The sequence below is a fragment of the Melozone crissalis genome, unplaced genomic scaffold, assembly GCF_028551555.1.
Source record: "Melozone crissalis strain CALT ecotype California unplaced genomic scaffold, PUWL_Pcris_2 ptg000012l_1, whole genome shotgun sequence".
Taxonomy (NCBI): Eukaryota; Metazoa; Chordata; class Aves; order Passeriformes; family Passerellidae; genus Melozone; species Melozone crissalis.
In genome coordinates, this window is record NW_026535790.1 from 13,953,605 (window position 1) to 14,064,896 (window position 111,292).

At 54.1% G+C, this 111,292-nt stretch overlaps 4 protein-coding genes across 6 annotated transcripts; 2 read left to right on the plus strand and 2 right to left on the minus strand.

The window, feature by feature from the left end:
* Nucleotides 1–228: 228 nt before the first annotated feature.
* On the plus strand, nt 229–4,630 carry NT5M (5',3'-nucleotidase, mitochondrial). The gene is made up of 5 exons (XM_054270705.1): nt 229–495; nt 3,012–3,112; nt 3,489–3,549; nt 3,877–3,991; nt 4,221–4,630. The coding sequence occupies exons 1-5, from the start codon at nt 229–231 to the stop codon at nt 4,376–4,378; spliced, it is 702 nt and encodes a 233-aa protein (XP_054126680.1). The 3' UTR covers nt 4,379–4,630.
* A 25,867-nt stretch (nt 4,631–30,497) lies between these two features.
* On the plus strand, nt 30,498–34,667 carry MED9 (mediator complex subunit 9). The gene is made up of 2 exons (XM_054270819.1): nt 30,498–30,634; nt 33,893–34,667. Exons 1-2 carry the CDS (start codon nt 30,498–30,500, stop codon nt 34,107–34,109), a joined length of 354 nt encoding a protein of 117 aa, XP_054126794.1. The 3' UTR covers nt 34,110–34,667.
* A 1,351-nt stretch (nt 34,668–36,018) lies between these two features.
* RASD1 (ras related dexamethasone induced 1) lies at nt 36,019–37,949 on the minus strand. Of its 2 annotated transcripts, none has more exons than XM_054270943.1 (2): nt 37,566–37,949; nt 36,019–37,276 (listed from the first exon to the last, which is right to left on the minus strand). In XM_054270943.1, the coding sequence occupies exons 1-2, from the start codon at nt 37,849–37,851 to the stop codon at nt 36,723–36,725; spliced, it is 840 nt and encodes a 279-aa protein (XP_054126918.1). In that variant the 5' UTR covers nt 37,852–37,949; the 3' UTR covers nt 36,019–36,722. The 2 variants fall into 2 exon arrangements, with proteins under 2 accessions (XP_054126918.1, XP_054126917.1); XM_054270942.1 differs by having other exon boundaries at nt 36,019–37,347.
* A 7,957-nt stretch (nt 37,950–45,906) lies between these two features.
* On the minus strand, nt 45,907–87,771 carry PEMT (phosphatidylethanolamine N-methyltransferase). 2 transcript variants are annotated; one of them, XM_054270768.1, is made up of 8 exons: nt 87,726–87,771; nt 84,700–84,807; nt 65,010–65,125; nt 57,176–57,321; nt 52,701–52,812; nt 48,760–48,834; nt 47,940–48,000; nt 45,907–47,269 (listed from the first exon to the last, which is right to left on the minus strand). In XM_054270768.1, the coding sequence occupies exons 2-7, from the start codon at nt 84,790–84,792 to the stop codon at nt 47,946–47,948; spliced, it is 597 nt and encodes a 198-aa protein (XP_054126743.1). In that variant the 5' UTR covers nt 84,793–84,807; nt 87,726–87,771; the 3' UTR covers nt 45,907–47,269; nt 47,940–47,945. The 2 variants fall into 2 exon arrangements, with proteins under 2 accessions (XP_054126743.1, XP_054126742.1); XM_054270767.1 differs by lacking the exon at nt 87,726–87,771 and adding an exon at nt 87,468–87,525.
* Between the last annotated feature and the right edge of the window lie 23,521 nt (nt 87,772–111,292).

Here is a 111,292-nt window from a genome sequence, read left to right on the forward strand (position 1 = left end):
TTCCCCTTCCTCGAGCCCCCTTCCCCTGCTCCAATCCCCCTTACCTGAACCCCCTATTCTGAGCCCCCATCCCCTTGTTCAAGTCTCCCATCCCTTTCCTTGAGCCCCCATTCCCGGCCCCAAACCCCCATCCCCTGCCCTGACCCTGCTTCCCTGAGCCTCCCATTCCTTCCTCTGAGCCCCCTGCCCCAAACCCCCCAGATCCCCCATCCCAAACCCCTCTCCAGGATGATTTTGCTGAGCTGTTTCCTGCACCTGCGGCCCCGGCGGGGCTGTGGCGCCCTGGCCGGGCTGGGCCGGGGGCTGGGCCCCTCAGCCGGGTCCCGCCGGGCCCTGCGGGTGCTGGTGGACATGGACGGGGTGCTGGCCGACTTCGAGGGAGGCTTCCTGAAGAAATTCAGGGCCAGGTACCCCGACAAGCCCTACATTGCCCTGGAGGACCGGAGGGGCTTCTGGGTGTCGGAGCAGTACGGGCGCCTGGGACCCGAGCTGAGCGTGAGTTGTGCTTTCCCTTCATGGGTTTGTCCCCCTCAGGGACCCTCTGAGCCCCAGATCATGGGGACAGTGCTGTTCCTTGTGGGGGCCACCAAAGAGCTCCCACAGGAACACAGGAGGGCTTCCAGCAGTGGGTTTTCCCCAGAAATCTAGGGGGTTTTGTGCATGTCTATGTCTTTCTTAGAATCCTAGAATGGGTTGGGTTGATAAGGACCTTAAAGAGCATCTAATTCCAACTTCCAACTAGACCAGACTATGATGGTCTAGTGGGCTTTTTCTCTGCATGCCTGGATGGAGACAGATGCAAGAAAAGGGGGTATTTCAGAACATCTGTCTTGAAATACCCCAGATTATATAGCTGGGATTTTCTAGCTCTGATTTGGATTGGTACATTCCTAAATGGATTATTTAGCTCCCCAAGAGCAATGTGAGGGTTGGGATGCAGCAGAGCAGTTCAGAACAAACCAAGCAATTGATGCTTCATTTGAGGGCTTACTTGAAGTTAAAACAACCTAAGCCCTCCCATGCCAGGAATTATTATATTCAGTTTAATAATTAAAGCTTAAAAGCAGAAGCTCTCTCAATGTTGTAATTTAGCATTCAGCAACAGGCTGACTGATGGTAGAGAGTTGGTTTCTGCCTCTACAAATTTCCCATCCCAGTGGATGTCTGTGGTCTCATCCGTGGGTTACAGTTGCAGTGGCTGAAATGTGTTATTGTAAATAAAAGTGTTCCTGTTGTTAGGAGTATGATGGTTACAGGAAAGGCGTGGGAATAAGGTCCATGGGCAAAGTCCTAAACAACTTGATGAGCTGAAGGAATAAAGTGTCCTTCCTGGCTGGGAGTGGTGAGAGTGAAGTGCAGGACATCATTTGTGCAGTAAAGCAGCTGCTCAAACCCCTGTTTGGCAGGGGTAACACATGATAACAATTTTTTCCTTCCTTGATCCTAACTACTTTGGATGTGTTAAATGAAGTGAGCTCATCTTGTGTCTGCTGTGATCATGTAAAACCACCAAAACCTTGGGCTGAACGAGTAGCACAACTTGCAGTGTCTGACCTCAGGGCAGTCCTGGTTTTCCCCGTGGTTTCAGGGCAGGGCTGAAGTGAGTGGGAGCTGCTACAGACACGTGGGCCATTCCAGTCTCTCTCATTCCAGGGACCAGAAAATAGGAGCCAAAGAGTTCAAGGAGCTGAGAGGGAGGGAGTTCAGCAATGCCGCAAGCACACAGACCTGGAGAGCCCTGGACAGGCAGGGAGATTCCTTATGGGTCTGAGGATCTGTCCTGGCCCGTGGTGGGATTCCCAGCCTGGGGGATTTTCCCATCTGCTGGTCACAGTGCCACAGGGAGTTTTTCTGGCTCTGGGAGTGGAGTGGGTCTTTTCCTCAAGCTGAGCTGCGTTCTCCCCTCCTCAAGCTTGGTTGCAAAATTCTTTTTGACATAATTGGAAGCGGGATAGCAGTGGAAGTGCTGCTGTAGGAAAACCCTTCAGTGCAGTTTGAAGTGCTCTGCTGCACGAGGCTGTGTTTCTCAGGGGTCTCTTGTGCAACTACAGACAATACCCTAAAAATAAAATCCCATTACTGCTCAGTCTGAGGCAGAGCAACTGGAGTTTGAATGTTTGCATGGGCCCATGGCAAACTTTCAGGCTGGCTGTTCTTGCCATGGAGCCTGGAGGCATTTCTGCATCTGCAGCTCCTCAGCTGCACCTCAGCACTGGGGCTGGGTTGCTTCTGCTTCTTCCCAGCTCTCCTCTGCAAGAATACAGTGTTTGTGCAAAATAATTGCTTTCCTTGGCACCTGGCAAGCTGTTAACCTGTTTGAGCAGTGCAGGGGCTGCTGTTCCTGAGAGCTGTGCTGGACCCATGGCAGGCAGCCCCTGGACTCTGCCCTCACCCCAAGGTTTTGCTCCCTGTGGTCTCTCTGTTCTCCCTGTGCCATACCAGGCTGCTGTCCTGGATGTTGTGTTTCAAATCCCTGCCTGGAGATGCTCTATTTGCCTGCTAGACCTTGTCCAGGCTTCCCTGAGGAGGAGCATCTGCAGCCATCCTGTGGTTCCTCCTGTAACGTTCCTGCTCCTGGGAGAGCAGCCTGGCTGCTATTTTAGGTGCTCTCATGGAGACAAATAGGCCAGACAGAACCTGAACAGTACCTGAACAGCACCATGGTAGAGCAGGGCCACCAGGCCATGTCAGCTGGATCCACGTGGATCTGTCCCTTGGATGGGTTTGGTTTGGATCTGGATAATCTCTGGTGTTTGGCCTTACAGGAAGGTGCAGCTCCCTCTGTGTGTGGGGCTGCAGAGGCAAAACCAACCCTGGTTTTTTGTTCCATCTCCAATCTGAATTGTGTGGGGTGGGTGGGGAGCAGAGGCACCCACAGAGGCAGGGGGGTGAGCAGGAGAGACTGGAGCTGGTGCTCCCTGTCCAATCCTCTGTCCTAGCAAAGGGTGAGAGGGATGCACATGCAGGAAAAATTGCAAGAAGTGCAGTAACTGCTTGCTTTCCCCTCCCAGGAGAAAGCCATCAGCATCTGGGAATCCAAGAACTTCTTCATCGAGCTGGACCCTCTCCCTGGGGCTGTGGAAGCTGTGAAGCAAATGGCAAATTTGGCAGAGTGAGTATGAACCTGTCTGTGGGGATGGACGGAGGAGCAGCTGTGTCTTCACTTCTACCTCTTGGCAGAAGTGCTGATACAACAACAGCATTAAAAATAAATATCTCCCAGCCATCAGGGAAGGGAGGGGAGAGAGGGATTTGACTCCTGGAGCAGTCACATACAACATCAGCCATGTGCAGCCTCTTCCCTTCAGCTCTCTGCTCCAGCAAGGGCTGTAAAAAGGGGGATATGATTGTGCTGTGGGATTCTGTGAGATGAGGGATTAATATGTTAAATCTGTTTGATCTGTGTGTGGTGGGGGTTGGCTTTGGGCTGCTCTAGGCCTGCTCTGGCCCAGAATGACACTCTGGCCCTGTTTCTCTCCTCATGGCAGCACTGATGTGTTCATCTGCACCAGCCCAATCAAGAAATACCGGTACTGCCCTTTTGAGAAGGTGAGCAAGCCCAAATCCCAGCTCCCCTCCCATCCACACTGCCCAGTGAAAGGTGTCTGACCCCTGCATGCCTCTGGCTGTAAAATTTACCTGTTCCATCCATTTGCATGCACTGAGGCTCTTGGTCTCTAGTCTTTCATCATGACATCAAAAGCTGCTTGGCTTTCAAAGAACTTTTACTCCAGCAGCATCCAAATCCCACAAATGAACTTAATTAAGAGAGAAATCCTCCCTGTGTGGGGGCCAGGGCTGCTTCCACTCCACCAAGCACCCCCTGCCCCATCCATCAGCCCTCCCTGAGCTCACCAGCCATCTCTTGCCTTCCAGTATGCCTGGGTGGAGAAGCACTTTGGCCCTGAATTTCTTGAGCAGATTGTTTTGACACGAGATAAGACAGTGGTTTCTGCTGATCTGCTTATAGACGACAGACCTGATATAACAGGTAAGGAGTGAGGGTGAAGCCAAGGGTAAGGGTGACTGGAGGCAGCCAGGGATGGGTGTTGGTCTTTCTGTGCTCTTCGGGTTTTGTGACTTTGGGGTTTTCGTGTTGGAGTAAAATCAACTTCAGTGTCTCATGTTGGAGTAAAATCAAGTTCAGTGTCTCATGTTGCAGTAAAATCAACTTTAGTCTCTCATGGAATTGTGCACCACTGACCTTCCTTGCCTTGCAGGGGCAGAGCAGAACCCCAGCTGGGAGCACGTGCTCTTCACTGCCTGCCACAACAAGCACCTGCAGCTGAAGCCCCCCAGCCGCCGGCTGCACTCCTGGGCTGATGACTGGAAGGCCATTCTGGACAGCAAACGCCTCCCACCCGGCCAGGCCACCTAAACACCAGCCCCCAGGGCCACCTGGGGCTGCAGCCACCTGCCTGTGTCCCTGTGGAGCCCTGCTGAAGGCCACAGCCACAGGACAGACAGGCAGACGCTGTCCCTGCTGCACAGAGGAAGAGGAGGGTGAGCTGAAGCGCCACAGTCACCTGGACTTGAAAAACAGACCCCAGCCCAGGATTGTGCCTGTGGACCTGGGGGGCATTGCCCTCTGGCTCCTGGGGTCTCTGTGCTGCATCTGCACCCCACAGGGCCAGCCCTGTGCTCCTGATAGACAAGGTCACCCTCAGGGTGTCACTGCCCTTGCTTGGGCACTACATGGCACAGAGCAGCTCTGCATCCTCCCCTCCACGGCGTGGTCAGGGATCATGTGTGTGATTTGCTTAGTTCTTGCCAGGTTTCATCCCAAGGGGCTGCCTCAGGAGATCCCTGCCCCTGGCAGTGCCTGGGTCTGGGGAGAGGGGTGGCTGCAAGGGCAGAGAGAGCAGGCAGGGGCTGTCCAGGCTCCCTGCACTGGGAATTGTCACAGCACGTCCCTGGATGCTGTCTGTAGTTCTCACATACTGCAAGGGAAGATGCAGGGGGGATGTTGCTGTTAAAGGCTGGGGAGCTGTGCAGGTTTCAGCCAGGGTAGAGTTAATTTTCTTCACAGAAAACAGAGCCCCATATGAGCTGCTGTGAAAAGAATTAACTCTACCCTGGCCAAAAGCAGCATGGGAGCCCATGAGAGGTGCCCAGGGTGGTTTGTTCTGCAGCTCCACCATGATCCCAGCTCTGTCTGGGGACAGAGGATGCTGCCAGCCCCACTCCCCTGGCTCTGGGCCCCTGCAGAGAGGTGTTCAGTGCCTGGCTGGTGCAAAGGGGTCACAGCTGGACCAGCCCCCTCTGCCAGGGGACAGTGCAGGGGCTGCTGAGCTCTGGGAGCAGCCAGCCCTGCTGGGAAGGTGCAGTTTTGGCCCCCAAAAAGAGAGGGTTTAGACCAAGGGGCAGCTCCGAGAGGGATGGTTTTGGCATAGCTGTGCCCACAGCCTCTTCCTCCCTTGTTTGTCTCATTTTTGCTTCTCTGAGCCTGCAGCAGTCCAGCCTTGAACTTCAGTGACCTGTCTGGCAGGAGAAAGCTGCTGCTGCTGCTGCAGCTGCTGCTGCTGGCCCCAGAGAGACATCCCAGCTGCTGGGAGAGCCTGGCATGCCCTCCTGCCTGTGGCACTGCCACAGGGCAGCCACAGCCTGCCTGTCCCCAGTGGCAGCTGCTGCTGGGCCCCCCCAGGCAGAGCCCCAGGGATGAGCTGGGGGTGTCACTGCTGACACCACAGAGGCCATTGGCCCCCTCTGCTGTGTGTCCCCACGCTGTCCAGGACCCCACTGCCCTCCTGGCCCAAGGACTTGCTGGCTGCAGCAGTGAAATTCCCCCCATGGACACCAAACCCCCCAGGCAGAGGTGGTGGCCAGGGCTTGGCTGGGATTTGCCACCCTGCACCCCATGCTCACACCTTTGCTTTGCCCCTCTGCTCTCCTGTGGACCCCAATCAACGAAAGGACATGAACTTGAAGCTACATAACCAACAAATCATGTAATTCAGCAGTGGCAGCCAGGCCCCTCCTGTGCCAGGAGCTGGAGGGGTTCTGGAGTTGGTGCTTTGGAACCTGTGCCTTCCCTGGGTGCTGCAGGGCCAGGGATAGGGGGGCCTCTGTTGACTTGGGGCTTGCCCTGTTTACAAAGTCAGCATGGTTGGCCCAGGGCAGTAGGACTTACATACCACAAGCATCTTTTTATCTTTTCTCTTTTTTTTTTTCATTTTTCTTTATTGTTTAAACCACTGTGTGCTTCTCGGGGCGGTGGGTTTGGTTTGGAGGGGTTTATTTAAGATGTGCAGCCCCCTGGCCAAGAGCTGGCTGGGGGTTTGCAGGCTGGGAACTGGGGCAGTGTGGGAGCACCATGGGCAGCTGCTGGACATCAGGAACCCCCTGGTTCCTCCAGCCCTCCACCAGCTGTTGGCCCCTCTGTGCAGCCAGGGTGACCTCATGCAGTCCCAGCTGGTTTTTTCTGATGGTACCATGTAAATATGAGCTGCCCAAGCCCCCCAGAGCCTTCTCCCTGCTTATTGAGCCAAAATGAGCTGGCACATCTCTCCAGCAGCTGCCCAAACCTCTCACCTTCCCCCGAGGCTGGGGCAGACCCGAGGGCTGTGGCTCTCTGGGGCCAGCAGGACTTTTCCCCGTGGTGAGATGTGATGCCAGAGATAAATACACCACACCAAATATACTTGAAAGCAGAGCTGGAGTTCCTCGTGCCTGAGGCTCCAGCTCCATGCACAGAGATGCTGAGCTGGTGGCTGCTCTGTTTGCTCCCACACTCAGGACCTGGAGGTGACTCCATCTCTGATGGATCGGCCCGTTCGTCCTTCAAGCCTGTCTGTGTCCAGCTGAGATACACAGAGCTTTTGGTTTTGAATGTGCACCTGTAAACCCGAGGGAAACGAGGAGCACTGCAATAAACACTGGGTTGTTTGGCATCCAGCTGCCTGGAAATGGAGTTGGGGGTTTGCAGTTTCCCAGCCGTGGCTCTGTGTGGGATGGGGGGGTTTCACCTCCAGGTTTGGGAATGTTCCCTTGTCCAGAAAACCTGGAACCAGCCCTGCTGCCCTGGCAGTGCCAGCAGCCTGTGGGCAGAAATAAAGCCAAGTGCAGGGTAGAGCTCATCTTCCTAAAGATCTTTTCTAATAAATAAAGCTGTGAAGTGTGTGTCCTGTTGGGCCACAGAGCCGGGGCTGGGACTGCCATGGGCTGCCTCTCCCTGGGATTTTATGCCTTATCCATCACTGCTGGCTGCTCCACATCCACACACTCCTGTGAGGTGTCTTGGACTCCCCTGTGGGTCTGTGCCATGAGAATCCCTGCGCATGACCAGAACCTGCACACTGTGAGCAGTGCCATGGCCCAGCTGGACATGGGACCTGAGCCAGGGAGGGAGGACTGTGGGACCATCCCAGCAGGGCTGGGACAATCAACATCACAGGGCAGAACCTGGTTGTGTGCTCCTTGTACTGGTGTGGCTCCAGGATGGGGCACAAGGGGTTAGCAGGGTCACATCTCTAGTCCTGCTGGAGCTGGGACACCAAGGGACTCCTGGCCAGCACGGGGACAAGGTGGTTCAGCTGCCAGCTCAAACAGAACTGGGTGAACACGTCTCCAGGATGCTGCTGTGGAGCCATAAAGCTGTTCCAGGGCTGGTTTAGCAACGAGCATCTCTCTGCCCTTCCAGCTGCTTTTTGGGGCTTCCTGGCAGCAAGCGTTGGGCCACAGCTCCTCCTGCATCCCCACTGCCCTCACCCTGCACTGGAGGCCCCATAGGAGACCCCATCCTTCCCTGGCCCAGGGATGGGGCAGAGGGTTTGACATCAGCTCTGCCCTGCAGAGCAATGAGATGGTTTTTAAGATCTCTGGGGCTGCTGGATGGTGGCACTGGGACAGGGTCATGTTTCCAGTACAGGATGGGGCAAGTTGGAGAGGCTGCATCCTGATGGAGCATGCTGAACTGATCTGCAGCTGTGTCTGTTCTTCCACACTCTCCTACGTGGTTCTTTTCCCCTTGAAAAGCCTCAGGTTGCAGATATCACATAAATTCCAGGTGATAAGCAGTTTCCAAAGGTGGCAGAGGCAGAGAGAAGATGGTACACAGGGCACAGGGCAGTGCTCATGGTGCCGGTGGGAGCCTTTGCACCATTCCCATGCGCAGGAGCTGCTGCACAAATGTGCAAACACTCACCTCCCTCAGGGGATTCCCACCTGAGTGCATCCCCCTTGTCCCCAGCCCTAGCTGGCCCAAGGCTGCAGGTCCTGGCAGGGTTGGAACAAGGATGCTCTCCCCTGGATCCTGGAAGCGGCCGCCAGTGGGTGCTCATTGGCTCGGGTGCTCATTAGCTCGGGTGCTCATTAGCTCTGGTGCTCATTAGCTCGTGCTCATGCTGGCCGCTGCCCAAACAGCTCGGAGCAGTGTGAGATCCCGGCGGAGGGGGGAGCAGGAAGGCAGGGGCAGCGGGGCCAGCCCTGACGCAAGGGCGGCGGGGGGTGTGGGACAGAGCCAGGGCAGGGCCGGGCTGCAGGGAGGATGAGTCACCCCAGCACGCAGGAGGGGAAGGAGAGCAGGAAGCGATGGAGCAGCTGGAGGCAGCTGGATGGGCTCTGCTCTGCCGCCGTGCCCAGTTTGAGGAGAGGAGCGGGATGGTGCCCCAGGGTCGCTGCTGGCACCAGGTTTGGAGCCCGGCGGTGCCGAGAAAGCGCGGGCAGGACATGGTGCGGATGGGATGTGGATGGAAGGGGAATATCCACTAGAGGGGACTGTGTGACCGCGTGTGGAGCTGCCAGCCTGCGCTCAGACCGTGTGCCAGCCCTCCTTCCAGCCCTCCCGGTTATCCCAGCCCGGGCTCCAGTGCCCTCTGCACCCCTCCCTCTGGAGACACCGATCACCGGCACCGGGTGATGGTCCGGGGTTACTTACAGGAGCCAGGAAAATCAGAGAATCATGGAATGGTTTGGGCTGGAAGGGACCTTAAAAACCATCTCATTGCAACCCATGGGCAGGCACACCTTCCACTATCCCAGGCTGCTCCAAGCGCCATCCAGCCTGGCCTTGGACACTTCCAGGGATGGGGAAATGTTCTGGGGTGGCCTCCACCAGCTGCTGAGCCTCCCCCCAGCCACTCCAGCTGGATGGGGCAGAGAATGGGATGGGCAAAACATGAATGGCTTCTGGGTTAGAAGATGAACTAGGCACCTATAGGGTCCATACAGAAAAATATCCCTGGAAAAATCAAAGGGTTAAAGCCCCTGACAGCCCAGGGCAGCCCTCCTGTCCCTGCTCAGCTCTGCCCTTGCTTCCCCTGGGACCCCAGAGCTCTCCCAGGGCTGGGATTGCTCATCCTGCCCCGAAAGCTGAAATCCCCCAAGGAGTTGGAACATGACTTTGCCTTTTCCTTTTGCTCACTCTGAAGCCAGAGCCTGTTTTGGGGAGCAGAGTGGGGGCAGATCTGACAGTGGTGAGGACAGGGGGACTGTGGTGGTTCCTGGTGGGTTTTTCTGGCCCTTCCATTCTCCCCTAGCGCCATGATATTATTTCCCTCCAGGTTGGCTTAATGGGATTTGCTTCTCAATTTGTGCACAGGGACTTGAGTAACGCACTCCCCGGAGAGAAATCAACTTCCCTTGCCCCAGCAGTGCTGGGGAGGCCAGAGCAGAGCCCACATGATAGACTGCACTGCCTTTCTCCTGTCCTTCAAGGCTCCCACACACATTAAGCCCGCCCTCCTGGCAAAAATCTTGCAAAATGTTTATTTGTGACTATGTTAACAAACATGCCTGGGGAACATGTTGTATTCAGACGTGAGCATGCCACCTTCCCCCTGCCTCCCTGGGGCCAGGCCTGTGGGCAGAGAGGGTCCAGGGCTCAGAGCTGCCAAAATCCAGCTGACGCTGCACTCGGGGCACCACCGGGACCCAGCACGAGGCCACCAAGCACCAAACCTGCCAGCAACATCCCACCAGTGCCTTTTTCCTGGAGCTTCCCAGCTCATGGCTTTTTCCTGGAGGTGCCCAGCTCTTGGATGCAGCTGGGGGAAGGGTGTGACCTTGTAGAACCCCGGTGTCCTGCAGTGGACACGAGGGCTCCAGGGATCCCGTCCAGCTCTGTAAACACCCGTCATAGGGGAGGGCACTGCTGTCAGGCCACACCGTGGGCAGAGACCTCACTGGAGCTGAGCCTGCGCACCCCACACCGCCCTGAGCCCATCCCTGCCCCTCACCTGCCCTCTCCTCCTCAGCTGCTGGGTGCCAGCAATGATCCTGGGATGGAGAAGGTGCCCTGGTGCTGCTCCTCTCACAGAACACGCTCACCCTGAACACACACTGTTTTAAACTCTAACTTGCCAGATTTGGGGTGAACTTGTGTCTGGGTTCAATACTCCATGCACCTCAATCTGCTTTCAGCATCTCCAGGTAACCAGGGCTGGAGCTGGGGCTGTTTTCCTGAGATCCAGGGGAGGGAGATGAGCAGTAATTATTGAAGGGCTGTAGTTCAGCATTTGAGGGTCTGTGGAGCTCTAATCAAGCCTGTGAGCCCCTGTGTGCCCATGGAATTTTTCCTTCGTGCCATCCCAGTGGGAGCCTCTGCTGGGCAGCACCTGTGCTGCCTTCACATCCCTCTGGTGAGTGACCCAGCAGCTCCTGGGGATGGTTCAAAACACCAGAGGGCTCAGGAAACTCCCCAAAGTGCTGGGAGATGCACTGGCAGCAGCTGTGGAGGCTGGGAGTTGGCTTCTGTTCAGTAAAACTGAGGCAAGAGGGGCCTGTTGTGAGTGCCAGGGGACGTGTGAGGATGAGGAGCAGCTCCTGCTGCATGGGCTGAGCCCTTCCCAGGAGAAGGGAGGGGAAAAGCAGGGACCTGGTGCTGCAAAGCACCTGAACACCACACTGCTGCCACCCAGGGAGGGCTCAGTGCTGTCACCAGGGCTGGAGCTGGATGGTGTTTGAGGTTCCAGCCCAGACCATTCTGTGATGCCACTGCTGAAGGCTCCATCCAGGTGTGGGCAGCAGCCAGGCCCAGCTCTCACCTCGGTGGGACTGGGATGGATCCCTGGTGCCTGTGTCACCCTTTCTGTGCCCACCTGCACCAGGTTTTTGGCCAGCTGGGAACCCCCTGGCTCAATGCCCCTTCCCCTCCCAGTCCCAGCCATGCCAGGTAAGGACTCCAAGAGCCCTGAGGAACAATTTCTGGAGCTTTCCAGGTGTTACCACCCCTCCTTTGCTCTCAGTCCCAGCCCCTCTGGCTCTCAAAGCCCCTGGAAAAGCAAACTCATGCCTTGGGTGCCTGTTTTAGAACAGATTTTCCTCTTCCGATGCAGCAGAGCAGTGTCACAGCTGTGCTTCCTGCTCATGCATTTGCACACATCCTCTTTTATCCCAGGAAAATGCTCCTGGGTGGCTCCTGGGGACAGGCACTGGTGCCAGGGGCAGCCCCAGCCACCCTCAGGGCACAGGGGATGTTTTGGGACTGATTCCCTGCCCTAGGGCCAGTTTATTCTCTGTAGGACAAACCAGTCTGCAGGGATATGTCTGACTATCAACATCACTGGCATCTCCTCACTCCAAAAATGATCTCTGGGTTACCCACAACCATTCACATTATGGAAATGGAGGCACAGAATATGTTCTAGCTCCTTCCCGTAGAGTGGGGTTGGGACTGCCCACACCTGAGGGATACAGGAAAATTGGGAGCTGAGTGTCCCACCCTGCCCAGCATGGGCAGAGCCCAGCTTTGTCATGGGAATTCATAAAAAGAGACCACAAAAAAAGGGCAAAGCTTCATTTCTACTCCTCCTGATGTGGCCATAGGGCAGAGCTTCCCATGGACAGGGCTTTTGACATTGTTTTGTAGCAAAAAGGGTTTCAGAAGTGCCCAGACCTTTAGGGCTGTATGTTCACAAGAAGCCATAAACCCTCCTGCGCCTGTGCCCCCAAATCTGCAGCACTGCAGCCCCAGCCATGACCCAGAACTCCCCCAGCCCTATGGACCCTGCTGCTTTCCACCCTGTCCTGCTTGTGGAACACATCAGACGTGCCTGGAGGAGCGTTTCTGGCCCAGCACCTGCCCTCCCCACGCAGCATTGTTTCCCCAAAGCCCAGCAGAGCAGCAGCAGCTCCACACAGCCTGACTCCAGCCGGCTGTGTCCTGCTCTGAGGTGGTTGTTTCATCCCAAACTAGCTCATTCTTGCTGCTTTTTTTTATTCCTGCGTTCGAAGGAGGAAGGGGAGAACAAAACAGCCCTTGGGGTGAAGTTACCTCCTTAATTAACAAGGCTGAGAGCTTTGCAGAGATTGTGCAGGAGGAGAGAAAAAATAAGGAAAACTGGGCAAAACCAGAAAGGCTTGGGTTCAGTTGTCAGACCAATTAACCCAGATCCACACTCTCCCCCTGGATGAATTGCTCGTTACTACGTAATTGCTCGGGCCCAGCTCCTGATTGAGAGAAATTAAAATCAGACACTTAACAAGGCAACCTGGTGTGGAGATGGGATGCAGGAGCTGCCTGGGGATGCCATTCACAAGACAAAACTGAGAGAGAGAGCCCAAGCTTGGAGGATCTTGCTGAAATCAGCATTATCTGTCCCATTTGCACCATCCTGGACTCAAAACATGGCTGGACTGGGGGATAATTTGAAAAGGCCCTGGGAGATGGTGAGAGGAGGAAAGCCCTGATTTAGCCAAGCATTTCAGCTTCTGCATAATTGCAATGTAGCTGCAGGTTCAGCTCAGCTCAGTGCAGGATTTAGATGAAATATAAGATGTGCTCAGTCAGGGACAAAGTGATTCAGGAGCTCTTTTTTCTAAAGAAGAAATAAAATTCTTTGCAAACCCTTCTTAACTCTGTGTTAGGACACATCTGCCCAGAGAAGAGGGAAAATTCCACCATTATAGAATTTTAAATATCAACCTAGTGAAACAAAAAAAAAAAGCGACTAATCCTGATAAATCAGCCTAGGAAAAGCAGCCTGTGCTGCAGCTGAGCACGTTCTGCCATGTGTGGGGCTGATGAGTTCACGTGCAGTGGGAAATTCAGACACAGTGTTTGGGAAAGCTCAGTGGTTTCAATATTAGCTTAAGAGTAGGCAAACATGTTTTCCTGCTGCTGAAGGAGAAGGGGATCTCCTTGTGGGAGCATTGGCCTTTTCCATCCCCTGTTGTTCCATCTGCCTCTTTTCCTGCCTAGGAATTATCTGTGGAGCAAGGGGGGGCTGCAGAAAGCCCCAGGCATGGCTGCACCGCCAGCAGCACTGCCCTGCTGTGCTGAGGGGTGATCACAGCTCTGCCTCCAGCTGCTCACCCTCCTGCAATATCTGCTTTTCCCCCAGGAGTTTTTGGGGGGCTGTTCCTGTGTCTGGCTCGTGCTGGGCTTCAACCAAGCCCCAAGTGCTGACCCCATCTTGGGCCAAACCCTGCTGCCAGTCTGCGCTTGTTGTGCAATAACCCCTAAAGAAAAAAAGCCCTGGATCCCCCAATTTCAGCAGTTTGAGCTTATCCTGGTGTTTGGTGCCTGCAGTCTCAGCCACACATGTCCCTGGAGCCAGGAGAGACACCCCAAAGGGCATTAATCCCATCTGCTTCATTTTTTATTAATGAACCAGCTGTCCCAACAAGTCATAAAAACGACCACAGGCAGGGCAGGAAAGGATGAGAATAGCCCAAACCAACTCTACACCTCCAACTGGAAAACCCCAAAGACTCCAGCAACACGTGTCTGAAGGAAAACCAGCAGTGCTCTGGCTACTCCACGTGTATTTATTGACACAGAAAACAGCCACCGTGTGTTTTCCACCTCCAGGCTCAGCCCACAGCCACCAACACCCTTCAAACATCCCTTGGTGGCATCCAGGAGAGTCTGAAGGGTCCCTCCCCTCCAGGGCAGTTTCATCTGAGGCTGAAACGGGCTCAGGATTTTCCTATGAAGGCACTGGGATTAAATTAAAGAGGATTTAAGCAGATGGTCGGTTCTCTGCCCATGGTAGTTGGCAAAATGGGAGCCATATCACTGAATTGTCTGCCTGCACTAATTAATGTTTGTACAGAGCTCTGCGCTGCAAACCGCTGCCGACGTGCTAACTGCTATCATTAGTATTATTACTAAGCTGTTTATGCCTGTTCCAGTGCTTTCTCTCCCCATCCCCAAGGGCTTTGCCTCTTTCCTGTGCAGATGTATGGGGAGAGGAATCAGCCCTCTCAGGCTGTGCTGGCTCTACCCCAGGCTCAGATCCCTGGTTTGTTGGTAAAACCCTCTGGCTGTGCCCATGGTGAGGGCAGGAGGAGGTTCTGCCCAGAGATGGGGTTTAGCATCACCCTGCCCAGTCCTGGTTGTTTCAATGCCCCTCGTGATTGCACAATGGACTGGATGCTGCTTCCCTGCCTCCTTCGTGTTCCCACAGGGAAAAGCTTTTCTGTGCTCTCAGGGGCTCTTCGCATCCTTCTCTGTCACTGCACGGCAAAGGGTTCTGTAGGGGAAGGGAGGGATCACTCATCCTTCCTAATGACCTGAGAGGAGGCTGAGGAGCAGAGGAGTGCAGTGATGGATGAGCTCAGCCATGCTCCACGACAGGCCCTTGTCCCTGTGCAGTAACCGAGCAGTGACGTCTGCTGCCACCGGCAGAGGGGACGCTGCTGCAGTCCCTGCAAACACCTTCCTGCAAGGCAGGGTTCTGCAAGGCTGGAGGATGGCTTCTCCCCTTCTGCCCAGTGAAGCTTTCAGCAGAGATTCAACTCAGCAGAAATCAGGAATGCTGCCTCTGGAAAGCAGCGAAAGGACAACCATCTGCTCACGGGTGCACGGAGCAGCAAACTCCCCTGACTAACACTCAAACCTCAGAGCTCAAGATCATGGAATCATGGAATGGCCTGGGTTGGAAGGGACCTTGAAGGGCATGGGGTTCCAGTCCCCTTCCATGGGAGGGGCACCTTCCACTATCCCAGGTGGCTCCAAGCCCTGTCCAACCTGGTCTTGGACGCTCCCAGGGATGGGGCAGCCACAGCTTTTTTGGGCTGTTCCAGTTCCAGTCCCTCACAACCCCAGGCACAGATCCTTGACCTGATCAATGTTTCCAAGACCCTGCTTGGGAATCCTTTGCTCATTAAACCCAACCAGGCAGAACATTCCTAACCATCCCCACTGGCACCTTTCAGATACCAGAGTGTTTTTTGTGACTTGGTTGGGAAAGAAACTGCCCAAATCAAGAAACTGGGCAGTCCCTGAGAGGAACCAAATGAAAATACAGAATGCAGGGAGCCAGGTATCCAACTTACTACAGCAACATGGCAGGCAGCATCCCAATCTTGCTCTCTGAGGGTGAAGAAGGCACCTTCACTGCCCAAACAGTGAGATGACTTGGCTGAGGACTGATGGGATGCTTCCAATGGGAAGTTTAGGGCGTGCATCATCCTTATTTTTGAAATGAGATTCCGAAAGTTGGATGTGGGATACAGGCAGAGCAGACAGCTCCTGCAGTGAGAACAGGGATTACTCCAGCCAGGACAGGCTCCACTCTTGCCCTGAGCCAGGCTGCATTTGCTTTGCAGAGGTTGTTTAGCCCAAACAAAGAATTGCAGAGAAAAACAGCCCCGGCAAGCAGGCGATCAACATTTTCTGCGTGGTTTGAATTATCCATGACTTTTGACCCAAGATTAAATCTAGTGTGTAACTGGTGGTTATATATTGAGTCATATGAGCAGCCTAATCACAGAAACCCCATGTTCTCCAAACAGCCCGAGCCCCGTCGGGGCCGACTGCGAGCCGCTCACGTTTCCCAGCCAAAGCACCCTGCAGCTTTTGCATCATCCTTTTAATTCAACACTTACAAAGCATTTTTTTCATCCCACCGGTATCTCGAGCCCAGAACAAAACAAACCCAGCCAGGGCATGAGTGGCCAGCCCAAGGAAACCAGATTTCCCAGGAAGTTTGGCCTCGGGGCGGCTGCTCCGGTGGCTGGTGGAGGGCTGGGCTCACGCTGCAGCGTTTTTCTCAGCAGGGGCTGTCTCGCCTCTCTATCCTCCATCAGCAATTCTCCTGATGCGCATAGAAATTGCCTTTTGACTTCTACCTCCAGTGTAATTTGGGTGAAAATGAGCGCAGGAGTTGGAAAGGGTTGGTGGGGGGTATGTGGCACGAAAAGGGGCTCTCCTGGGGCGCAACACCGCCTTTGAGACTCACTGTGAACGCAGCAGGGCTTGGCACAGCATGGCCCTGGCTCTCCCCAAACTAATTTTTAGCTGTTTGCACCTGCCTTTCCTCTCCTTAGGGCTGTGGGAGGCCGAACCGCTTCACCTCTCCCAGAGAGCCTGGCTGAGCGCCGTGGCAGGCTGTTATCAGCCACAGGGATCGGTATCGCTCCTGCCAGTACAGCCCTGCGGGCTCACGGGGTATTTCCCGGCTGGGACAGGGCTGGCACAGCCCTTGTGTGCTGGAACTGTTTGCCATTCCTCTGCACAGCCAGGCTGGGCAGCTAGGCCAGCCTGGGGAGGACACAAAATGGGGATGATCCAGGGTCTGCCCAAACTCTGGTGGGTGGGGAGTGTGTTGGAAGATGCTTGCACTGCACAGAGGGTTCCCATGAGCTCACACAGTGGGGACCTTGAAGGAGCAGGGCACTGAGGAATGCACAGGGGCCGTGGAGGGAGTAGGGTGAGGCTCACAGCCCCAGATCCATGCTCAGGGCTGGGGGAGCGACACCCAGCTTTTTGCAGCAAGGATAAACAAAGGCTGAATCCTCTCTTTCCCCCTGCAATAACTCACTGGCTGGTGGCAACCCAGCTGGAAGAGCGTGACCTCAGAACGGGCTGGTTGTCAGCCTGGTATGGAGCTGCTCAAGAGGCATTTCAACACCAAAGGCTCTTTGTCTGGAAGGCCAGCCATTGTCTCAAATTGTCCCAGGAGGGATGCTGGTGATGCTGCCCCGGGTTTAGAAGGGGGACAGCTCCATCCTGACAGCCCCAGAACCCACCTGGGGTCCCCAGAAGAAAGGGGTCCCCAGCATTCCCCAGGCAGTGCTGGTTTTGGTGTGACCCCACATGTTCCACCACTTCAGTGTCCCCCCAGCTCATGGCAGACCCCAAATCTGCACACCTGATCCCTCTTCAGGGACCTCTCAGTGTCCCTTCATGTTGATCCCACCACCCAGGAGAATGCCCAGATCCTTGCTGGTCTGAACTGGTGCAGGCATCAGTGCTGGGCTTTCACCTGCTCTCGGTCAAGGTAGTTCTGCATCCCTTTGCAGTGAAAATAAAGAAACAGCTCGAGGGGAAAAATTCCTGGTTAGTAAACAGAGCTGGGCAACCACAGACCTCTCACCCAGGAGGGGAGGAGGAGGGCAGGGACAGGCTGGGAGAACCCAGGGTTGGATTTCAACACTCTGCGGAAGACAAGATGCTGTACTGAATGTATTTAATTGTGTGGGTCGCAGCCCTGCATGGATGAGGAGGAGCTGGATGGGAAGGGAGCAGTGGCAGTCGAGGAATGAGAAGTGGCTGGGATTTGGAGCTGGCATTTGGGGCTGGCTTTGCCCTCTCCCCTCCCTGCCTCCCTGCAGAGGAGGGTGGTGGTGTAAGGAGAAGAGGTGCCTGGGGGCCAGGGGTGTCCCAGATCCCAGTTACTCAGGATCTCTGTATTTCCACAGCTCCTCTGCTTTGTGTCATTGCTGAGCGACTTCCCCAAGTCCAACAGCACATCTGCTGCCCCTCCGCATGACTTGCTTTGTCTTTGGGTCACCTGCTGTACCCCGTGGCAGTGCCAGCTCCTGCCATGTCCCTCCTGGATGTGGCAGATGAGCAAACTTCTGAACTAAAGCCAAAAATTTGCATTTTAAATTCTCATGTCTGTTTTTTTCCACGAGAGGAATGGGTGACTGAACACATACACACTGTCACCCGTCCCGTGGATGCCACCGCTGTCCTCAGGGGACACTTCTCTGACCTCAGAGCTTTGTCCTGCACGGCCAGGTAAGGTCATGCTGGACCAATGCCAGGGCTCCTTTGGTGCTGGCTGTGACAGCTCTGCCCCTCTCCACCTCCACCATAAATCATGGCAGGCTGTAAATCCCTGCCAGCACTCAGGGACCCGTCCCTGGGGAGGGCAGCAGTTCAGCCCTGAGGCAGCAAAAACAAGGATCGTGTTTTTCACAGGGACAAGATCACGCAGAGGCACAAACAAGAGCCTGGAGCAGAGGGTGCTGGCACTGCAGCACCTCGGGGCGGCACCGCTCCAGCCGCACCCGTGCGGGGACAACTCGGGGCACAAACCTCTGGCAGGGCACACACTCCCAGCTGAATTTGGTCCTGACCTGGCTTCTGCATGAATCCTCATGTCAGCACAAGGAAAGGGAGCTGAGCAGGGCAACGGGGACACAGGGCAGGACTACATAGTGTTTGGGGGTTCAGGGAAATGCTGGGTATTCCTGCCCTGCAGAGGGACTGTGGCCAAAGGGGACAGGCATGGAGCTGTCCTGGGTGTCCCTTTCCCAGCTCTGTGCTTTGCAAACCCCAGTGTTCCCAGCCCCATAGCAGCTCCCGGCATGTGGGGACCTCTCTTCACTCAGCCTTGGTTGGGTTCAGCCAGGAGAAGAATTTGGGGAGATTTTGGACATACAAACAGCCTCACCCTGGCTTTCCACGATACAGGCAGTTGAGATCAGGTTTAGTTTTCCTAGTAAACTCCTGAGGTCCCCACAGCAGCAATTTTGTGGGAATTTTGATTTTCTTTAAAAAAAAAAAATCAAACAAACATTTTCCTGCTGTGACAACTGCCACAGGAAGCCCAAGACTGCAAAAGATGGGATGAATTTGTCAGTGAAGAGATTAAATGGGATCTCAGCACAGAAAATGGGCAGAAAACCATGGAGGGTGAGCAAAAGGGGCTCATGAGAGTTACTGGCACAATCCAAGGATTTTCTGGGAAATGCTGCAGGAGCCTCTGTGTACCTGCACGTGCCCCAACGTGGCAGGACCCATGTGATTTCTCATCACTGGCCACTCACAATCTCTTCCACAGGAACCAGGCAGATTATTTCTCCATTTGTGGGTGTGGGAGGTTGATAAGGAGCAGGGCCAGGAAGCAGAGAGACCGAGTTTTTTGTCCTTGGGGTTGTCCCAGGGCATGTGGTGGGTGACAACAAAGTGCCAGATCCCCTCCTGCCATCAGGGGTTGCAGTGACTCACTTTCTCTTCTAGAAATCTGCCTTGCCACACCAGAGGAACAAAATACACACAGAAGATGCTGAGAGTGCCCATCTCATGGCTGATATATTGAGCAGTGAACAACTGCCAGCCCTGTGCAGGGAGAGACTGCCCAGAGCTCTTCCTGATTTTGGTGCAGGGTCACATTGTCCCTAGTTTCTGCGACTCAGAGTCCCCTGGTCGCTGAGTAAGGACCTGCTCATGGTGGGATGTGGGATTCAATCCCATTTTCCTCCATTTTGTGAGCATAAGCATGGCCTTACTGCCAGCCCCAGCTGCTCCCTGCCCTCCTGTCCCCAGCCTTGTCCCCACAGCACAGTCCAGGTCGCTGCCAGCAGCTCCTTGGTGGCCACCAAGGGGTTTTAGAGGTGAGATAAGGTGCAGGCACCTGGAATCCTTATGTGCTGGTTTTCTAGTTGAGTGCCCTGTGCCACCCAGGGCAACAGTCACATTTTTCATGGAGCAGCACCACAAACTCCCTGACCTCCCTGGGCTCCCCAGCACACGAGCACGTGGTGAGAGCCAGGGGGGTTTCCAGCTGAAGGCTGGCTGAGAGCTGCTCATCCCTGCCTGTGCTCCCAGGGAAGCTTCCCCAGCCAGCCCGGCTGTGGGAGAGGACAGGGACAGCTTTGGGATCTGCTGATGAAGGACAAAATGGGACGGATGCAAAGGAGCAATGAGGGTGCCTGGGGTGTCAGAGCTTGGTCCCCACCCCCAGCACAGCCTGGAGGCTGCAACATCCCAGGAACAGCCCGAAGGTCCCGTTCCAGCTCCCAAAGTGAAAACAAAAGTGCGTCTTGTTCCCATCCTGTTTTCAAAGGCAGAAAGGTCGGGGCCATGAGAGCCCTGCCAGGCTGGGCAGCACTGCCAGCTCCCGCCGCCTGCCCCGACCTCGGCTCCAGCAGGGACAGGAGTGTCCCACTGCTCCTCCTGGACACGGCTCCTCGCTGGCAGCACTGGGATGGTGACAGCTGGGGTGTCCCCAAAAGTCTGTGTTTGGAGAATCTTGTGCCCAAGTTCATGTTCTTGTTCCTGCTCCTTGCACTGCGTCAGGAGAGGGAGGGGAAGAAGGATGTGGAGCTGCTGGAGCAGGTCCAGAGAAGGCCAGAAAGATGCTCCAGGGGCTGGAGCAGCTCTGCTGTGGGGACAGCTGGGGGTGAGAGAGAGCTGGGGGTGTTCAGCCTGGAGAACAGAAGGTGACAGGGAGACTTTAGAATCCCTTACAGGGCCTAAAGAGGCTCCAAGAGAGCGGGAAAGGGACTTTGCATAAGGGCAAGGAGTGACAGGGCAAGAGGGAATGGCTTCTCACTGACAGAGGGCAGGGTTAGATGGGATATTGGGAAGAAATCCCTCCCTGTGAGGGTGCTGAGGCCCTGGCACAGGTTGTGCAGAGAAGCTATGGCTGCCCCATCCCTGGAAGTGTCCAAAGCCGGGTTGGACAGGGCTTGGAGCAACCTGGGATAGTGAAAGCTGTCCCTGCCCATGGCAGGGGATTGTAACTGCATGACTTTTAACGCCCTTTCCAATCCAGGCCATTCCATAACTCTGTGGGTGGGAATGCTGTGTCCAGGAGGACACACTATGGAACCCCTGCACTCAGCGCAGCTCCAAAGCCTTCAAACCCCTCCTGCAAAATACCATCAGCTCCTGGGAGTTTCTCTGCCACTGTGAAGGGGTTTCCTAATTCACTTCCAAATTCCCCAAGCCCTGAGACTTTGTTTTCATTTAATAGGGCCATCATTATGGGGGCTGGAGCTGCTGGCATTGAGGGCTCTATGGGCAGCGCTCCTGCTGGGATGGGTTGAGGAGGAACGGAAAGGATCCATATGTCAGGGAGAACAGCATGGACCTGCCATTGCCACGTCAGGCTCTGAATGATCCCACTCATCCCCGTGCCCTGTGCCTGCACTGCTGCTGCTCAGCGGAGATTATTAACAGGGAAAATCGTTAGGCACAGGGCCGGCAGCTCAAGGGACACGCGAGTGCCTCTGTCACTGGGAAATCAATCCCAGCCATCCGCTCCAGCTGAGCTTCCTCCACTCCAGCCTGCCTTGAAATGACAGCCGTTTCACTCCATCTGGGAGGAGGAGGGGTGGTTTCTCCCGCTCTGGTGCTCACTGGGATTTGCTGCCTTCCGGATATCAGAGCAAACAGATGTGTTGTGCCCATGGACCTCAACCACACCCAAGCTCTGGGAAGAAAATTCTGCACCAGAGCCCTGTGGAGGAGGCAGAGTTTGGGGCTTTAGAGCCAGAAACTGGAGGAGACAGGGAGGATGTTGTGAAGGGGCATCACAACCTGCTCACCCCCTCACTACCCAGGCATGGAAAGAGGGTACAGGGACCTGTGGGCTGAACAGACAAAGCTGTTTGCACACCATGGAATTTGTATTCTCAGGAGTAGTTGCCCTGCTTGACCCTGCAGCAAGCAGAGGCTTTTGGGGCACCCCATGCCTGTTGTCAGGGAGCAGCACGCCCGACAGCCGGGTCCCTACGAGCAGCCTGAGTCCCCAAGGCGAATTTGGCATTCTTGCTCACAATGTATTGACATTCATTTTGACCTTTTGAATCACAAGGATGTTCTGTCCTTCCCAGCCAAGTACAGGCTGGCTAGCCTGTGGGTGGATTATACTGTATATACAGTGCTGCAAATAGGGAGCTGGCAGAAAAGTGTTTGTGTGCTCGCAGGGGTGCGGCGGTGCCGGGATGAGGACAGGGAGCTGCTGCCAGCTCCCGCTTTTCCTGCCAGGATGCCGGAGCGGATGTGGCACCACGGGAGGAGGACGGAGACGGTGGCAGGAGAAATGCCAGCAGCTGGTTCGGTGGGGGAGAAGGGATCCTGCTAAAGCAGGAGCCGCCCCCTCGCCAGCAGCTCCCGACTGCTGCCGGATCCCCGCGCTTCCCGTCCTCCTGCATTGAGGAACACGAAGAACTGCAATTAGGAGACAACATACAAAATCGGCCACGAGCACCCAGCTGGCTCCCAAACACACTGCTTTGGGTGATCTTGGCCATCCAAATCCCCCTCTGGGCAGCAGCAGAGGTGGTTTTGGTACAAAACCTACCCCAGCCTCAAAAGCTAGAGCTGGTATGACAAGCAGGGCTCCCCAAAGGTGAAAACTCAACATCTAACCCATGCCCTGGTACAGACCACATCCTGTGCCCTGGGATGGCAGCACTGGCAGGGAATGGAGCAGAGAGTGGGGTGCAGGTGCCTGAATTTGGAGGGCATCATCCCCATCACCCATTCCCCGCATAGCCCTTAGGAGCCAGAGTGGGTCCCTGGCTGGGGCTGCCTCCTCCCTGCTCTCTGCAGTTTGGCAGAGGGCTCCCAAGCCTGGCCAAAAGCACCCTTTGCCACAGGGCCAGCTCCAACCAAGGCTGTCACAGCCTGGATCTGGCCACCCTGCAGCCCCATGGCGCCAGGAAGGCCATTGGCTTCATGCTCCTAGCCCAGATACGTCACTTATCTCTCCCCTTTCTTGCCCTGACGCATTTTTTCCTCTCTCTCCTTTCCCAGCCAGCTCGTAGGACTCTTATCTCAAACTCCAAACCACCCCTTCCCAAGGCAAACAGCACCATCTTTTGCAAACTCATTTCTTGGGGCTTATGTATTACACACACGAGGGGCACAAGTGACCACCTGGCAGCAAACCCTTTTGCCTGATATTTTTATGCCACGTGGATGTCCTCAAACCCCTTCCAGCCACCAGGGTAGGAGGGTTAATTTAAGAGGTGCTGCTCTGAGAACAAGGTTTGCACTTGACAGTTATCTGCAGCTGGTTTGTGGAGAAGAAGGGAAAAGCAAGTGAGGTGCAGAGCCCAGGGCTGAGCTGGGAGCTGTGGGATGGGATGGATGGGATGCACAGCCTGTGCTGACACTGCCTCAAACCCACATGTTTGTGAGCATGAGCAGAGTGAGAATGCCACAGCTGGCTGCTCAATACATCCTGCAGCATGCAGCAATTACCAGCAGCCATTCCAGGTGCCAGATGGGGTGCAGGGACAGAAGCATCACGCTCCTGCCTTGTTCAAATGCCGTCCCTGCTGCCAAGCCAGCCTCGTGCACTTGAGCAGCCCTGATCTGAGGTGGTGCATCCTTAGATCTTGCAGAGTGCTTGTTGGCGGAGGAGAAATCAATGCCCAGTCAGGGGCTCCTGCCACGTGGCTGCTTCATCCAACCCATTGCGTGGGGGAGAGGGTGACACTTGCTGCGGTCCCGGCCGGCCGCGTGCCCTGGCAGCACGGAGCAGCTCTGCCTGAAGGAACAGCATGGGGAGGCTGTGACAAACCCTGCTGCCTGCAATGGCATTGCCCAGAACCAGGGACACCACCAGAACACACACAGCTCATCACACTCTGAGCAGAACTGCCCAGTTACAAAGCAGCCTGGCACACCGGCACTGTCAGGGGACCCTCAGCGTGTGGACTCTGCTCCAGGTGCCCAGATCCAGCCTGGTTTGGCCTTTCCTGCCTCAGAGGAGCTGCTTTCCAGCCCTGAAATAGCAACTCAGATGATGCTCTCGGCAGCTGGGGATGATGATGCAAAATACTCGTTATCCAGCAGGAACAATTAGACTTATGGCAATTATCTCTGCAGTTGCTGAGAGATGCCGGAACGGGCCGGCCGGCAGCCAGGTCCTGCTGTAATCCCTGGGAGGGAGAGATGCAGTGCCCACCTTCCAGCAGCTGCCATGGCCATGGAGGGCATGGGGCATCCCAAGAGCTTCCTGCAGTGCCAGCTGGGCTGGTTCTGCATGGGAGTGAGGGTGAGGATGGGTCAGTTTTTATCTGAATACCAAATGTCCCTCTCTAATGACATTCGTTTGCATTTGGATCAATGAGGAATGAGCTGGGCCACACTGGGGTAAGAGGATGGTGGTAGGGATTGAAATGCTTTGAGTGATTCTTTGGCCTCCTTCTCTGCTGGATGCCCCCACAAGAGAAGCCAGAATGGGCTCAGCTAATCCACAGAGTAGAAAATGGCAAAACCTGGCTCCAGGCTGGATTGAGCCATGGGAACCCCGTGGTCAATGAGACGGGCAGCAGCTGCTGAGCTGGGCTTTAGGGCATATTCCTTTGGGGAAAAAAAATATCAGGCTTTTGGCTGCGAAATGCCCATGGGGTAAAGGCAGAAAAGACAAATTCACTCGTTTCTCAAGTCAGAGCAACAAGGAGGGTTTTTTCTTTTCCCCCTTGACATTGTTTGAAAACCTTATTTTGATTCCCCTGCAGCTGCTTAGACCCAAACCCCCAAACCAATCCCACCCCAATAAAAGAACTCCTCCTTGGATAAATTAGTGTGCAGCCAGGATGGAGAGAAAGCTTTTGGGCAGGATGGGACACGGCTGAGCATTGGATCACCAACTGAAGGAATGCACAGGAGTGAAGGAGTAGGAGCTGGAGCCTGCTCTGCTAAACTTCTAAAACTTTATCTGAGACAAAAATGTCACCACATCCTGGCCTTATTTGTGCCACAAGAGTCAGCAAACTTCCCAGGAAAGTTTAGCTCCCTGGTCATCAGAACCTCCCTGATATGCCTTGTTTATTAGCAGCTAAACATTAAGCCTTTGGCAAACAGGGATCCTCGGGGCCAGGGACACGTGGCTGTGACAAGCCACTCATGGGTGCCAGCACCAGAACTGGGTGGGAGCTGCTGGTGTGGCTGAGGAGGGGGACAGGCTGCTCCAGGTGGGAGATGGCAGCATCCTGGGGATGCTCAAAGCGCAGGTCAGGAGGAGAAAGGCTCAGCAAAACACTGCTCTTGCCATGGCCCTGCAGGGATGCACCATTCCCCAGGTCAGGAGAGGCATTAAATGGTTTCTCACTGGAGCTGGAGTGAGACTTCTCCACCTGCCAAGATATCTCTCCCACAGTGTCAGTGCTGCCCCAGAAACCCACTGCTCTACCACGTAAAATTATTCTTTGAGGACACCTGACTGATCTTGCAAAGCCCACATAAATTTTGTCTCATTTCAGTAATTAGGCCAATTATAGCAAAATGTTGTTTGCAATTCAAGTGAAGGATGGGCTAAAATCTTAACCAGATGCTTTTTCTGTGGTGCCAAAACGAAGTCTGAACAAAGCTCATTTCCTCCCCCCGTGTGTTAAGTAACCCAAGAGAAATATTTTGAAGGGCTCCAGCATCAGGTAATGGCTTTTTCTGCCACACTTGAAGGGACCCTGAAAAACACACAAACAAAGCCTGACCCACTTTAGAAGAATAAGAACTGACTCCAAGAAAGGGAGCTAGGATTTCATGAATGTCCTTAATGTGACCCCATTAGTGAGTGTCTACTATGCGCATCCAGGTAAATTTATCTGTCCTCTGTGACACCCAGTGTCCTTATGCAGGGCGGTGGCGCCCTGGGATCCATGGATGCACAAGCACAGGGACACAAGGATGTGCCCAGGGATGCACCCAGGAATGCACAAGCACACATGGATGCGTGTGCACAGGGATGCACACACGTGTGGAGTGCTGTCCCACTCCAACACCTTCCCAACATGCTGGGTATGCATCCAGGAGTTCAGGAGAGAAATCCTTGCTTGGGCTGAGCCTTGCCCTTCAGTTCAGGCTCTTGCAGCATTGCTTCAAGGCCATGATTGCATATTGAGAGTGAAACTCTTGCTGCCTCATGTTTTTGGCCGCACGTGTTCGGAGCCTCGCTCATTATTTCTAAATAATGGCAGGGACGTTGCTGACTCACCACGCTGCAGCAGGAGCCAGCAGGGATTCAGGGCTGCTTTTGCCCAGTGGTAACAAGGGCACTTCTCTCTGCAGGCATAGGTTTCCTCAGGGACACCCCAAATTCACACTCCAAGCTCCTCTCTTGCTCCTGCAAGGTGACTTTTTCCCCTTTGCCCTGAGAGGAAAACAGCTTGGAGTGTTCAAGGCTGGCTGTGGGATGATTCTGCAGGGAGTGGTGGCTCCCAGGACTCACTCTGGGGTGCTGCACAGTGACAGAGCTGCCCAAAGGAGACAGTGAGCTCCAGAGCCACCTGCAGCTGGAGCTGGGCCAGGCTGGGCCGCTCTGCCTGCGTGTTTTCCTCGATCCGTGTTTCTGCGTAGCTGATCTTGTGCAAGAAGTCCTCGGTGCTCCCTCTGCCCACGAAATGGCCAGGGTGCCTCCCCTGGGGTGGCCTGGGCCAGCCTCCGTGTTTGGTCAGCACTGGGGTGGCATTGGAGAACATGGGGAGGTCACTGCACACTCCCTGTGGCCTTGAATCATCCCCATTCACTGGGCTGCACGGCCAGGCCAATGCCCTGCAGTGACACCCAACCTGCTGCTACAGGCAGCCTGGCCAAGCCTCCTGTGCCACCTCTTATCCCAGGCTCTGTCCTGCACGCTGGGCTCTCCTCGAGGGTGGCATCTCCTGGGTCAGGGGATGATGGCCCTCCTGCCATGGCAGCCCAGTTTCCCCAGCACCAGTGACTCCAGGAGGCATTAGGGTGATGTGGATGTCTTTGGTGTGCTGCTTGTTTGGATCTTAAATCTCAATGGCATCTGGGGCACCAGCAGCTCTGGGAGCATGTGGGAGTGCAGGGCTGAGTGTTTGGGGCAGCCAGAGCTCCAGGGCCTAAACCCCTCTGGTAAAACATGGTTTCAAAGGATGAAGCTTGGCTTATGACCTGCCACTCCCATCAGCACCCCCATGAGAAGACTGAGACACCAGGGCCTGAAATGATCCCAGGAGTCAAGACAGGGCAGAGCCCAAGAGTGAATTCACATCTGGTCAAAATTAGGGAGACCTTAGCCACAAGCCTGAGCAGTTGCAGGATCACAGCCATGACCTAACAAAAAGGTGCCCTGACCACAGCCAAGGGATGGAGCTGTAACTCCTCATTCCTATCACCCCCTCCCACGTGTCCACAACACCTCCCTGACTGATCAATAGAGACTTATCCCACCATGGCAGCTTAGCAAGACTGAAACAGAAAATTCAGCTGATGATGGCAGGAGCAGGAGGAAGAGATAAAGTTCAACCTGGTGATAGCCACATAGTAAAACATGATAACAGAGCTGGTGGCAACAGCACAACAAGCTCCAGATGGTCCAACAGCAAAAAGTGGAGCCCAGTGAAATGTCAGACCATCAATATAAAAAACATCAAGTCATTGTAAGGAAATAGTGAAAGGCACAGAGTCACCTGGTGCTGAATTAAATAACTGGTGGTAAATACCTCAAAAGTTCCCTTTGGGAGAGGACAAGAGGTACAATCTGTACAGAAATGACAGCAGAAGAAACAATAACACTGGTATCATAAAGAAACAGGCAATAACAAAAGATACTCTGGATACGGATTATTTGATCAGCTGGGTTTTAGGATAATGGGTTAATGAAATGTCTGGGTGAGCAATGAATGTACACAGAAAATCAGATGGTTTGGAAACATTCACACATTTCAGATACTGCCTGTCCAGCAAATGAATTGTACAAAGAGCCACAATTAAATCAAGGAACAGGTCGATCATTTGCACTTCAGGTTTATTACCAAATCCAGGGGGAAATTATTCATTTCATTCATCACTAAGTGTCTTTGTTCCTGCTTTAGCTGCCTCACATGGAGCTTTCACAGGTTGCCCATTCAAACCTTTCTGCTGAGGAACTGATAGCGGGTGAAAAAATCTAGAATGAAAACTGTGAAACACCTTTGCTGTCCCCTGGACTTGCCACAAGACACGACAAGCCACAAAGGCCAGAGATGGGTCACCTGTGGCAGCTGGAGGAGCTGTTCCCACAAGGAAGAGAAGGCAAAAGACAGGGATACAGCATGGAGGTAAAGCTGTGTTCCAGCTCTTTGGGAACATGAGACTCCAAATAGAAATGGAAAGGCAAATGGAAATGCTGATTGACAGCACTTTAGGTTCTGAATGGTATCTGCATGTTGTCACCTGCTGGAACAACTGCCTGACTCAAACATCAGAGGCAGGCATCCAGCAACCCAGCAATTATTGCTGCCCTCCTCCAGAAAGCCAAGGGGAGAATTAAAACCAGCACAGTACAGAGGGAAGTGTCCCCCACAGAGCCTGAATCAACTCCTGCTTTAGAAACAGCCCTTAAAAAGAGGCAGAAATGAAGCATTCAGCCCCATCTGAAGGACACAGCATCCTGTGCCTCCTGCTTGGCTCAGTCAAGGGCCATAAATACCACCAGCCTTCCCACAGGGATCTGCTCAGCGGAACCTGGGCTCCCCCAGGCTCCTTTGCACATTCCAGCATCAGTTACTGAACCAGGATCTATTCCTGACAGGAGGAACAAAGTGAGCGATTGCATCTGCTATATTTAGAGCAAACAGCCAATACCCCCCATTTAAATGGTTGCCAGCATTCTCATTAGATGTATAAATAGCCTCTGTTTGTTTTCAGAAAGAAATTGGTTTTAAAAAGAAAATTGCCTTCCCAGTCTCCCTCAGCCTATAAGCATTGAGCAGGGAGGCCTATTTCAAATGAAAAATTAAATAATGCGTTTTGTCTAAACCAAACCAGGAAAAAAAGGTCTCAGCTGTGGCTGGTATTATCCCTGCTGTGATGCTTTGTGTGGGTACAGGGGTTTGAACACAAGGGCAGCACTGCAATGCAGCAAATTGAGGCTCCTTGGTGCAGAAGGGCATCACCCTCCCTCTCCCAGCCTTGACCACTCACCATCCCGAGACACCTCTTCCCCCTGCAGGTAGGTCAGTCACACCAGAGCTCCATTTCTTCACAGAATCCCAGAGTGGTTTGGGTTGCAAAGGACTTTAAAGATCATCTGCTTCCAATCCACTGCCACGGGCCACCTTCTGCTAGACCAGCTTGCTTCAAACTTTGTCCAGCCTGGTGTTGGACAATTCCAGAGATGGGGCATCCACAGCTTCTCTGGGAAACCTGTGCCAGGGCTTCACCCTCAGAGAGAAGAATTCTTTTCCAATATCCCAGCTAACCCTGCCCTCTGGAATGGAAGCCATTCCCCCTTGCCCTGTCACTCCAGCCCTTGTCCAAAGTCCCTCTCCAGCTCTCTTGGAGCCCCTCTAAATAGTCTGAAGATTCTGAGGTCTCCCCAGAATCATCTCTTCTCCAGGATGAGCAACCCCATCTCTCTCAGCCTTCTCCCCCTTCTTCTCCCTCTCCCAGCTTCACAGCAGTCCCAGCCCTGACATCACATTTCTGTTCTTCCTCCAGATTCCTCCAGTCCCCAGCCTAGGCTCTCATCCAACTCTCCAGCTTGCTTTCCCTCCAACTGATGCTGGCCATGCTTCCTCCCTTGAGCAGAAATTCTGGTCCCACATAAATATCTGTCCTTAAGGCATTTCAAGGATCACATCCCCATCATCCAGGCCATATCATCCCCATTTGCATTAAAGTCAAACTGAGGACTCCGAATAACAAAAAAAATATGTTGAAAAGCTGAGATATACGAGACAGCAAAACCCCGCTGTGGTTATTTACACAGAATAATGCAATTTCCCCCTCAGATTTGGCTTGAAAGAGAGGGATGTATAGAGACTTGGGACAGCAATCCAAGTGTGCTGAGGAGAGCCATGACCAGCCCATGGATAGCTGCTGGGACTGCTGGGTGGTTCCTGGGATCCCTGGATGGTTCTTGGGACCTCTGGATGGTTCAAGTGGTCCCTGAACGGCTCCTGGGGCACCTGGATTGCTCCTGGCACCCCTTCTCCTCACCCTGCCCTTGGGGCGCAGGATTTCACAACCTCTCCTTCCTCCAATCCCCCACCTGCTGTGTGAGGCTCGGGTGGGAGGTGGGATAATTTTGGGGGTGTAATGAGGGGATCCCTGGGGATCGCAGGGGGATCACTGAGGGGTGTAGGGGGAAGCAATAGAGGGACACAGGGATGATCACTGAGGGGTCTCTGGGGGATCATTGGAGGTTTCAGGAGGGATCACTGAGGGATCTCAGGGGGATCACTAGGGCGCAAGTGGATTCACTGTGAAGGCACTTAAAGGGTATCACTGGGGGTTTCAGGAGTATCACTGGAGGTTCCCGGGGGATCACTGAGGGATCTCAGGGGGATCACTGGGGCACAGATGGGATCACTGTGAAAGCACTTAAAGGGTATCACTGAGGCTTTCAGGGGAATCACTGGCGGGGCGCAGGGGGATCACTGGTGCACAGGTGGGATCACTGTGGAGGCATTTAGGGGGGATCACTGGTGGTTTAGGGGGGAATCACTGGAAGTTTGAGGGGGATCACTGAGGTCTCAGCAGGATCACAGCGCGGGTGCAGAGCACAGCCCCATATCCCAGCCCTGACCGCTGTCCGGCTCCAGGCTCCCTGAGCGCCGTGGCGGCGGCTCCGTGCGGGCCGTGAGGCGGAGCCAGGCCGGGCCCGCCCCGCTCCGTCACTGCCGGCCCCGCCATGGCGTCCGGGCCCGCGGGCCGCGCCGCTGAGGAGCCGCCGCCGCCGGAGCCGCCCGCCGAGCAGAAGCCGCCGCCGCTGCCGCCCGCGCAGGAGGAGTTCTCCTTCCTGCCGCTCGTCCACGACATCATCAAATGGTAACGGCGGGCACGGCCCCCTTTGCTCCCCGCCCCGCCGGGAGCCGCGGCCCTGCCGCAGCCGCGCCGCTCGGACGGGGCTGCCTCACTCACACCGGAGCTCTCCGGACCTGCGTGACGAGCGGGGCTAAGGGGCCCTCGCCGGTGGTGCTCTCCCAGTCATCCGTGGGGATGCCCTGGATAGGGAGTGAGGCAATGGGATGCCCCCTTTAGTGGTGCTCACCCGGCTCCCGGCATCGCCAGGATGCTCTGGGTGGGGAGCCGGGCAATGGGGTTTCCTCTAAGTTGTTTTTTTATCCTTAGCATGCTCACAGTGCCTTGAGCAGGGAGCTGAGCTATTGGATCCTCCCTCAAGTGATGTTCTCCCAGCCCTCACTTCCCCAGGATGCCCTGAAGAGGTAGCAGGGCAATGGAGTCACCCTTCTAGTGATGCTCTCCATCTTCCCAGCATCTCCTTTGCCCTTTTTATCTCAGCTGGAGTTCCTGGAAAGAGTTGGAGGGAGCTGGCACAGCCCCAAGCACGTCTGCACTCTGAGTCCTACCTGGGTGGTGTCAGGGTTACCTGAGCAGTGCAGGTGCTCCCATGGCCCAGGTACACTGCCCCACCAGTAACCCCAGAGCAGGAGCACTGTGTGTCCGCTGGGTTATTGCTCCAGAGAACTCTAGTCTTTGGCTGATAACAGCCTCAGGAAGTACAGGCAGTGCGTCAGGAATGCAGCCCATTTCTGGGAAGTTGTAAAAAGGGGGATGGCTTCCTCGGTGGGACATACACTGTTCTTTTCCCAGCTCAAGATAAGCACTGTACAGGTGAAGGGTACAAGAGTCCTGAGAACGGATGTGTTTCTGGGTCAGGATAATCCCTTCAGAGATGGCCATCTGAATTCCTGGAAAGGGGATGTGCCAGCCATGGAAATCCATCCAGGCAGGCTCTGTGCTCTCACCTGGGCAGGGTGAGGCAGTGGGCATGGGAAGCATGAATTGCTTTCTTCCTGCCCTCTCCCTCTGCGCTCACTGAGGAGCTGATTTGTGTCCTGCTGATATTTCACTTGGAGCAAACATGTCTGAAAGGTGAGGGATTTTGATCCTTGATGGCTCTGCAGCCCAAGCAGCCCAGTCCATGGCAATGAATATCTCACACACACCAGTCCAGAATGGGCATGAGAACACAAACTGTAATTTCACCCAGTTTCCCCATTGTGCTCACTGTAGGCCATCAAGTTGCCCCTGACCTTGATTCTCTCTGATCTGTGCAGACACAGAGTGAGGCTAAATCCCCTGCCAGGTATGTGCATGCGCATCACCAGAGTGGGCAGTAGCCACGGGCTGAGACCTCCCATGCTGTGATGTGTCACTGATCAGGTTGTAGTGACTCACAGGTGACAGTCCCAGAGATATCTTGTGCCCTGTCCCACCGAGCCACCCACTCCTGCTGCCCAGCTGCCTCCCTTGGCTGCATGTGTGGCATTTCCTGGGCGGCTCGAGCTGACAGTGTGGCAGAAAGGTGGCACCAGGGCGGCCAGCGGTGGGATGCTGTGCCTCCTGTCCCTGACAGATGGCAAACGGGCTGTCCTCTAACTCTGCCTCGAGTGGCAGAGCCCAGCCCCGCTGCTCTGACACTGACTCACTGTGAGGACACATCTCCAAGGTGACTCTGTGCTCTGGAGCGAGGATGTATTGCGTAGATTTGCTGACATTCAAGGATGGGTGCTGCTTCCTGTTTGGGTCTGGAGAAAGTTTTCCTAAACAGAGTCTGCTGATGTTTTCAGCCTTGCACAGTCAATGGCATCACTGCTGAGGTCCCTCTGTGTGGCTCTGCCAATGGTGGGTTGTGCTGGTGTGGTGAGGGACACTGTGCCTGAGGGCAGGTTTTGTGCCCACTGTATCAGCACAGGCTGTGTTGAATTCTGTGTTAGTGCAGGCAGCTGCAGGCTCTTCCCACACTCTCTCACTCCCACCTCTCCGTGAATTGCATTGGTGGCTTGAAAACTACCCATCAGGAAGAAAAAACCCCCCCAACCCTGAAATATTTACCCCTCTGGATCAACCAGGCAACAGGCAGCTGTCAGTTCTCTTTGAGTGGGGAAGGGGATGGGATGTGGGGAGGACACCCCTGTCAAAGCCAGCCTGCAGCTGTGGTGGGTGACAGTGTCACCCCCTCCTTCCCCAGATGTGCCATGGGGTTGGTTGTGTGTCTGTTTCTGTATTTTTCCACTGCCAACCTGGCCCTGAGTGCCTGCATAATGGGGAGACATTATAGCACCAGCTGCAGTTTTATTTAGAAGGGAATAATGAATATTTTGTTCCAACAGGCTTTTGAAACAAGCGGCCGCCATCTGCTTAAAAGTTTTGCTCTCAGCCATGTCACGATTCCCCAAAGTTATAATCGAGCACCTCTCTGCCCTGGTCATGCCAAGCAGATTTATTTTTAGGCCTGGCTATTGAACAGGCTCCCAGTTTTTCAAAGACCATTAGAATCCTGCTCTCCCTGTTAACAGGCAGCCTGGAAGCGGGGACTTGCTTTTGCCTGGAGTCAGTGAAACTTCTTGCTGGTGCTAACAAAGCTGAGTCAGATACTAATGAGGGTTCAAGGGCAGACGCTGCCTCAGACAACACTGAGCCTTGAAAAGCACAGAGCTGGCTGCAGAGCCAATTCTGCTGCTCTTGAAAAAAACACCCCAAACCAACCCAAAAAACCCCCTGCTGCTTCTCTTTTATTAAGTATTAATCCCCAGAGACTCATTTTAAAGCTCCCAAGTACCGTTTTCTCTGCCTTTGGACACTCTCTGACACTTTGGGGAACAGTTTCTGTTTTCTGCTGTCGAGCTGTTTGGCTGCATTGATTTTTTTGTGTTATAGCAGCAACAGGTCACGGGTGAGACTGAGATCTTTTTTTCCAGGTGACTACACACAACACATATGCAATCTTACCTTCCCCAAAGAGAGGTACAGGAGTTCAGAGGGAGAATTTAGCTTCCTCCAGGGTGATGTTTGAAAGCTGCAGAGCAGCTCCTAACCTGATTAATGCATCCTGAGGTGACTGGATTGTGTGCTGGAAATTTGCAGGATACCAGGCTGCCCCATAGCTACCCAGTGTATATCCATATGTGTCATTTTATTGGGATAGATGAATCAGGAGTGTGTACCTAAATACCAAGAGCAATTTTCCCAGTGAATTCCAATTTAAACCCTGGTTGCATTGGAAATTACAGCGTTTTCATTAGGAGAATTCACAGTGTCTCAATTTTCTCTCCTCTGCAGCATGGACAAGGACAGCCAGGATGTTCACCAGGTACTGAATGAGCTCAAGAACAAGTTCCAGGAGATGAGGAAGCTGATCAGCTCCATGCCTGGCATCGGGGTGAGCCCAGAGCAGCAGCAGCAGCAGCTGCAGAACCTGCGGGAGCAGGTCCGGACCAAGAACGAGCTGCTGCAGAAGTACAAGAGCCTTTGCATGTTTGAAATCCCCAAGGAGTAGGAAAGACACAGCTCCACTCTCCGGGTCTGAGATACCTCCTGTGCAGGCTGAGCAGGGTGGCAGAAGTTGGCATTTCTCTCTTTAGGTTTTGTGGTTGCAGGGCTGTGGCGTTGTGCCTGTGTGGACCTGGGTGTGTGACACTGGGCCAGGACACCGTGTGCTCTCCTGGGACAATGGCAGCTGCACCTTCCCTTGATCAGCTGCAGGACTGTGCACTTACATATCCCATCTCCTGTTTTCTCTCAGGGTGGGGTTCTTCTTTTTTACATTTGAACAAGCAGGAGACATTTTGCGTTCTCCTCACTAAGGGTCAAAGTACCTGCTGGTGAAAAAAAGGGCATTTCTGCAATTTTTTTTTTTTACTTAAAAATGGCCAAACATCAAAAGGGAACATAAGAGGGAAGCATGAACTGTTTGGCCCTGCTCCTGGAAAGAGTCTCTGGTGCACTTTCCATTCCCTGTGTGTTGGAAGAGGAATGATTACTTCAGTTACTTCTGTATTTCTCTTTTTAAACAATCGGTGGTTGTGTCTGAGATGAGTCAAATAAAGATTTATAAGTTCCAAACTGCCCTTCTTGTGTGTTCACTGAGTGGATATGGGTGGAGCAGGGGCAGGATGTTGGCAGCACATGGGATCCTGGGCCCAGCTCCAATGACTTTCCCTCTTAAAACAGAGGAAGGGCAAGATTCAAAACAAAGGGCATAAATGATAAAAGCTTTTAGTTATTCTATATAAAGTCAGGCTCAACAGGACAGGTAAGTTCCACATCCAGGGGCTTCCCACAGCCACAAACATTTGAGCAGCTGGAACAGGTAATTCTGCCCAGTGGGATGTTTGCAGCTCACCTGTAGCTCAGAGATTTACTCTGTACCCACTGAGATACTGTACTAGTACTTTCTTTGGGAAAGGTGCCAGTGTGTAAACTCTGAGTAAAGCAGAACACCGAGATAAACAAAGCACAATGTACACATTTTTTTATTACTGAAATTGCCTTTCCACCAGCCATTGCTTGTCTCAGCTCAATAAATTCCTGTGTCTCATGCCTGGACGATGTTTTCCATTCTTTTGCCAGTTGCTGTTCCTGTGAAATCAGGCATAGGCAGAGCTGGAAGAAACAACTTGTTGCCAAAGAAATGTCTGGCACTTAGCTCAGGAGCAAGTTAACTCTGTAAACTTGAATCCAAGTTTCAAGTGAAACTGAGAGGGTTTGCTTTGAGATTGTTTCCTTTGCAGCCTCACTCCCCCACCATTGTTTTGTGGTTTCAATATTACTTTTTTTTTTGCCATTAATATGTACTAAACACAAATTTGTGCTGCTGCATGAGGGGGAAGCGGAGGTTAAAAATGAGCTTTCTTTGAAAAGTGCTCCCGTTTCCCTTTCACTTCTAGCAATGATTACTGCACCTTGTTATTGGGAAGACATTAAAAACCATCAGATGTAAAGGTGACCTTTCGAGCAAAGTACTTCCTTTACTCATATTGCAGAGTAAAAACAATATCCCAGCTGGGGTGCCAATGAATCAGTCTGTGTTGACATCATTAAAGCGTGCTTAGTTAACCTGCAGAGAGCATGAAACACAATCAGCTCTTTGGAAGGGAGTGATGTCAGTCTGCTGGGTGACTGCAGGCAGTGGCACGGGGCTGCCAGCACCGTCACTCTCGGCGTAGTGCGGTGAGGAAAGAGAGCTGGCTCGGTGACCCCTGGCAGCGAGCAGCTCCCTGCCTGGCCCCTCCTCACCCTGTGTGGCAAAACCCAGCAGAGCCTTGCAGAGGCGGGAACCTTTGCTCTGGGAGTCGGGGAAAATGGGGCAATGCAGGGCTGGTTTTGTCACCTCGCAGCTCAGGCCTTTTGCTGAGCAGGCTTTGCTGTGGGATAGGGCAAGGAAGTAAAGGCAAACCCAAAGGGGGTAATTTTTAAAAAGATTTTATTAATTTGTAGAAAAAATAAAACATCAAGTTTCACCCACGGTAGAAACACTTGAAGATTTTTTTTTTGTTCATGTCAAAGACAAACAATACCTACATAAAGTGCCTATTATATTATTTTGTAAAACCCTTCCCGCTCCCCCCCACCCTCCCCAAATCTTGCAAATCAAACAAGACAAATGTAAACAAGAGTCAGTTTTTTGGTCCATTGGGGCTGTAACTCTGCAATGTCTTTGCAACAGCTTAGGAGTGTCTTCTGCATGTGTTTTGTAGACACAGATGAACACACAACACAGAGCCAGAGTCCGTGCACAGCTTCTCAAGTTGGAAAAAAAAAAAAAAAAAGAACCAACCCCAAAGCCCCAGGCAGATGCTGGCCAGGCCCCTGCCCTCCCGTGTGAAGGCAGCGCCTGAGGCCGGGTGGTTTGGGAGGGAAAGAAACACCAAGGTCTGTGCCCTCCACACTCACCCTCCCACCTGGCTGCCCAGCAGCTCACCCTTTCCCTGTCCGTCTGCCCAGAGGAGGAGGCTGCTCCCAGCGACATCCCCTCCTGCCCTCCAAAGCCTCCCCCTTCGCATCCCTCGCTCCCAAAATGCGCCCCCGGGGAGGGAGATGATGAAAGCGGGAGGAGGGAGGCTGGGGGAGAGGCGACGCCCTCCCTGCCCGGCTGGGCACCTGCCCAAAGTCAGTTCGGAAACGAGCATCTTTCCCCCCTCCTTTCCTCCTTTCCTTCCTTCCTTCCTTCTTTGCCGTGGCGAGCGGGGGCTCCTAGCTGATCACGCAGCGATCCTTCTCCTTGCCGTGCCCGCCGCCGATGGCTTTCTCGCGGATGTACATGAGGTCGCTGTGCACGCTGGGCCGCCGGGCGAAGGGGGCCACGATGCCGTACGCCTCCTCCGAGCCGCCCTCCTTCAGCAGCTTTTTGCCTTTCAGCGCCTTCTTGTGCAGGATGTCGCAGTACTGGACCGAGACCTTGCGGTGCAGGTCGGGGCTCATCTCGCTGGGCAGCTTGGCCATGGCGAAGAGCGCCTGGAACATCTGGTCCAGGCTGCTGTTCCTCTTGGCCGAGATCTCGAAGTAGGCACATTTTTTGGGGTCCCCTCCCACCAGCTGCTCGATCTCCCGGGGCTGCACCTCCCGGTAAAAGTCCCGGTCGCCCTTGTTGCCGCAGATGACCAGGGGCACCTCGATGTTCTCCTTGGTTTTGTTCTTCAGGCACGACTTGGTCTCCAGGATTTGCTGCTTCAGGCGCTGCACCTCCTCAAAGGAGTCTCGGTTGTCCAGGCTGAACACGAGGATGAAAACGTCTCCTGGGGACAAAGAGGGAACGTGAGATGGTTGCAGGGATGGGGACGCAGAGAGACCCACTCCTGAGCCAAATACAGGCTTGGAGAAAGAAGGACCAGGCAGCCCCAAGAAGAGCTGCCCAACCACTTGAACCCACAAAATCGTAACTCCCTCCTCCCAGGACTGCAAAACCATCCCCAAACTGAACAGGAGTCTGCCAGAGGGACCTCCTGACAAGTACCTGTGAGGATGGAGAGGCGCCGCATGGCTGGGAAGGGGTGGTTGCCCGACGTGTCCAGGATGTCGAGCTGGTACACCTCACCACGGATGCTGTAGAACTTGCGGTGGAAGTCCTCGATGGTGGGCGTGTACTGCTCCTCGAAGCGGCCGGTGAGGAAGCGGGAGACGATGGCCGTCTTGCCCACCTTGGAGGAGCCCAGGATGACCATGCGGTAGCAGTTCTTGGCGGGGATGCTCAGCTCGGCCTCGCTGGGACACATCTTCTTGATCATCGCTGCCAGTTTCATTGACGCCGGCAAAAGTGCAGCTTGCGCCGAGAAGGAGACGAGGAGAAGGAGGAAGGCGCTGCCTGCCCGGCTGCTCAGCCCCTCTTCCCTCTCAGGAAGGGTCGGTGTGAGCTCTGCACGGCGGCCGCCGCGTTATATGGAGCCGGCAGCGCCCGCCCCTCGGCGCGTCACGGCCCGGGGCGGCGGCGGCTGAGTCAGCGCCCGGCTCCGCGCCCGGCCCGGCCCGCGCCCCCCACCGGGCTCCGGGCTGCGCGCTCCGCTCCCGAGAGCGGCCCCGATAGCGCTCCTGGGGCTCGGTTACGCGGTCCTGTTCCCATCCCGGCTGGGGCTCCGGGCTGCGCGCTCCGCTCCATTCGCAGCCCCGATCGCGCTCCTGGGGCTCGGTTGCCCGGTCCCGTTCACAGCCCGGTTGGGGCTCCGGGTGCTTGGCAGCCCTGTCCCGTTCGCTGCCCCGTTGGCACTCCCGCTGCTGCGCAGAGCGGTCCCGTTCCCATCCCGGTTCGCACTCCCGGGGGTGCACAGACAGATCCCGTTCCCATCCCGGTTCGCACTCCCGGGGGTGCACAGACAGATCCCGTTCCCATCCCGGTTTGCTGTCCCGGAGATTTAGAACCCTGTCCCGTCCCCATCCCGGTTTGCGCTCTCGGGGATTTACAGCCCGGTCCCGTTCGCAGCCCGGTTGGAACTCTGGTTCTTCGAACTACCGCTCGCACTCCCGGTCCCTTTCACAGTCCCATTTGCAAACAGATCTCTGAATCTCAGTACGGGGTCCCTGTGCTTTGTACCGGTCCCGTTCTCAGCCCGGTGAGGGCACCCGGCTCCCCGCAGCCGGCTCGGGCTCCCGGGGCTCGGGGAATGCGGCGACCCCGAACTTCAGGAACCGGGGCCGGGGGGTGCAGAGGGTCCCACGCCACTCCCTGCCGTGATTTTGCTCCGGTTTACACTTGCCCGGTGCAAATGCCCGAAAAACGGGAGAAAAGACCCCTTTCGGTGCGAGCTCCGGTGCGCGGGGCCGGGAGCAGAGAGAAGTCTCGGTCCCAGCGGGGGCTGCAGCGCGGGCTGGGGGCTGCGAGGTGACACCACGACAAAAGCCCTTAGGACGGCGGCTTCCCTTGACCCCGACCTCGACCCTGATTCAGGTCCCGGTCCCGGTCCCGATCCCGATCCTGGTCCCGGTGCCGGGCGCCCAGCGGTGCCGCTGCAGCGCCGGTTCTGCCCGCTAGGGGACAGGCGAGAGTCCGGCCGGCCGCAGCGCGGGCAGGGCCGGGAACGGGAACGGGAACGGGAACGGGAATGGGAATGGGAATGGGAATGGGAAATGGAAATGGGAAATGGAAATGGGAATAAAAAATGGGAATGGGAATGGGAATGGGAAATGGGAATAAAAAATGGGAATGGGAATGGGAATGGGAATGGGAATGGGAAATGGGAATGGGAGTGGAAATGGGAATGGGAAATGGAAATGGGAATGGGAATGGGAATGGGAGTCGCGCCGTACTGAGGGAACTGGGAATGGTCAGCCTGGGGAATGGAAGGCTCTATGGAGACCTTAGAGCCCCTTTCAGTGCCTAAAGGTGCTCCAAGAGAGATGGAGAAGGACTTTGGACAAGGGATGGAGGGACAGGACAAGGGGGAGTGGCTTCATGCTGACACATGGCAGAATTAGATGGGATATTGGGAAGAAATTGTTCCCTCTGAGGGTGGTGAGGCTCTGGAATAGGCTGCCCAGGGTGGCTGCACCCATTGCTGGAAGTGCCCAAGGCCAGGTAGGACATCGCTTGGAGCAATCTTGTTTAGCAGAAGGTGCTCATGCCCATGGCAGGGGGTGGTACAAGATGAGCTTTAAGGTCCCTTCCAACACAGCCAGTTCTATGATAAAAATAAAATAATTTTAAAAATATCTATAAAAAACCCAACTTACAAAAAAAATTCTTAGTAAAAGGTGATGCTTTGATAAGGTTCAGAGCAGCAGAAGCCTCACCTATAACACAGAGAGGGACCTCAGGGACAGCCAGAACACACAGACTGGGGCAGAGCAGTGCCTTTCATCAGCACCGCTTGCGAAATGGATGGTGCTGAGCTTCTCATCTCCCCTGAGTGTGGTGTCACCCTTGGATATTAATTTAAACACCCTCAGAAGGCTTACAGAGGGTGTCTGGAAGGGAGCAGCAGCTCAAACAGCCCCTGATGTCTCTGCCTGCAGGGAAACATCCTGCCTGAAGGCACAAGGACACTCGGAGGAGAGAAAGTGGGACAGTTTCCTGTGTTTATTCATCTGTGTGTGAGACAGCCAAGAAGTTTAACAGCCGAACACAAAGCCCAAATGTATCACCCCAAATAACAAAAAGATCATTTAATTGAAGCAGTTGATGGAAAACAACGGGGGGAATAGGAAGTGGCAACCTCTGGAGGACAGACAAATCGAATCTCCCGATCAGCATTTATTGCTGGCCGTACAACTATTAATAGAGTCAGGAACAGGTAAAAATAGCCTGCTTGAAACCTGCTCCTGGCTGACAGGGAAAAAAAAATAATCCATTTGCTCCTTCTAAAGAGTTCTTTGGGCAGAGCATGGCAGGAGACAGATGTGCACTGGCATCCTGGGGGCTCGGTGGGGTGGGAGCAGAGCCAGGGAGCCCCTGACAGCAAGGACGGGGTGTCAGGGACCTGGGGTGGGTGGAGAGGAGCTGCTGGTGCTGGGAGCTCTCAGAGAGGAGGTCGTGGGCACTGCCTGTGCCCAGCTCCGCGTGGAGTCACGCAGACCCCGAGCAGGGAGCATCACACAGCATCAGCTGAAACTCATCTCCTGCAGGAGCAAAGCCCATTTGCTGGGAGCCGCTGCCAGTGATTGATGATAAAGGATCCACCTCGCTGCAAGGCAAAGCCTTCCCACAGTTATGACTCCTTTACAAATCACCACCTATTTCTGACCTGACTGCAAATAGCCCAAGGCTTAAAGCAGAGGCAGGCAAAAGGGCATTTCCCCCACGGCTGCCAGAGTTCGTCCCTGCTATTTGTGGGATGTTTTGCTCCTTGCCTGGTTTTGGAGGATAGAATCTCTCTGATGCAGCAGCTCAGCACAGCCAGAGCCACAGGCAGGATGCTCTGCACGAACCCCAGCGACACCTTTAACAGAATCACCTCCAGCACAGATCAATCCTTGTTTTCTTGCTGTTTCCCTCCCTGTTTTCACCCTGCTCGGTTCACCAGCCACCTGCCAACCAGCAAAACCCACCCTGTGTCCGTGAGCGAGTGGCTGAGGGAAGGGAATTCCACGAAAGTCACACAAACATCCCGGCGACGGAACACGAGGCTCCCCAGGGCCTGCCTTGGACGAGCTGTGCAGCAGCAGCAGAACAGAGCAGCAGCACCACGGCAGAAATGTGGGAAGCAAAATGTTCCAGGAAGCAGGAGCGGCACCACCAGGGTGCCCAGCACAGGCACAGGCGAGCGGGGGATACTCGGAAAAGGACAATTACATCAGAACATGAGTTGGGTTTCTGAGCGTGCTGAGGAGCTGGGAAGGATCATCCCCCCGGGGCTGGGCTGGCCTGGGTTCATGGCCGGGTCCTGAGCAGGGGAACAGGGCTGGGAGAGCCCAATATTGGTGTCCTTGTGCAGCTGTCCCAGACACAGAGAGGGGCACATCCCACATCAGCTCCTTCACATCCCACCAATCATCCCCACTGCAGCAGCTCACAGCATTCCCAGCCTCTGGAACAACCACGCACACGGAGCCAAGCCCAGCTCTCCTGGCTCTCCAATTCCTGCTTTTCTCCCCCAGGATTGTCCTGGTTCCTGCTTTTCTCCCCCAGGACTGTGCTTTGGACAATGCTCCTCTCCCTGGGGCTGCACAGCCAGCTGGTGTCCAGCTCCTCTCCCTGCTCCCAAAGAACCAGCGTGGGCTCTGCATTCCCAGCAGCTGCTGCTGGACACCAGGGATTTGTGGGACCCCCAATCCTGCCCTGGCTGCTCCTCCCATGGCCAGAGGAAGAGGGGAGCAGCTGGGGAGGGAAGGGAAGGGAGGCTTGAGCCACAGTTCTTGCTTGTCCCCCTGAGGAAAAGCATCTGATTAAATCAAGATGCAGAATCCAGGGTTGCTATTCATTCCCTATATTATTAGCTTGTCTCGTTTTATTAAATCTCTTTAAGGCTTTTCAGAAGAAGCACGTAATTCCCAAAATATAATTTTTCCCAGATGAGATATGATGCAGAAGCTGCTCCTTCTCTGGGGAATGGGGGGTGGCTTTATTTGTTTCCCTCCCCCCACCCCCTGCTTCTTCAGCAACACTTTTCATGTCTCTTGATTCCTTTTAGCACTTGGGATTTGATTAACAGAGAATCTGAAAGCCTGAGATGTCTCAAATCCCCAGTTCCTGGAGTTACCCAGGCAAGGAGTGCCAAGAGGTCCCCTGAGACACCATCCCAGTGCTCAGCTTGGTGCAGCTCTGAGCCAGGAGCACCTGGAAACCCCCTGCTGCCAATTTCCACCTCCTTTCATCCCATCCTCCTGCCCACAGGTCATGCCAGCATGAGCAAAGGTGTCTCCACGTCCTGGACGTGTCCCCAAACTCCAGCACCTCCTGCTCCCTTCCATAGAGCAGAGTTTCCTTCATCTCCTCTGGGATTAGGGAGAAATGTCCCCTGTAACCAGAGACAGGGATGAACTGGGGGTGGGACACAGGCACAGGGAGAGGGGGGCTCGGTGACCCCAGGGGAGGCATTGCTGGATTTCAGGAAGGATCCCATGGGAATGGGGATGGTTGGCAGGGCTGGCAGGACGGAATGAGAGCCCTGGAGGAGGCAGGAGCTGGTGGGCAGTGCCAGGCAAGATCTGACCAAGGCAAGGGCAGCAGGGCTGAGGGCTCAGAGCCTGGAGATGTTTCCTGTCAGGTCCCACAGCAGCTCCTGAGGATGGAGGGGCTGTGCAGGGATGGAGAGTTGGGATTTGGGGAGTTGAGCTGGACAAAGGCTGAGGCTCCCAAACCCTCGAGGCAGAGCCCGGCCCTGACATCCTGCCAGGACTCTGAGCCCTCCTGCAGCCCTGGCTGGGAAAGGAGCTGTGCTCCATAAACAGCTCCTCCCGAGGAAAATGCACCATGGAAAAAGCAGCACATTCCTGCCATTCTTCTCCTTTGAAACGGGACCCGAGGAGGATGCGGCTCACCGGGCTGTCTGGGGCGGCTTTTGAGAGTGAAAATTAAAGCAAACAGCGCTGGTCACTTGTCCTGTGCCCCATGGCAGGAGCTCTGTGCGTAAGGGCCCCCGGAGGGAGGGTGGAAATGGGCTGGAAATGGGCTGGGCTGGATGGAGCCTCCCCCAGCCTGTCCTGGTGCCTGGGGCAGGGCACAGTGTCCATGGGGCGCTGCTGATGCTCTCCAGCACTGGGGAAATTTCGAATCTTTCCCCGGACACCAGTGACACCTGTATCCCAGATCCCTGAGCATGCAGCTGCCAGCTCCAACCCGTCCCAAGCAGCTCAGCCCTGGGATGCCCATCCTGCCCATGGCATTTCTTTGGGCTCCAGCACTGGGGTTTCCCACATGGGAACAGTTTCCCACCAGGGCTTTTTCCCAAATTGCTTTGTGAGCAATTAAAATCCAAATTATTTTCCCAACACAGCAGGGACAGAACAGGCTGGTTTATTCCCCGAAGAATAAATGATGCAAAGATAAATTCTGTGGTGTCCCCTGTTCACCTTCTCTGCATTAAGGGATCCCCAATAAAGCAGTGCCCAAACCTCAAAGCTCATCTTTGCTTTTACATCAAATCCCAACCACTGGCAAAAAAGCCAAGGTTCTGCTTTAGGGCTGGGATGGGTTTGGGAGCCCTCAGCAGAGCCCTGAGCCCCTCAGCTCCTGCCAAGGTGCACACTCAGCAGGCAGGAGCGGGGTGGGAATGGAGAATTCCCGATGCTGCCAATGCCACACGTGCCGCCCTGATTGCACCACGTGTTTATCTGTGTTTGTTTGCCACCGTGCTTATCCTGTGTGTAAGGGCTGATGGTTGTCCCTGCCCTGGGCAGGGCAGAGCAGCTTCCCTGGGCAGCGCAAACACGGGGTTACAGGCGGTCACAGTGGAGAGAATGGCCTTTGGGAATGTGGGAATGCGTCCCTGCTCCCTGTGAGCCTTTGGGAATGTGGGAATGCGTCCCTGCTCCCTGTGAGCCTTCGGGAATGTGGGAATGCGTCCCTGCTCCCTGTGAGCCTTTGGGAATGTGGGAATGTGTCCCTGCTCCTGGATGTCACCACCACCAGGGAAAGCACTGCAGGGTGCAGCCTCCACCTCCCAAATTGCTCCTGGATGAAGCATCCTGTGAGTGTGGAGCTGGCCCCACATCCTCATTGCTGGGGTGTTTATTGCAGAGATGATCCTCCCATCCCAAGGAATTGCCAGGTGCAGTTCCATGGGAGGGAGATGTGTGTGAGGAGCCATTGGAACAACCACGCAGAGAAAACCTCCCTGAGGGTGGGCACAGAGGTTGTGTGGTGAGGCAGCACAGAGCAGTGACCTGGCTGACCCAGCTGTCCCTGCCAGCTAGGAGTTGAGATTTAACTCGTTTCTCCTTTCCCGGTGTGTTTGCTCTGGAGAAATATCCCAAACTTCAAAGGAAGTGTTATCTGTGGCGTCAGCACACAGCATCACGTGAAGCAACCCCCAAGGCTGCAAACAACCTCCCTGCCAAGCTCCAGAGGGCCCAGAGAGCCCCATCCTGGATTCTGAAGGCACGAAAATGGCCCCATGACCCCATTTCCAGAGACCCCATTTGGTCCCTGATGTCCCTGCAGAGCTGGGGCTGCATCCAGCTGCTCCTGGGGGTCCCACAGGGCAGGTCTGTCCTCTGGGAGCAGCAGCACTCACCTTCTGACCCTGGCCACACATCCACCCCTGCATCCATGCAGGATGTGTCCCAGCTGCAGCCAGGCAGAGGGGACAGAGCTGTGACACCACTTGGTGCTCAGCCTGAAGGTTTCAACCCCTCCCTGTGCAATCTCCAATTCTTGGAAATATTGGGCAATTGGAGAGGAATCACATGGGGTTTTTTTTACTTATAACCAAGGAGAGTCCCGTAATTCCTTGTTGTTAAATACCATAAAACAACATAAATAATAAGGGTGTCTCTGTGCTTCCCTCCCTGCAGCACAGCAACAGCTGGGGCTGGCCCTGGCCAAGGCCACCCCCTGCCCCAGGCAGAAAGGTGGGCTCAGACCCCACGAGATGGGCTGGAACATCAAATTCCAGCTTCTCACCTTCAGGGAACAGAGCTAGTGCCTCTAAAACATCAAACTCCAACTTTACGGCAGCCAGAACCAGCTGAGTGAAGGCAGAGATGTTTAATCTGTGCTGGCTGCTGTGGGAAGAGCTGCTAAAACCAGGGATGTGTCTGGCACAAATCCCCAAAAAACCCCGGTGCTGGAAATCAGATGAAGGGGGAAGGAGCCTGTGCAGCCACCCCAGCACCAAATCCTGTGCTCGTGGGGTGCTGTGGGCACGGCATGGGAGCAGCTCCACCACTGGGGTTCATGGTGACAGACACACCATTTAGGAGGCTGGTATTGGCTGGGGAGGGGAATGGAACCACTGGGGTCCCTTCTGGCCTTGCAGGAGGGACTGGGAAAGGCAGACATGGTCCCCAAGTTGGGAATGAGACAGCACAAATGCAGCCCTCGCTGTGTTCTCATTAGGGATAATTCTTCCCGTATGAGCACGTGCTTCTTCAGCAAATACTGATTTCACTTATCAACAAATCCAAGATTATTGACATCAGAGACTTTGAGCCAGGACTGGCAACTCTGACATAAATTGTCTGAATAATGCAATGTATCCTCTCCTCAATGGTTGCTATGGGTACTGGGCCGGTTTAGCCTCCCTCTATAAACATTAGCTGTGAAGGGAATGTGGAAACTTATCTAAAAATAAAATACTATGCCCAAATCTTTGAGAGGAAGGTGGTTGAGATGGCAATAAAAAAATAAATCTCTGTGTAATGGTTCTGAAGTGATGAAACACAAACACAGCATTTGTGAGCCCTTCCGCAGGAAATGGAGGCCGCACTGAAAAGAGAGCAACACTTTAATTCTGCTGAGCAATGCCTGCAGGGTGGGTGAATTACAACGTGGAAAAGCAGAGGGAAATGGAACCGTTTAGTGGAGGTGACACCGAGAGGAGGGAGCACCCTCTGAGGAGGGGACAGCGGTGCTGAGATGTGGCGCCACATTCCAGTGCCCCACAGGAGCCAGCAGCAGCTCAGCTCCCTTCTCCAGCACCTGCTCCTTTGGTCGTTTGCAGTTTATTTCTCAAACTGTTCTGGGAATCTGTGAAAACAGAGCCTGGGGCTGGGGCATCACCTCTGGAAGCTTTCTGTTCAAGGCAGGATTCAGCACTGGACAGTTTTGGGGCAGGCTGATGGCAGGGGCGGAGGAGCACATCCAAACCTGGCTGCTGCACGGTGTGGAAGGCAGAAACAAACCTTGCCCTCTCTTCCCTCCCTCCCACTGCCCCTGCAAGACCGTGGAAAACAGCTGGAAGGCACTGGGTGGTGGGAAAGGCAGCAGGACCCAGGGAAAAGGAGGGGCTGGCGCATCAACCTGGCCTGGGTGGGATAGCTGTGAAGTGCAGACAGGGATTGACTCTTCCCCTGGGTCCTCTCCATGCTGGGGCTTCCCCACAGGACAGCTGCCATCCCTGCATGTCCCTGGGCTGTGCTTGAGGTCATACATTCACATTCCTGTGCTTTTCAGTCACTTTTCTCAGAGCCTCTGCAATAGTGTGGAGACCCTGCACAGGTGGGAAACTGCAGCTCTGGCTGTGGAGGCTCCTTTCCCAAAAAAGAAGGGGTTGGTTTTTGGGTTTGCAGCAGCTTTTGCTGTTGTTGAGCTCACAGCAGTTCCTTCCCCATCTGTGTTTGAATCCTCAGGGGCTCCTGAGCTCTCTCTATTGCTGGACCTGAGCTCTGTCTGCTTCTCGTGGCTCTCAGGCTGCACCTTCAGATGATCTTCAGGACCAGCTGGAGTTGGTGCTTCCATTTGCTCACAGCTCACTCATGAAAGGCCCCTGGTGCTTCCATCATTGCTCTGCTTTCCCTCCAGTCCAAAGGGAATTGCTTTTTGCCTGCAGATCTGCAGTAACCGATGTGGGAGAGGAGGTGGGGAGGTCCCACCCTGTGGAACTCCCAGGAGAGCATCAGGAGCTGCAGAGACCTGGACAGAGCCCTGGGACAGGGACCTCCATCTCCCATGGCTGTGGCAAGGAGCTGCCACCAGGCTCAGGCTGTTCCTCTGGTCACTTCCAGTGCTGCAGGGAGCTCAGCTGGCTCATTAAGGGTTGCTGGGTTAATTAGTAGGATACATCTCAGTAGGAAAATGGGCAAATTGGACAGAGTGGGGACCAGACAGGAACAGGTACCCCAGAGAGTGCCCTGCAAAAGACAAAGGGACAAGAGTCCATTGGGGACCTCAGTGGTGCCACAGCAGCTCTGTCACAGCTGCACAGAGCTGTCAGAACCTCAGCAGTGCCCTGGGATTGTGCCAGCTCCCCAAAAACCAGCAGGGAAATGCACTGAGGGCTCCAAGGCAGCAATGAACCCCCAGGAAAGGAGCCTGGACAGGAGCTTGTGCTGCTGGAGAAGCCTTTGGCCCCCCAAACAAGCCTGGGCTGAGGTTTTGGGGTGAGCCCACTGGCAGAAATGGCTCAGGCAAGCAGCACCTGGAGAAGGGAGCTCTGATTTCCCTGAGAGATGAGCAGGCACTCATGCCCTCTCACACCATCCCTGCCACTCTCTGCAGCACCTGCCATGGCCAATAGTTGTATTTTTCTGCCTGATTCAGACGAAGCCTGGAGCCTCAAAGCTTCCCAGCAATTTTCCCTCGCGCTGATTCTCAAGTGTGTAATCAAAACAATTTGGGGGCTGCTGGTCGGGTGCCAAGGGGCGGACACGACTGCTGCTGTGAAAACCTCTCTGCCTGGCATTCTGCACAGCCCTGGGGCTCAGATGCTTTGGGAAGGGCTCTGGAGGAGCCAGGGAAGGCTCGGCTGGGCTGGGGGGTTCAGCAAAGCAGCCCCTGAAATGCCCCCATCAGCAAACCTACCTGGGGCTACTTGCTCTTCACTCCCTTCTGCTTCCTCCGATAGATCTCCTCTGTGAAAGGCCTGCAGTTGGCAGGGTGGGAATGTGGGGAGAGAGAGGGGCAAAAGAAGGGAAGAAGAATTAAAATCAAGGCTACTGAGTGCTCACCTTTGGGCCTACAGAATTTCTCCTGCACAGGTTGGCACAGCCTGGCTGTTCCTGCGCCGTGGCAATCCTGGTTTCACCTCTCTGGATGGTGGAGCAGCTACAGGAACCATCCCTGTGCCAAGCAGGACAAGCTCAGCACACACCCAGAGTGCCCCTCATGCAGACCACGGCTCTCTGCATCTCCTCCTCCCTTGCAAACACAAAAGAGCTTTCCCTGCTGAAGTACAACAGCTGCTTCTGGGAGTTATTTTGTGCTGCTCCATCCTGTGCTGCTGGCTGGGCCACTGTAGTGCAAAGCAGCAGAGAAGCCCATCCAAGGAACCACAAAATGCAAGGGCTTCTTGTAGGGGGCTCTTGTGAAGACACAGTGAGTCCTCTCACTGCCTTCCTTATTGTTCTATAGACAGAATCTGGCACCCAAAAGGAAAAAAAAAAGGCCTCATTTTGATAAAAATAAAAAAAAAACCCACACAAATGTTCCTAGAACTCAGCAAATAGCTTCAGAGTGGAATGTGCCCATTATCAAAACAATGGAAAAAAATTCCTCTGTTTTCCTTCTTCCCCGCTGAATCAATAGGAAAAAAAACATTTCTACTTGTGCAGTTCTCTGAAAGCTCGAGAGTTAAAGCTGGTAGAAATAATTAGAAGCTCTCCAGTTGTGCACAGCTACTCACCCCTCGTACAGCACAGCAATTGTGTAGGAAATTGCCACTACAGCTGTCAGCAAAAGGCCAGCTGGGCTGGCGTGCCTGTTTTGAAAGAGAAGGAAAAGATCAGGTAAGTGCAGGGGCTTATGCAAGACCTGGTTGAGAAAGTGAAATGAAACACTGGGCTGCAGAGAGCTGTCACTTGCTCATTAAACAGAAGCAAACAAAAGGGTTGGGGTTTTTTTTTTTGTGCTTAATGTTAACTGTCTTAGACAGATGTTACTTGGCAAAGGCTCTTCCCCAGCCTCCTTCAGCGACTTCTTTTAAGCCTGATCCCTGCACATCTCTGCTGTGAGAGCTCCTGCTTTGATGCTAAATCCTGAGATTATGGGGCTGTTTAGGGGCTGAGCAGCTGCTGACACACAGCTGCAGCTCCCGTGCTCTGAGGGACATGGCTGGTGTCCCAAAAAGCTGAGCCACCCAGGGTACAGGGGACACCAGGCAGCCAGAGCAGTGTGTGGCACCACACACATGGGAAGGGATGGGATGGGATGGGAAGGGATGGGAAGGGATGGGATGGGAAGGGATGGGAAGGTCCATTCCTGCACTGGGGCTGGGTGCTGGCAGCTTGGTTCACTTTTAAACCCATTTCAAGGTGTTTCAGGAACGTGTCTTCCAGCCAGATGTCACCAGGCACAGCACAGGGCACTGATGCCACCTCTGCTCCTCACTGTGTGGTTATGGGGAGAGATGAACAAGAACTGAGCACGCAATGGAGAGGGCTGCTCCTTTTAGCAGAGGCTTGGGGATCAAAAATCCTCATCACCTCCTGCTCTGAAGAGAGATGTCACAGAATCCTAATCATGGAATGGCTTTGACTGGAAAGGATCTCAAACCTCATCTCATCCACAATCCCAGCCTGCTCCAAAACCCTGTCCAGCCTGGCCTTGCACATTTCCCCACCAAGAACCAGCTAAATATTTGCTGGCAGCCAGCTCTCACTCCTCTCAGAGCTGCCACTAGCAGTTAAAGGCAATCACCAGTGTCCTAATTAAGGGGGGCAATTAAGATAACCTTTAAAGTTTCTTCGAACCCAACTCTGTGATTTTATGAGGATAAACATCCCACAAGCCTGGTGCAAGGTGACTTGTGCTGCTGGGAAAACACAGCTGCAGAGAGAGACTGAACTACCTGAACCCCACACTGGAGCCACTTCCAGGTACCATCCAGCCTGGAGAGACACCCACAAATTTCCACTTTTGCACCATTTTCGTTCTGCAATAACTTTTCCCCTCATTAGGAAGCTTCGGGCAACTTCCTTCCCTCCCAAGCCCCTGCTATTACATGCTTAGTCATGTCTCCTTCTTGATTCCTATCAGAGAGAACAAATTTACATGATTGTTTGTTGACAGCAAGACCTCTAATTGCATCATTTGGCTGCAGCTCCAGCTCTGATTTACACAGCCTGTTGCTGTGAGTTAGAACACTTCCCTACCAGAGGCACACAAAGCTGTCCCCACAGTGAATGCTCCATTTGTCAGCCAGGAGAAATGAGGCTGCTCAGCACAGGTGATGAGCAGCATTTGGGTGAACTGCTCCTGTCCTCTTACGAGCCTGACCTACATACTGGGCCGCATCTGATTGCAGCAGCAGTGATGAATCAGCCAGGAAGGGTTTCCTGTCCTGCCAGGACTTTGTTTTGGGTGGGAAGTCTGTCTGTCTGTCCCCAGCCTTGCTGCAGATCCCCATGGCTGGGGGTTGTCACCCCCACTTGATGCTTTTAAGGCTGGGCTGGAGTGAGAGGACAGGCTGGTGTGATGTGTTTTCACCCTTCTGGATGAGGATGGATCAATCCTTTGGGTTCTGATGCCATGATAAGAACTGTGATGATCCCCAAGAGAGGTCAGATGGGCTCTGTGTTTTAGGTCTGGCCAGAATCAGACAGCTGCAGGATTCCTCACCATCCTCCTGCTGCCACCAGGATGGGACATCAGCTCTGGCCTCTGGGGGAGACACCTGACATCCTCTGAAAGCCCTGGGACCTCAGGAGAAAGCATGGATCCCCAAAAAATCAGCCAATGGAGGGAGTGCAGAGAAGGGAGCAGAGCTGGGGATGGGTCTGGAGCAGCTGAGGGAGATGGGGGGCTCAGCCTGGAGAAAAGGAGGCTCAGGGGGAACCTTCTCACTCTCTCCAGCCTCCTGGCAGAAGGGTGAAAACAGGGATACAACCAACAGGAAAAGAGGAAATGGCCTCAAGGTGTCCCACAGGAGGTTTAGGTTGGATATTGGGAAAATTTCTCCCCTGGGAGTGCTGTCAAGGCCTGGCACAGCTACCCAGGGCACTGGTGGAGCCACCATCCCTGGAGGCATCTAAAAGCCACGTAAATGTGGCATCTGGGGACATGTTTTAGTGCTGATCATGGCAGCGCTGGGTTAATGCTTGGGCTCGATGATCTCATCACTCTTTCCCAACCCAAACGATTCTGTGGCTGTATGAACTGAGGTCCCAGGGAGGAGAAACAGCCAAAAGCCACCGTGAGCAGGGCTGTGCTGAGCTCCCCCCAGGCAGGTGGGTGCTGTCCTGGTGCCACTCTGCACAGCTCCAGCAATTTGTTCACAGCAATTATTTGTCACGCCTGGCCGGCCTTAATGGAGGCAGCTTTTAACGAGAAAAGGAGGCAATCACTGCTGTCCTGAGCTGCCTGCAGCTGCTCCTGCCCAGAACTGTGCTGGGAGAGCTCAGGGAGAGGGGTGAGGAAGGGATTCTGCAACAGAAATAGCTCAGGAGGTTGCAGTGGATTCTGCGAAGGTTTTAGCAAGCAGTTTGATGCTGATTTTAAAACAAATAAAGATCTCATTGTAATTCCTCCTGGTCAAATCCCTACTTCTGTGCTGCTGTGGGGGGACTCATCCTGCCCCAGCTCTGCCCCACTCCCCACAGCAATATAAACATTTCCCACAGCAATATAAACATTTCCAGGGTGCTGCTGCAGACCCTGTGGCCAGCAGCACTGCCTCCCTTTGGCATTTAAACCCTGCTCCATTCCCCAGGATTTAAACCCCATCCGGTGCCAGGAAGGGAAGCAGCCTCACGCAGCCAGCCCTGACAGCACCTGGGGGGATCTCAGGAGCAGAACTAACAGCAACAAGGCTCAGTGGAGACAGGAGAGAAACCATCAGCTTTACTTATTACCAGGGGCTGCACACATGGCTGGAAAAATGACCAGAACGTGGCAAAGCACTTCATTTTTCCCACCCAAGCAGAGGAGGGGTAGTCACAGTGCAAAACACCCAGTGATAACAGCCTGCAACACTCCATGGGCTCCTGAAGTAACACAGCCAGGGTTTGGGTTTTTTTTTTTCCTCCTGGGCAAATAAATAAAATGTGATATTAAATGAGAACCACATCAAACTTGTTAGACTGAATAGAGTCTATTGCTCATTTGCTGCTAAATTACAGCCTATTCATTTCCTCCTAAGCAGGCTATTAAGCTGTGCTGGAGCACACAAGGAGTGTTTCGGAAGTGTTTTCACTGTGGGCTGGGGGAAAAGGTGGCTTGGCTTGTTTTGCCTTTTTCAGAGTAATTGCAGGGTCACACTGCTCCCCAGCAGCAGTGCCCTGCCCCTGCAGAGTGACACCCTGCATGAATTTGGCCCTGGGTGTTGATTTTTCCACGTGCAGAGCCTGCCAAGGACCGTGTTCACTGCAGAGCATTTGCTGATCCCCCTCTCCCCCAGCACTTGGCCGCTGTTTATTTTTCTCCCACAAACGCTGCGAGCGTTTCGAGACAGCACAAGATTTTCCACGCACCAAAATAGCCAGGGAGGCAGAAGTCAGGGCAGGCTGCACCTTCCCTGCCATCCCAGAGGGTCTTTTTGGCCCCAAATGCACCCTGGCACCCCATGCCCTGCCCAGAGACCCCAGAGTGACCCTACACACCCAGGTGTGTGCAGGGGCTGGTACTCACATGAGGGACCAGCCCAGGTAGATGGCTGTGCTGCCCCAGTACATGGGGTTGTCCAGGATGCTGAAGGGGAAGCTGGTCACTTTTTCCTCCATCAGGATGCCAAAGTAATCACCTGAGAGCAAGCAGAGAGAGGCTCTGGTTAGGCTCCATGAAATTGGGATTCATGGGGGGCTTTGGCACATTGATACCCTCCCTGTGCCACAGGGCATCCCTGGCAGGAATTCACAGCAAAAGGTTTCAGCACTGATTTCCAGGCTGAGGAAGCAGCAACAAAAACCTGTTTTGTTGCTTACTCTGTTTGTTGTTTACTCTGTGCCTATCAGCTTTTCCAGGAATGGCTCTTTGCCCACAAAAGGCTCCTGCATTGCAATGAGGTTGTGGCAGCCACGTCCCTCATCAGGACACATCTCTGGAGGTCCCAACTGGTTAATTCTGGTTTTCTCATTTGTAAAATTGCCTGTCAAATGCCACTCCACGAGGAAGCAAGTGCATGGGATCGAATCCATTTGATGTGAAAATAAACCCAGTGCTGTGAAATGCTGTTTGGAGCTGCTCCCACCATGACCAGTACAACCAAATGCCCTCATCCATAATGTCACTCTTATCTCATAGTTCAGAGAATTTCTCAGAATTTCAGAAAATAGCACCTCTGCCTACAAAACACTCAGTTATTGGCACAATGATGATGATGATAATGGGTGATTGTCATCTGTAATGAGGAAAGCTTTCAGAACTGTCAGCATCCAACCAGCTCCCCATCTACCTTGGAGTAATCCTTCCACCCTCCTGAAAGGAGCTTGGGAAAGAAATGACAGGGAGATGTGCAGCTTGTGAGCAACATTTCAGAGGGGCAAAGGGCCAGGATGCAGATCTCTGCTTCTGTTGGTCTTACAAGTGAGACCACAAAGCACCACACCTACATGACTTTTAAATCCCTCCACTGCCCTGGGCACCCTGTGCCAATCCCTTTGGTGAAGAATTTTTTCCTGACATCAAATGTCAACATCCCCATGTCCAATTTGAGGTCATTTCCTCTGTCCCTGTCCCTGGGAGCAGAGCCTGACCCCTCTCTGGCTGCCCCCTCCTGTCAGGGAGTTGTGAAAAGCCAAAAGTTCCCCCTGAACCTCATTTTCTCCAGGCTGAGCCCCTCCCAGCTCTTTCAGCTCCTCCTGGTGCTGCAGCCCCTTGCCCAGCTGTGTTCCATCCCTGCTCCATGTCCACAAGCACTGGTCCATGAGGAGCAGCCTGTCCCTGAGCCACCAGCCCAGGCTGAGCTCCCAGCCCTCCCCTGACCTTGGGCAAGGCTCCTCTGGCCCTCCAGGTGCTATTGTGCACTGATCATAACATCAGTCTTTCTCAGAGCACAGAGGGAGGTGAGGATTAATGTATGGTGAGAAAGTGCTCACAAATCCAGATGAAAGGCATTACAGGAGTGCAAACTATTCAAGGTTATTATTATTACCTGGATCGTGGTGTAATTTCTTTGACCTCACACGGTGCTAAAACATTTATTTCTGAGGATAAACAGCCCCTGCCCAATTACACAATGCTTTTGGGTTTTAACTGCAGGCCACAAAGTGAGATAATTGCCTTGTATTCATACTATATGTTCTCACAGTTACTTGGCAATACGTCTCCGAGATTGTTCTGGTAGAAAGAACACATCACCCCCTGCCACAGCCCGATTCTGTGCTTTCTTATGTGTCAAAATGCTTCATTATCCCCTGCCCACCCTCGCCCTTGAGCTGAACACCTCATTCCCCACATGGCCCTGGCACTGAGGGGGTTCCCACAGAGCCCTGGCTCCGTGGGGCTGGCAGGGGTTTGTCTGTGCCCAGCACTGGTGGGGCTGTGCAAGCCTCCAGGCAGGCTCCCCACGAGCTGCAGCACACAGGCAGCTCCCCAGGAGCTTTCCCAGTGTAATCTCTGCCTCTAAACCTGCACAGGTCAGTGAACATGACCACCAGAGAGGTGGTTTCCATGTGCTTATGTTCAGAGAGGTGCTCAGGGACAGGCCTGTGTGTGGTGCTGCACAGCATCACCCTGGGCATCTCCTGTGCCTTCACTGAGCCCTCAAATCAGGAATCAGCTCCTTGCCAAGCTGAGGCACTTTGGCACCTAAAAGGAGCTGTTTTCTGCTGGAGGTTTGTGCAGCCATCTCACAGCTCAGGGAGGGATCACAGCAGCAAAAAGCCACTCTGCAAGGTCCCTCAATGCCTGGAGCTGGGCTGGAGCACCACCTCTGCCTCACCCCAGAGAGCTGTCAGCTTCTCCAGGCCCAGCAGCACTTTGGCAAAGTCAGACTGACTTGAAATCTTGGCCAGTGCTGGAAGAAATGTCACTGGGGTAGGAGGGTATGAGCAGATGGGCTCAAACAGGCAAAGCAGCCTTGAGATGAGCCCAGCCCTCATCAGTGTGTCTTTGGGAAACAGGGCAAAACAGGAGGGTGCTGAAGTGATGCCTGAATCCCACTGAGGGCACAGCATGGGGACAGGGCACCAGGGGTGGCTCTGCCAGGGACAGGGGCCACATCCAGCTGCTGCCAACAGCACCTGGAGCTGGTGCTGCTGTGCTGGAGATGGGGTGGCACAGCCAGGCTGCTGGGGAAGGGTGACTCACACAGCTCCCACTGCACCACTGAGCCCACACTGGAGAGACAAAGTGTTCTGCAGCTGCTCCAAAGCCTAATGTGCTGTAAGGAAGGAATTCAACAGGAAGCCCTGTGCCCTGCCTGGTTCAGCTGTCACTGCTGTAGAAAAACCCACAAAGGGTCAAATCCAGCTGCAGTAATTTTTGAAGTGCCTGTTGTCAGAGGCTCTCTCAAAACTTCTCTTGAGCTCAGATGTCAGCAGTGAGAAGAAGCTGAATTCCTCTCCTTGCCAAAGCAGTGCAGCCCTTTGCTATGTGGAGTCCTTGCTCCTCCTGCAGCACCAGGGCAGCACTGAAATCCTGCATGGATGTTGGAAATACCAATCCTGAGAGTCCTGAGCAAGAAAATATCCAACATGAGATCCTCAGAGACCTGCAGACCTGCTGTTTTCCTCTTTGCTAGGCAACAAACCACACTGAGGGCCATTCTCCATTAAGAGTTTGCTGGCTTGGACTCATGGGGCTTGAGTGGAGTGGAGAAGCTGTTACCAAGCCAAGGATGGATCCTCTGTGGGGCTCCAGCTGGGGCACGGCTCAGTCCTGCAGAGGTTCTGAGCCACACTGGCATGTGTGGCATGTCCCCAGCCTGACTCAGCTCTGCCCTGGTGCCCGTCATGCCCTGCTAGCAGAGAGAGCTGCTCCTTGCTGTGTGAGTCCAGGGCAGGGAGGATGGAGCAGAAATGCCTTATATGGACCCCAAGCACCCACCTCTGCCCTGCCCCAGGGGATACAGATCTGAGGGCCAGGGCCCTCTCACCTCTTACGCTGAGCCTGACTCACTTGTTTGCTTTTTCCCAGCGGTTCAAGGCCAGTGGATGCTCCTGGTGGGATGAATCAGGCTTTACGTAAACAACCCCAGATCTGGCTGAACTTCAGGAGCACTCAAGCAGCTCTTGCTGACGGGTACTCCTGTGCCTGGCCCTTCTGGACATGTCTCCACAGGCACAGCATCACTTCAGGGGCTGCTGGGGGCTTTGGAGGATGCTGAGGGACAGGGGTGGGACAGGCTGCACACCGAGGGTGAGGGCAGATGTTTAGAAGTACTGAGCTCTATTTCTGGCAGCAGGATTTTGGCCAACTCAACACATTTCTTTGCAACTCCACTTGAAACCAGGAAGGCTTATTACATCCCTCTCTTCTTCCTAGCGACGCCACAGGAGCTAATTGAATTTGGTTTGTAAAGCACTTGCAAAAGCACAGCCTAAATGAGGTGTCAAAGCTGGGGCTGTGATTATTTCAGCCAGCAGGAGCTGCCCCTTTCCTTGGATATTTATTGTTCCTGTCTCTACTTTATTTTTATGAATTCCACACATACTGGCATGTTTTCAAAGTCAACAATGCTAACAGAATTACGCTCTAAATGTGAAAGCAGGCACAGTGGAAAATGCCTTCTGCCATAAAGCGGGAGATAAAAGGATCTGTCAACGAACATCAGGTTTATTGCAGAGGGGAAAGCAAACAACATCCTGCTCCAGCACGTGTGATGAGCAGGTGGGTGCTTGGAGCTGCTGGACAGCTCACACACGCTGTGCCAGTGCCACTTGTGAGGTCTGGAATTTGGGGTCCCTTTCTGGAGGGTGTTTGGGCTGGCAGATGAGCAGCTGTGCTCCAAACCTGCAGGTGTGATGCTGGAGGTGGTGGGATTTGCTGTACAAAACCACTGTGCCATCCCCTCTGTGCCAACAGCAAGGTTGGGTCCTGCTTTGGTATCATAATGACAAATCTAACAAGGACAAGGAAAGTCCTGCAGGACTCTGCCCTAGCAGGAGATCCCTGCAAGGATTAAATGCACTTTCTGGTAAAGCTGCTGGATTTTCAGTGCTTACCTAGGAAGGTCCCAGTGAATCCCAGTGCTAAGAAGCTGGAGGTGACAAACAAGGTCCCTACAGCCAAGATGGCCAAGCCTGAGTAGTAGGTCCAGTGGCAGTCCCAGCCCTCCAGCTTTGGCTGGCTCTTCATGGCTTCTGTGAAGCTGTTGAGGAGACAACAAGGGCTGTTAAAAGCAGCAATTCATAATTAACATCACTCATGTCTCCCTGGGAGATGTGCAGCTTTGGGAAGCTGCTGAGGAGGTCCCCTCTTCAGATCCCTTTTTCCTACTCAACCTCCCAATGGGAGAAGCAATCAGCTGAAGATTATGAGGAGCCAGGGCTTGACCTGGGGCAGCTATTTCTACTCACAACCCTTGCTCACACCTGGAAATACCAGTCCCACTGACTTGTGATACCAAATTCTTTGCCTTATCCACCAAATCCCATTTTTCAACCTGACTGAGAGCTCTGGGGCAGACGCCCTTGCAAATGCTGGAGGCTGCGATGCCTGGAAGGGCTGGGAACAATTGGCTGGATTATCTCGTGCTCCCACCCCCGTTCCCCTCCATCAAAATATTTTGCAGCTTTCATGTGTGAGCCACGTGCCCAGGAGTGATTCACGGCTGGAGCTGACAGTCAGGGGGAGGATTGGAACAGCGAAAGGAAAATACGAGAGACGAGGCGTCCTCGAGTGTGAGCACAGCTCCTCCCTCCAGGCTGGGGCAGGCATTCCGGGTCTGGCCTTCCAAATACTCAATTTATGATTGGAATAATGGTGAGCCCTCCCTTCAGCCCCTGAGCTCTGCCCAGGGCAGGGCACACGGCTCCCACACGAACGCGCGGTGACAAAGGAGACAACGCTGCGATTAAAAAACACCATTAATAACACGAGAGGAGGTAACAGACCCACGGAGCTCTACACAGTGTTTCTCCACATGTTGTTGACACATGAGGTAGGAAACTTTGAGCCTTTTTTTAATGAGCACCCTGGAGGCTGAAATTCAACTGGAATAAGAGCTCTGCTGCGCCTCTGGCCACCACTGTCTGTCAGGGCCAGGAGTTATTCCTGCCCACAGTCCCAGGTCCTCAGATGGAAAGTGCTTCCATAATGCTACCTGCAGGGCTTGGGACAGCTTTTTTCCTTGGTGTCCATCTTCCCTAAGCCCTGCAAACCTCTGGATTTTCCCTGTTGCCCAAATAAAAGCCAAGAGAGACAGTCCTGCCTGTGTGGCTGAAGGCCAGGCAGCAGGAACCACATCTTTCAAAGGACTGATGGCAAGTTCACGCACCAAGCAAGCCCAGGATAATACTCGACTCTGTGGTTTAGGAACCTGGATGATATCCTTTTTCACTTTGAGCTTGCTCCCACTAGGCTTTCTATTGTTGAGGAGTTTTTAGGACCCAAGAACAAGACATTCAATCATCAGTTTGGATTGGAGCAAGGAAACAAAACATGGAATAAATGTAATACACTCAGAAGCGAGCAAAACCACAGCATCTGGGTGATTTACACCCTGGAAATTACAGGGAAATTCCTTTTCCCAGGAGCCAAGCACAGACAGAGGAACAGCAGTGTGGCCCCAGGCAATGCAGGCACAGTCCCCAGGGCTGGCCCTCCTCCAGTGCCCAGCACAGCTCCCTGTGCTCACCAGGCTCACAGTGCCTTGGCTCAAAATCATTTCTGATGGGAAGATGCAGATCTGGCTGCACAGGGAAGCAGCAGCAGCTGCTTTGCATCATCTCCATGGTGGTTATTTTTAAATGACACAAGTCTCCTCTACAAGGAAGCCAAAAAATCCGTGTCCCTGCCACCAGCACTGCCTGGGTTTGGGAGGAAAGCAATGCCCCTGAAGGGATGTGCCTTTCTGCCCGAGGAATCCTGGCCTGGCTGTGCACTCCAAACACACCCTGACATCCCTGGGGATGCTCTGCAGCTCTTTCCTCACACAGAGGAGGATGTGCCTTCCAGAGCATGAGGGTTTGGCTCCACATCTGGCCAGGATATCCAGAGGGCACCACCACCAGGAAGGATTTCTGATCCTCAGGGAGGCCAACCTGGACAGCAATGCTGCGCTGGAACCCCCCTGGATCCCAGGCATTGGCAAAGAGATGGCAAAGCAGAAAGAGGTACAGCAAGAGCAAAGCCCTCAGAGCCTGCTTCTTGCTCTGGATGAGCTGGATCCACACCCTGTCACATCCTTGGGACTCTCTGTCCCATGCTGATGACCTGACTCGGTCTTGGAACATTGAACAAAGGTGGCTTCAAGAACACAAACTGGCTGGCTGGGAATCAGCACTGGAAGTTTTGCAACCAGCACATGGCTTGGTTTGTTTTGGCAAAGCTGTCTCTCCTGCTCCAGATGATCCCATCCTTCCTCTCCACAGTCGGATAGGCCTGCATTAGTTATTCTCATCAGCATGTCTTGCTCAGTTCCCTGCTGTCTGGCTTACAGCTAGGGAGGGAGGTGTTTGCAGGGAGATAATGGACTGCCTTTCCCTCTAGGAATGGTTTATATCTTCCTAAACACACTCTGTATTTGCATTAAACATGATGCGCTCAGGAGTTTTCAGAATTGGTAAATAAACCTTTTAAGCATTTATGATGCTGGGCCGTGACAAGCAGCACGGAGCCATCAATTACTGCAGCACCCACCAGGGTGAGGGAGCCTCCCTGGCAGGGAAGGACAAGGTTTGGGGGCATTTCCCTTGCTAGGGAGCTGGTCTCCTGAAATATGACATATTTCAGTCTGTCATGAAACCAGTCCCTTCTTCATGTGCCTGTGAGTCACGTTGGTGACAACATTTATTTCAGGCTCAGGACAAGGCAGCAGCACAGCTCAGCATCCAAGGGACATCAATTAGAGCCAGGCTTTGTCCCAGTACCTGGAACTGCATTCTGTGCTGAGCTGAGCCATTGCCATGGTGAGGAGCATCCCTCCCTCCTCCAGCACAGGGGAGGGTGCTGAGGCTGAGACCTACTTTGGTCACATCCCTGGCTGCTGTCATGAGGATGGCTGTCCCCATGGCAGGGCTTGGAAGATGCCCCCAGCTTTTGAAAAGGGAAAATGGGGTAATGGGGCTTCCCCTGACACCTCCCCACATTTGCCAGTTTGAAGCACGACACCAGAGGCACACATTCTGCACCAGCTGGGAAAAGCCCAAATCCTCCAACTCTGCTCTGGCCAAACTGGCAGATTTGGCTAATTCCTGGCAGGATAGGAGTAGCCAAGGCAGCGGGAATTGTTCTGCCCACCCTTCCCAAAAACAGAGAGGTGCTTGCTCAGACACTCAGCAGCCTTATCAGTGCTCTGCGGGAATCCCAGGATGGTTTGGGTTGGAAGGGACCTTAAAATCCATCCAGTTCCAAGCCCTGTCATGGCCAGGGACACCTTCCACCATCCCAGGGTGCTGCAAACCCCACCCAGCCTGGCCTTGGACACTTCCAGGGATAGGGAAGCCACAGCTTCCCTGGGCAACCTGTGTATCCTCATAAAACATTTCCTCATAAAAACATTCTTCCTTATATCTAGTCTGAATCTCTCCTCTTTCTGTCTGCCACATAATATACCACACGAACTGGAAAACCACTCAAAGTGGCTGTGCACTATGGGGATGGACATGTCACACCAGTGGGTTCGCAGAAGAAAGTGGGAGTGAGGGAAGGGGGCAGCAGATCCTCTGGCTGGGACACGGACAGGACGTGCAGCCAGGTTTGCACAGCAGGTGCTGATTTATTCAACCAGAAAACTCAACGAGTCACAGTCCTAAACACATCCCCAAAGGCCACGTGGAGCAGGAAGAAAACACAGAAATATTGTACCAAAAGAGAAGCTGAGGTTTCTAGGTCTTGTTGGGAGCATCTCCCGGTGGCCCCCACCAAGAGCATTTTGTCATCCCTCTCCTCCAAAGGAGGACAAAGACCTTGTGCAGCAAACTGGGTCGCTGCAGGGAGCAGCCCAGCAGTGCTGCCTGACTGATCCCAAAAACCAGCCTGGAAACTGGGGCTGAGCAGCACAATTGGAGCAGAATTGGGCCAGGGGCCAGCAGGCAGCAAGGAAGCAGCAGTGGAACAGGCAAGCAGGGTTGTGGTGACAACAGCCACCACTGCAAGGTGCCACAGTCACCGTGTGGGGTGTCTGCCTGTCCCCCACGCTGGAGGTTTTGTTCTTCTTGGCTAAAGGAGGCAACAGGGATAAAAATTACCCAGTGGTGCCCAGCAGCACAAGCTGCAACAAAAGATCTTGTTCATTAGAAAACAGCAACCTCAACAGCACTGAAATCGTCCTGTCGATACCACTGGCAATTGTCAGCCCGGTCATCATCCTCACAGCTTCTTCTGCCAATAATGACTTTGCTTTTCTGACAGCACTGGGGTGTGTGTGTTATTTAGGTCAGCTGGGGGCTGTGGCAGCTTCTCCCCCTGCCTTACATCTGAGCTGTGAGGTTTCCTCATCTGGATGCCGTGGGCAGGAGGTGCTGCTGGCTCCCTGGAGCTTTTCTGAGCAGGTATCAGATATTTCTGGCACTCTGGCTCACAGGGGGCACCAGCTCTGTCAGGCCATGCTCGATTCCCATCATCAACCTTGGTCACTTCTGCACACAGGGCCCTGTGGTTCTGGGATCGATGCCATTCCCAGCACACTCATTCAGGTGCCAGCTCACAAAATTAAACAGGATTGAGGATAAGGTGAGAGGCACTACCTGGCAATGACAAACAACCCCTTTTCTGTGTAAAATCCCATCCCAGGGCGGATTTATTTTCCTGGAAGCATCAGCTCCAAGTGAGAAATCCACACAGGAGTCAATATCCAGAGTGTGGCACGAATGCAGGACTTGATGCCAGGCTGCAGATGCCAGGGGCACTGGCTGGCACAGCCTCTGTGGGGCTCACACTGAGACACCCCAACACCTGCAGCCCTCCCAGTCAAGGTGTGCATGCAGGTGTTGCCTTTAAGCTCAGGCAAACATCCTGAGACCCTCCAGGAGGGAGGCTCAGAACCTCCCTGTGCACCTGCCCAAGGTGGGGAGGGTGCCAGAGTGTGCCAAAGGCAGTGCAGGGAGGTTTGGAGGCAGTGCCAGTGGCTAAGTGTGAATAAACTGATGCAGGGAAAGATACCAACAGCGTGGTGAGGGAGGAGAGAGAGACAGTGGATGTGAGTTTGGAGGACAGTGAAGGTTGTCACGTCCCATGTCACACGGATAACAGCCACAAACTGCACACAGTTCAAAAGTTCAGGAGTTGTTTTCACAGATTAAAACCTCGGTGATGGAAGTTCCTTGCTTCTTGCAGAAAGAAACTGTAGTAATGAAAATAATCATTGCAGCAAAGCAATTAAGGATGCTTGTCTTGTGCACTTGAGTAAGCAGGTCCCCTCTGGTCACAGGTCAGTCTGGATTGCAAGCCAAGGCTGATAATGAAGCTGAGAGCTGGGAAGCATCTAATTGCTTAATTGAGCACAAAGACATGCCTTTCTTACAAGCAAAGCATCCTTTTGGAGCTGAGCTGGCACGAGAGCCTCAGGGTGCTGGGCTGAGGGAGGACCCCAGCACAGACCCCACGTGGGGTGGGTGGTGATGCAGAAACACATCCTAGCTTCCAGGTGCTGTCAGCTAAAATGCCAACCCACCCCCAAATTCTGTCTGCTCTGCCCTCCTCTCCTCCACCTCCAGCACGGAGCCTTTCAAAAATTCAGCTGCAAAAAGGAAGGAGGCTTTTAAAACCAAAGGAAACATCCCCTGGGCTCCTCATCGCTCCCTGGCAGCCCCACCCACGTAACAAGTCCCCAGAGCAGGAAAAGAGGAGTTTTAGAGGCTGGATTACAGCGCTGGAGGTGGAGGGACCCCTGAGGCTGCCTTTTTTCTCACTATCAGCAGCCCTCACGCTCTGCACAAGCCACCCTGGCCACTGTGCCAGGCACAGCCCGTGCCAAGGGATGGTCTCCAAGGGGCCGAGGAGCAGAAAATCTGCTCAGAGAGTAAAATAAAGGGAAAAGCAAGATAGCAAGAGCAGGTTAGACATGTCTCTCCCAGCAGCACTGGTCACTGAGATGACAGTGACTGTGTCACACAAAGCCCCTCTGGTCAGTGGAACCCTGGTTAGCCCTGGCTGTATCATCCTGCAAGGGTAAGGGGCAGGATGAATCCTTGGCAAGCAGCAAAAGCTCTCCAGGCTGGAGCAATGAGCCTTGGGCAGCCCTGGAGGGCTCCCTGAGCTGGGAATGGAGGCAGTGAGGCTCCCAGATGTGTTTTGGGGTAACTCCAGCAGCTGCTGCTCTGACGATCACCCTGGCACCACCCAATCCATCCCACAGTTAAGGGCTTGCCCTGCCAGAAGAGCCTCCAAAGCCTGCTAGCCATCACTTCAGCACCAAGGAAAGGGGAGGGAATCACCCAACCACGTGGGAACATCTGAGCAAAATAAACTTTCCATTGCAATAATTGGAAAGGCTCTGGCCCATCAGGATGGGCGGTCTCACGTGTGCTGCTGGGGCTGAGCTGCCCCATCCTCCAAAGCCTCTCCTCCAAACCCAAGGTGCAGAGGGGGCTTTTCCAGCCCCTGGATTGACCTTGCTGTTTCCTTCAGGGCCCAAATGCCGGGCTGAGCCAAACCCAGTGAGTCCCACAGTCCCCACAGACTCATAGACAGAGCCAGCCCTGGTGGGGCTCTGAGGGCTCTGCAGGGGCAAAGTGTGGCACAGTGCCAGGACACACGAGGCCACTTTGGCTCTCCCAGCAGCTCCCACTCAGTGCCTTGCTGTGACCCACGAGCCTCATTGACCAGGAGCCAGCAGGACCACTGGAAATGAAGATTGTCCCTCCACCAGCTGTGTTTTTAATTAAAGGCAAGGACAAGGCTTTGCATTGCTTCCCAGACAACAAGTGACTATGTAATTTGTGCGAGAGACTGTCGAGACATTCTCCAGCAAAATGCAAGCCTGCTGTGTCACTAAGACATCAGCAGCATACACACATGCCCTCTGCATTCGATTATAGCCTTGCTCGCTGCAAGCTTTCTTTCAGTTTCTGCCATCAGCAGTGGCTGGGACAAACACAGAAGGGCAAGGGCAGGTCCTGGTGTCACTTCCAGGAAAGCAGAGCTCTTAAATACATGTGCAAATTCCAACCTGAGAACTCTGCGCCGGGGAAATTACCCAGAGTACTAAACAACCCATTAGCTGTGACCCTGGTATAATTGAACCTGGGAATTTAGTGAGTCTGTCTCTCCTAACAGCAGTGGAGATAAAGCCAAACAGATCACAGATAAATTGCTGGCATTGAGGAAATCTTCTGCAGTAAAACCTCTCTGCTGCACTGGGAACGTTAAAGGACATATTCCCATGGAGAATGGTGTATCAGTCATACAATACTATTAGCTAGCACAGGTAGTGTTTAGAGATAGCAGATAAGAGTTTCAAGAGACTGATTGTTAAGTGCACAGGTAATCCTGCTCTTCTGCACAGGAAACTGCGGCTCCTTAAAAGCAGCTTTCATTTTGTTTATGATTTTTACAAGAAAATTAAAAAATTGTGCTGTTACATATGATCCACCCGGTTTAAACAGCCCTGCCACCTGTGCTGCTCACAGGAGAGAGGAAGCATCCCCAGGGAGCAGAGCAAAGTAACCTGTGACACTTAACAACCGCTGAGACCGATGGCTTTGCCATGCTGCTGCATCCCTCATCTTTATTACAAACCCCGGAATAAATCTGCTGCTGCCTGAACTTACCCAACCATGGAAAAGCAATACGCTGGGGTTGGATCTAACACTGCTGAGCAAATGTCCCCTTTCCCCCTCACTCCAGAGGGGCATTTCTGTCCATGGACGTAGAGCAGCAGGGTGAGCTCCTTACCAGTGGCTGCGCACACAGTTGAGCAGCAGGATCACAGCCCCCAGGCAGTAGCAGGCAGCACGGGGAGAGCCGAAGGTTTGGCTGAGTGCTCGTGTTTTGTGCTCCCATCTGGCTACCTGCAGAGACAAGGGAAAACAAAGTGGGTGGTTGGGGCGCCTGGAACACGCTGCCCCAGGAGCACAAATCCCACAGCCTTGGCCTCGCGCGCTCAGAACGCTTTGTCTGTGTGGCTTTGTGCAAGAAACAAGTGGAGGCCACTGATGGGACGTGGCTGAACCGAGCCTGGGGATGGGAGCTCTTTCTCCCACCTGGGCCAGACCCTGTTTGCATTGCATATGCCCTTGCACATGAGGTCAGCCACCAGCACCAAAAAAAGAGGCTCAAACGGGCTCAAGAGGCTCAAAAAAAAGAGAAAAAAACAAACCAGAAAATACCCTACACATCAGTTTTAGGGACTACAAGGCTTGGACATGTCTCCAACAAGGCTGAGAGACTTGCAAAGGCTGTCCCCTGACCATCAGAAACGAGGCCCCTGCAGTGGATCCTAATATTGCTCTCCTGAAAGGAAAACAGATCTCTGAGTACAGGATGCACCACAGGGATGCTCAGCTCTCATTTTCTGGGCTGTGGCATCTCCCACAACCAGTCTCAAGGACCATGCCTGCAAGAACAATCCCTCCCTCTGCACATCCAGAAAAGTTTGCAAGCTCTCCCTCAAGCTTCCCCAATACAAGATCTGCCAGCTTTGCCCAGGGATCTCCTTCCACTTTAACCAGCTTATTCTTCATTAGCACTCAGCAATTGTGGCCATTCAGGTTTAGTCTGCCCTCCTCACCCACCCCAGCCGGCAGTGACAGCCCAGGACTCTCACATCCACACACAGCATCCCTGGGGAGCTGTTAGCATCCTCCACAGCACACTTTTCCCTGGTTCCCATGTTCAGCTCCTGCTCTGCAGATGCTGATGGGCCCCTTCCCAAACCACCCCACAGATGAGGAGGTGCCCTCTCACCCTGGGGGCTGCTGCATGCAGGTGGTTGGAGCTGCTCCCAAAATCTGCAGTGCCAGACCCATCCCAGTCACCAAATCCAGGCCCAGAAGTCCCAGCTGATAAAACCCCTTACAGCCACTTTATCCTCTACCTTTCCTGCATCCCTGGGAAAGCTGCTGCTATATTTATCGCCCTCTCAGGCTCCGCTCTCGGGCACCAAGCTGGAGGTTTGGATCAGACATCAGACCCGAAATTCCAGCCAGGGAGAGAGAGCACACCTGGGCAATGAAGCAGGAAGTGGGAGTCAGCAGAACATCTCAGCACCAATTTGCTTCTCAGACATGGCTGGCACTTGATTAGCTCCAAATGCACTTCACTCCCTCGCACGGAGCCTGGGCAGCTTTCGGGGGCACCTGCAACCCAGCTCTTCATCTACTCTGAATGTATTTGGTAATTTATTGGCTCAATTTGAGCAGAAAAAGGCAGCTTTGCAGGTCTCGCTTTCTTCCCAGGCTGTTGCAGAAGCACAAAGTGCTGCTGGTGGAGGGGGACTGCTGCCTTCAGGAGGGGGGAACGATGAAAACCTCTGATAAGCAGGGGCACTGATTTCACATGCTGAGAGCTGATTCAATTAGTTATGCAATGATTGCTCTGAAATTACAAATCCACTCATGACAGAGAGAGCTGCTTCACTGCCTTTTTCTGGCTGGTATAAATAGTTTGTATTCTAAATTGAATTTAAAACACCGTGCGTCACGCTGCTGCTAAAATCGGAGCTGCTGTTTGAGTGCTGAGAGAGTGGAAAAAGAAATATAAGGTGCATTACCACCTTTGGAAAGCAAAAAGAAGTGACCATACAGGTGACTTGAGTCACAGATGGAAAAACGCAGCCACGTGCCAGTTATCTGTACCAGCCTCCTAATTCCCTGGAAATTATTCTGGCAGCGTTTGCATGGATGGCAGCTCCTGGCTTGCTCAGGGAGCTTGGAAGAGCTCCTCAGCAGCAGCAGAGCTGAAGGAGAAGGAGAAGGCAGAGCCACTGGGATCAGAGGGAAGAGCTGGTGTGCTCCTGGGAGCCAGGGAGGCGGTCAGTGTAATTACCCTCACCTTTGGAAAGGCACATCTGGGCAGCAATCCCGGCATGAGGGGCCGTGCTCCCGAGCAGCTGCCACGGCTGCGATGGGATCGCTCCAGCACAGCCCCGTGTGTGCTGCATCACACAGCTGGGACTGAGATGCCAACTCTTATTTAGCTGTCACAGCCTTCAGATGGGACCTCAGGCTCCTTTTCAAGCCCACACAGGAGCCATCCCAAGCAAAGCTGGGAGCCAGAGCGGGGCTGGAAGCGGCGGCACCCACCGGGCCCTGCGGCGATATTTCAGTAACAATTAATTAGTTCCGGTTCTGGTTCTATTCCTTGAACAGCTAATTAGTTCTGGCTGGGTTCTAATTTTCTAATTTTAGTCATTTTGAGCTAATATTAGCACTCGATCGACCCACAGCTACGCAGCAGCCTTAATGGCTTCATAAAATCGTGAGCTGATGTGTTGTTATTTACTGTGTGATGGATGCAAAATGCTTCCAGCATCTTCCATGGCTGTGCGTGGGACAGAGCAGGGCTGAGGCCAGCAGTTTCCCAGGAGGCTGCAGCCATTCCGGGTGTGCTGTTTGCCCTCCCAGCTAAGGTGGGCACTGTGCTGACCATGGGCAAGCCCCATGTCAGGGCTGTGTGTCCTAGAAAAGCAAAGAGAGGAGCATTTTTATTTTTCTTCCAACTCCAAGTTTGGAAATGGAGTTAATACAAAATTTCCTGACTTACCCAAGGGTCAAAGCAATAGAAAAAATTCCCCTTCCTAAGCTCCCAGAACTCTGCTTTCACTTTAGGATACTTGGTGAGGGCTGCAAGTAATTTTTTTAATGTTTCCCCCAATGCTCATTATTGAAATAAATCAAGAAGCGGATGTGGCTGCAAAGCCAGGGATGCTCTTGGGTCCCATGTTCTGCCTTTGGCAGGCCATTCTGGGGGCAGGCTCAGCTGGCTGATGTTCCCAGGGAATTGCTTCCTCCTAGACGTAAATTTGGGGCTGATTTCTACGTAACCGATCCAAGACATTTCCCCAACCACTCGGGCAAGTGCGTAAACAAAAATGAAAGCACAGGCACACATCCCCAGTGCCTGCCCTGATGGAAAATGGAAACGCTCTGCATTTCCTTCTCCCTTTTTTTGGGTAGGCAAACCACGAGGCACCTCGTGAAAGGCCACAAATAACCATTCAAAAAGCAATTTCATCTCAGGAGCTGCCTCGGCAGCGATCAACGGGAAATGCTCTTTCCAGCTCTGTGTGCATGGCGGACCACGGCCTCTCATTAATATTTAGTATTTGTTTGAAGGAAATTGATTCTTTTTGTCTGCCATCCAGGGAAGCTGCCTCCTGAACATGCTACATTTTAATTGCTCAGCCCCAGCTCTGAATTAGAGCCTTTGTGCTGTTTCATGTGACTCCATTGCTATATCTGGCTCGCCCCAGAGGTGGGCAAGGAAACCAGATAGCCCAAAGGCTCAGGACAAAGGGACACCTTGCATCTCAATGCAAATCAGTCATTTTATGTCCTCACATTGCCCCATCACCATGGTACCCAAAGAAAAACGTGCAGGGACTGATGAATTTAGCCTTGTGGCACTCCTGGGAGCCTGGGATGGATTAGCAGCTCCTTTCAAATCAAGGGAAACTGAGGCACAGGAGGATTGAGGTGAAAGTCTGCTTCCCAGCCCTCCAGGGAGCAGGGTAGAGGGGCTGGGTCTACATCCTGCAAAACCTCATCATCCACCCAGGGAGATGCTCTGCACATTTCTTGGGATGCCCTTGCCCTGGACAAACTGTTGGCATGGAAATACTCAAGTGTCCAGGTCTGGGATGGAGAAAAGATGACAGTGAACAGGATGTCCTCCCTTTACATACCCATCTCACAGTATTTGACAGCATGAAGGATTTTCCCCCATCCCACGGGGTCTAGGAGCCCTGCTGAGGGGTCCTTAAGTCAGAAATTCCATGAAAAGTCCAGAGGAAGAACAATGAGCTCTCCAGGGCACATCTGAGCCCCAGTCCCAAGAGGATGCAAGTTCATAGAGCAAACCCTGGATATATGGGTGATCCAGCCCCAGCTCAATAAAAACCTTCTGACAAAACTGACCTGAGCACATTTATTTTCATAGAACCACTGAGTGGTTTGGGTTGGAAGAGACCTTAAACTCATCTCATTCCACCCCCTGCCACGGGCAGGAACACCTTCCACTACCCCAGGCTGCTCCAACCTGGCCTTGGACACTCCCAGGGATGGGGCAGCCACAGCTTCTCTGGGCAACCTGTGCCAGGGCCTCACCATCATTACAGTAAGGAATTTCTTCCAACAGAATAAATTTCTCCTTCAGTCTGACCTCTCCTAGGCCAGCCATGGGGTAAGTTCTCCCCTGGGGTGCTAGGGCAGGAGAATCCCTCACTCTGGGCTTAGGTGGCTCCATGTGAGCATCTCCCACTGGGAAAGACATGCCCCAGCTGGCTCCTGACCTGCTGAAAGAGCAGGAAACCTGGTATTACCCTTACTGCACCCACAGAGACCAGAGGCATCGACCTGCTCCTGTTACGAAAAATCCATTTTTCCCTCTCTGATTCCCTGTAATCCCTCATTAAAGCATAAGGACATTCTCTGCTCTCTGTCACTGCCTGGATGCTGGAAAGCAACCCTGCTCACAGATATTACATTTATTTAAAGAAAGGGAGGAAAAAGATAGACCTGAGCACCCAGGGCCTGGTTGTGGTGCTCCCAAGAGCAGGCAGGGAAGAAGAACTGGCTGAGATTGAAATGCAAGCACTGGGGCTGGCTGACCTTTGCCAAATGCCAGAGGAACCAGCCCTTCTGGCTGTCCCAAGGGGCTGGGGAGGAAATGAGTATGGGCTGACCTTATCCCTCCTAACTCAGGGCTCAGCCCCACTGCAGCCAGCAGCACCCAGAGCAGACAGAGCAGTGCCCAAGGGGAGCACCAACAGCACCAGGGGGACACTGTGGCCACCCTGACAGCCTGAATCAGCTGAGTGAGTCCCTCCTAGGTGAGAGAAATTCTGCGTTTCCAGGAGGTTGCAAAGCTTAGGAGAGACAGGAGGGGAACCTGCAGGGCTGCTCCTGGGGGAGGATCGTGCATGGACACCCCATGGGATGTGTGGGGGCTGCTCCTGCAGCTCACCAGGACAGCACTGAGCCCCTGGCACAGCAATGACACCACCTGAGGCTGGCATGTGCCCATGTGCAGCCACATCAGCACCAGGCTCAGGCTTTCCAAAGGCATGTGCAGAAAATGCCCCCGGGACCTGCGTGCCACTGGCAGCAGGAACATGATTAGCAGGAGCTCTGGGCAGCAAGGCAGGAGGAAAAGAACAGAACAAACCACGGTTTTAATTTGTACAAGCTGGTAATTATAGTTGCTATCTGTCTGAAATCTCTATTGAGTTTATTTAAATATGTTCTCCGTGAAGGCCATTCAGACAGGAATTATCAAGGTGTTGCAGCAGAGGAGATAATGCCATGCAGTTTTCAACAGATCAAGGGCTGATTAGGAGGAATTAATTAGCTGCTTAAACAGTCCTTGACTCGCTGCAGCAATTAGCTGTCACCTCCCTGCAGTCACGTTCCCAGCACAGCGGTGCCTCCGATGCAAAGCACAAAACTCCTTCCCTGAGGGCTGGTGGGAGCACCAGGCCGGCCCAGGTGGGCACATGGCCCTGGGAAGGGGTGCTCAGCCCACAGGAGCCCCAAAGCCACCCCGCGGCAAGGCTGGCACACAGGCAGGGTGAGCTGGGCTCTGGGGACTCCTGTGTGCCCACCCCAGTGCCCATCGCTGGTCAGGGATTCCCAACACGGGCACCTTTGGGTGCATTCCCTCCTCCAGCCTTCAGCAGGCCAGTCCCTGAGGCATTCCCCTCCCAGCACCTCTTCTGGGCTGGGAAGCACCCAGCAGATCATCCAGCAGCCTTTATCCCCCCTGATGTCCCTTTGGTGGGGTGGGAGCATCACCCCTCACATCTGCAAGCACTAAACCATGGAAAGCTGGCCCTGCAGAGCTGGAGGCTGAGCCACCCCCACTGGACACTGCCCAGGAGGAGAAGCTGGCACTTGGGGCGACCAGGAGGCCACCATGAGGCTCTGAGCCCCTCCTGCCAGCACAGTGCCTTGCAGGAGCTGCCAAGCTCCTCCAGCATCCCAGTGGGCTCCACTTTGCTCCCTGCCTGCACTAGGAAAAACTGTGGCAGCCTTGGATCACCTGATGCAGATGCTGAGTTACTTCTCCGAAGGTTTCTCGGCTCACAGGCTCTCCATTACAGAGAGCCATCAGATGGTAATGCAGCCTGAAAGCTTTTTAGCAAATGATTAAAGCCTTGTGAAGTTCCCCCACCAAGTACTGGAGCAGCAGCTTCCAGTTCATGCAATTAAAACACTGAACTGATATGAGAAGAGACAAGCAGCATCTTAATGGTTTCATGTGAGCTGTGAGGCAAACCAGGCTGAGGACTGTGTCCATGGAGCTTATAATGGTAATACCCCAAGAAAAGATGTACCCAGAGATGGTTTGATGGCAAGGAACAGGTGCTGGGGACAACAGGTGACAGTCTGAGCCCATGCAGGTGGAGGCAGAGCATGGCAGAGCCCAGAGGCTCCAAGCACACCCTGGTTTGAGGGCTGGCAAGGGTCCCAGGAGATGGGGACAGGCTGGCTCATCCAGACCTCCCCAGCAAGCTGCACCGGTTGAGTTTTTCCCCCTTCCCACTCCCTCACTGGTGTGATGGCAGTAAGAGCTGTCAGGGAGCACAGCTGAGCAGCACAGCTCTGCTCCTCCACGCCTGCCAAGGGCTCTCAGTTTGGAAAGGAAAGCGTCCATTTGACGCAAGGAGGATTTTTCCATTGCCTTTCACTGGCTCTGGATGGGGGGTTTGTTGTTTGTTCCAGCCAAAAGAAACAGGAGAGGGATTTTGGAGAGACAGGGCGATGTGTGGCCTGGCTGTGCAAGGACACTGAGGTGAGGAACAGCCAGCTGGAACACTGGGGCTGCTCACCCAGGTGACAAAGAGCTGCACAGAGGGAAAAACCACATGTCTGCAGGCTCTCACAGCGGAACATGGGGTTTGGAACACACAAAGGGCTTCAAAAAAAAAAAAAACAGGAGAACATCCAAGTGCTGAAGAAGAGAACTACCTAGAAGCAGAGAGCAGGGTGGGCTGCCCTCCAAAACCAAAAAGCTGAAGTGAGATGAGACAGCATGACAAACCCTCACTGTCTACAGTCCCCATCATCCAAACCAGCAAGTTAAGAGGATGAAACATAAGCTGGAGTGCCTCTTGTAGTGACTCTGTCCTCATGAATGCCGCCAGTGAGGTCAACAGGGTCCAGTCTGAGCACTTTGACACGGGGAGAAGAATAAAGCGACTCCACTTGTAAAGAAGCGGAAGGACACTGAAGTAACCCAGCCTGCCTCCACCACTTTGAGCCTAAAAAACAACCCTCTCTTCACCCATGCCTAGTGAAAGTAATTGGACTGAAACAGCACAGGTCACCTCAGCTAACAGCCTTGAGCTGGGGAAACAAAACAAGTCTGCAGGTAAACAGATAAGGGTTTCATAAAGACTAGGTACGCTTTACCTCAGAGTTATCCCTCCAGATTACCTCCACACGAGCCTTTACCTTGAATCCACTCATGATAAAGAGTGAGATAAAAAATTTCATTTCTCTAATAGTGTTTATGTGATTTGTCCAAGTAGGATCTCATTAGCTGGCTGCAACGAAAACAAGCCCTTGCTTAGTGTATGCCAAGGCAGCCTGGGTCCATCGATGTTCCATGAGCCACATCCTCTCCTCTTCAATAAAAACAAAAATGACACAGAATATGGGCTGTATTTGCTAGCAATTTCCAACACAAAATCCGAACAGTTTCTCCTCAAAGCAAAGAGCTCATGATTTATGTCCAAAGAGCTGGAAGCTGAAGGCAGGTGATTTCAATAACCCAGAACGAGCTGTGTTAATTAATTCTGAGAGTGGGCATGGGGAGCCCTTATGATCAGCTCCCCGAGAGCAGAGGGGAAGGGCAATGTGCTCCCACCACAGGCAATCAGCCTCAGCCCAACCCCATTTTCCCAGCCAGCAAATCCCATGGAAAAACTATTTGTGAAATAATGATTTCTCCAGAGCACAGCACGGGATGGGGAAGGAGCTTTCCAGTCCCAGCCTGGGCCGTGGAAGGGATGGCCCAACAGTGGGAGGGACACGGGCTGAATGGGGAATGGGGAGCAGCTGGGACACACCCAGCTCTTCTGAACCAGGAATGCAACCAAATAAAATAATCCTCTGAGATTAGGGAAAGGCAGAAACTGCCTCTAAACGAATATGTGGGGCTCTGCTGGAGCTCAGAGCGAAGGCAAGTGCTGCCAGATGAGCATCTCGTGAGCAGGACGGCGAAGCATTTTTCCAGATTTCTTTTCATCTTCCATGCCCAGATGACTTGGCCCACACTCAGCTTCCCACTGCACACAGTCCCCATCCAGAAAACCACAAGCCTTGTATTTTCACACGTTCCTCTGAAGCTCAGAGTGTTTTCCTTGGGGCAAACAGATTGGAAACAGGCAGCCCATAGCAGGCACTTTCATAAACAAACCAGAAGCAAAGGTGTGTGCCAGCCTCCTGAGTGACTGAGAACATTCTGCCCACATCACATCCTGTATTTGCATGGGATTTTTTCCTGTTGCTTGTACTCATGCAGCCCTAAATAAAGCAAAGCAGAGGAAGAGCCTGAAGTGCTGTACACAGCTGCTTTCATTGAACCAGGCCCTCTACCCAACAGACCCATTTTCAAACAAAGCGATCCAACAATAGCACTGACGATGTTTGGACTGGCACAGATTTAGGAAGACAAGCTCTGTGCTGCACCACACTGTCAGCAAGGACTCAGTACAAATGCCACGCTACAAGATAAACATCTCTCCTTTTTTTTTTTTTTTTTTTTAAAGACCTTTTACTTTCTCCCCCTCAGTTCAGATGAGTTATTTCCAAACGAGGCCCTGGATCCCGAAGGATCACAGTGCTGAGGTCAAGCCCCTCTGAATTCACTTCAGAGCCTTGGGTTTGGTTTAAAATATGGAGATAAAGCTTTATCTGCATCATGAAGGATCTATTCTGCTCCTCAAAGCTTCCCAACGCTGCTGCAAACCTCCAGCTCCAATTGCTATCACCGTTGCAAATAAGGTCAGCCTGATTAAAAAGCAGTTATTCTAGGTGGAGTGAAAATGCTCAATCTTCAGCCAGGGTGTGCTATGCAGGAAATATCCTGTTCCTGAACTGAAACAAGCCTTCATAGGCTCCAGGTAAAAGGAGATTGAGGTCACCTAACAACTGACATTGCTTGCAGCCTCTGATTCATTGCAGAGACTGTGTAAAGCTATACTGGAGGTGTCAGCTAAATCAGGTGTTTCTTTCTCTCCTGTATGACCTGTATTTAATTGCAGATACAGGTTCAGGTACCACTGTGAGCAGCCAGTGTCCCCAGCCAGCCCAACCTGCAGATGTCACACTGCCTGCAATTGAAAACTAGGGCTGGATGCTGCAATATTTCAATTCAGACAATTACTCAAGGAGCTGTTGCCCATGGGAGTGAAAATACTCTGGCTCTGTTGTCTTAAAGATTAAATCTGAAGCTCCAATTCACCCAATGTATGAGTAAGAGGGAGCTGGCAGGAGAGAAGGGGATGGAGAAAGGCTGTGGGTGACAGCAAGCAGCAGCCTCCAGAGACACAAACCCAGCAGCACAAAAACACCCAGCCCCACAGAGAGGAAGATAAAGCAGCTGAGCCATCCCAGCACTGCCTGGATCCTGTGTTTGATGTGAAGGTTTTCAGGACTGGGCATCATCTTTGCAGTTTGCTCTCCTTAATGGGTTTGCTTGGATTCCAGCTCAGCCCAGCTCATTAGCCACATTGCTGAATCCCACACTAATTCTGCATCCCTTCGACTGCTGCAGATAAATAACAAAATTGCCTCCACGCAGGGGTTGTTTTCTTCCTCTCTCCCCCTTATGCAGGTCTGGGAGCATCTCATGTATCTGTTAATGAAGTCCATAATATCCAGAGTTTCCCAGCAAGTAAAAATTACAATCATTAGCCAGTGAGTGATGAGACAAAAACACCATTTCTGCCAGGCTGGCAGTAACAGTACAGCAAGTACACGTCCCAGAGAGCTGAGCCTTGCTCTCCTGTAATGTGGTACCCAATGTTCTTCATTAGCACCTCTCCCTAATAGAGCAGGGCAGCGTCCTGCAGCAGGTCACAATTACACACAACAATTAATCCAGGGAGAAACAATGACAGGCAGCGCAGAGGAACACTTTGCAGAGGGGTGGTAAAAAGATGAAGTGGAAGAGGAATAGGAACATTTTAAAACCCTGCCTGAAACCAAAATCAAGTGGAGGCACAAGCGACAGCATAGAGGAGCCATGTCTGGTTTCCTTGAACACGACTTTGTAATTTTTGTTTTAAATAGAAAAGAAACTCAGCAATTACTCTTTTGGTCACAATACTCCAGTGACCAGGACAAACAGGCTCAGACCAGGACTTCTTGTGCTATTTGCAAACAACACACAAAGCCAACTCGGCTTCTCCCAGAGCTGCAGCCTCTCTCTCTTGCTGCCCTTTTGGGAAATTAGGGTTTAATTCTCTAGAATAAGCCTGCTAATAAGGAGTCCCAACACAGCCATCCTCTGGACAGCGTGTACCCGCTCATCGTTCCCCCAGGAGCTGTGATGGGAGGGGGACAGGGAAGGGGGGAGAAGAAAATAAATCCCGCTCAGAGAGCACAAAATGCAAGAGAAATCCAATACTCCTTCACAGAGGAGTGAGAGGTGGTTGGAATAGAGGTACTGGCTGCACTGGCCATGCTCAGCAAAGCACTGATTTCGTCTGGAAGGGCCTCCTGTCCTCTCCCAGCTGGACAGATCATGTTCCAGGATCTGTGTTAAGCTCCCCTGGGAACATTTCCCACTGAGGACACGCATGTTTGTGATGCTGCTGTCGTGGCAGCAACAATAGAGAGGGACAATGTGATCTTTATGTAACTCTGGCTCCGTTCCCCTCTGCCCGGGGATGAGATGTTCAACACACGGGCACAACAGGTAACCACAGCCTGAAGGGTTAAACACAACCACTGGACCCCTCTGGTGTCACACTGGGGTTCCTCTGGGTGTGGATGGGTGTAACCACGAGCCCCATGGTGTTTGTTCATCTGTTCAATGCAAGAAAAGGAACCCAAAGCCGAGTGAACACTCAGTTATCCTCAGATCCAGTGATCTGCATGCCAGGGGAGCTCCTTCCCCTTCCTGCAGCCTCAAAGCCCAGTGCTGGGATACACACACCAGCCCTGCAGCCAGTGCTCAAAGATTCTCACAGCCTTTAGCTCCACAAATTTCTACTAGATCTGGACAGAGCAAGAGGAGAGAGGCTGAAAAAGTCCTTCCAGATATGGATCTACTCACATCTGCACCAGTGGCCAAAGCTTAATGGATACAGGAAGGAAAGTAATGCTCCTCATTGGGCAATGCACCCGCTTCGGCTTCCGAGTACATCAGTCTCTGGAAAATGATTGTACAACAAAATCTCGGAATGAAACTAATTCAGCGCTGCTCTCCAGCCTTGGGAATGAAATGAGTAAGTCTGCAGTCATTACAACAATGTCCTGGTAAAAATAAACAGGAAAGGGCACTAAGTAGGAATGCTTCATAGTTAAAAATACAGTATCTCGTCTGAGGTCATTCTGGCTTTTTATAGGAACAGGCATGTGTGCCTCAAAGTGATCAGATTGGGTATCACTTCCTGTTACAGATGGACATCTCAGTCACAGACAGATGGACAAGGATCACTTCCCCAGTCCAAAACCCTACCTGGGATGATGCAGACTGAGCATCTGCTACTGGGCTGGCAGCTCTGAGGGAAGAGGCAGGAATTGGAACACCTGACTACATGGGGGGATTTGGGGTCTGTCTTTCCTTCACTCAACAAGACTGACAAGGAGGATGCCCAACTTTTTCTATCTGAAAGGTGCAGAGAAGAGGTTTGAGCCAGGGTGGTCACGCTGAGCAGCAGGCAGGCACAGAGATGATGCTGGACAAAGGGCAGGAGGCAAGAAAAGCGGGCAGAAGAAGTACTGTAAAGGATCATAAAAGCTGCATGTACACTTTTCTCCACAGAAAATGTCTTTCTGCTTTTATGGCAAGGAGCTGCTACAATTACAGCTTCTTTTATAAGCGAAGCAGAAACCAGATAATGAGCAAACCTCCCACGGTACAAAGGAGGTGATGAAGGCGCTCTGGGAGCCCTGATGGTCAGGCTTCCCTGCAACAGCCAAAAGCACAGAAAATTGCTAAAACCCATCTCCATTTCACCCTCTTCAGGGCTGTGAGCTGTTCATAGCCTTTTTCTTCCCCAAAGTACAAAAAGGATCACACCAAAAATGGGCCTATACAGACAGCAAGTGAAAACCCTTCAGCCAGACAAAGCAGAGCTTGCACATGCAGACCTGCAGAATGAGCCCAGGGGCTGCATCATCCCTGGTCTGGGAGTGTAAAAAGAGGGAACAAAAAAAGGTTTCACAAAGAAAAAGCCAAGTAAGACATTGTCCAACCCAGGTGAGTCTGTACTTCACCACAGATGTTCAGGATTTCAGTGACACATGGGAAAGTCAAGAGTTCCCACCAGTCATCTGCTCCTTGACCTCAATACCCACTGAATGAGCAGAGCAGTTTGATGAAGCCATGTGTATGTGCAGGTGTCTTCTGGAAACCAAATTTTTAACTTCTTAAGAAAGTTGCATCTCATTCCTGCATGGGAGCAACAAAAGAAGTCCAGATGGTTTGGTAGGGAACAGGAAAATTCAGGCAGCAGCTCCACAGCCCTTCCCCTAGATTGGGGTCACCCTCCAAAATCAAAACTCCTTGTTCTTTAAGATCACTTGTCCTCCATCAATGAAATGCATCAGCATCAGCTTCCAAAAATCAACTTTTTCCCCTGGGTTTGGCTATAGGGGTTTTAAACTGTGTCAGGATCCCTTAGGAAGGGGAATGTAAGGGGGCTGATGCAGGCAGGCAGCCTGCGAGGCTGCACAAACTTGTTTGCTTTAATTAAGATGATGTTCCTAATATTCACAAGGAACCAATGTCCAACAAGCACTGCTTTGACCAGGCTGCTGAAATATCTGCTGCCACACTCAGGAGAGCAGGGATGTGGGATGCTCCTGCCAAGAGCCATTTCCAGCTGCACATGTCACTGAGGTCATTAGAGAGGTGGAAAACACAGGGAGGGTTTTGCTTTAGTGATTTACTAATCTATTTTCCACTCATTTGCTGCTGCCATGTGAGCAACTGGAGATGTGTCCTCTCTGAGTTCATCCAGGAGGGAAAAAATAGGGAAAAATGAGGTGACATTTTCTTTGGAGTGCCACCAGCCTGCCACAAGGCAGAGTCAGCACCCTCACCTTGAAACCCCAAGGATTCTTTCCCCACCACGAGTCTCCAGACATGCAGAAGATGCAACTGCATCCTGCTGGAAGCACAGCAGCGGGGCTTACAGAAATAACCTCCCAAGAGCACCCAGCACACTGAGTGTCTGCCTTTCTCCATCAAAACAGCCTATTTTGGGAGATCACATCCTTCTGGGAACTGGGCAGGCTTCTGCTAAACAATCTGTGCCATGGCACAGCTGGAATGCACCCAGCTGATGTCTGTGACTGTGGCAGGCCCCTGCCCAGCCCCTGCATCACTGACATTCCAGGGCTGGCAGTGGGTTCCTCCCCTCCAGCAGCTCCCAGTCCCCAGGCTATGCACAAACACTGCCACAGTCCAGGGCCACACAGGAGGAGCTGCCTCTTCCACACCTGCTGCTCTGGGTAGATAAAACCACTTTCTCCTTTGCTTCCAGCTGCACCTTTTCCCTTGTCCCGTGAGACACAGGTGGCCACAGACTTGCACGTGAGAAGGCTTAGCAGCAGGCTGGCAGGAGAGGGATGGAGTGGGATGGAGAAGAAAGGGCCTCTTCCAGCTTCCAGGGTCTAAAGATAATCCTCTGATCCCATATGGAAACAAGACTCTTGGCTTAAATATTTTTTTTTTTCAACTTTTGTGTGTGTGCTGACTTAGTCCAGCAGGGCTGCCAGAAGCCTGCAGTTTATTTTTAAAATACTAAACAAGAGAAGTCCAATATATACAACAAAGACCCTAAGTTTTCACAGAAGCACTCTGCAGATGCTAAAAAAAGGAGGTTGCTTATCGGGTCAGCAGCGAGGTGAGAGGCAGATTTTGACCTTGGTTTTGAGAAATGCTGAGCTGGCACATCACACACCAGCTGGATCCCAAATTCACTCCAGGAACAGGCACAGAAATGGCTCAGCTTCCCAAGCACAGCCTGCCTTGGCAGGTACCCGTGCTCAGTGGGTGGGCAGCTGCTGGAATGACTGTCACCACCTCACCCAGAGCCCTGAGACCGTGCCCAGCTCGACACACAGACAAAGCATCTCAGCTCACCGCTGCCTGCCCAGGCTGGGCTCCACCAAACCCCCACCACAGGCAGCTCAGCCTGCAGGGACATCATAAAAACACACTGCACAGCTTCTTCTAGAGGATTTAGATGAAAACACCAGCACCTCCAGCTGTGAGGCTGTGGGAAGCAGTGCTGGGACGGAGGATGTGCCTCTCCCTCAAGGTGACAGCGCTCCTAATTGTGCCAGTCCAGCCGGCACGCCGGAGGGTGCGACCCAGTTCTGGGGCTTGTTATGAGGCTCACAGCGGTGCCAACACGCTGGAAAAGCTAAATTTAGGAGATAAACAGGCCTGGTGTTACACACCCAGGCAGGACTGGCTCTGTTACGAGAGCTGGAGAATCGATGCCGCCCGCTTCCGCGCGTTACAGCGGCGCTGCCGGAGTGAAAGCGTTACCGAGTCACTTGGAATAAAATTGCCACTAAATGCTATTTGGGAGATGGGAAAAAAAAAAAAAAAAAAAAAAAAAGGCAAATCCTCACTCTTTCTCAGCTTTCATTGTAGGAAATGAAAATGGCTATTGCTGCCTGGTAGAGAGTCCAATTATGAATAATGTGCGTTCTCTCCCTGCACAAAGGATGAAAGGCATCAGAGCTGGTGGTGACATTTTAAGACCGGAGATGTAAGAGCGGATCTGAGCCTCGTTGCAAGCCCAGCTTTACCCCTATAAAGAAACACTTTCTGCAGTCAATTGCCTTGCAGCGTAGCTTGAAGCCCTGCTATTGATCTAGCATCTGTTATAAGCAGATAATCATCGCTGCTGTGCCATGGCTGCTATGATGGGGTCTAAAAGCACTTTCCAGAAGCTGGTTGAGGGCTGTTTGCTGCTCTCCCCTGCAGCTGCAGGAAGGCAAAGGTTTGTGGGGGAGCCCACAAAAGTCTCGCAGATTGACAGATTTTGAAGGCCAGAAAAAAAAATATTGAATTCCCTCGATTCATTCATCTCCCAGTGCTGTAAACTTCAGGTGACTGAGGTGCACTCCCTGCAAGGCTCTGCTGCCATCCCAGCCCTCACACAGTTATTTTATACCCCGCAATTTCCTTTCCCCAGCGAGGCGCTGACACACCACCATCAAGCCACAGCTCAATCCTTTCCTTGTCTAAGACAGGCAGCGAGAGCTGCTGAAATCTCTCAGCATCAGGCTTTTTTCTCCTGTCCCCAAAAGGTTTCTTTGGCTCACTGAGGTTTGAATCCTGGCATCTCCTGAGCTTCCATCCACTTCCCAGCAGCATGGGGATGATTTGGGGCAGGCACCTTCCTCCAAGTTTAGCAAGAAGTGGTCAGAGTAGGTGAAATCAGAAAATCAGACTGCCAGCAACTGCAATCTCCCCCCTCCCTTCCAGTGCAAGCACTTCTTACCCACTAGGCAATTCCTCCAGTCTCCAAAGAAGGAGAAAAGGATGGGAAATTAAAAATAAATGAACCAAGAGATACACATCCATCAGGAGCCAGGCGTTGTCAGCCCAGGTTCCTGTGCAACTACTTCTTTAATCAAAACCTCATGCAGCTTAAACGCTTGACAGAAGTCTAGAACAGACATCGTGCTACCCTGAACAGGAAAAGCTGCAACCTTGAAGAATAAAATCACTGTCTGATGGGGTCTATTTTCCTTAAAATCACGCTAAATTACGCCAAGCCCGTTCCTAGCAGCGACATTTGAGGTTTCACCCTGCAGATTCCTGTGAGACACACGGGCGTCTCTCGGGGGTGACCAGAGGTGATGGGAGGAGTGAGGGCGCCAGCTGAAGATGAGCCATTTCTAAATCGGTCCGTGACGCCAGACCTAAATTTTTAAGAGGCTCAAATCAAGAAAAGATTGCTGATGGATGCACTCCCCACTTCAAACTCACTTGCGTGGTGATGGACGTCAGACTGCCGGCCTCATGGCTATGCCTGGCTGCTACTGGGAGGGACAGAAACCTTCCAGCTTTCTAGAAACTTCTCGTGTGCCAAGGCTCAGCCAGCTCCTTAGAGCCTGCTGCATGCAGGTTATCTGCCTCTCTTGGCTTGAAAGTGTTTGTCCCTGAGGAGTTTTTATTTACTGCCTTCCTTAGTTACCAAGGGATGAGGAGTTTCTCCCATCGTTCTGCAGCTTTCCAAACACAGATGGGATTTATTGAAGTTCCTGCTGCTCTGGCCTCATTAACGTTTTATGGCACAGCTCCAGAGATGTGCCTGCTCCTTGCTGGGTGCCCCTCTACAGCCCCACGGTGGCTCAGGTCTCTTGGCTGCACTGAACATCCCATCCTTGGGGAGTTTTAAGTGATTTCATTCCCAAAACAGCTCTGCTGCTTCCTTTTGAGACCTCACCTGCACCCTGTCTCCCGTGGGAACACAGCTCCCAGCAGCTCCTCTCATAACAGACACAGTGGGTGGGAAAGCAGAGAGAGCAGAGAGGAAAAAATATGAGAAAAACTAGAAAATTATGCAGTAACACATTCAGGCTGTGACATGGACAACATAACCTGTCCAGGGACAGGCAGGATTTTAACTGGCATGAAGGGAGTGGAAGCAGAGGAGGGGGTGCAAGCCCAGGGTTTGGTGAGGAAATGCAGCACGTGGCCCTGGGGAGACATTGCTGGAACCCTCCTGCACATGCCTGCAGGGAGGAAGGAGGGAATTGTGAGTCCTGAGGCCTTCTGGAAAAGCTTTTCTCCCCTGTAGAGAACAGGAGGGAGCATCAGCACAGCCCAGCTGGAGTCTGCAAATTGCCCCATTTAGGCCTGGTCCTCAAAATTGCTCTTACCTAAAGTACATCCACCGACCTGACAAGCACCACATTTTTCTCTGGAGGCCACAGCCTCCAGAGCTTGTGCTTCATCCCCAAACTCTGCAGGTTTTGCCCCAGAGAAACATGCCTCTGCTCACCAGGTCACCTTGCTGTGATCAAGGCCTTGGGATGTGCCTCTCCATGACCCAAGCACTGCATGGAGCCAGGGTTTCCCCACCACACATTTATTCAGAGTCATTGCACAGCAAGGACAACCCAGCACCAAACTCTGGAAGAGGCAGACCTGGCTGGAGCTCAGCAGAAACAGGGAATTAAGACACTGAACTAAATCAAACTAAATCCCCACCCAATTTCTATCCAAATCAGGAATTTCGTGCACAGGAGAGATTTTGACCAGCGTCCCACATTAGTTATTGAGCAGAGAGAGCACAGAGTGCTTGGCACTGTGCAGGATTCCAGTCTTTGCACTGAAGCTCTTGGAAACCCAGAGTAATTCAGATGCAGAAGCAATCTCAGCTGCTGGGAAGGAACTCAAACAGCCAAGGACAGAGAGAGCCTATGCAGGGATGGAGGGAAAGAAAGAAGAGCTGCTGGCTGGGTGCAGGGAGGGGACAATGACCACATGGATAAAAGGATGGGGAGGAGGAAAAGGAAGGAGGTCAGGGAAAATCCACGGAGAGCCAGGGCCACTCTTGCTGAATTGTACCTGACAGTGAGGGCTTGTTTGGGGCTGCAGGACCCACAGACTCCCTGCAAGAGCCTTCCAGCATTGCCTGGTGTGAGCCACACATGGGACTGCAAACACCAGGGAGATGCTGGGGGGCTTGGGCAGAGCAAGGATGGAGGCACACGGACTGCAAGACCCCCCCGGCCCATTCCAGATGGAGACACACGGAATGCCGTGCTCAGAGCTCTCCCCAGCACTCAGCTCAGGCTGCTCACTCAAACCTCCTGCTCGTCTGGCTTGGAGTGCCACCTGCTGCCAACGGCGCCGTCCTCCAGCCCCTGCGAGGGGACAACAGCAGCGCAGAGCAACAAACTTCCTGCTCTAACATCGGCGTTCCCTGTCCTGTAACAGCAGCCAAACCCCTGATCCAAAAAGCAACGCTATTTCCCAAGCTGCAGGCGTCCCACGAGTTGCAGGCATAGCAGCAGATGCTAATAAAGTGCTTTTTTCTCTGCCTTTCATGCAGTTTCTCGCTGGAGCCAGCCTCTCCCCCCAGAGACCACATCCTGAATCTTCTTGTTCATTGATTCTTTATGCTAAATGATGACTCTGCAGCCGAAATAATGTGGCATATTCCAGCTCGCATTTCAGCCACCGTGAGACTTTTTAATAACGAGTTGCATGAGAAATTAGAGAGGCTGCAACAAAGAGCTCCGACAGAGGTTTCCAAAGTGACTCACAGCCTGCAGAGCCTCCCTTTTCCAAAGCCCAGTGTGAGACAATCTCAAGAGCCCCCGCACTCAGAGACAGAGGAGTCCTTCCCCTCTGGAAAAATAAGGCCTTTTAAAGGAGAATTCTCCAGGGAGAGAATCCCTGCAGGGAGGTTTGGTGGGTGGGTTTGGGAGTCGTGGCTGAGATGACATCCCATCCCCAGGAGTGCCCACAGGGGTGCTGCAGGGTGGGAGTCACCTCATCCTGGGCTTCCTGCTTGGCATATTGGCTCTGGAATGCTCCGGAATGGGGCCAGCAATGACTCCTGCAGGTTTTGCAAGGAGGCAGCAAAGCACAGCAGTAACAGGCAGGGGAGGTTTATCCAGCCTTGGCTCCCAAAGCACTGTGGCACCCACAGCCACAGCAAACATCACCCCTGCACAGGTATCCTGCTCCTCCCAGGGCTGGCTTGCTGCCAACCCGGCAGCTCTCTGCCAGGCTTTGCAGCATGATGGAGGAGGGATTTTTTTCAGGCCAACTTTTGGCTGACTGCTTTTGCTTCCTGCCATCCACAAGAGCAGCTGCCAACATATTTCAAGGGGAAGCAGCAGGCAGCATATCCAGTGCAGCCACCCTGATGGGGATTAATGCCATTCATGCTCAGCCCCAGTAGTGAGCAGAGCCTGGCTGCTGGGTGGGACATGTGGCTGAAGGATGGGTTTGATTGCTCTGCTCCAGATTCCTTCTGTATCCTGAGCTGGCTCCCACCTTCTCCTCCTCTGTGACAGCCCTCACAGTCACCCCCAGCCCCAGGAGCTGCAGCACAGCCCCCTGCTCACCCACTCCTGAGATCTAATTGAGCAAAATTCCTCCCACCCAGCCCAGCACACTTCTCAAAAGAGGTTTTTCCTCCCAAAGGAAGCTGGGAAAGGAAGGCTGAGAGTAAAGGAGCAGCTGGCACAAAGGCAGTCCTTACCACATTCCAGAAGAAAGGGTTGAAGGCTATGGAGAGGACAGCCACAATGAAGCCAGTGTCAGTGACATCCACGTAGCCAAAGAGCCGCACCATGGCTGCCACATCCACCTGTGGAGGAAGGGATGGTTACTGCACTTCACCTCAAACCAGCTGCCCCAAGGGTACATGAACCTTCTACTAGCCCTAAGCAACGTGTTGTTACAGCTTGCAAAGTGCTGTGTCAAGGTGCAAAGCCCAGAAGGAGGATGGGGAATTCTCCAAGCTGTCCCCCCAAACCTCACACTCACAGCGTGCCCAAAAGGACACAGGATCAGAGGTGACACTGCTGCTCTGAGGATGAGCACCAGTTCCCAGCTGCCAGCTCGTGAGTGTTTTAGGAGAGGGAGCACCATTCCACAGCGTCTCAGCATCCCTGGGGACACAGGGCTGTCCCAGGGGCGCTGGTCTGCACGGAATCCCCTAGCAATGAGCTGTGTCAGCTTCAAACTCGTCTCCCATAAAGTCAGAGTGATGCAAATCCCCTCCACAGCAAGGGGGAATGCATTTGCACTGTGTGGAGCTGCAGAAGTATTTCCTGTCTTAATGACAACAACAAAAACCCCTCAAAACTCGCTGCTCTCCTTTTTAAAAAGAGAGATTTTTCCCCAGACAGCTCCTTGACATTGTCAGTGTTTTTACGTGCAGTAAGCCATCCTGCTTCTCCCTCCACACTCCCTCTCCCTGTGCTGGTATTTGGATGAAAAACAGCCAGTGTCTTTTTTTTTTTTTTTTTCCTTTGGTCAAAACCATTGAAAACAAAAAACAAAATAGCCCATCCCAAGCCAAGCCCTCACTTGAAACAAAACCAAGACAACAACATCGAGATGTGGAAGGTTTTTGCTTCCCCAACACAGCTGTGTTTTCAAGACCTTTGGATGCCAGGGGACAGGCCCAGCTCGAAAAGGTATCAGGGAGGGAAATTCCCAGTGGCTCATCACAGGCTCTTGGGAAGAACCAGAGCCACAGCGTCATCCGTGGAAAGGGGCTGGTAAGCCAGCACCTCTGCTAGCCCAGAGGAAAGGCTGTGGGAACAGCTGCCGTGCTGGCCCAGGGCACATCCAGCCTCTCCAAGCGCCTCCTGCCCAGCCATGAGTGCCCAGGGTGCAAAGTGCAGGAGCAAAGACTGCACAGCCCTGGGGAAAGGGAGGATGGATCCTCGCTGGGGCCCACAGCTGCCCTCACACCACCACTGCCCCAGCTCCTCCAGGCTCCTCCATCCGAGCCCTGGGGACACAGGTGCTGGCAGGGAACAATGGGAACAGCCCCATGGCCTGATCCAGACCCATCTCCCTCTATTCCCACCCTCCACAGCCTCTCCTCCCCTCCCTTCACCCCCGAGCAGCCCTTCCCCACCAGACCTCATCCCTCCAAACTGCCGAGCCACAGCCCGAGCAGCTGCTGGCACCGGGGCCGAACTGTCTAATCCCGCTTCAATTGCAATCCCGTGGGACCAGGACAGCTTCTTTCCTCTCGTTTTGTACGCTGCTGAGCACAGTGCTAGCACGGGCTGAACAAAAGCTTCTTGACCTACTAACTCCTGGCAGGCACCATCGTTAACATCACACTCACCTTCTTTTCTCCAGCTCAACAACCAAATTCGCGGCAGCCAGCGGGAGGCAGATTGGCCTGTGCCTGGCTGTGTGCTTCTCGGGATAAAAGGGGAGCCCTAATGGGATGAGCTGTCTCTGCGAGCTGCTGGGACAGCCACGTAACGGGCACAGAACATTCAACTTTGCCCCCTCCTCCACGCTGGGGGGATCAATGACCGTGGCGAGCGGTGCCCGCTTGATCAAAGCCCCGAAGTCAGGGAGGGTGGGAACAGCACAGGCAGCTGGGCGAGAGCTGTGCAAGGCACACAGGTAAGAGCTGTGCAGGCACCCAGGTGAGAGCTGTGCAGGCACCCAGGTGAGAGCTGCACAGGCACCCAGGTGAGAGCTGTGCAAGGCACACAGGTAAGAGCTGTGCAGGCACCCAGGTGAGAGCTGTACAGGCACCCAGGTGAGAGCTGTGCAGGCACCCAGGTGAGAGCTGCACAGGCACCCAGGTGAGAGCTGTGCAAGGCACACAGGTGAGAGCTGTGCAGGCACCCAGGTGAGAGCTGTGCAGGCACCCAGGTGAGAGCTGCTCGGGCACCTAGTGGGACATGAATGGGCACACAGGGAGAGCTGTACAGGCACCGAGGTGAGAGCTGTTCGGGCACCCAGGTGAGAGCTGTGCAGGCACCCAGGTGAGAGCTGCTCGGGCACCTGGTGGGACATGAATGGGCACACGGGGAGAGCTGTACAGGCACCCTGGTGAGAGCTGTGCAGGCACCCAGGTGAGAGCTGCACGGGCACTTGGGTGAGAGCTGTATCGGCACCAGAGTGAGAGATGAATGGATACCTGGATGGGAGCTGCACGGGCCCTTTAACAAGAGCTGCAGGGGCTCCCGGGTGAGCCGCTGGCAGCACCCCCGGGCATTCCCGCAGTGCCAGCGCAGCCCCTGCCTCCTGCTCAGCCCGTGCCGTGCCGGCTGCGGTGGCACCGGGCTGGGCAGGGCGGTGGGTGCACCTGGGGAACCGGGGACCGAGCATCCCGAGGCCTGCTGCACCTGCGGGGGCGATTCCCAGGGGATCGGCCGAGCCCCGCGGCGGCACCGGGAGGGCGGGGGATCCATGCCCGGGCTCCCCCCGCTGCCCCAGGCCGGGCCCTCCCCGGGGCCCTCCCTTCCGCGCCCGGCCCGCCGGTACCTGGCCGTAGTCCAGGCCGCCCAGCCCCTCGCAGCACTCCCGCGGGAAGCGCCGGGCCCCGCCCGCCGCCGCCTCCCGCCGCCCCGCGCCCGGCCCGCGCCGCCCCGCCATGGCCGGGTGCCCCCGCCGCTCCCCCGGCCCGGGCCCAGCGCCGGGCCCGCGGTGGCGCTGCCGGGAGCCGCGGTCCCGCCCCGCCGGGAGGAGCCGGGCCTGGAGCCGCGGCGGGCCCGGGGCCTGCGGGCCGGGGGCAGCACTGACCTCAGGCCGCGGCTGCGTGAGCGTGTGGGGCCGCGGCCGGACGGAGAGCGGCCCCGCGGCTGCACTAGGACCCGGCCCGCGGGAGCGGCGGGAGCGGGCGGGACGGACCCCCCGGGGCCGCAGCGGGAGCTGGGGAGCGGCTGGGAGTGGGACGGCCCTGGGGGGAGAGGGAGCGAGAACCGAGTGGGCGCCGCTGCTGCGGGGGAGAGACGAGCGCTGCCAGCCCCCATCTGTCCCCTGCCAGCCCCTGCCCAGCCCCTGCCCGTTCCCTGCCAGCCCCTGCCCATTCCATGCCAGCTCCCCTGCCTGCCCCTTGCCTGATCCCTCCCCGTTCCCTTTTGCCCAGAGAAACCGTGGCTGCCCCATGCCTGGAGGAGGTCCAGGCCAGGCTGGACTGGGCTTGGAGCAACCTGGCCTAGTGCAAGGTTTCCCAGCCCTTGGCTGGGGGTGTAATGAGGTGATCTTTAAGGTCCCTTCCAACCGAAACTGTTGTATGATTCCATGATTCTGTGATCTCTGCCCTGTCCCAGTTCAGTGCTCACACCATGGCCAGGAGCTGGGAAACAACTGCAGTGGCTCCCTGGCACAGGAAATTAAATGCTGCTTGACCAATATTACTCATTCAAGGGCAAAATCTAAAGCTACCAAGTCTAAACGTATTTTAAGGACAATTCATTGCAGCCTTCTGCCTTCAGCAGTGCAGTATATTTTTTTATTGCTGTTATTATTACTACTCATGTTATTTTTTTACTTCATTCCTCTCTAGAATGTTTCTGGTTGGTGCACCTCATGGGCTGCAGTCCTGGACCTGTCTGGGTAAGGTAGTATCATCCCTGTAGACCCCTGAAGGTGTGTGCTTTTGCAGATCCTGCTTTGCAAGGAAATAAATTTTCTTCAAAAAGGAATTCGGTGTGAATGATCTGCAAGTGTCCCTCCCAGAGGCCTCATGGGAGCAGGAAAGGGACAGGATATCCGAGTACTCATGTCCTGGCAGGCACTGAAAGTGTGCATGAGTGATGGCTCACTTGAAGCCCTTCCCAGGAGAATGGCATCTCTGGAGGATACACTTCAGCACACCCCAGGGATCCCAGTCTGGCTCCAAGGGAAGTCAGCCTTCCTTAGTTCTGCTGCTCCAAACCCCTCGGGGCACCAGCACATCCCCACCTGCACCGTCAGCTCCGGCACCCGTGGTGCTCACACCGGGCCCAGGGAGCACATCCACGGCATGAGCTGGGCTGGTTTGGGGTGAGGCACACACGGAGGCGCTGTGGGTGGAAGCAGCGTTCCCCATGGATGATCTCCAGCTGCTTGCAGCCTCTTCTCCCCCGCGCTGGATGATTTTGCTGTGCCAAGTGTGTAATTATCTATCGCCTGTGCCATCTCGCGGGCTGGGCCGCCGGAGCAGGTGGGAGGATGTTTGTTCTGAGTCCCACCAGCTGGGTGCTGGGAGCAGCAGCAAGGGTGATGGGGATGAGGTGGGGGAAGCGATGGTGGCTGGGATGGGTGACATGCTCATGTCCCCCTCCAGGAGGAACCAGCAGGGAGAAATCTCCAAACTGTCCTGGCTGCAAGGGGAAGGTGTCCTGGTGATGCCAGTGCTGCCAGGACAAGGGTTTTGTGGCACAGTGCAGGGAGGAATGGGGCTGGCTTAGGGATGGATGGTGAGGAGGTGCAGAGGGATGAAGTGTCTCACTGGATCCCCATTTAGGGTCAGCAGAGTTGGGCTGTCATGGAAATGTCTCTCCTGTCACCCCAGTGAAGGCACGTGCTGCAGAATTCAGTGTCCTGCCACCAGCTCAGTTGTGTTTGGGGCAGTGAATCACCTTTGAGCCTCCTTGCCATTTCCACTGCCAAATTCCCTGTCCATGGAAGTTTTTCCATGTAAGAAGGAAAGAAGCTGCTTGTGGCAGTGGTGCCCCTCCGTGCTGGCCTTCATCCCACCTTGGACACATCCCTGCAGCTGTGAAGGAGACAAAGAGGGCTTTCTGCAAAGGCTGGATATTATGTGCCCTTCCCTCCCCTTCTCCCCATGGCATGCCTTTAATCCAGCTCTCCCTTTCTGAGCACCGAGCTTGCGAAGAGGACATTGCCCTCAGCTTTCCCAAGTCCTTTATCAGCATGAACTCCCTCAGTGCCCCTTGAAATCCCACCACGGTCCCAAAGGGCCCCTGATGAATATGGAATTGCATCATTGCAAAGGATGCTGAATGTGTGTTAGCAGGACACTGTGGCTTGGCAAGCTGCACTTTGTTTAGGAGCATTTCAAATTTCAAACACAACCCGGGAAATTCCCCACATGTGGAAATCTAGGGCAGGGAGTGCTGTTGGATGGTTTTCCCTTAGAAATGGGACATTGATTGGGAAACTGCAATCCAGTAAGTTCAGCACAGAGGGACAGCTCTCCTTGCAAGACCAGGAAAAATTTTCCAGGACAAATGATTGGTTTCCTTGCTGGGAAAAGAAAAGACAAGTCTTATTCCCATTCCTTTTTGTCCATGTCCCTGTGTCATCATCCTCATGTTCAAACCTGCCCTGAAAAAAAGCTGATCCGTGTGGGTTTGGCCCTTTGCAAACCTGCAAAGGCCTGTGCTGATGGGTCATGGAGATCAAGGACAGAGCATTGAAATGTGTGGTGAAGAACAACAAATGATGCTGGAGCACAGAGCCGGAACCTTGGGGAGAAGCAGCAAAACTGCAGCTCCTGCTGTGTCCTCCATCAGATAATGTACAGTTACCAGCAGCGTAGTGCTGCAATCCAGACCTGCAATCCTAGTGGAAATCCTCTAGTGTTTGTGCTGGAGGTTAGTTCTATTTATTTTCTGATGAATGATTTACTTGAGTAATTGGCACACAGCTCCCCTATTACAGATCATAAAGAATTAATCACGAGATTTTCAATGCTCCCCTATCAATTTTATTAGGCTTGATTGAGCGTAGTGGATTGGGAGCATATGGTATGTGAGGCAGACTCTGCTCCCAGTTACACCCTGGTTATGCCGAGGACTTGCTCAGCTGCTGATCCCTGTAAATCCAGAGAGACAGCTGCTCCTTTCCTCCTTCCCATGCCCCCACTGTTCCTTGAGTTCCCTTAAATACCCAGGGATGCAGAGAGCAACCAACACCACCTCCACGTACCTAAATTCTCCAAAAGCCTGAGATGCTCCCTAACTGGAAGCCAAGCTGGGTGGAGAGAGGATGCTTTTGCTTCCAGCTCGTCCGTGTACCAGCATGAGCCAGAAACTGGAGCCAAAATCTTGGGAGCTCCAGCTCTGCCCCTGCGAAGGGGACGTGTCACGGCGTGGGAGGCTTGTCACTGATGAAAGCTGAGGGTGCCTGTGTTGGCGTCAGGGAGTCCTGCCAGCCAGCTTTGCCCACGGGAGAGGCTTTCTTGGAAGAACTGGCAAAAAGAAGTCCTAACACCTGCAGGAGCAGGATGACACATCCCTGCCCCGAACCGGCAGCACAGCGTGATTCCCTGGAGCAGAAACCTTCCTAAAAGCCACATCCCCTGCGTGACTCCCCTCATGCAGAGAGCCCAGGGAAACCTTCAAAATTTCCATGTGGAAGGCTCACAGTCCTTCCCTTGCTTTTTGCCTGTGGGTGTTGTTACCATGCAGCGTCGTGATTTCAGGGAAGGGGATGGTGCAGGGCCCTGCTCCAGCTTGTGGGCAACGCTCACCTTGGTGAGACTGCTCCCAGCATCTCAGTAGGTATTTACAGGAGAGAATGGGAACTTTGGGAGTAGATGGAGCTACTTGCATAAGCCCAGCTGATCCTGAGCTAGCTTTCCTTGCAAAGCAGCCAGTCTGGCTCAGCTTCAAGCCCCATCCCCATCTGCTGCCTCGAGCAGCTGCATTGAAGGGCACCGAGAAGTTATTGCCAGTAACCATTGGCAGGAGCCAGTGTGGAAACCTCCCTCTGGGAGAGCTGACCTGGGGAGGGAAAATCAGGAATGCAGCAGAGGACAGAGCAGGATCTGGCTGTTACAGCCAGAACATTTTATATGCACAGTCGTGGTTCAGGAGCACAGCGAGCAGGACTTTGCACGAGGGTCTTGCCCATCTTCAGTGTGCCCAGTCCATAGGGATGCCTCTTTCTGCCCTGCCCCTGCTGCCTGCACCTGAACCAGCTCTCCAAGGCCTTGTTGAGTCCATGCTTCTGTGGGAACATCCCTCACAAACCCCCAGGCTCTGGGAATTCCTCGCTGACTCCAGGTGGCCCCTGTGTTGAAGCTGGGTCTCGCCCGGGTGCTCTGCCCTGGCACAGCCACAGCCCTCACTGCTTTGAGCCAGGGCACTGTGCCCTTGTCACACTTCAGTGGGGAGAAGCACACCGGGAAGAGGCACACACAGAGGCAGAAAGGAGCATTTTTCCAGGCTCAGCATTCCCAGGGAGCCCCAGTGCCCCTCAGAGCCTGGCATGCGATGGGCACGGTGGGATGGAGCAGCTCCCTCCAGAGGAAGCCATCCTGTCAGAGGAGCTTCCCGAGCCCTCGCTCTGAGCCTGGTGGAGATAACATTTAGGGAAGGATTCTCAGAGCTTCCCTGCTCCCCGAGGCCACGCTCATCACCAGCGTGTCTCTAATGAAGCGGAGGCTTTGCTTTCTGCGATCAATGAATCCACCGATCGTGACCTGTCTGCTAAGTGGGAAATCAGGTCTCTCCCTCCCCAAACTCGTCTGAGCTGGGCTCAAACAGCAGGTTCTGTCCCCAGGGTTACTCTGTGTCGCTTAATTGCAAACCCTGAGTCTGATTAGAGAGCAGCAGCGAGGGTGTGCAGAGTCACCACGGAGTTGCGGCTCCTTCCCCAGCCTGGGAGATGGCTGCAAACAAGGAGGACATTTTGAGGCTCCAGGTGGGTGGAAATGACCCAGATTTCCCTTTTCCAAAAGGTCCTGACTCTGCACAGCTGGTTGGAGGGTTTACTGCCAATCTGCTCTCCCCCAAAGCCCTAAATCCCTCCAAAGCACTTTTCATGGGGACAGATGCTTTAAGAGAAGCTGAGGCTCCCCAAAGCAGAAGGCAGCTGAAAAGGTCACTGCTACCAAGTTCCCTGGCCACAGGCACATCCCATGACAGACGTGGGAGCAAACCCCATTGCCCCTGGGTCCATCCAAAGAGGCTGAACAGTTTTCCCTAATGCTTTCTGCCCCTACAAACCACCCCAGCACCTTTTCCTGCAAGGTGCAAAGGGCTGAACCAGCCTCCAAAATAATTCCCTGCACATCAGCATCCCAGAATAAGGTGCATTGCTCCAGACACATCTAATTAGGGTGTCCCCATTAGCTGAGCCATCCAGATGCCCAGTGCTGGCTGCAGCATTGAGGAGGGGTGGGATGGATCCATCGCATGGAGGGGCTGAGTCACAGCACCAAGCATTCCCTCCGTGCCCATCTCTCACCCCTCGCTCTGCTGGTGCCTGGCTTTTCCCAGGCAATCAGCATTGCTCTCAGATGTGAGCCCCAGGAGGGCTGTGGGGAGAAAAACTCTCATTGAGGACTTGGCAGAGGGAAAAAAAGCCTGGAAGTGGAGGCTGCTTCGTGCCAGGTGTGATGGCCCCTACAGCAAGTGCCACACAGGGCTGGGCTCAGAGCCTTTTTTCAGAGCATCAGCCCTTCCCTGAGTGGTCTCTAAAAGCTGTGGGGATGTGCTCTGCCCTCAGGCTGAATTTACATGGAAGACTCCTGGGGAAGGGCTGGCTGCAAGGCAGGGACACAAACGTGGGCTTGTGGGGGCCAGGAAGAGGCTCCGTGGGGACACACAGGTCTGTCCTGAGGAACCACAGAGCCAGCTATAAATACCTCCTCGGAGCATCACTCCCCCTCCTCTTTGATGTTTTCCTGTTATTTGCTTCAAACCCACTCCTGCTGCTGTTATTTTTATCTTATCTCTTCTTTCCCCCCTGCTTTTGTGTCTGTTTACGAGCTGCATCACAGAAGGGTTTCAAAAGGAAGATGGAAAGGTGGTCAGGGACCCTGGGAGGAAGGTCAGGGACCCCTGAGAGAAGGTTGGGGACCCTGGAAAGAAGGTTGGGGACCTCAGGAGGGCAGAGACTCTCCATGTGCCAGCCTGGACACAATGGGAAATGCAGAATGTCCCTGTGGGACTGATGTGGAGGGTGACCCAAACTACTCCCCACGATGGGGAAGGGGCAAATGGGGTCTCCTGCTGCTCTCCAGCCACCCACATCTGTCAAATCAGCATGAAATTGGTCTCCCTGTGATACCAAACCCCTGCCAGAGCTGGAGGAATCCAGGGAAGCAGCTCAGAAATTAATGAAAGTGGAGGCTGTGTGAATAGTCAGACACAGATGAGCCTAATTCCCTTAAAAGAATTAAAAATACATCACTCCTCACCAGCGTGAGCCTGGAGCCACAGCAGCAGGAGGGGAGCGTGAGCTGTGAGTGCCTTGGCCCCCAGATTGGGTAACCAGGATTTCTGCCATGATCCTCCCATAGGCAGGCTGGGAGCTGGGTGCCATTATTGGGTCATGATTCAACTCATTTCAACAAAAAGAAACTGCTGGAGCCAATTTAATACTTCCCTTCCTTCACCTTTTCAGCCCAAACTGATCTTTGATTGTATGAAAAGGCATGGAGCAGAAGTTCTGGGGTTTCCCCACCCCAGCCAAAGCAGACTGTTTACCTTGCTTCAGGTTTAAGATGTTTAATCCCTTTAGTGCTAAAGAAAGATGCTGTCCCAGTTCCCTCCTTCATGCATCCCCCCTTCCCACCTGGAAGCACCAAACTCCAGACATTCCCTTTGCCAGGGAATGGGTATTTTTATCACTTGCCAAGAATTGGGGTATTTTTGCAGATTCCCATAAAAAAGGGGCAGCAGCTGGGATGTGGGTCAGTGGGGGCTCCCTGCCAGCCCTGTCCATTGGGGTGGATGTTTTATTCTGCTGTGGTTTGTTTCTGCTGCTGGAGAGCCCCTGGGAGCCTGTTTGGACATCAGCTAACAGGGAGAAATTGAATGCAGAGGTCAGGGAAGGAAGGGGGAGAGGCTGGGGTGAAGCTGGGAGCATGGGGTGGCCCCAGTGGCCTCAACCCCACAGCAGAATGTGGGGTGTGGGAGGAGGAAAGCCCAGCTGGAAGAGTGGATGGAGCAGGAATTAGGAGGGTTTACCAGCAGATGGGTTTATTGGGAGCTGCCATGAATTCTTCAATGTGGGCAAAACTAAAAATCCCATCAGGCTGCTCCTGTCCAGGGTGGGCAGGGATCCAGGGCAGCCTCATGGTGAGGGTGCAGGGAGGTCATGGCTGTCCCTGTGGGTCTGGGAGCTGCTGAGGGGGGATTTGTTAGAGGGGGGATTTATTGATATGAGTGACAGGAGTTTGGGTGGGATGATTAAAGAGAAAGTGAGTCATGAAGTGAGCTTGATAAAAAATCAGGGGTTGGGGTTTAGTTGGGGCATATCATTAAGGAGGGGGGGAGTCCCTCTTTCTTTAGCTTGAAAGGCTAATGCTGGTTCACAGCTTCTCAATGATTGGGATGATATTAGAGAGGATCAGCTTTCAGAGTTAGCGAGTGGGGTGGATCCTACTACGATTGCTATGAAGCTGTGGCTGGCTCTGCAGATTTCTGAGCATTGTCCGTAGAAAACACCTGGTTGGGAGGCAAGGAAGATGGGAAACCACAACCAGGGGCTGCTGTGGCTGAGCCTGGGGCTGGGACCCTCCTTGGGGGCTCCCTCCCTGCCCCAAGGATGCTCCAGGGCAAAGCAGCTGCCCTGGGCTGGGAAATCCTGAATCACTCTGCAGATGGGCTGCCCCTGTACCCCAGAGACCCCACTGCTGGCACTGCCCTGCTGTTCAGCTGCCTCTCCTCATACCTTGGAGCTTCACCGTGTCTGGCTTCGCTCTGGGGTCAGTGCTGGGCTCAAAACAAATCCTGGCTGCATGGAGGGAGAGTGGCCATGTCCCAAAGCTGGGAGGAACACACAGGATAACCCTAACTAATAATCCCCTCCATCCCCTGTGCTGTCCTGAAAGCCAGGCCTGGCAGTGTGTTCCCAAATGGGGAGGGGTGCTCCCCTGGTCAGTGGGGACAGGGACATCCCTGGGGACACAGCCAGGATCCCTCAGTGCAGGACCTAAGAGTGCAGTGGGTGCAGGGATGGGGCTGCAGCAGCTGTCAAGGTGCATCCTGGGGTTCCATGATCAGCCCTAAACCTGTCCCTGCTGAGCTCTGGTGCAGGGAAGCTGCCTGCAATCCATCACCTCTCGTGGAGAGGAAAATAGGCTTGGGGGCATGCAGTATGGGTCCAGGGCACGCTCTCTCTGCTTGGCTAAAATGACACTAATTAAGCCCCTTGCAGTGTGTAAAAGCTATTCCTACAGGGCAGACAATTAACCTTGAAACTTGGCTTTTAGTGCTTGGAGGGGAGCGAATTTTTCATCCTGTTATTTCCCCGTGCTATTAAGCTAATCCTGGAGACCGTGAGGGAGAAGCCTGTGACACGTCTGCAGCTCCCAGCCTTGCCAGGAGCACAGTGTGTGGCCAGCAGCCTCCTGCTCCATCCCTCCATCACTCCCTTATTTTCACCCACGGTCTCCAACAGCACTGGGGAAGCAGGGATGTGACCGAGGGCAGGCAGCAAGGCTGTGCCATTCCATGATTACGATGGCCAGAAGTAAATCCAGCCTCCTGTGAGAGTGCCAGACACAGAGCCAGCCCAGCCTTGACTTTTCAGGGAGTTCCCTGGGAGGGACAGCCTGTTCCCAGCTCTGCAAGGCCGTGGCTGCTGGCATGGCATTTCCTTGGCCCGTGCTTTGTGTGAGAAGTTTTGTTTTCCTGGAGGAGAAAGGGAAGGATGAGAGAGGTGGAGAAAAGGGGAAGATTTCATCTGTGAAGGTCAAACCCTGCTGTGGGGCTGGGGGTGTCCCTGGGATGCCCTGTGTTGTCCCCAGAGCTTACAGTTCCTCTCTTGTCCCCCAAACACAGTTACAGTGCTGAGCTCGGGGACACTGGGGACAGGAGCTGGTGGCTTGCTCTGAGCCTGCCCTCAGCAGAGGGGAGGGAAAAGGGAGGATGGATAACCCACAAACCCCTCTCCATGGGCTGCCACACAAGCACCAGCACACACAACATGTTTAAGCACCAAAAACCAGGATATTTATTACAAGCTGCAAAAAGGAACTGAAATGGTAAAAAATCCCTCAGGAAGAGAGCACTGGGAGGGCCCTGATAGGTGAACTGTGGTGGGAAATGGGGGATCTGTGGGTGCCCCCACTCCAGGAATAAGGATGGAGCATCCTGGTGATGGTGCTGCCAAGGAGCAAGGGAAGGTGTGGAAGATGCACTGCACCTGGCAGCAATGGTGCCTTGAGTGCATAAACCAGCCTCTGGGTGCCCAGAAAACACGGGAGAGCCATCCTTCAGAGAGGCTTTCCCTGTTTTCAGAAACCCCTTCCCCACTGGTGGGACCTGCAGACCCTCACACCAAGCTGAGCTTTGGCTGCTGCAAGCCTCACCCCAAAAGAGCAGCAAACCTCCTGCCTGAGCACTCCCCTGAGAGCTTTTTCCAGCTCTAATTGGCCTTTCCATGGCAGCAGGGGAGGCTGCAGCACCCCTCGAGGAGCAATTTTCCACGTGGGAGCTGTTTCTCTGCAATGGCCTGGTTTTAAACTGCTTTCCTCTTTTTTTCTTGAGGGGGTGGTTCATGGTGGAGGCTGGATGAAGTGACGGAAGGGAGAGCTGTGCCATAAAAGCCAGTGTGCTGCTAAAGCTGGTGAAAAAAAGGATGCTGCAAAGTGCCTTTGCAGTTGTTCAGTCGTGTGTTAGCCTGGCTGAGGGGTGATTTGTGTGGCCGAGCACCAGCTGCAGAACATCACGTAGGGCAAAATGCCCTGAGTGTGTGCAGAGACCAGAGGAAGGATCAGGAAAGGAGGATAAGAGAGTAATAAGAGAGTACTGAGAGATTCTTTTTTTTTTTCCTAGGTGATGTTTTTGCCTTGTGTCTCACTCTCCCTTTTAAAAAATAACCCTCATCTTCTTCAGGCCTCCCATGGAGGTAAATTCACCTCCTGTTGCCTCACAGCTCTCCCCTGCCCATGGAAGTCACTTTTCCTGCTGCCCTGTTGTTTCTCACATCAGCTTTAATAAAAAAACCCCAGAGTAGGTGCCCGGGGCAGCAGATGGGGCTGGCTTCTCCTGCCTGCTGTAGAGCACAGAGGAGGTTTCACCTTGCTGGGATGGAGCTCTGGGAGCACTGGTCCTGCTGGAGTCAGCCCCAGGAATGACAGCACAGCTGGCTGCCAGTGCCACCCCTGCAGGAGGGGACAAACCTGCACCTCTCCTGCAGAAATGAACAGGTCCTAATGGGATTTCTAAATCACCACCGAGCTTCAGAGTGGCATAAATCAGCCTGGCTGGAATCACCCGCGCTGGGCTGATTTACACCAGGGAGCTGTGGGGGGACAGGCTGGAGGGTTCATCTGAGTGTCCCTGTCCTCTGAGCAGTGGCAGGAGGCCACAAATCATCTGGGGGCCATGGAAATAACTCAGCAGCCTGAGATTGGGTGTGGGGGTGAGGTATGTGAGCACAAAGGGCTTTCAAGGTGGATGTGGGAATGAGTTTTAAGATATAGAATGGAATGGAATGGAATGGAATGGAATGGAATAGAATAGAATAGAATAGAATAGAATAGAATAGAATAGAATAGAATAGAATAGAATAGAATAGAATAGAGTAGAGTAGAGTAGAATAGAATAACTTCAGCTGGAAAGGACCAACAATGATCCTCTGGTCCTGACCACTTCAGGGCTGACCAAAGCTAAGTCATGTTATTAGAGGCATTTTCCAAATGCTTCTTGGACAGGCTTGGGACATTGAAGGAAGGAAGCCTGTTCCAGGGTTTGACCATTCCCTTCAGAAAAAAAGAATTTCAAATATCCAGTCTAACACCCCCCACAACACAACTCTGCACCATTCAGAAGTTGGACTTGATGATCCTGGAGGTCTTTTCCAACCTTAATGATTCTACATTTCATTCCCACACATCCCATTGCTGGATCCCAGGGAGAAGAGCAGCACATGGGCACCTCCCAGGCCTGCTGAAGGCTGGGTTTCTCCAGGATTTTGGGGTGTTTTAGCAGGGGAAGGAGCGTGGGTGGTGCAGGACGGGTTGGGCAGCCTGGGGCTGTTTGCGATGGTTCCGAGCGGCTGCTCTGCTCTGCTCGCTCCAGAACTGGAAGGGATAAATGTGGAGGGGAACGTGCCCCAGCCGACTGAGCTGTGACAAACCCGGCCTGGGCGCTGGGCTGTGACAGAGCAGCGGCACCCAGGGGCTCACACCAGAGCCGGGGTTTATTGGGATTTATCGGGATTTATCGGGATTCATTGGGATTTATCGGGATTTATCGAGACCCGCAGCTGCGGAGCGGCCGCGCCAGCCCAGGGAGTGGGGCTGGGTGGGACTGAGCTCTGCCAGGAGCCACCGTGTCCTTGGGTGACCATCACCTGTCCCCAGCCTGGGGGGAAAGAGCCGGATGGGTTCTGTGTGCTGACAGGAGCCACTGTGTCCTTGAGTGACCATCACCTGTCCCCAGCCTGGGGAAAAAAAGCTGGATGGGATCAGTGTGCTGCCAGATGTCCTTGGCTGAGCATCATCTGTACCTGTCCCCAGCCCCAGGGCCAAAAGCTCGGTGACATCTGTGTGCTTCCAGGAGCCACCATGTCCTTGAGTGACCATTACCTGTCCCCAGCCCAGGGGAAAAAGCTGGATGGGTTCTGTGTGCTGCCACGTCCTTGGCTGAGCATCATCTGTACCAGTCCCCAGCCTGAGGGGAAAGAGCCGGATGGGTTCTGTGTGCTGCCAGGAGCCACTGTGTCCTTGCCTGACCATCATCTGTACCTGTCCCCAGCCCAGGGGGAAAAGCTGGATGAGATCTGGATGCTGCCAGGAGCAACCATGTCCTTGCCTGACCATTACCTGTCCCCAGCCTGGGGGGAAAAAGCTGGATGGGTTCTGTGTGCTGCCACCGTGTCCTTGGCTGAGCATCAGCTGTACCTGTCCCCAGCCCCAGGGAAATAAAGCACCTGCAGCCTTGCAGGTTGCTGTAGCCCTGTTGAGGTGCACGTAAATTACCGGCTGCTGGGTCTCACTGGAGAAAAGCTGAGTTAGATTAGATATAAGGGAGATGTTTTTACAGTGAGGGTGGTAGAATGCTGGCATGGGTTGCCCAAGGAACCCCTGTGGGTGCTCCATCCCTGGAAATATTTGTGCTCAGGTTGGATGGGGCTCTGTGCAACTTTATTTACTTAGAGATGTCCCTGCCCATTGCAGGGGCAGGACTGCATGACCTTTTAAAGGTCCTTTCCAACCTAAACCAGCCTGGGATTCTGTTTTATAAAGTCCATGCAGGACTGTACTGCCTGCAGGTGCTGCGGTGGGTTAGGGCTGGGCAGATCCTCACCTCACACACAGCATTTTGTGCCCTGGTGGTGCAGGACAGGCTGTGAGGCCAGCTCAGTGTGGGAGCGAGGGCTCCTGCTCTGCACAGGGATATCTTGGCAAACTGGGTGCGATTCCCAAGGTTAAAATTTGTCATCGTGCCAAGGACAATGCCCTGGAGGGAGCAGGGGCTGCCCTGTGTTGTGCTGCCTTTCTCTTTGATCTCCCACGCTGGTTTGAACTGCTGCCTTCCACCAAAACACCCAGAATGGTCATTCGACCTATTTTTATTTTACTTTCCTCCCATCCTGTGCTGCAGAAAACCCAGAGCAGCCTTTCCCTGAAGTGTCAGCACTTTATCCAGCACAAGTCCCAAAGTGCTTCCCTAATCACAGGCACACCAGCAGGATTCAGCCCCCAGGACTCATTTCTATCCCTGTGCTTCTTGATAGCCCTGCAAATCCCCACGCTGGGTTCTGGGGTCAATACCTGCAGCAGAAATACCTCCTTGCCTTAAGCAGCTCATTTTCATCCCAAGACAGTGTTTGTTTAGTGGATTGTGATTCTAATTCAGCATATGGCACCAACAGCTGCCAGCCCTGAGCCTTATCTCCCTCCTAGCAGGCGGCACTGACCCGATCTGACCCTGGGCAGGGCTCGGCCTGGCACCCAGGGCTGTGGGTGAGGGTGTCCCAAGGCAGGACCCTCTGTGTGCTTGGCACCAGGCTGGGAGCCCTGGGAGCCAGAGGATGCTGCAGCTCCCCGAGGGTGCTGAAACCCCGTGTGAAGATGCTGAAGCCCCCTCTGAAGACGTCAAAGCCCCCTCTGAAGATGCTGAAGCCCCACATGAAGATGCTGAAGCCCCCCCGAGGATGCTGTTGCCCACACTGAGGACGCGGCTGCCCAGGCTCTGCTGATGTTAAAGCCCCCTCTGAAGATGCTGAAGCTCCCCCGAGGATGCTGAAACCTCTCTGAAGATGTTTAAATTCCCTGGGAAGATGCTGAAGCCCCCCGAGGACGCTGCTGCCCCCTCTGAGGACCCTGCTGCCCGCTCTGTGGACGCTGCTGCCCAGGCTCCGCTGCCCGGGCGCTGCCAGGGGCTGCCCCAAAGCCGGGCAGAGGCTGCCACTTAGTGTTGGAAGGGAGCACGGCTGCTGCAGGGAGCTGGCAGAGCGGGGACAGGCCACTCCTGGGCTCCTGGGAAGGTCCCCGGGCTCCTGCTCAGCCCCTGGGCATCCCTGGGTGAGGGTGCTCCCATCTAACCACGGCTCTGCTGATAATCGCTGATGGGGCTGATGGGGATGGTGCTCATGCATCCCCTGTTTGTCCCTTGGGGTGCTGGCAGAGGTCACCCCCCAGCCCTGCACCCCCAGAGAGCTGAGCTGGTCCTCACCCAGCCCAGGCACTGCCCAAATCAGCCGCATCACAATGCCCAACACAAATCACAGAAGGGTTTGGGCTTCAAATCCACCCAGTTTCACTCCCCTTTCCACTGTCCCAGGTTGCTCCAAGCCCTGTCCAGCCTGGCCTTGGAAGCTTCCAGGCATGGGGCAGCCACAGGTTCTGTGCTCAGCCTGTGTTCTGAGGTCTCCCTGGAGCCTCCTGCTCCAGCTGCTCTCCTGGGTGTGTTGCTATTTCAACAATATGACTTAGACACCTTTTTCCTAGAGAATGTGGCAGGAGGGCACCCAGGGGAGGTAGGATCCTGCTGCTGTCCTTGGCTCCCCTCTGCCTCAGTTTCCCCTGACTTTACAGAGGTTCAGTGAGAAGCATTGAATGAGATCCTGGGGTGCCCTGAGTGCTGGATCAGAGCTCAAGGCCTCTTGGCCATCTGGGGAAACTGAGGCAGGGCACAGCCAAGGAGGGCTGGGTGTTCCTGGGCAGCTCCCACCATCCCAGCCCTCCTGGCTGCTGTCATCCCCTGCTCCTTCCCCTCCCTGCAGCCGGATTCCCCGGGGACGGCGGCGGCAGTGCGTCCTTCCCGAGATGTTATATTAGCTTAATAGCATTTTTCCACTCCATTTGAGAGGGGAATTTACAATGATCTGCGATTAGGGCTGCCTCAGGAATGTCTCTGATTAGCACCATTGGCTCCCTGGCCATCCAGGCTCACCCTGCCCCAGCCCAGACCCAAGGGCTGCAGGTGCCAGCTGCCCTCTGGCCACTCATCACCCCTCAGAGCAAAAGCAACCTGTGCCAGGGCCTCACACCCTCACAGGGGAGAATTCCTTCCCAATAGCCCATCCCTGCCCTCTGGCAGTGGGAAGCCATTCCCTGTGTCCTGTCCCTCCATCCCTTGTCCCCAGTCCCTCTCCAGCTCTCCTGGAGCCCCGTAAGGCTCTGAGGTCTCTCTGGAGGTTTCTCTTCTCCAGGCTGGACACCCCCATCTCTCTCATCCTGTTTCCAGAGCAGAGATGCTCCAGCCCTTTGGCCTCCTCTGGACAAGCTCCAGCAGCTCCACATCCTTCTGCTGCTGGAGGCTCAGAGCTGGAGGCAGCCCTGCAGGTGGGGTCTCACCTGAGCAGAGCAGAGGGGGACAATCCCCTCCCCTGACCTGCTGCTGCTCCCCAGCACACAGATGGCACCCAGGCACAGATCCTGCAATCCCAGCCCTGCCTGCAGTGCAGAAGGAAGCCCCCCATGGGGGCAAGCAGACCCTCACTGCCACAGCCCATCCCTGGCAGCCCCTGCCCCACCAGGGTCTGCTCAGCCCTGGCCCCTCCTCACCCCGAGCTGCCACTGCTCTCCCCTCTCCTCTGCCACAGCCGGCGCTGGGATCACTTACCAATTAGTGTGGCCTGCTCATTAAAGCTCATTATCTGCCAGTGTGAGCTTGGATGGGATTGTGAGGCTTGGCGGGGGATCAGAATTCTCCTTTTTCCCACTCGCCCCCACGCTCCGGGAGCAGCCCCGCGGCTGCTCCAGAAGGTTGGGGGATACGGTGCTGCCTTTTTGAGGGGAAAAAAAGTGCCAAACAAATGAAGTCGAGTCCTCCACACAGCAGAGAGTGGTTGCTGCTCCACATGGATGCTGTGATGGAGCAGGATGACACCTGGGTCTCTGTCTTCCATGGATTTCCAGGAATCTGGGGATGCACAGGGGGGATGGCAGGACTTTTTTGTCCTCTGTGGGATAACGAGCTCAGCCCAGCTCCAGGATACAGGGCTGGCAGTGATGGGAAATATCAGCTGTCAGCCACAGAAATTAGGTTTCTTCTCCATTGCTGGAAGGGGCTGGTCACAGAGGTGTCTTGGCTGCTTCCTGGTTTGAAGTGCAAGGATAGAGGGGAAAACACAAGACTCTGACCAAACCAGTCTTCTCCCACTGCCTCTGGGGGTGTTTTGAGTTAAACAGGTGGCAGAAAACCCAGATTTTATGGCTTGGACAGAATCACCTCCACTCATGGAAGGAGATTTTGCTTCCTGGCTGTGATCTGAGCTGGAGGGCAAAAATCCCCTGGAACCCCATCCTGCCCCATTGCACCCCGAGCTGTCTGTGTGGGACTGGCTCTGCTGCCACCACACACAGCCCAGCCTCTGCCTGGCTCTGGGACACTGCGCCTAGGGGGTGACATGGACCCAGATCCTCGGGGCAGGGATGGGAATGTTGCTTTGCAGCCACAGGGCTGGTCCTGGGCATCCTGCAGCTACGAGGCAAACAAGCCAAAGGCTTTCTGTGCTGGGAAAATCAATCCCAAATGCAGCTTGGTTTCATAAGAAGCAGGAGCATGGGAGTGGGAGCTGTGACTTTCCAGTGCCTCCTTCCCCTCTTTCCCAAAGCTGTCCTTCCCCAGGGACACACCAGGTCTGGCTTTCATTAGCGAATGAGCCTGTTTTGGTGAATGGCTCTTGTCAATATTGATTAAATTCCATCTTCCCATGTGCAGACAAATCCTCTCGCAGTCCCTTCAGCACAACCATCCTAAAATAACTCAGTAACGAGGCATGGTTTAACCCTTCCCTTCTCCTCCAAAAAAACCCCCCTAAGGTGAAATCACCCAGTGACTGCTCCTTTGTTCATCTCCCGCATGGAACCACCCAGAAACAAGGCAAAAATCCACCAGCCAGTGGAAAGCAGCTGGTCTAAGTTCAAGCCAAAGAGCCTCAGCTTGTGCGAGCCAGGGCTTTAGCACAGGCCAAGCTGGGAAGGCTGCGCCTACATCATTAACAAAATCCCCAGCAAATGCTCCCCGTGGCATCCAACCAGCTCTCCAGGGCTGCAAATTGTGCCCAGGAGCGTATTCTTCCTCAGCCCCTCCTTGCCAGGGTGCCTTTCACTGCAGACATCCCTCTGCCTGCATCCCACGCTGCCCTGGATTAACCGCCTCTTTTATTGCTGCCAATTACTGGCAGCAAAGCTGCCTCGGGGATGGAGGATGTGAGATGGGTTACACCTTCCCGGCCTTAATGACGGGAGGATTTGCAGGCTGGAGCAGCAACCTCGGCTCCCCACGGAGCAGGGGATCAGCACACAGGCCCCCACAGAGCCTGTTGTGTTCTGCACCCCACTGCTGGGGGATGCACTGGCTGTTGTGGGGCCAGGACAGCTGGATCCTGAGCTCTGGCATGGATCAGAGAGCGGGGAGATGTGGGGATCAGGGGATGGGAAATGCATGGATCAGGGGGTGGGAAATGCATGGATCAGGGGGTGGGAAATGTATGGATCAGGGGGTGGGAATGCATGGATCAGGGGGTGGGAAATGCATGGATCAGAAAGGGGGAGATGTGTGGATCAGGGGGTGGGAAGTGCATGGATCAGGGGGTGGGAAATGCATGGATCAGAGGATGGGAAATGCATGGGTCAGGGGGTGGGAAATGCATGGATCAGAGATGGGGGAGATGTGTGGATCAGGGGGTGGGAAATGCATGGATCAGAGATGGGGGAGATGTGTGGATCAGGGGGTGGGAAATGCATGGATCAGGGGATGGAAATGCATGGATCAGGGGATGGAAATGCGATGCCCATCCCTGGTGACCCAGAGCTCCCCGCGTGGGTGGGAGCGGAGGCAGCGCCGGGCTGCAGGCAGCAGACCACACTCGACTGCTGCTGAATGCTCTGAGGCTTCACACTGCGAGAAGAATGAGCAGATAATAGGATTTTCCATCTCTTCAAAGGGCACTCGAGCCAGGCCCCGGCGCTGTGCGCAGCCCTGGAAGAGCCGCCGGGAAGATCCCACACCTCCCAGCCGGCGCCGCAGCCACAGGGATGCTCCCAGCTGCAGAGCAGCCCCCAGCCTGAAAATGGGGACTGGGAATGGGGATGCTGGAAGGGCAGAGTCTGGAAAGCACCACGGGGATGATCACAGTGATATCCAGCAGCCACAGGGATGCTCCCAGCTGCAGAGCAGCCCCCAGTCTGCAAATGGGTCTGGGAATGGGGATGCTGGGAGGGCTGGAAAGCACCATGGGGATGATCACAGTGATACCCAGCCGGGCGAGGCAAGAGGGGGTGAAATGCTGGTGCTGCCAGGGGGAAGGTTCATCTGTCCCAATGTAGCGTGTTTTTCATGGAATTGTAGAATGCTTTGGGTTGGAAGGGACCCTGAATCTCACCTCATTCCACCCTCTGCCTTCCACTATCCCAGGCTGCTCCCAGCCTCATCCGACCTGGCTTTGAACCCTTCCAGGGATGTGGCATCCGCAGCTTCTCTGGGCATCTGTGCCAGCGCCTCACCGCCCTCCCAGGGAAGAATTCCTTGTTAATATCCAATCGAAACCTCCTCTCTTTCAGCTCAAAGCCAGGAACAGCTGCTGTGCTGCAGAAGCGGGCGGGAAAGCAGACTCTGAGCTTTCCACTCGGTGCCTGCAGCAGCCAAGGGCACGGCAGGCTCACACCTCTCTGGGCACACGCTGGCACCAGCCCGGGGCAGAGCAGCCTCCCCCGGGCATCCCTCGGCCCCTCGGTCCCCTCCTGCTGCACAGGGGCAGCCCAGGGACCATCTGGAGCCTCATTTGAAGAGCTCCCACGTCCCCGCGTCCCCGCTCCATTTCTCCTCGGATGGCTTATCAGCAGTGACTTTCCCGACAGCAATCGATAGAAAACATTTTATCACCTTCCCAGGCGGCAGGATCCGTGGAGTGGGTCTGATTTCTGTTTCTATGGTGACATCTTCCGGGCTTGTGAAAGATTTTGCCTTTCTTGGTTGTTGTTGGGTGGTGGAGACGGGGGGGTGGAGGGGGGGGCTGGTGCTATATTTTTTTGTTGTTGTAGGTTTTGCTTTTTTTATTATTATTATTTTTTTTTTCTAATACCATTTTCAGCACACCAAGGAAGCTGCCAGCCAGGCAAACGCGATGCTCGCAGCATACCCACAGCAATGCTGCTCGCTGGGAGGGGCCCCAGGGCAGCTTTCATCCCCAAAATGCCTCTGAAAGCTACTGAAGCTCCAACTGGGGCCGTCTTCCTCCTTCCCTCATCCCAGGCCCCCTTCCCACCCCTCCGGGCTTCTCCTGCCAGGCCTGGAAAAAGCCACTCGGCCACACAGCAGGGATGGCCTCAAGCACAAGTGACTGCTCGGGGCGTTTTGTAGTGCAGCTGATTTTGCTCCTCAGCTCTGCTCCCTCCTCCTTTCCCTTTCTTTTTATCTCCCTCCACCTGCTTTGGTGGAGAAGGAGGGCGTTTGTCACCCTGTTCTGCCAGCTGTGGTGGCCCTGGGACGCGATCAAAGGGACAAGGAGGGACACGGGGTGGGGATGTGGGATAATTTCTTATCTCTGGGACATATCCTGCATGCAAATGGCCTGGTGCTTCTGCTGAGTTATCAGCACCTGAGGATCTCACCGACTGCCTAATTAATGTCTGCAGTTCCCTCTCCTCAGAGCTCCCTGTACCCCATGAACCACATTGCTCCTGCCAAAAGAGCCCAGGTGCTCCTGCTGGGAGCTGGAGCAATGGATGGATGGATGGATATATTGGACAAAGGCATAGAGTGACAGGAGAAGGGGGAATTGCTTCCTGCTGTTAGAGGGCAGGGTTAGATGGGACATTGGGAAGCAATTTTTCCCTGTGATGGTTGTTGCCAGAGAAGCTGTGGCTGCCCCAGTCCTGGAAGTGTTCAAGGCCAGGTTGGACAGGGCTTGGAGCAAGCTGGGATAGTGGAAGGTGTCCCTGCTCATGGCAGGGGGTGGAACTGAACGGGTTTCAAGGTGCATTCCAACGCAAACCATTCCAGGATTCAATGATTCCATGGATGGATAAAGAGAGGGAAGGAGGGAGGGAGTTGCCCTGTGCTGATGCATTTAGCAAATCAGCCACCACCTCTTCAGCCCTGGTGGACTGGGAGCCCAAAGGGAAGCCCCCTCCTCCTCTTCTGAGTCCCCAGTGGTGCTGAGCCCTTGTCCTTGCTGCCAGGGGAACAGCTGCACATCCTGGTGTGACACCAGCCGTGCCACCTGGCCTGGGATGTGCTGCAAGAGCAAGGGCAAGGGCAGGGACTGCTACTGAGCAGCTGGGAGGGCCGAGGTGCTGCTGACAGCATCAGCCCAGGTTGCCAGAGGGGGGTTTGGAAGGCACTGCCAGCTTGGCAACGCTCTCCCCACACCTTTCCCGTAATGATCAAGCCACACTGCTCTATTTAATTAATGTTTCTCCGTGGCACAGCCTTCAGCTGCTAAAATAAGTAAATAAAATAAAGCAGAGGTTTCTTCTGGTTTTTTGTTTGCTTTTTTTTTTTTTTTTTTTTTTTTTTTTTTTTTTTTAATAAGGGGAAACTCCAAAGCTCATAAAGTTGGAACCGTGTCCTGGCATTAAGTGACAGCAGGGGATCGCTCCTTGCATCGGGCACAGACCCAAAGCATTAAAAGCAAGGGCAGGAATGGGTAATGCAGGGCTGCCATCCCCTTCCCCAGCCAAGAGAAACGCAGTGTCCGTGACACAGATCAGCACCCCTTCATATTTCATCTCAACGCAATGCCCTTATCTTTGACCCAAAATAAAAATTATTCCTTGCTCAGCGATCTCAAAACACAAAATTATCTACGCGTGCACTAATGCCACGTATCAATCAACTTCAAATGCAAATCCCCACAGCGTTTAGCCCTAATTTTACCATAAAAGGATGGGTCCACGCCAAGCACCTCGCTCAACGTTATTGGAGGGAACGGCAGCTTCCATCAGCAAATCTTCTCCTGGTCATTGACAAATACTTGGATCCTCAGCTTTTCCTAATGGAAACAATCTGGCCAGATCCTAAGAAAGGGTGAAGCACGGGAGGAGAGCAGCACAGTCTCTTCTCTCCCCCTTTTCCCAGCCTCTCTCCTTAAAATCTGCTTCAGATCTGGAAGCTGGTGCAGAGATGGGGAAGGAGAGCAGAACCAGGTGGGAGCAGCCAGGCAAACCCCTCTGCTCTCTCTGCAAGGACCAGCATCATCTGCACCCCATCCCTGCTGACAGCAGCGCTGCTCCAAGGGAAGCCGGGATGTGCAGTGGGTAATTAGGGATTTGCAAGGCTGGGCACACTCTGCAAGGCTTTTTCTTCCTTTTTGCAGCAGCGAGGGAGCGTTGGTGGGAAAAGGCGCTGTGCAAGCGACAGGAAAACACCAGGGAACACTTGAAGGAATGTCAAAGTGCAGATCAAACCCAGCCTGTATTAAATGCCTTTCCAGGTTGCTGCAAGGCTGGTGGGGTGTGGGTGGAGCAGGCAGGCAGCAGAGCTACTGCAGGGCCACAACAAACACCAGCAGGAGCTCAGGAGAGGCTGCGAGTCCCTGGGCATGTGCCGTGCTCCAGCTGCAGGGAGCAGGGTTACCTTCCACTATGCCAGCTTGCTCCCAGCCTCATCCAACCTGGCTTTGAACACTTCCAGGGATGTGGCATCCACAGCTCCTCTGGGCATCTGTGCCAGTGCCTCCTCAGTGCATCTGCGCCCCCCCTCAAGGGGGTCCTTCCACTGGGGCTGTCCCACCACCACCAACATCAGTGACCCCTCCACCAGACACAGACACAGCGTTTAATGAATTCCCCACCCGGGTTCCACTCAGTCTGGGCTCAGTCCCGGCAATGCCGCGAGCGCGGCACGCAACGGGTCCATCCAAATTTCCGCCGCACATCCTCGAGGAACAATGGCCTGAGTGTCCCTCGGAGGCCCCTCCTGCCACACGCGGCCGCAGCCGCCCTCCGAACACTCCGGCCCTTGTTCGCCTCGGCCGGGAAGCGGCGGAGCAGCAGGTATTTCCTGCCGCCGGCTGCCATCCCCGCCCGGCCGGCCCCATGGGGAACGTGCTGCTCCATCCCTCACCCCCGGCATCCCCCGGGGACCCACCACCCCTCGGGGACACGCAGCACCGCAGCGGGGGCTGTCCCTCGGCAGGCAGGTGGCCCCGCTCCAAAGGGACACCAGCAGCTCCACGCACGCCCCCGCTGTGCACATCCTGCTGGAAAAGATTTCCCTTCTGCTGTTCCAAGTCCCGGCTAAAATGAGGCTCAAAAAACGTGCAAAACGCTGGTTTTGCCTCGTTTCCTTTGTGTGTTTCAGTGTGTTCTGCAAACAGGGCACTTCCTCAGAGCTCCGCTTTGGCTCTCACGTTCGGCAATAAGAGAGAGGCTTTTATTTTAATAGGAAAACAGGATTATAAATTAGCAGTCAAGCTGTGAGAGCACAGAGTCTTCCTCTTAAAATATCTGCACACGTCGCCTTGGCCAAAGCTGGGTGTCAGCACCGGGGACACAGGCACAGAGGGGTCCTGGGTGCCACCCCTCCTGGTGCACAGCAGGTGCTGGTGGCCGGTGGCACATCCAAGACACTCATGAATAACCAGCTGCCACCACCCTGCAGCGAGGGCTTACACCGGATACCTGATGGAGAGGAAAATCCCAGGCAAACATCAGGCAGCTCTGCTGGCTGCAGCCAATTTTCCTCACTTAATATGTTTCCTGCACTCATCCCCCTCCCTGACCTCGGCTCCTCCTTGGAGCACGTTCAGCCCCAGCCACACTGCTGAGCACAGCCAAGGCCAGCGGGACTGCTGCCATTTCGTCCCTCCCCTCTGCTCCCTGGTCAGGGCTCGTGTCACACTGCTGCAGAGCCCTGAAGGTGCCCAGAGCAGGGAAAGTGGGCAGTGATGAACACCTCGTGGGTTGATGGTGCTCTGTGCACCCACGGAATGCTCAGAGAGCAGGGAGCGGAAAGGCTGCATCCATCCTTTGTGGAAGATGCACGTCCCAGACTCCGATCCAGATGAGGGTCTGAATCCAGCTCTGAAGGCAAGTCCAGATGTGGATCCAAATTCAGCTCCAAATGCAAATCCAGATGTGGATCAGAATCCAGTTCCAAATCCTGATCTAAATCCAGACACAGACCCAAGTGCAGACCCACATGTGGTGCAGTCCTGATCCAATTGTGGATTCAAGCCCAGAGACAGCTCCAGCTCCAAACCCAGACCCAGGGTCTGGTGTGTGTCTGCAGGGACCTCATCCTGCCCAGTGCCAGCACCCGCTGGATGCTGCCCAGTGGGATGCCCTGCACCCAGCACCTGGCAGGTGCTACCCGGGGGCTTCCCTGCACCCAGCACCGGTGCCAGTCTCTCGTGAATGTCCCCGATGCCCGGTGCCTGTTGGATGCCCGGTACCCAACACCACTTCCACCCTCCACTGCCCGCTCCCTGCTGCCCAGCTCAGGAGCTGCCATGCGGTTCTTGCTGCTGGCTGCCCGGTGCTCGGTGTGCCGTGCCCCGGCTCCCAGCGTGCCATGCCCAGCCCCGATTCCCGCTGTGCCGTGCCCCATTGCTCCCTATGCCCGTGTGCCGTGCCCCGGTGCCCGTTGCCGTGCCCAGCGCCCGCCCCGCTGCCCCCGGTACCCCGTGTGCCGTGTCCCAGTGCCCGGTGTGCCGTGCCCAGCGTCCGCCCCGCTGCCTCCAGTGCCCCGTGTGCCGTGCTCAGCGCCCGCCCCATTTCATCCCTATGCCCGTGTGCCGTGCCCCGGTTCCCGTTATGCCGTGCCCAGCGCCCGCCTTGCTGCCCCCGGTGCCCCGAGTGCCGTGCCCCGGTTCCCGGTGTGCTGTGCCCAGAGCCCGCCCTGTTGCCCCCGATGCCCCGAGTGCCGTGCCCCGGTTCCCGGTGTGCCGTGCCCAGAGCCCGCCCTGTTGCCCCCGATGCCCCGAGTGCCGTGTTCCGGTGCCCGGTGTGCCGTGCCCAGCGCCCGCCCCGCTGCCCGCGGTGCGCGCAGCGCCCGCCG

What these genes read in the sequence shown, in the direction of transcription:
- NT5M (XM_054270705.1), top strand. Translation starts at nt 229, where the DNA reads ATGATTTTGCTGAGCTGTTTCCTGCACCTGCGGCCCCGGCGGGGCTGT. An exon ending in GCCTGGGACCCGAGCTGAGC is followed by an intron (nt 496 to 3,011) that starts GTGAGTTGTGCT and finishes TTCCCCTCCCAG; the next exon opens with GAGAAAGCCATCAGCATCTG. An exon ending in CAAATGGCAAATTTGGCAGA is followed by an intron (nt 3,113 to 3,488) that starts GTGAGTATGAAC and finishes TCCTCATGGCAG; the next exon opens with CACTGATGTGTTCATCTGCA.
- MED9 (XM_054270819.1), top strand. Translation starts at nt 30,498, where the DNA reads ATGGCGTCCGGGCCCGCGGGCCGCGCCGCTGAGGAGCCGCCGCCGCCG. An exon ending in GTCCACGACATCATCAAATG is followed by an intron (nt 30,635 to 33,892) that starts GTAACGGCGGGC and finishes TCTCCTCTGCAG; the next exon opens with CATGGACAAGGACAGCCAGG.
- RASD1 (XM_054270943.1), bottom strand. Translation starts at nt 37,851, where the DNA reads ATGAAACTGGCAGCGATGATCAAGAAGATGTGTCCCAGCGAGGCCGAG. An exon ending in GCGCCTCTCCATCCTCACAG is followed by an intron (nt 37,277 to 37,565) that starts GTACTTGTCAGG and finishes CGCCTGAAGCAG; the next exon opens with CAAATCCTGGAGACCAAGTC.
- PEMT (XM_054270768.1), bottom strand. Translation starts at nt 84,792, where the DNA reads ATGGTGCGGCTCTTTGGCTACGTGGATGTCACTGACACTGGCTTCATT. An exon ending in ACCCTTTCTTCTGGAATGTG is followed by an intron (nt 65,126 to 84,699) that starts GTAAGGACTGCC and finishes TTGTCTCTGCAG; the next exon opens with GTAGCCAGATGGGAGCACAA. An exon ending in ATTCACTGGGACCTTCCTAG is followed by an intron (nt 52,813 to 57,175) that starts GTAAGCACTGAA and finishes GCTTGCTCTCAG; the next exon opens with GTGATTACTTTGGCATCCTG.